This window comes from Melanerpes formicivorus, unplaced genomic scaffold (genome assembly GCF_026170545.1).
Source record: "Melanerpes formicivorus ecotype bairdi unplaced genomic scaffold, bMelFor1.0.p_v2 SCAF_24, whole genome shotgun sequence".
Taxonomy (NCBI): Eukaryota; Metazoa; Chordata; class Aves; order Piciformes; family Picidae; genus Melanerpes; species Melanerpes formicivorus.
The window spans coordinates 6,870,691-7,011,600 of NW_027142376.1; the positions used below are offsets into that span (position 1 = coordinate 6,870,691).

At 51.1% G+C, this 140,910-nt stretch overlaps 2 protein-coding genes and 2 long non-coding RNA genes across 7 annotated transcripts; 1 reads left to right on the forward strand and 3 right to left on the reverse strand.

Moving 5' to 3' along the window:
* The first annotated feature begins 666 nt into the window (after positions 1–666).
* MATCAP2 (microtubule associated tyrosine carboxypeptidase 2) lies at positions 667–23,561 on the forward strand. 4 transcript variants are annotated; one of them, XM_068152743.1, is made up of 7 exons: positions 668–919; positions 6,857–7,533; positions 15,145–15,288; positions 15,967–16,099; positions 17,473–17,778; positions 18,724–18,821; positions 23,250–23,561. In XM_068152743.1, the coding sequence occupies exons 1-7, from the start codon at positions 895–897 to the stop codon at positions 23,409–23,411; spliced, it is 1,545 nt and encodes a 514-aa protein (XP_068008844.1). In that variant the 5' UTR covers positions 668–894; the 3' UTR covers positions 23,412–23,561. The 4 variants fall into 4 exon arrangements, with proteins under 4 accessions (XP_068008845.1, XP_068008844.1, XP_068008846.1 ...); XM_068152744.1 differs by lacking the exon at positions 18,724–18,821 and having other exon boundaries at positions 667–919; XM_068152745.1 differs by lacking the exon at positions 17,473–17,778.
* An 8,834-nt stretch (positions 23,562–32,395) lies between these two features.
* Positions 32,396–106,984, reverse strand: EEPD1 (endonuclease/exonuclease/phosphatase family domain containing 1). The gene is made up of 7 exons (XM_068152758.1): positions 105,808–106,984; positions 59,936–59,987; positions 42,474–42,584; positions 40,039–40,173; positions 38,312–38,444; positions 34,598–34,792; positions 32,396–32,924 (listed from the first exon to the last, which is right to left on the reverse strand). The coding sequence occupies exons 1-7, from the start codon at positions 106,659–106,661 to the stop codon at positions 32,725–32,727; spliced, it is 1,680 nt and encodes a 559-aa protein (XP_068008859.1). The 5' UTR covers positions 106,662–106,984; the 3' UTR covers positions 32,396–32,724.
* Positions 106,985–111,779: 4,795 nt separating this feature from the next.
* Positions 111,780–117,791, reverse strand: LOC137448424 (uncharacterized). Its single transcript, XR_010989085.1, has 3 exons — positions 117,660–117,791; positions 114,995–115,228; positions 111,780–114,695 (listed from the first exon to the last, which is right to left on the reverse strand). It is a non-coding gene; the product is annotated as an uncharacterized lncRNA (long non-coding RNA).
* A 9,035-nt stretch (positions 117,792–126,826) lies between these two features.
* On the reverse strand, positions 126,827–136,173 carry LOC137448425 (uncharacterized). The gene is made up of 3 exons (XR_010989086.1): positions 136,114–136,173; positions 129,988–130,227; positions 126,827–127,819 (listed from the first exon to the last, which is right to left on the reverse strand). It is a non-coding gene; the product is annotated as an uncharacterized lncRNA (long non-coding RNA).
* Positions 136,174–140,910: the final 4,737 nt, after the last annotated feature.

Sequence of the window (140,910 nt, forward strand, 5' to 3'; positions counted from 1 at the left end):
GCTCCCTGGAGCCCCTTACATACTGAAAGGCTACAGCAAGGTCTGCCCGGAGCCTTCTCTTTTCCAGGCTGCACAACCCCAACTCTCTCACCCGGTCTGGACAGCAGAGGTGTTCCAGCTGTCTGACCGGTTTTGTGCCCTCCACTGGACCAGCTCTAACAGGTCCATGTCTTTCCTGGGCTGAGGGCTCCAGAGCTGGACACAGCAGTGCAGATGGCTTCTCAACCTGCTGGCTGTGCTGCTTTCGATGCAGCCCGGGTACAGTTGGGCTTTCTGAGCAGTGAGCACACGTTGCTGTCTCATCTCCAGCTTTTCATCCACCAGTACCTCAAGTTCACCCCAGGGCTGGTCTCAATTCCTTCATCCTCCAGCCTGGATCAATACCAGGATAGCTTTGCCCCATGTGCAGGACATGACCTCCTGAGGTTCACACGGGCCCACTTCTCCAGCTTGTCCAGGCGCCTCTGGACCTGTTGCTGGCACCTCACGCCGAGCCGTCCCGGTGTGACACGGAGGACGATGTTTTTTTGGCTGCAGCTTGGTACTCAGCTGGCCGGGGCCATCCCGGGACACCGATGTGGCCTCTCCATCCCCCGCACTACAGCTCCCAGGGTGCAGCTCGCCCCTGGCCTGGCCACGCCGCAGCTCGGGCGTCCCGGAACCTGTAGTGTGCAGGGCGGGCCGGGCGCTGGCCGCCGGGGCCGGGCGCTGGGCTCCGGGGCCGGGGCGGCGGCAGGGCGCGGGTGAGACGGCGAGACCGGCAAAGCCGGCGCCGCGCCCAGCGCCGCCTCCCCCCGGGGCTCGCCGCTCCTCCCCGCACAGGAGGCGGCAGCCCACCGCCCGCGCGGGGCGGGAGGCCAGCGGGGAGAACGGCGGCGGTGCCGGCGGAGCACCATGCTGGAGTCCATCCGTGTCACCGGTGAGTACCGCGCCCGGGCCGGCAGCCTGCGGCGGGACCGGGCACCGGGCGGCTTGGGCGTTACCGGCTCGGCGAGGGGCTTGCGGCGGCAGGAGGAGGGGGCACTGGGGCGCTTTGACGCCCGGCCAGGTGCCGAGGGGTGTCCGTGAGCGTAGCCGCTCCGTGGGGAGCGGGGCACGGTGCCTCGCATCTCCCTGTCCCGAGGAAGGGCGGTGCGAAGCTGGCTGCCCGAGGGCCCTGCGGCCGGCCAGGCACAGCGGGGAGCGGACACCCAACTATCAGCGGAGCGAGGGGTGTAAGGTGCAAACAAAACCGCTGGTAGAGCGTAGTACACATGACGTGGGTGCCTTTCCCGGCTTGACTCTCTGCTTTGCCGTTTTTGCAGCTAACTTGCCAAATCTTTATGACCCGCGCCTATCACACCTTGTATTTCGACTACAAAAGCCTAAGGTGGAAGGAAGGGGCTTGTGTGGTGTCAAACCCTCTTCCCATCAGGGCTGGGTGTATCTCTGGTATGCAGGAAAAATCTGCAACACCGTTGCTGCTGCTGAATACGTTTTTCACTCGGATGTTTTCCTTGTCTGCATTTGGCATCATCTCATTGTGTCATTTCTTCAGCTGCCTCAAGCCGATGTTATTCTGTCGTGGGGAAATCTGTCTAGATGAGAGCTAGTGGAGAGATCTTCCATCTCACAGAGGTGTCTCACCATCCCCTCATGCACCACTGTCCCAGTCAGAATCAGTATTTCTTACAGCTACTCTTTTTGTTCGGGTGTGTAGTTTACACACTGCTCCATCTGTGCGTGGGTAGGAGTAGAAATAAAGTCCGTGGAATCAGACAGAGCATCCCTAGGGCTGTGCAACAAGAACTGCAATCTGTAAGGATTAAGATTGCTCAAAAGGAAAGAGTTATTTGAGGTCTATCCTCCCCCATCAAATACTCCTGCACGTAGCTGGGCTGCAGTTGAGCACGCTAGAGATCTGCTTGGATGGGAATTTCATCCTGGGTCTAGTCTGTCTATAAATCAATTGTGTGATTAGATCCTGGGTCTATTAAATGAAGCAGAGTTTGTTAGTTGATTCCATTAGGGCCAGTTCTTCACTTCTAGTTGTTGTTACTGTGCTATATAATTTAATTTGAGAGAGTTGGCAAGTTATTCACAGACACTGGCAGTTAATAAATCAGACATAAAAAGCTGGCTTGTGGTTGAAACATGCCCTTGTTCTTGCAGCCCTGTTGCATGACTGGAGGAAAGGAAGGAGGTGGATATTTTTTGAGGGGGAAATTCTTAGGTTAAGCATCAAAAGAGTTAACCACTAGCTGTGAAAGTAGAAAGTATCGCAGCACAGAATCACAGAATTGTCAGGGTTGGAAGGAACCTCAAGGATCAGCCAGTTCCAACCCCCCTGCCATGGGCAGGGACACCTCACACTACAGCAGGATGCTCAGAGCCACATCCAGCCTGGCCTTAAAATCCTCCAGGGATGAGGCTTCCACCACCTCCCTGGGCAACCTGTTCTGTGAAGCTTTTTACAGGAGCTCACTGGCTAATTCTACAGCAAAACCATTTCCAGTCACGGACAGACCTTCTAGTGCTGTGGAGTTTGAGTTGCCTCACCCTTTCTGATCAAATCAAGGGTGTTTGTAAACCTTCAAGGTGTTTTATAGTGATGAGAAAACATAGTGTAGATAGATAGATGTATAGATAGAGGGGATTCTGATCAGATTCTGTTGTTCCACAGGCACAAACCTGTAGTATTTGAGAGGCAGTGGAACAGTATGGATACATAAATCTCTCCATTGCCTGCTTGTTGCAGGATATTCCTTTTACATCCCTCTGCACCCACAGACCATAGAGCCTAGGGCTCATAAGCTCCCTGTAGCTGTTAATCCATTCACAGCACCTCATTATTGAAGCTTACAAAAGGGTCTTTGCAATGTAATTGTGCATTTGCAGAATGTGGCAAAGGAGGAATCTTGCTTGCCATGTCTATATACTTTCCTCTCTTTTTTCTCAGTTTCAAATGCCACTGTCTCCTTGTTGCTCACATTGCTTGAATTCCTGTACATTAGAAAAATCAACTCAAACCTCTTTGGTTTTGATTTTGGACAAAAAGAAATTGTAGAATCAATTAGGTTGGAAAAGGCCTCAGAGATCATCCAGTCCAACCTATCACCCAACACCTCCTGACAGCTAAACCATGGCTCCAAGTGCCACATCCAGTCCTTTCTTGAACACCTCCAGGGATGGTGACTCCACCACCTCCCTGGGCAGCACATTCCAATGGCCAATCTCTCTTGCTGGGAAGAACTTTCTCCTCACCTTGAGCCTAAACCTCCCCTGGCACAGCTTGAGACTGTGTCCTCTTGTTCTGGTGCTGCGTGCCTGGGAGAAGAGACCAACCCCCACCTGGCTACAACCTCCCTTCAGGGAGTTGTCGAGAGCAAGAAGGTCTCCCCTGAGCCTCCTCTTCTCCATGCTAAGCAACCCCAGCTCCCTCAGCTTCTCTTCATAGGGCTTGTGCCCTTGTGTTCTAAAATGCTCACTGCCCAGCATCCTGGTGGTGTGTTTGATGCTCGCACCCTGGCTGCATGTTTGATGCTTTTTCCTTCCGATGGGAACTGTGGTTCCTCACCATGACAGCTCCTGGTAAAGCAAGGTAAGCCAGGCAGGCATGTTGTCTTGTATGTAATGAGGGGGATCTGACAGAATTTGAGCAGGAATGCCAAGGAGCACATTCCTGTGCCAAGTGTAGAAAGAGGATTCACAAACTTACTGTGACAGAAAACTGAGTTTGCATTCTTTAGTAGGAGAGAATGATGCAGTGCTCCTATCTCCTCTCTACTCCACTCTGCTGAGACCCCACCTGGAGCACTGTGTCCAGTTCTGGAGCCTCTGTTCCAGGAAGGATCTGGAGGTGCTGGAAGGTGTCCAGAGAAGGACCACGAGGATGAGCAGAGAGCTGCAGCTGCTCTCCTATTAGGACAGACTGAGAGAGTTGGGGCTGTTCAGTATGGAGAAGAGAAGGCTCTGAGAAGACCTAATTGTGGCCTTCCAGTATCTGAAGGGGGCTACAGGAAAGCTGGGGAGGGACTTTTGAGGGGGTGGGTCAGGGAGTGATAGGACTGGGGGGAATGGAGGAAAACTAGAAATGGGTAGATTGAGATTGGATGTTAGGAAGAAGTTGTTCCCCATGAGAGTGGTGAGAGACTGGCACAGGTTGCCCAGGGAGGTGGTGGAAGCCTCATCCCTGGAGGTTTTTGCAGCCAGGCTGGATGTGGCTGTGAGTAAGCTGCTGTAGTGTGAGGTGTCCCTGGCCATGGCAGGGGGCTTGGAACTGGCTGATCCTTGAGGTCCCTTCCAACCCTAACCATTCTGTGATTCTATCTCTCTTTTTCCAGTGGAGAAAATGCCCAGGCTATAGCTTTCCCTTCATATGCTCATGCAGATGGGACCTCTGTCTTTTTAGGACAGCATTTTTCAGGAGAACCAAAGATCACAGATTGACATGGAACTGACACAGAGGTCCAGGAGCATAAAATAAGTTGTCCTGGTGCTTGTGTCAGGAGCAAAATCTAATTTTCCTTTGAAAACCAAGCTGAAATGAAGCTACCATAAATTAAACTACCATAGATTATTAATTTATTCCCCCCCCCACCCTAGGAGGCATGTAATGATTTCTTGCTAATGTTCCATTCAGAGTATAATTACTGTATGTGAAGTAATTACAGCTCAGCTATGTATATCTGTGGGCTAAAGCTCAAATCCCTTTTGCAGGCTTTAATCAAGCTCTGGCCACATCTCCTGCTCTTTGGATCCTTTTGTTTTAGGAGCAGCAACAGCAGGCATTTCTCTGTGGCAGGATTCATTTGTGCCATTCCTCCCAGCTCATAGAATAAAAGAGAATAGAATAGACCAGACCAGACCAGGTTGGAAGAGACTTTTGAGATCATCAAGTCCAACCTATCATCCAACACTATCTAATCAACTAAACCATAGCACCAAGCAATCCAAGTCTCCTCCTAAACACCTCCAGTGATGGCATCTCCACCACCTCCCCAGGTAGCCCATTTCAATGGGCAATCCCTCTCTCTATAAGGAATTTCTTCCTAACATCCAGTCTGAACCTCCTCTGGCACAGCCTGGGCCTGTGTCCTCTTGTTCTGGTGCTGGTTGCCTGGGAGAAGAGACCAGCCTCCACCTGTCTACATAGCTTCCTGCTCAAGGAGAGGGGGGTTGACTATAGGACCTTCAGAGGTCCCTTCCCATCCCTATCATTCTGTGATTATCAGTTTCACAGGTAGCCAACTCAGGTCAGCTGTTCTGGCTGACTCAGAGATGCTAGCAACCTGCAGACCATGGCTAGTCTAGGATCCTGTTCCAGGAAGACCAGGACAATGGCACAACAACTTTCCCAATAGTCAAGAAGGTTTTCAGTAGGAAGCTAAGAAGACTTTCAGTGTACTTAGAATCTAGTACTCATACACATCCATAGTTTTAGATACTGAAAGATTCAGTTCTGGAGCCCATATTAAAGGAAGGATCTGGAGGTGCTGGAAGGTGTCCAGAGAAGTGTTCTAGGATGAACTGGTTGGTGAGAGATAGAGATGGTTAGAGCTAGCTAGTGAAGAGAGATCACTTCTTTCTAACAAACCAGGACAACCAGCACAGTTTTAAACCTCAGTGACTTTTTTGTGTGCAGCTGCTCTGTGCCAGAGACCTGGCAGAGCAAGAGAGGTGGCTCCATGCACTGAAGGAATCTTACTTGCATAGAATCCTAGAATGGGCTGGGCTGGAAGGGACTTCCGAAGGTCACCCAGTCCAACTCCCTCTGAAGTCAGCAGGGACATAGAATCTTAGAATTGTTAGGGTTGGAAGGGACCTCAAGGATCAGCCAGTTCCAACCTCCTGCCATGGCCAGGGACACCTCACACTACAGCAGCTTGCTCACAGCCACAGCCAGCCTGGCTGCAAAAACCTCCAGGCATGAGGCTTCCACCACCTCCCTGGGCAACCTCTGCCAGTCTCTCACCACCCTCATGGGGAACAACTTCTTCCTAACATCCAATCTCAATCTACCCATTTCTAGTTTGGTTCCATTCCCCTCAGTCCTATCACTCCCTGACACCCTCAAAAGTCTCTCCCCACCTTTCCTGTAGGCCCCCTTCAGATACTGGAAGGCCACAATTAGGTCTCCTCAGAGCCTTCTCTTTTCCATACTGAACAGCCCCAGATTCCTCAGTCTGTCCTCACAGGAGAGCAGCTCCAGCCCTCTGCTCATCCTGGTGGCCCTTCTCTGGACACCTTCCAGCACCTCCAGATCCTTCCTGTAATAGAGGCTCCAGAACTGGACAGAGTGCTCCAGGTGGGGTCTCACCAGAGCAGAGCAGAGGGGGAGAATCACCTCCCTGGCCCTGCTGGCTCTGCTTCTCTTGATGCAGCCCAGGATGTGGTTGGCTTTCTGGGCTGCAAGTGCTCACTGCTGGCTCCTGTTGAGCTTCTCCTCCACCAGCACCCCCAGGTCCTTTTCTTCAGGGCTGCTCTCAAGCCAGTCCCTGTCCAGTCTTTATCAGTGCCTGGGATTGCTCTGACCCAGCTGCAGGACCTTGCCCTTGGTCTTGTTGAACCTCATGAGGCTGTCATGGGCTCAGCTCTGCAGCCTGTCAGGGTCCTGCTCATGTAATAGTAAACAGAAAGTCCTACACTTGTTTTGCTGGATCTTCTAAGCCTCATTCTGATTGTCCAGAAGTGATAGACACACACAAGCCCCCCATGTGTCTAGAAGTCAAGATTAACTTGGTGTGCCTGCAGTTCAGTTCTGTGTTTCATTTATGTTGCAGTTCTGAGTTCTTAAGGTTAGTTTTGCTGTGTGAAAGGGCCAAACTTGTCCTCAGCTTCTCTTTATGTTTTGTTTTCCCTTCTCCCCTCAATGCAGAAAAACTTCACTGGCCTAAGACAGAGCTTTCTAAGAAATCAATCCTGAGCCTACACAAGCTGAACATCAACAATGAGAACAGCCTCCAGCACCCGCCACCTGGCATCCTCAAGGACATCTTTACCACCGGAACCAGCAGCTACAACGTCCTCCTGCAGAGCAAAGAGGAGAAGAAGCACCACGCTCAAAAGCAGCCGGCTGCTCACCACAAGAAGCACAGGAAAGCCCCCAGGTGCTCTGCCGCCTCCCGGGGCGGCGAGCAGCGCAAAATCCCGGGGCCGCTGCCCTTGCTGAGCGGCGGCTGGTACCGCGCCGGCCCCCAGCCCTCCGCCGGCCTCCCCGGCCCGGGCTCCGCCGGCGGGAAGCTCCCCGGCAGCATCGCGGTGTCGGGGGGCGGCGCGGCGCTGCCTGCCCGACCCAGAGGCAGAGCCAAGAGGCATTTACACCCGGCAAAGCCCAAGCAATCGCAGAGCTCGAAGAGCCCCGGGAAAGAAGGGGATGCCCCCGGGCAGAAGCTCTGCTTGCTGACTGCCATCAAGCCTTGCAACGTGGAGAAGGAGAAGGAGAAATTCTTCAAGTCGGACTTCACGTACAACCCTCAGTTTGAGTATGCCAATCCTGCTCTGCCAAACGTGTTAGCTAAGCACAGTCATGCATCTGACAGGTTTCTTAAGCAGGTATAGTTACCTTGCCCCCTTCCCACCCTCTCATTTTCCACTGATTGGTTTTTTCCCTCCATCTCTTAAGGTGCAGTTTGGCTTTCTTTGTGGCAACTTGCTTCTCCTTTGCATCCTCCTGCATCCTGCATTGATGAAAGATGACAATGCAGTAGTAGAACTGAACATGGGTTTTTTTTGTTGATTAAAAAATGGAAAGCTTTTCTAATGTTTCCAGGCTTCTGTAGGGAAAGGCACAGTTCCTTATCAAATGGGTTTACAGGAAACATAATTGAATTCCAGAAAGCCTTTTAGGCAGTGAAGCAGAGGCCAGTAGAGGGGGAAATGCCTCAATAGGCTTTAATGAAGAGAGGGGAGGGGAAAAAAGCCAAGTGGAAATCCTGCCAATCCTCTTGGTGACACAGGGATTGGGAGGGGATAGGAGTTATTTGAGGTCATAGTTATTGGATAAGCATATGTTGATGTTCCTTCTTTTAATCAACTTTGAAAGGATATTTGCATATACATTAAGCTCAATCAAGCAGTGCTAAATTTCATTCTAGAGGGAAGTAACATTTTAAAAGACTCTCCCTCCTTGGGTGTTTTTTTCTTTCCCTTACTCTGCAGCCACACTGCTAACGTGCTACAGATGCTCCCATCCTGTGTAACTCATTCCTTGGCTTCTCTGAGTTATCAAAACCGAAAACCCTGCAGGAGCAACAAACCCCTGCTTTCAACTTTGACCTGAGTGACAAAAAACCACTGCTTATTAGAATAAACCTTTATTTATTTAGAATAAACCAAACCAGGTTGGAAGAGACCTTCAAGATCATTGTGTCCAACCCATCAACCAATCCAGCCCACCCAAACAGCTAACCCATGGCACCAAGCACCCCATCAAGTCTCCTCCTGAACACCTCCAATGACGGCGACTCCACCACCTCCCTGGGCAGCACATTCCAATGGGCAATCACTCTCTCTGTATAGAACTTCTTCCTAACATCCAACCTAAACCTCCCCTGGCGCAGCCTGAGACTGTGTCCTCTTGTTCTGGTACTGGCTGCTTGGGAGAAGAGACCAACCTCTGCCTGTCTACAACTTCCCTTCAGGTAGTTGTAGAGAGTGATAAGGTCACCCCTGAGTCTCCTCTTCTCCAGGCTGAGCAACCCCAGCTCCCTCAGCCTCTCCTCATAGGGCTTGTGTTCCAAGCCCCTCACCAACTTAGTTGCCCTTCTCTGGACACATTCCAGCAAGTCAACCTCCTTCCTAAACTGAGGGGCCCAGAACTGGACACAGGACTCAAGGTGTGGCCTAACCAGTGCAGTGTACAGGGGCAGAATGACCTCCCTGCTCCTGCTGGCCACACTGTTCCTGATGCAGGCCAGGATGCCATTGGCCCTCTTGGCTGCCTGGGCACACTGCAGGCTCATGTTCAGCCTACCATCAACCAGCACCCCCAGGTCCCTCTCTGCCTGGCTGCTCTCCAGCCACTCTGACCCCAGCCTGTAGCTCTGCATGGGGTTGTTGTGGCCAATGTGCATATCATACTAGGACCAGTCCTCTTTCCACTATTAGGATGAGTATGTTTAAGTCTAACAAACTTTTCTAAATGGAGACTCTTGTTTCAAGTGATATTTAACTTGTAAAGAGCTCCTGCTGCACCATGAGTTATCCTTCTTTATAATATGAATATTGGCCATTGGAATGTGCTGCCCAGGGAGGTGGTGGAGTCACCATCCCTGGAGGTGTTCAAGAGGGGATTGGATGTGGCACTTGGTGCCATGGTTTAGTCATGAGGTCTTGGGTGACAGGTTGGACTTGGTGATGTTTGAGGTCTCTTCCAACCTTGGTGATACTGTGAAAATACAGGCATGAGAACAGCTTTATAAAAAGCAGTGAAGGCTTTAAATAGTCAGAGAATCATAGAATGGTCTGGGTTGGAAGGGACCTCCCAAAGCTCCTCCAGTCCAACCCCCCTGCAGTCAGCAGGGACATCCTCCACTAGCTCAGGTTGTCCAGAGCCCTGTTGAGCATCACCTTGAACATCTCTAGGGATGGGACCCCAACCATCTCCCTGGGCAACTCGTCCCAGTGTTCCACCACCTTCATGGTGCAGAACTTGTTCCTAGCATCCAATCTAAATCTACTCTTCTCTCATTTCAAACCACTGCCCCTCACCCTGTCCCCACAGGCCTCTCTAAACAGTCCCTCTGCAGCCTTCTTGTAAGCCCCTTCAAGTGCTAGAAGGCTGCTCTTAGACCTCCCAGATTCTTCTCTTTCCCCAGGCTGAACCACCCCAGCTTCCTCAGGCTGTCCTCATAATCTAATGTTTCCTGCACCAAGGAGGATGCAAATTCTTTCATAGAATTGAATTGAAGCTGCAGCAGGTCTCAGCAAGAAAAGCTTTTCTTCAAAGATCAGCTCCTCAAAATGCTGAACACCCATATCTTGCTCTTGACATAAATGACCAAAAAAAAAAGCAGCTTTTAACACAGCTCCCAGCCCAGCAGATGGCACTCACTCAGTTTTGTCTACCACTAGCTTCAGAAATGTTCCTCTCCATGCAGATCTGAGTTTACAGGAAGGCAGGAAGCCTATTTTTATACAGACAGGTTGGATGAGGTCTTGAGCAAGCTGATCTGGTGTAAGGTGTCCCTGCCCATGGCAGCAGGGTTGGAACTAGATGATCTTTAAGGTCTTTAGAGCTACTAGGATGATTAAGGGACTGGAGCACTGCCTGATGAGGAGAGGCTAAGAGATCTCTGGAAAAGAGAAGACTGAGAGAGAGCTTAATAAATGTTTATAAGTATCTGAGGGCTGGGGGTCAGGAGGGAGGGGACAGGCTCTGCTCAGTTGCACCCTGGGATAGGGCAAGGGGCAGTGGATATAAATTACAGCACAGGGGGTTCCACCTCAACATCAGGAGGAACTTCTTCCCTGTGAGGGTCACAGAGCACTGGAACCAGGAGTTTGCAGTCTGCCTCTCTGGAGATATTCAAAACTCACCTGGATGTGTTCCTGTGTGATCTGCTCTAGTATATATCCATTGCCCCTTGTCCTACCACAGGGTGCAACTGAGAAGAGCCTGCACCCTGGGATAGGACAAGGGGCAGTGGGTGTAAGCTGCAGCACAGGAGGTTCCACCTCAACATGAGGAGGAACTTCTTCACTGTGAGTGTCACACAGCACTGGAACAGGCTGCCCAGAGAGGTTGTGGCATCTCCTCTTGAGACTTTCAAGCTCCATCTGGCTGTGTTCCTGTGTGACCTGCGCTGGATTCTATGGTCCTGCACTAGCAGGGAATTTGGACTTGGTCCCATCCTGTGTCCCTTCCAACCCAAACCATTCTATGAAGCTATTAATATATATTGATAATACTTTTGTTATGGAAATAATCTGCCCCCATGAGAGCAAACCAACCAACCCCAACACACCACCACCACCATACACCAGGAAACCACTACCAACCCAACCCCTTGCTTTCAACTTGGACCTGAGAGACAAACCCCAGTGCTTATCTGTATAATGACAGAACCAGTCCTCTTCCCACTCTGGTTATATCACCATGCTTTGGAAAGGCAGTATGGAACTCTGACAAGCTTTTCCAAACAGGGAACCTCATGTCACAAGGGATACAGGACAAGGGGCAGCGGGGACAAACCAGAACACAGGAGGTTCCCCTCTGAACAGGAGCAAATATTTCTCTGAGGGTGCCAGGGCACTGGAAGAGGCTGCCCAGAGAGGTTGTGGAGTCTCCTTCCCTGGAGACTTTCAAACCCCAGCTGGACACAATCCTGTGCAACCACCTCCAGGTGAACCTGCTTCAGCAGGGGGATCGGTCTGGATGATCTCCAGAGGTCCCTTCCAACCCCCTCCCATTCTGTGATTGTCTGAACTGGTGGCACAGATCTGCAATAACCAACAACAGCTTTCTGTTTACACCTCACTTTCTGATTCATCATTGGTGCTGTGCAGCATAAGCCCTCTGCTCCCATGTAAATAAAAACTTAACTGTGGAGTCTCAGGTGCACTGAGAATGGCAATCACAGCAGTGAGACCCAGCAGGTAGATTCTTTGCTTGCAGATTGCTTAACACCCCCAAAATGACAGCCCTCTTATTTTTAAGCTAAGCCAAGCCTTTGTGTTGAAATAATCTACTCTAATTGTGCTTCTTGAAGAAGAAATTCAGATCCAGCTAGGAGGCCCTTCCAGCTTAACAACAAGTATTAGAGGCAGGCAAAGAAATGCTAAACACCAGGTGCAGTATTTCTTTGGCATTCAGGTAAGCGATAGCCAGCAGGATATGGGAGGTGATTATGCCCTTCTAATCCACTCTGCTGAGACCCCACCTGGAGTACTGTATCCAGTTCTGGAGTCTCCATTACAGGAAGGATCTGAAGGTGCTGGAAGGTGTCCAGGGAAGGGCTACAAGGACAAGCAGGGCTGGAGCTGCTCTGCTATGAGGACAGACTGAAGGAGTTGGGGTTGTTCAGTCTGGAGAAGAGAAGGCTCCAAGGAGACCTAATTGTGGCCTTCCAGTATCTGAAGGGGGCTACAAGAAAGCTGGGGAGGGACTTTTGAGGGTGTCAGGGAGTGATAGGACTGGGGGGGATGGAGCACAACTAGAAATGGGTAGATTCAGACTGGATGCTAGGAAGAAGTTGTTCCCCAGGAGGGTGGTGAGAGACTGGCACAGGTTGCCCAGGGAGGTGGTGGCAGCCTCACCCCTGGAGGTTTTTGCAGCCAGGCTGGATGTGGCTGTAAGCAAGCTGCTGTAGTGTGAGGTGTCCCTGCCCATGGCAGGGGGGTTGCAACTGGCTGATCCTTGAGGTCCCTTCCACCCCTGACAGTTCTAGGATTCTATGATCTCTCTGATCACTTTCCTCCCGGAGTTTAAGAGTGCATCTAGCTGGCATTTATGGATTTTGGTAGCAATCTCAGGGTTGCTTGGTTTCAGCTTGAGAATTAAATAAAAGGATCAGAATGAGATGGTTAGTAACTGAGAGCTAGAACATGAATCCTAATTTTTGTGGGCAATAGGCCAGTCTGGAAACAACAAGCATCTTACAACAGCTTCATGCAAGGATCTAAATGTGCTCTGTAGAAAGAGATTCAGTCTGCAACATTTTCACCTTCATTAGCAGTGCTTTCTTTGCAGGCACAGCAAGGTTGGACTTGATGATCTCTGAGGTCTTTTCCAACCTTATTGCTTCTATGATTTTTAGTTTTTTAAGAGTCATATCAGTAATTCTATTTTCTCTGTGAGGTTCTTGGGAGCTTCTGGTGCCTTATCTATGACAAAAGCTGTTCCCTGTAGCTGGGCAAGAAGCATATTCTAGGCCACAACGGTGGAAAATGACATGCTGGGAAGGAGGTTCCTGGGGAGGAGCATTTGGTACCTCACCAGGAACACCTTCAACACACAGAGCTCAGATCACCTTATAGGCATTGTTCTGTTCCATGCCATATTTTCTTCTAGGGGTGTGAGATGACACACTGGGAGGTAAATTTCTGGGCATAAGCATTTGGTACCTCACCAGTCACATCTTCCACATGCAGAGTTCAGATCATAGGCATGGTGCTCTGCCTTCCACCCACAAGCAGCAGAAGTGTTGATCCTGCTTTGTCTGTCTAGTGCAACCTGCCTCTGTCATTTGGAGGGAGGTATGATGATTTAAATTAAAGGTTTCATTGAAAGCTCTGTGATTGAAGTTTCCTCTTCTCTCCCTTCTCCTTTCTGAAGGAGAATTTCATGGCAAGGAGATATTTTTTTGGTAGAAATACTATTATTCTAGTTACAGGTCTGCCTGGCTAAGACTCAACTTTCCTGGATTAGAAACTGCCAAGAAATGAAGCCAGGTGGCAGTCATAGAATCACAGAATTGTCAGGGTTGGAAGGGACCTCAAGAATCAGCCAGTTCCAACGCCCCTGCCATGGCCAGGGACACCTCACACTACAGCAGCTTGCTCACAGCCACATCCAGCCTGGCTGCAAAAACCTCCAGGGATGAGGCTTCCACCACCTCCCTGGGCAACCTGTGCCAGTCTCTCACCACCCTCATGGGGAACAACTTCTTCCTAACATCCAATCTCAATCTACCCATTTCTAGTTTTGCTCCATTCCCCCCAGTCCTATCACTCCCTGACACCCTCAAAAGTCCTTCCCCAGCTTTCTTGTAGCCCCCTTCAGATACTATCATTGCTGATCTTTGTGAACTTCTTCAGAGAAGCATAAAAAGAAACCTGCTGGCAATCTGCAAATGTCTTTATGACGAATAGAATAGAATAGAATAGACCAGACCAGACCAGACCAGACCAGGTTGGAAGAGACCTTCAAGATCATCACATCCAACCTATCAACCAATCCAACCCACCTAATAACTAAACCATGGCACCAAGCACCCCATCAAGTCTCCTCCTGAACACCTCCAGTGACGGTGACTCCACCACTTGGTACATCTGCTGAGACCACAGCTGGAATATTGTGCCCAGTTTGGGCCTCCCCAGTTCAAGAGAGAGCTGCTGGAGAGGGTGTAATGGAGAGCAAAACTTGAACATCTCTCCTATGAAGAGAGCCTGAGAGTCCTGAGGCTGTTTAATCTGGAGAAGAGAAGGCCTGTGAGAGATGTGATCAATGTCTATCAATAGCTGAGGGGTAGGTGTCAGGATGAAGGTGCCAGGCTCTGTTTAGTGGTGCCCAGTGATAGAGCAAGGAACAAGAGGTACAAGCTGGAACACAGGAGGTTCCACCTCAGCATGAAGAGACACTTCTTTGGGTGAGGGTGCTAGGGCCCTGGAGCAGGCTGCTCAGAGAGGTTGTGGAGAATTTCAAAACCCTCCTGGATGTATTCCTGTGTGGCCTGCCCTGTGTGATCCTACTTTGGCAGGGGGGTGGGCTGGATGATCTCTGGGGGTCCCTTCCAACCCCTAGCATTCTGTGATCCACAAGGCAACTGTGCAACATTCCCCAGTTTAAAGAGAAAAGAGGTAAACATGACATTGATGATCTGGGTCAAGCTGATGCACATGGGCCCAAGATGGGCTGATCAGAATCTTTCCCCCCAGTACTTTGGGGTTAGTCTGAAGCTGGTATAAACTGATTCCAGAGTGTGTCAGCCTGTACCTAATGACTGTGGCTCGATAGTGACTCCCAATGAGTTAGGGGAAAAAAGCAGAAAGATTTAAGAAAACAAACAAGCAAAAGAGATAATGAGAGGGAGGGAAGGATATAGATCTAGCAGCCTGATCTAGTGTGAGGTGTCCCTGCCCATGCCAGGGGGATTGGAACTGGATGATCATTGAAGTCCCTTCCAGCCCTAACAATTCTACCCCAGGATAACTACACACTGCTCAGACTCCCAGAAAGGTGAGATGGATTAGGAACTGGTTACACAGTAGTCCAAAGAGTGGTGATCAATGGTGCCAAGTTCAGCTGGAGAGCTGTTAACCAGGGGAAGGCCCCCAGGGATCAGTGCTGGGGGTTGGAACTGGATGATCCTTGAGGTCCCTTCCAACCCTGACAATTCTGTGATCCCATGAATGCCTATGGCCAGCCTGACACAGTCTGAGGCTGATGCCTAGGAAACTTTCCACAGATTGAGTTCATATTTGCTGTGCATTTGTGTTTTGTAGTCTATTAACATTATGGAGAGGACACTGCAGAAATATGGAAGCTATGAGAGGTTTGAGCAGGCCACTGGAGGCAGCTTGCTGACCAAAAGTCGCATCTGGAATCACGTCAGGAAGTACATGGTGAAAGAAGGCTGTCTTGGGGAGGTAAGTCCTGCACTGGGTCAGGAAAGAGACAGTTCTGAGTTTGGGAGCTTGATGGAAAAACCCCAAGGGTTCCACTACCAGAAGAGTTTTTGTTCTTCTGAAGTGATGCTGCAGGCGCTGAGCTCTCAGCCTGTGACAGGGGGGAAAGGGTGGGGAAAGGATAGCTGCTTTAAAGCACAGAGCTGCAGAACTTGAGAGCTCACCTGTCAGATACTTGAGGTAGAACTGAAGAACAAGTGATAGAAGGAGTAGACATGGCCTCAAGCTGCAGCAGAGAAGGTTTAGACTGGACATGAGAAGAAACTTCTTGTCTGCAAGGCTGCCCAAACACTGGAACAGGGGAGGTGGCCGAATCCCCAACCCTGGAGGTGTTTCAAAGAGGCAGAGGAGTGGTGCTGAGGGTCATGGTTTTGCCCCAGCCTTGGCAGAGCTAGAGAATGGTTGGACTTGATAATCTTCAAGGGCTTTCCCCACCCAAATGAGTCTATGAGTGTATGATCTCTGCAGATGTTAGACCTGAGGGCCCATTTGGGAGCCCGTTCCTCCATCACTAGAAGATTATTCCATCCATTGCATTTTGACCCTGGCTGTGCCCAGTCTAACTCTTGACCAGCTGAATGCAGCAGCAATAGGGGTGAGAGGAGAGCCCTTTGTCTACCTGCCCTCTCTCATTTCCAGATCGTGGTCCACCTGACAGAGGACCTGCTGTCCCGAGCCTCCATGACGGTGGTGAACGGCCGCCCCACGCTCACCATCAACATCTCCACTGCACGAGAGCACTGGCTGGAGGGGATGCTGAGACACGAGATTGGTATGAGCAGGGCACGGGGCAGGGCCTGCAGGCATGCTGGCTGCCTCTGCAGGGATGGGCCAGGCACTGCACAGACACACCAGCAGGGAAGGGCCCTCTCTAAAGAACCTGGGCTGGAAGTGTCCCTGGGGGAAGGAGAAACCTCTTGAATCACAGAATGTTAGGGGTTGGAAGGGGCCTCCAAAGAGATCCAGTCCAACCCCCCCTGCCAGAGCAGGATCAGAGAATCCAGCACAGGTCACAGAAGCAACACTTGCTGGAGCGTGTCCAGAGAAGGGCAACAAAGGTGGTGAGGGGCTTGGAACACAGCCCTGTGAGGAGAGGCTGAGGGAGCTGGGGTTGCTTAGCCTGGAGAGGAGGAGGCTCAGGGGAGACCTCATTGCTCTCTACAACTGCCTGAAAGGAGGTTGTAGCCAGGTGGGGGTTGGTCTCTTCTCCCAGGCAACCAGCACCAGAACAAGAGGACACAGTCTCAGGCTGCACCAGGGGAGGTTTAGGCTGGAGGTTAGGAGGAAATTCTACACAGAGTGATTGCCCATTGGAATGTGCTGCCCAGGGAGGTGGTGGAGTCACCATCACTGGAAGTGTTTAGGAAGAGCTTGGCTGAGGCACTTGGTGCCATGGTTGAGTTGATTAGATGGTGCTGGGTGATAGGTTGGACTCGATGATCTTGAAGGTCTTTTCCAACCTGGTCTGGTCTATTCTATTCTAATGAAGTGCATCAGACCTGCAGAAGCCCTGCAGTGGCCTTGAACCACTCTGACTCACATTGTGAGGGGACACACCCCTGGCAAGGATGCAGTAGGGCTCTTCCAGCAGGCAGCACTTCTGCCCCTTGCCTTCAGTTCTGCCCACCACAGTGCCTAGCCTGTGCTAGAGGCATTCAGTATGTAAGAGACTTGGAGAATTCCTTGCCACTGATGTGGGGAACTCAAGTCCTGCTGCCATTTGCATTTCTTAGGCATTTTTGGGAGCCCCACTTGCAGGCAGTTAGGATGTTAGGAGCAAGCTCTGCACCACGAGGGTGGTGGAACACTGCAACGGGTTGTTCAGGGAGGCGGTTGAGGCTCCATCCCTGGAGATACTGGACAGGGCTAGTTGAGGATGCTCCTGCTGACTGCACAAGGGGTTGGGACTGGATGACCTTTGGAGGTCCCTTCCAACCCAGAGCATTCTACGATTCAGTAGGTGAATAAATGCCCTGTGCCAAGCTTCCCCCACGGCAGAATTCTCTGTTGCAGACCAGGCTCAGCTTGGCACTTTCCCCAGTGCCCAGCATCCTGGACTGGGCATCCCCTTCCTTTCAGTTTGCATTTTCCTCTGCTCATCGGGTGCCACCGTTCTCAGTCCCTCCTCCCTTCCTTGCTTGGCAGGCACCCATTATTTCCGGGGGTTCAACAACAGCAGCCAGCCCTGGTGCACGTGGCACGGGCGCCGGAAGCACGGCCTGAAGCCCATCAACCCCACCGAGGAGGGCCTGGCCAGCATCCACAGCGTCCTCTTCCGCAAGGACCCCTTCCTCTGGAGGGCTGCCCTGCTCTACTACACGGTCTACCAGGCCAGCCAGATGTCCTTCAGCCAGCTCTTCCAGGACGTGGGCAAGTTTGTCAAGGACCCCAACACGAGGTGGGACTACTGCGTGCGAGCCAAGCGGGGCTGGACCGACACCTCGCAGCCAGGTGGGGCCCCTCTGCTGCCCTCCTGCAGCCTCTCACACGGTGACACCTTTGCAGAAGGGACAAGTGGGAGGCACAGGATGGATCTGGTTGGAAGAGACCTCTCCAAGCTCATCCAGTCCAGCCCTCGACCCAGCACTGAAGGGTCAGCACTAAGCCATGTCCCTGAGCACCAGCTCCACAGGCTGCTGCAGCACCCCCAGGGGTGGTGACTCCAGCACTGCCCTGGGCAGAACATTCCAAGGTTTGAGAACCCTTCCAGGGAAGAAATATTTCCTAGCATCCAGCCTGAACCTCCCCTGGTGCAGCTTGGAACCATTGCCTCTGGGCCTGTCTCTTGCCAAGGAGCAGAGGCTGCCCCCTCCTCATTCCAACCTCCCTCCAGGTAGTTGTAGAGAGCAATGAGGTCTCTCCTCAGCCTCCTCTTCTCCAGGCTGAACACCCCCAGTTCCCTCAGGTGCTCCTCCAAGGCCATGTGCCCCAGGCCCTTCTCTAGCCTCATGTTTGGTTATTTTCTCTGGCTGGAGGGTTCAGCCTTGTGGTTAGTTTTTGGGAAGGCTTTCAAGGACTGGGATTTAAATATTGGGGGGTTTTCATAAAGCTGTGCTGCTGATAGAATCTGAGAATGATTTGGTTTGGAAGGGACCTCCAGAGGTCATCCAGTCCAGTCCTCAACTAGATCAGCTTGCCCAGAGCCCTGTTGAGCCTCACCTTGACTATCTCCAGGGATGGGGCCCCAACCACCTCCCTGGGCAACCTGTTGCAGTGTTCCACCACCCTTGTGGTGCAGAACCTGTTCCTAACACCCAATCTAAATCTGCTCTTCCCTAGTTTGAAGCCATTGCCCCTTGTCCTGCCACTGCAGGCCTTGGTTCTGCCCAGAGTGGCTTTTGAGAATGAGCCTTGAACACCCCCTGACAGAGTGCAATGTATCTTGGTTCCTTTCAGGCTGTTTCAACAAGGACCAGGTGTACCTGGATGGCATCCTCCGAATCCTGAGGTACAGGGAGTCCATTGATTTCCATCTCCTGACAGCCCTTGGCAAGGTGGGTGGACTCCCTTCTCCCAAGGGGCACAGTTCTGTCACTGGGGCAGGCCTGCCTGGAAGAAGCTCTTGAGTCACTGTGCTCTGCTCTGGAAAGCTCTCTTCTGTGCACCACCTTGCATTAACACCCTGCCAGCTACAACATATCTGCAGGGCCTAGAAGAATTTCTACCAGATTTCCTTCATTCCTCACTTGCCAGGTTAAGATTTTGTGGTCCTATGTCTCAGCCTTTCCTTTCCTCACTTTACAAGGCACTGGGAAGGACCTCAGAGATCATCTGCTCCAACCTCCCCACCATGGGCAGAGACACCTCTCAACTAGACTCAGCTGCTCAAGGCCTCATCATGCACGAGGCAGCCACAGCCTCCCTGGGCAGCCTGTGCCAGAGTCTCACCATCCACATACTGAAGAACTTCTTCCTAAGCTCCAGTCTAAACCTCCTCTCTCTCAAGATCATCTAGTCCAAGCCCCACAGTTAATGAAGTGGGCTCAGCTAGACCAGCTTGCCCAGGACCAGGTCCAGTTAGGCTTTTGGAGTATCTCCACTTCTTTAATACTTCCACAGCCTCCCTGGGAAGCCTGTGTTTGAAGCACCCTCACTGTGTTCAGACAGAATGTTGTGCCCCCCAGCTCTTGCCCTGCCAGTGGGGAATGCAGAGGAGAGCCCAGCTGCTTTGTCAATCCTTGCTCCTTGCCCTCAGGTGTTTCTACACACTGGTAAAGTCCCCCTGAGCCTTCTCTTCTCCTGGCTGAACAGTCCCAGCTTCCTCAGCCTTTCCTCATAGGAGAGATGCTCCAGTGCCTTAATCCCCCTAGTGACCCTCCCCTGAGCCTGCTCCAGTCTCTCTCCATAAACTCTCAGGAAAAACAAATTCTGTGAGCAGAGAAATGTGAAGTTTGCCCTGAGACCTAGCCTGTGGCCATTAGGGGTTTATCCACACTCTAAAGAGTGATTTCCTTGTTTGTTGAGGGTAGAACAGGAGGACCAAGTCATTCCAAAGGGAGTATTAAGCCCAGCTGGTGTGTCTTCCAGGCTAAGAGCAAAGACACAGAAATTAAACATGGAAAAGCCCAGCAGAGGGGGGGGGGAAATTCCCTGCCTTCTGAAGAGTCTCAGTGCTGCATTGCAGCAGCAGCTCATCCTTCTCAGCATGCCTGCCTTGGGCATGGTGCCCTTGCAAATGCAACCCAAGCCAGCAGTGTGCCCAGGTGGCCAAGAGGGCCAATGGCATCCTGGCCTGCATCAGGAACAGTGTGGCCAGCAGGAGCAGGGAGGTCATTCTGCCCTGTGCTCAGCACTGGTTAGGCCACACCTTGAGTACTGTGTCCAGTTCTGGGCCCCTCAGTTTAGGAAGGATGTTGACTTGCTGCAAGGTGATCAATCTGCACACAGCTTGTTTCAAAAGCCCAAGAGCTCTCACTTGGCAGGAGCAGGAAGATGTTGAGATGCTGGAAGGTGTCCAGAGAAGGGCAACAAAGCTGGGGAGGGGTCTGGAGCACAGCCCTGTGAGAAGAGGCTGGAGGAGCTGGGGTTGCTTAGCCTGGAGAAGAGGAGGCTCAGGGGAGACCTTCTTGCTCTCTACAACTCCCTGAAGGGAGGTTGTAGCCAGGTGGGGGTTGGGCTCTTTTCCCAGGCAAGCAGCACCAGAACAAGAGGACACAGTCTCAAGCTGTGCCAGGGGAGGTTTAGGCTGAGGGGTGAGGAGAAAGTTCTTCCCAGCAAGAGGAATTGGCCATTGGGATGTGCTGCCCAGGGAGGTGGTGGAGTAACCATCCCTGGAGGTGTTTAGGAAGAGCTTGGCTGAGGCACTTGGTGCCATGGTTTAGTTGATGAGATGGTGTTGGGTGATAGGTTGGACTGGATGATCTCAAAGCTCTTTTCCAACCTGGTTAATTCTGTATTCTGTAAAGCCTGGACAGAGCAGGGGACAAAAGCAGCCCCCTGGGTGCTTTGGCAAGTCGGTGAGACAGCTGTGAAATCACAGCCCTGCATTTCAGACAGAGCAATGCCAAAGCCTCTGTGTCCTCTGCTCCCATCTGAGTGCTGGAGCCCTGGGCTGAGGGGGGCAGCCATGGCTCCCTGGTGCTTCTGACACTGCTTTCAGTGTGGCAGAGAGCAGTGTGTGGAAGCAGAGCCCATGCAAGCTCTTCAGTGTACCTAAAAGTGACTGAGGAAAGGGCTTGAAGCCTGAGGAAAGAAGCTTTTAAGAAGCAGCAGCTTTAAAGCTGCAAAACATTCCTGTAGCAACCACATGCAGGGGAAGAGAGCTGGAGTGCAGATGCTGGAGTGCAGATGCTGGAGTGCAGCATCTCTGCCAGAGTCTGAAACAGCAAAAGCAGCCAAGTGTCACCTCCTACTGTGTTTCCCACAGATGTGAGCATGTGGCCTGGTTTAGCCTCAGTCTTTCTTAACCTGGGGCAATGATTTCAATTCCATGTGGGAAGGGAGACAACCTCTTGGCACAGTGGGTGAGATTTTGTGTTCAGGCTCCTCAGGATGTCAGCTTTGTCTTTTTGTTTTAGCAATTGCAAGGCCTGAGGCAGTTCATCCCATTCAAACCATGCCTGGGGTCACAGGGCCTTGTTTCTTGCTTGCAGCAGTAAATCATAGAATCACAGAACTGTCAGGCTTGGAAGGGGCCTCAAGGATCAGCCAGTTCCACCCCCCCTGCCATGGGCAGGGACACCTCACACTACAGCAGCTTGCTCACAGCCACATCCAGCCTGGCTGCAAACACCTCCAGGGATGAGGCTGCCACCACCTCCCTGGGCAACCTGTGCCAGTGCCTCCATGTCACCAAAGATGTTAAACAAGACTGGTCCCAGTACTGATCCCTGAGGGCCTCCACTTGGCCAGGAGAGGGAAAGGTTCCTTTCTCTTTCCTTTGGGAGGAGAAGAGGGAGGATTTCAGGGTGAGGCAGGAAGGAAGGTCAGTGTTTAATCTCTTTTAGTGCTGTTATCTCCAGACTGAGAGGAGACAGCTCCTCCACATCCACTTCCACGTGTGGTGTTCAGCTCTCATGCCGCACCACCTTCAAGCAGCAGCCTGGGCATGGCTGTGGGTTTGGGTTCTGTCACTGCAGCTGAAAACACACACAAGGCTACCCAGATGCACCTTCATTCTCCTTTTGGGCTTTCCTGCCAGGAGCCTCAGTGAGATGCACCTGTCTCTGCCTGCCCCTATGGATCAGACTTAGCACCCAGAATGACACTGCCCTGCCTTTCCAGAGAGCCCTCCTGTGCCCCTCACACCTTGGTGGATCACTCATGCTCACTTGAATCTTTCCTGAACAGAAACCACCACCTGCTGTGGTGGCAGGTTGCTTCCAGGGAACCCAAGCTGGGCACTGCTCAGCTCCTGAGAAGGAACATGGGCTCAAAAAGGTTGAAAGGAGCAAGCTTCACCCTCAAGCCACCTGGCACAAGCCTGTGGGGAGGAAATAGGCTGTGCCAGTCAGCAAGCAGAGCCAGGCTGGTGGGCTTTGCCAGCACATATGCTTCTATCTGTAGGGTGCCCAGCAATGCACAGCTTGTAGACAAAGCAGCAACCACACACATTTCATCAGGCTGGAGAGCTGCCCAAAGAGTCCTCTGCTGGGTTTGCAGGGCAGCTTGTGTAGCTGTTGCACAGCCAAAGCTTTCATCCTTTCTGCACCATCATTTACAGCACCTTGAGCTGCTGCAAGCTCAGGACTTGAAGTCCTAATTTGCAGCACCATAAGACTACAGAGAAGATCTCAGCAGTCATTAGAAAAAGGCCCTCTAGTAGCTGGGAAATGTCTGAGTGCCACTCCTGCACCCAGAAGGTTCTGATGCCAAGAGGCAAACCCAATCTCTACCCTGTCATTGAATCATAGAATCAATAAGGTTGGAAAAGACCTCAGAGGTCATCCAGTCCAACCTATCACCCAACACCTCCTGACAACTAAACCATGGCTCCAAGTGCCACATCCAAGCCTTTCTTGAACACCTCCAGGGATGGTGACTCCACCACCTCCCTGGGCAGCACATTCCAATGGCCAATCTCTCTTGCTGGGAAGAACTTTCTCCTCACCTCCAGCCTAAACCTCCCCCGGCACAGCTTGAGACTGTGTCCTCTTGTTCTGGTGCTGCTTGCCTGGGAGGAGAGACCAACCCCCACCTGGCTACAACCTCCCTTCAGGTAGTTGTAGAGAGCAAGAAAGTCTCTCCTGAGCCTCCTCTTCTCCAGGCTAAGCAACCCCAGCTCCCTCAGCCTCTCCTCCCAGGGCTGTGCTCCAGACCCCTCCCCAGTCTCCTTGCCCTTCTCTGGACACGTGTGCCTGCCCATGGCAGGGGGGGTGGAACTGGATGATGCTTGAGGTCTCTGTGATGCTAAGAGGATTCATTGTTGCAGCAGAGAGGGGCCAGGACTATAATGCACAACTCAGCCACGTCCTTCCTTGCAGATCTCCTACGAGGACGTGGAGCGCCTGAAGGGCCTGGCCGTGACCGAGAACAGGAGGGTGCCACACTTCCTGCAGGACCATGCCCGCTACATGGAGCACCTGCAGAAGATCATGGAGGTCAATGAACTGACTGATGAGGAGCTCCAGGATCTCATCAATTAGCCACAGGAGCCCACCAGCCCCTTGACTCTGGGAGGCTGTGCATCTGCCCCTCCCAGAGCTTGCAGAAGTGGACTTCTGAGAGGTGGGGAGGGAGGGGAAGGGTGGACAGAACATGTGGAATTGAGAACAAGGCCTTTTGTGTTCCCTTTGGATTGTGAGGCCACACTGATTATTTTTGAAGAGTTTGTGCTTTGGTTTAGAATTCAGCTTAGGAGTTCCCCTGCAGTGCTGTGTCCAGCCACCTACTCTGGTTTGTGTGCTTGGGTGTGGTGCTTGACACTGCCTGTGGTAATATCCTGCCTTTTCCCACAGGTTTAGAGGTGGAGGAGGTGAGAAAGAGGAGAAATTCCCCCTGGTACATGGCTTTCACAGCTCATGACAGCAGAAGTGCTGTAGATCACTCTGCATTGCTGTCTGCCTCACCCTTACCCACCAGGTCATCACTGGAGAGAGAAAGCCTTGCAAACACTGCACAGAAGCAGGGGTCTGAGCTCTGTGGTGCTACAAAAGGGTTTTGCTTTACTGGCAGACTCAGCTTTTACAAAACCCAAGGCAGGTGTTGCTGTTTTAAAGGCTGTCAGCAGGTAGCAAAGTTCTCCCCCAGTATCCCCTCAGAAAGGGACACTCTTCCACCTCTTCAGCTGTCCAGTGCTCAGTCTGGTTAGCTGGACTCTGAAAAGGGGCAGGAGCAGAGCATGCCCAGGAAGTTCAACACAGCAGAGTTTTGGGAGGAGAGCTGGGCAGAAGTGTGGGGTGAGCTGCTTGAAGTAAATTCAGGGACACGATTCACCAGAGCTAGCAACACTCACAGTATCACCAAGGTTGGAAGAGACCTCAAAGATCATTGAGTCCAACCTCTCACCACAGACCTCATGACTGGACCATGGCACCAAGTGCCACATCCAATCCCCTCTTGAACACCTCCAGGGATGGTGACTCCACCACCTCCCTGGGCAGCACATTCCAATGGTTAAGGACTCTCTCAGTGAAGAACTTTCTCCTCATCTCCAGCCTAAACCTCCCCTGGCACAGCTTGAGACTGTGTTCTCTTGTTCTGGTGCTGGTTGCCTGGGAGAAGAGACCAACTCCCACCTGGCTACAACCTCCCTTCAGGGAGTTGTAGAGAGCAATGAGGTCTCCCCTGAGCCTCCTCTTCTCCAGGCTAAGCAATCCCAGCTCCCTCAGCCTCTCCTCACAGGGCTGTGCTCAAGGCCTCTCCCCAGCCTTGTTGCCCTTCTCTGGACACCTTCAAGTGTCTCAATGTCCTTCTTAAACTGAAGGGCCCTGCTCTGGGTCAACTTTTCGAGCAGTACCTCCATGCTGCAGCAAGCTTGAGCTGGCAGAGCTTGTTGAAGAAGCAGGATGTGAATGGGAGGGGGGTGGGAAAGAAAGACTCACAAGTGCCCTTTTCCTCTGTTCCAAGGGAAGTGCTGCACCACTCTGAAGCAGCCTTACCTCTGTGTTACCTGCTATAGCCTGAGGCAAGGATCAGGGGTGTCAGAGTTGGAAGGGACCTCAAGGATCATCCAGTTCCAACCCCACCTGCCATGAGCAGGGACACCTCTCAGCCAGACTCAGCTGCTCAAGGCCTCATCCAACCTGGCCTTCAACACCCCCAGGCAGGAGGTAGCCACGGCCTCCCTGGGCAGCCTGTTCCAGAGCCTCACCACCCTCCTACTGGAGAACTTCTTCCTCAGCTCCAGTCTAAACCTAAGCTCCAGGCCAAGTCAATGATTGCAGTCAAAAGCTCTCTTGGGAGTAAATCAGGCAGAGCTCTTCTGAGCTACTCCACAGCACAGTGTGTCTCACTTTGCTGGCCAGGGCCAGTCCTTCATGAAGGGGATACTTCTGAACTGATTTTGTTCTTAGAGGAGAGATCCCCACCTTCCTCCAGTGACTTCTGCACAAGCAAAGTGCTTTTCTTTCTCCCTCAGTCTGTCTGTGCTGTGTCCTGGAAACCAGGAGGCTGTGCTTGGTCACCCTGCTTTGCCATCAGGTGCCATGCCTACAGCCCTTCTTCCAACAGCCAGCAGGCTCCTTTCCCTGCTCTGGAGCCCTAAATGTGACCTCAGCCCTTCCTGCTGTCCTCAAAGACCTGCATCACATTCTCTTGAAAGCAGGAGGTGAAGAGGTCTGCCCAGTGCAAGGCTGGAGTCTGGAAGTGGCCTTTTCCCCAGTGGTACTGTAGCAAGAGGGGAAGCAGTCAGCCTCTGGCTTTGGCATCAGCTTTGTCCTTCCTCCTTTTGTACAAGGAATTTGGCACTGTGGCTTCTGTACATTTCCCCACCTTGGTTTTTCCCCCACTGTCAAGAAGTTGGTTGCTAAGGGCATAGATTCATTGATTGGATTGAAAGGGACCTCAAAGATGATCTATAAATGCTAGTGAGAGGCACTCCTAAAGCCCTGTAGAAATGTGATGAGAGACAGAGATCATAGAATCATCAGGGATGGAAGGGACCTCAAGGATCAGCCAGTCCCAACCCCACCTGCCATGGGCAGGGACACCTCACACCAGCCCAGGTTGCTCAAGGCCTCATCCAGCCTGGCCTTGAACACCTCCAGGCAGGAGGCAGCCACAGCCTCCCTGGGCAACCTGTGCCAGTGTCTCCCCACCCTCACTGCAAAGAATTCCTTCCTAATCTCCAGTCTCTATCTGCCCTCTTCAAGCTTCAATCCATTCCCTATCATCCTAGCACTCCAAGCCCTTGTCAAAAGTCCCTTCCCAGCTTTCCTGTAGCCCCTGGAAGGCCAAGTTGTGCAATAAAGAGCATGGAGAGCAGTGCAGGTGAGCTCCCACCACTGCACCTCTGCCTGATGTTGGGGATGAGCTGACAGCCTTCCCTAGCAGCCTGGCTGAGTTGCTTTGCTGTGCATCCACACCTCACCACTTCTGTGTACTCCCTACCCAGGAACCTGGTCAGACCTGGCTGGAGCAGTCTCCTCCTTTCATCAGAGCCCTTTGAAAAGGCATTTTGTACAGCTTTTACAAATAAAGACAAACCCATGCAGGACAGAGCTGGGAGGACTCAAGTGTTACACACCCAGCTGTGGTGGCTGTCTTTCACAGGGTGGGAAGGGGTTGGGAAGGGACCTCTGGAGATCATCCAGTCCAACCCCCCTGGCTCACCTACAGCAGGTTGCACAGAATCACATCCAGGTGGGTTCTGGATCTCTCCAGAAGAGGTTCCACAGCCTCTCTGGGCAGCCTGATCCAGGCCTCCCTCACCCTCAAAGGGAGGAAGTTTCTTCTTGTGTTCAGCCAGAACCTCCTCTGTTTCAGTTTGTGCCCACTGCCCCTTGTCCCATCACTGATCAACACTGACAAGAGCCTGGCCCCAGTCTCTGGACGCCCACCCTTTAGATATTGATGAGCACTGGTAAGATCCCCTCTGTCTTCTCCAGACTGAGCAGCCCCATGTCTCTCAGCCTTCCCTTGTAAGAGAGATGCTCCAGACCCCTCTTTGCAGCCCCCCACTGCAATCTCTCCAGCAGGACCCTGTCACACTTGAGCTGAGGAGCCCAGAACTGGACACAGTGCTCAGAAGCAGCCACACCAGGGCAGAGGGGGAGGAGAATCACCACAGTCACAGAATTGTCAGGGCTGGAAGGGACTTCAAAGATCATTGACTTCCAACCCCCCTGCCATGGCCAGGGACTCCTCACACTGCAGCAGGTTGCTCACAGCCACATCCAGCCTGGCTGCAAAAACCTCCAGGCAGGAGGCTGCCACCACAGCTTCCTGACAGGTTCCAGAGAGCCTCCCTTGAGCTGCTGCTCACACTCTTCTTCATACACCCCAAGCTACCACTGCCCTTCCTGCCTACCAAGGCACACTGCTGCCTCATCTCAGGTCACAGAATCACAGAAACACTCAGGATGGAACAGACCCTCAGCATCACCAAGGCCAACCCAGAACCCTACCCTACAAGGCTCACCCCTAAACCAGAGCCCCAAGCACCACATCCAAACCACCTTCAAACACAGCCAGGCTTGGGGACTCCACCACCTCCCTGGGCAGCTCATTCCAATCCCTGACCACTCTTGCCATGAAAAAATGTTCCCTACTGTCCAGACTGAACCTACCCAGTCACAGCTTGAGGCCATTGCCTCTTGTTCTATCCTTAATCACCTGTGAGAAGAGACCAGCAGCAGCCTCTCCACAATGTCCTGTCAGGGAGTTGTAGACAGCAATGAGGTCTCCTCTCAGCCTCCTCTTTTCCAAACTAACCATTCCCAGCTCCTTCAGTTGCTCTTCATCAGATTTATTCTCCAGGCCCTTCACAGCTTCCTTGCCCTCCTCTGCCCTGGCTCCAGCCCCTCCACATCTCTCTTGTACTGAGGTGCCCAAAACTGGCCACTATACTCCAGGTGTGGCCTCCCCAGAGCTGAGTGCCAGGGGACAATCCCCTCCCTGCTCCTGCTGGACACAGCATTGCTGATCCCAGCCAGAATACCTTTGCCTTCCTTGGCCACCTGGGCACACTGCTGGCTCCTATTCAGTCACTTCAGGCCCTTCCCTGCAGAGCTGCCCTTTGTGCCACCTCCATGGTTGCTGCCAGGGCAATGCAGCTGCAGGCAGCTGGACCAGCCTAGCTCCTCCTATGAGCATCTTGAAATCAAATGTGCCAGGCAGGTTTGCTCCCACAGCCACAGTCACCACTTCTGATTCTGAACCACCACAATGTGACAAAGTCTTTTGGGAACTCTCAACCCCCTCATGGTCCTCCAAGGAAGTCACACACCCACAGAAAGCAAAGCAAGCTCCTTAACACCAGTGGAACCCTTGAGCTGTTCAGGCAATGCAGATCCACAGCACTCAGGCACTGAACTCACACTGATGCCCCACACAAGGCAGAGCTCCCCCAGCAGCTACCCAACTCCTCCATCCTCCTCCTTCTGACCCCGTAGGACTCACCTGACTCCAAGGCCTCTTTCTGTTCACCCAACAATCACCTTTGCAGAGCTTCCCCACTTTCTCCTGGCAGGCTGGGCTGGGCATAGCAATCTCATCAACCTTCCTTCCACCTCACTCATGGCTTATAAGGGTTGGCTCAGCTCCTCTCCCCCACCTGGCAGCTCATGCTAATGAGCAAGGGCCCCTCCTGCAACTCTGAGTACTGCTGCTGGCAGAGCATCACCTGCACAGGAGACCTCTCCAGGCACTGATGCCCCTGCATTTAGCTACACCTGCAGCAGGTTAAATGGGATCTGCTCCTTTCAGGTTTGATTTTCCAGAGCTATGAACTCATTTCAGCCTCCAAGCACATTTAAAGCAGGGGAGCACTACCAAGCACTGGGCCAGGGCTTCACCACCTTCAGTCTAAAGAAATCTCTCCCTTCCACCTAGTATAAATCTCCTCTCTTGCAGTTTCAAACCCCCACCCCTTGTCCTGTCACAGCAGGCCCTGATCAAATGATGGTTTCAGTCTTTCCTGAAGGCCCCCTTCAAGTATTGTAAGGCTTCAATAAGGTCTCTTGGGAGCCTGCTCTTCTCCAGGCTGAAGACCCCCAGCTCTCTCAGCCCTTCCCCACAGCAGAGCTGTTTCTGATCACTGTTGTGGCCTCCTCTGGACCACTCCATCACATTCCTCACCTGGATTTACAGTGTTCCAGTGAGAGCTGCCTGGGGGGGTCTGGTGGTCCTCAGGCTGGGGCTGGGGGGAGGAAGAGCAAAACCATGCAAAGCAGCAGGACAAAGCAGCAGCAAGGATCCAGAAGGGAAGTGGGTGGCAAGATCCCCTGCTGGCTTCTTTAATGACCAGAGACAAATGCCTGCACCTCCCATTTTCAGGAGGGAATGCTGAGCAAGTACAGCTCCAGCTTTGCTCTGGACTCTTTCACTTAACCTCCTGCCCCACCAGTGAAATCTCCCTGGGTCTGAGAGTCACACCCAGAGAGTGAGTCCTGCATGCAGTCAGGAAAGCTCTTTGACACATTCAGCTGAGTGGGGTTGCATTCAGCTGCCACCCCCTGGAACCAGATGACACTCCAGGAAGCTGGAAGCAAGGAGAATGCTCCAAGCATCCAGCACTGCTTTGCTCTCAACCCCTCAGTGAAGACCTCTCCTTTGGTCTGGCACTGCTGTCAGGAGCAGTTTCCCCCTTCGGGCCCAATGAGCTGTGCCAGAGGTCTTTCTTTACAACTCAGCAGCAAAATGTGTGCTCAGCTGCAGCCTGGAGCAGAGGGGGCTGGGCTGGGGCGCAGCTCAGCACCTTTCACACTCCACCAATTGCTTCTGCAGCTGCTGATTTGCTTTTCCCAGTCCTTGCAGGTCTCCCTTTGAGGTCACTGTTTTATTAACTGCTTGCTTGAATGATTTTATGGAGGTAGCAAATCCAGTGCTCCATCCTTGGCACCATCCTGGCAGCTTGCTGAGTGGAGCTCTTCCTACCTAGGACATGCAGGGAAGTAATCCTCACTCCAGCCAGGGCTTACCTTACTCAGACCTTACTGTGGCCTTCCAAGATCTGAAGGGGGCTCCAAGAATGCTGGGGAGGGACTTTTGAGGGTGTCAGGGAGTGATAGGACTGGGGGGAAATGGAGCAAAACTAGAAATGGGTACATTGAGATTGGATGTTAGGAAGAAGTTCTTCCCCATGAGGGTGGGGAGAGACTGGCACAGGTTGCCCAGGGAGGTGGTGGAAGCCTCCTGCCTGGAGGTTTTTGCAGCCAGGCTGGATGTGGCTGTGAGCAAGCTGCTGTAGTGAGGTGTCCCTGCCCATGGCAGGGGGGTTGGAACTGGCTGATCCTTGAGGTCCCTTCCAGCCCTGACAATTCTGTGATTCTACCCCAGGATGACCACACACTGCTCAGACTCCCAGGAAGGTGAGATGGATTAGGAACTGGTTACACAATAGTCCAAAGAGTGGTGGTCAATGGTGTCAAGTTCAGCTGGAGAGCTGTTAACCAGTGGAGTCCCCCAGGAATCAGTGCTGGGTCCAGCCCTGTTCAATATCTTCATCAAGGACACTGATGAGGGAGAGACAGAGTCTGCTCAGCCAGTCTGCTGATGACACCAAACTAGGAGGCTTGGCTGAGACACCTGAAGGCTGTGTGGCCATTCAGAGACTTGGACAGACTAAGAGCTGAGCAGAAACCTGCTGAGGGGCAGCAAGGTTGAGAGCAGAGTCCTGCAGCTGGGAAGGAAGAATAAACTGCAGCAGGACAGGCTGGGAGGTGAACTGCTGGAGAGCAGCACTGGGGAGAGGGACCTGGGAGTGCTGGTGGACAAGTTCTGCATGGGACAGCAATGTGCCCTGGGGGCCAAGAAGGCCACTGGGTTCCTGGGGGGCATTGAGTGTGTCCAGCAGATCCAGGGAGGTTCTCCTCCCCCTCTACTCTGCCCTGGTGAGGCCACAGCTGGAATATTGCATCCAGTTCTGGGCTCCCCCTTTCAAGAGGGACAGGGATCTGCTGGAGAGAGTCCAAGGGAGGGCTACAAGGATGCTGAAGGGACTGCAGCACTGCCTGGGGAGGAGAGGCTGAGCCCTGGGGCTGTTCAGTCTGGAGAGGAGGCTGAGAGAGGATCTGATCAATGTCTATCAATAGCTGAGGGCTGGGGGTCAGGAGGGAGGGGACAGGCTTGGCTCAGTTGCACCCTGGGATATAGGACAAGGGGCAATGGATGGAAACTGCAGCACAGGAGGTTCCACCTCAGCATGAGGAGGAACTTCTGCACTGTGAGGGTCACAGAGCCCTGGAGCAGGCTGCCCAGAGAGGTTGTGGAGTCTCCTTCTCTGGAGCCTTTCCAGCCCTGTCTGGATGTGTTGCTGTGTGACCTGTGCTGGATTCTCTGGTCCTGCTCTGGCAGGGGGGTTGGACTGGAAGATCTGCAGAGATCCCTTCCAACCCCTAACATCCTGTGAGCCTGTGAACTGCCTGGTCCTCCAGAATAATCTGAAACCTCCTAAAGGATTGATGGGCAGAGTTAGATGCAACAGGGGCATCAGTCTTTGTAAACCACATGACTGTGGGCTCATCTCCAGCCCTCCCACCAGTGTGTGACCTGTTTCTGCCCCATGCAGCGCCCTGACTCCTAGACAAAGATTCAAGGCTCTTATAGAATGCTTTGGGTTGGAAAGGACTCCAACTCCCCCTGGCAGTGAACATTTCATTAATGCCAGTTGCAGGGCCAGAGGACAAAGGCTGCTCCTGTAAGAACCTCACCAGGGAGCAAAGCAAAGGACACTGGATAAGTGGTCCAGGCTCTGCAGAGGGACAGGTCAGTGGCTTCCCAGCACCTGAGGGCTATCATGCAGGACAAAAATCCCACACTGAGTGCTGCACACCAAACAAAAAGCTGAAACCAAGCTCCAGGAAGCCCTTGTGAGACCTCATTGCTGTCCACAGCTACCTGAAAGGACATTGTGGAGAGGCTGCTGCTGGTCTCTTCTCACAGGTAATTAGGGATAGGACAAGGGGGAATGGCCTCAAGCTGCCACTGGGTAGGTTCAAACTGGACACTAGGAAACCTTTTTTCATGGCAAGAGTGGTCAGGGATTGGAATGAGCTGCCCAGGGAGGTGGTGGAGTCCCCAAGCCTGGCTGTGTTTGAAGGTGGTTTGGATGTGGTGCTTGGGGCTCTGGTTTAGGGGTGAGCCTTGTAGAGTAGGGTTCTGGGTTGGCCTTGGTGATGCTGAGGGTCAGTTCCAACCTGAGTGTTCCTGTGATTCTGTGAAAACAGATCCTGCCAGGAGCATAAGGAGAGAGGAAGGGAAGGATGAGAGGTACCCACATCCATAGGGGGCTGTGGAAGGATGGAGCCTCTTCTGCAGAGACTGCTCAGGCCTCCTTTCAGCTCTGGCAGCCTTTGCAAGTGCTGAACCATATTTGCTGCTTGCCAAGACCTTCCATTGGTACCTCTCTTTTGGAGGAGCCTCTCTTCTCTTCCCTGGAGTTCCAAGGAAGCAAAGGCAAACAGCCATCACTTTCCCCTCCCCCTGCCAGCACAGCCCTGCCCAGCTGCCTGTCAGCACGGACCCCACGGAGTATTAAAAGTACATTTTATTTCCTGTACAGTTCTCAGCCAAATCTCCAGGTGGGGAAATCTCCAGGACAGGAAGTCTCCAGGCATGGAAATCTCCAGGTGTCCTCGGACCAAGCTGCAGCTTGCTGTGCTGCCCTGAGAGCCCTCACCAGTGTCCAGGAGGGGCACCAAGCCGGCGCCACCCAAACCAAGGGCTGATGCTCCCTAGGTGCAGGTAGGAGAGCGAGGAGCAGAGGGAGGGGAGTCAGTCCTGCTGTGCTGCTGATGCATGTGTGGCAGAGGCTGGAGCTGCCCCCCGGGGAGCAGCAGAGGAGCCCTGCCGTGGGTGTCACCGCTCGTGCCTGGCGTGGCAGTCGCTGCGCTCCACCGTCAGCCCGTTCCCGTTCCGCGGCACCTCCTTCCTGCTCCACTCCTTCTCCAGGTAAAATTCAGCCAGCACAGGGCAGTGGTCTGAAGCCACCCCGCCCCAGGACCAGTTGTCAGGGATCCAGGGGTTCGTCAGGCCTTCTCTCACCACAGCCCAGTGGCCTGCATGGGATAGAATCACCAAGAGAAGCAAGGTTAGCCCAAGCCTGGCCCTGGCTGCCCGCCCACCCCAGGCTGTGTGCCAGGTTACACCCAGCCCTGGAGGGGCTGAACAGAACCTAGCCCCCAGCTGCACAGAGAAACCTCATCCAGGTGGGCAGAGGGAATTGCTTCCCCCTCTCAGGGGTCCATTCCACTCCCCCTTCCTGTCCAGCAAAGCCTATTTAAGGGGAGCAGATGAATGCAGAAGCTCCTGAACTTAGGACAGGGGGCAATGGATGGAAACTCCAGCACAGGAGGTTCCACCTCAACATGAGGAGGAGCTTCTTCACTGTGAGGGTCACAGAGCCCTGGAGCAGCCTGCCCAGAGAGGTTGTGGAGTCTCCTCTGGAGCCTTTCCAGCCCTGTCTGGATGTGTTGCTGTGTGACCTGTGCTGGATTCTCTGGTCCTGCTCTGGTCCTGCTCTGGCAGGGGGGTTGGACTGGAAGATCTGCAGAGGTCCCTTCCAACCCCTAACATCCTGAGAGCTGTGATCGATCCTGTGAGCCATTTCCTGCCCCTTCCTCTTGCTCCTGCTCCTTGCATGCCCCACAGACCCTTTGCTGCTCCTGCTCCTGCCGCTGCCATGTGGTGAGGCCTGCTCCATGCTGCCATCCACACTCCTGAGGACTGCATCTAAGGAGAACCCACATTTCCACCCAGAGAATCCTGTGCCAGCTGGGCCTGGCTTTGTAGATTTTCTTGATTTACCTTTTTTCCTTACACCTTTGTAACTTCCCTTTTACTCAAATCACAGAATCACAAAACTGTCAGGCTTGGAAGGGACCTCAAGGATCAGCTGTGGGCAGGGACACCTCACACTACAGCAGGCTGCTCACAGCCACAGCCAGCCTGGCCTGTGGATTTTGTTAAACTTAACCTTTTTTCCTTCCAAACTGATTCCAGAATGTTGCTTTTGTGGTTTTTACCTCTTTTTTTCCTCCTGCCTAATCTGCTTTTCCCCTCCTGGGAAGCAAGGGAGAGGGAAGGCAATCTAAATCTGTTCCATTTGGGAATCATAGACCCAATAAGGTTGGAAAAGACCTCAGAGATCATCCGGTCCAACCTATCACCCAACACCTCCTGACAACTAAACCATGGCTCCAAGTGCCTCATCCAAGCCTTTCTTGAACACCTCCAGGGATGGTGACTCCACCACCTCCCTGGGCAGCACATTCCCATGGCCAATCTCTCTTGCTGGGAAGAGCTTTCTCCTCACATCCAGCCTAAACCTCCCCTGGCACAGTTTGAGACTGTGTCCTCTTGTTCTGGTGCTGGTTGCCTGGGAAAAGAGACCAACCCCCACCTGGCTACAACCTCCCTTCAGGGAGTTGTAGAGAGCAAGAAGGTCTCCCCTGAGCCTCCTCTTCTCCAGGCTGAGCAACCCCAGCTCCCTCAGCCTCTCCTCACAGGGCTGTGCTCCAGACCCCTCCCCACCTTTGTTGCCCTTCTCTGGACACCTTCCAGCATCTCAACATCTTTCCTAAGCTGAGTGGCCCAGAACTGGACACAGGACTCAAGGTGTGGCCTAACCAGTGCTGAGCACAGGGCAGAATGACCTCCCTGGTCACGCTGGCCACAGCAGGACTCCAGGAGAAGCTTAAACCACAACAGGGATTGACCACCTCAACCCTACCTGTGAAAACCTTCTTCAAGCTCCTACTGATCCAGATGTTATCCAGGGATTTGGACCCCTGGGGGTTCTTTGTGCTGATGTTGGTGAAGGTGCTGGAAGGCACCAGGTGATGGAACTTCTCCTTCTTCAGGATGTCGTGGTCACTGCTGTCCGGAGCCTGGTTAAAGTCTCCCAGGATGATCACATCTTTTTCTCCTAGCAAAGAGAAGTAGAAATAGAGCCATAGACTCAATAAGGTTGGAAAAGACCTCAGATATCATCAAGTCCAACCTCTCACCCAACACCTCCTGACAACTAAGCTGTGGCTCCAAGTGCCACATCCAATCCTTTCTTGAACACCTCCAGGGATGGTGACTCCACCACCTCCCTGGGCAGCACATTCCAGTGGCCAACCTCTCTTGCTGGGAAGAACTTTCTCCTCACCTCCAGACTAAACTTCCCCTGTTAGGAGGGGGGAGACTATTTGCAAAGGCCTACAGGGATAGGATGAGGTGAAATGGCTTCCAACTAGAGAAGAGCAGACTTAGACTGGATGTGAGGAACAAGTTCTGCACCATGAGGGTGGTGGAACACTGGAACAGGTTGCCCAGGGAGGTGGTTGAGGCCCCATCCCTGGAGATATTCAAGGTGAGGCTGGACAGGGCTCTGGGCAGCTTGATCTAGTGGAGGATGTCCCTGCTGACTGCAGGGGGGTTGGACTGGATGAGCTTTGGGGGTTGGACTGGATGAGCTTTGGAGGTCCCTTCTGGCCCAGACCATTCTATGATTGATTCTATGATTGCTCTGCCATGGAGCTCATGGCTAAAGCACCAATTCCTGCTGTTGCTGTAGGAGCAGCTAGCCAGAAGAGGGAGCAGAACAACGACAAAATCCATCCCACTGCTGCTTGGCAGAGCATGGAAGATGAATTGGGGAAGGACAGGAGAGCTGCCAGATGGATAGGATGTGACTTACAAACCCTAACACTTCAAAACTTGCTGCCTGCTAAGGTTTAGAAGAGGGCTGATGACAAGGCAGTGAAACTGTTTGTAGTCCCTCTACCCTTGGCAAGTCACAAATCACCCTGGAAATGACAGGAGGTTTAAATATCATTCTCTGAAGTGCTCATTACAGTGACCTTTAAAAGCAGCAACCCTCCCCAGACCTGAACCTCAGCTGGTTGCATCTGCATCAGAACCCAAAAAGCCAAACCAGCTCTTGTCAAGAGGGCTGACAGTGCCTGCTGGGAGGTGGTCAATCTGCACCCAGCTTGTTTCAAAAGCCCAAGAGCTCTCACTTGGCAGGAGCAGGAAGAGGTTGAGATGCTGAAATGTGGCCAGAGAAGGGCAGCAAAGCTGAGGAGGGGTCTGGAGCACAGCCCTGTGAGGAGAGGCTGAGGGAGCTGGGGTTGCTTAGCCTGGAGAAGAGGAGGCTCAGGGGAGACCTTCTTGCTCTCTACAACTCCCTGAAGGGAGGTTGTAGCCAGGTGGGGGTTGGTCTCTTCTCCTGGGCAAGCAGCACCAGAAGAAGAGGACACAGTCTCAAGCTGTGCCAGGGGAGGTTTAGGCTGGATGTTAGGAAGAAGTTCTTCCCAGCAAGAGAGATTGGCCATTGGGATGTGCTGCCCAGAGAGGTGGTGGGATAAACATCTCTGTGGAGGTGTTTAGGAAGAACCTGGATGAGGCACTTAGTGCCATGGTCTGGTTGATGAGTTAGGGTTTGGTGATCAGTTGGACTTGATGATCTTTGAGGTCTCTTCCAACCTGGCTGATTCTGTGAGAGACTAAGCCAAGACCAAGCAGGCTGTGGTGCTGTGCCTACGGTTTGCCAGCACAAACATGGCAGAGGAGCTGTGGTTAGGGAGCAAGACCTGCATCCCATGAGGATGGAGGAATCTGAACCTCCCCTGTTGTGAAAGACTAAGCCAAGACCAAGCAGGCTGTGGTGCTGTGCCTACCATTTGCCAGCACAAACATGAGAGAGGAGCCCCAGCACTGCCAGGCTAAATTTAGCTGTGGTGGGAATGCAGCTTTCAGCAGAGCTGCACATTGGTCTGTGCCTCACTTCAGCCTTGGGGGATTAAACCAACAATCCTTTTGTTGACTTTCACCCTTTCCAATTTCAAGGTACATGCACAAACACTTCCAGCAGTGGCACTTAAAAATAGCTCTGGCTGGCTTCTTGCAGCTCCAGAGGGAACAAAAAACTACCCAGCAGAGGGTGCATAAAATGCCTGCAAATCCCTCTGGTGGTAATGCTTCCATGTGACCAACCTGGCTAATCTGGGCCAAACTGACAGCCACAGGATCACAGGATTGTTTCTGTTGGACAAGACCTCTGTTTTGATTTCACAGCATCCCAGCTCTCATCCCCCTGGTAAGCCCAGAGCTGAGCTGCAGGCAGCTCTGCCATCCACAGAACCATCTAGGCCTGGCTGCATGTGTTCTGGGGAGGCCTTTCCCTTGTTCTCTTTAAGCCCACACCAGTGGCTGGCTGCTGGTACACTTCCCATCTGTGCTGCCCCATCTCTGGTGTGTGTCCATCCCACAGACCAAGGACTGGGTACCTGCAGCTGTTGTCTCTGTAGTTCCTGGCTCTCAGCTGCTCTCTCTCATGGGTTATATAGCCAGAGACTCATAGAATGCTTTGGGTTGGAAAGGATCCTTAAAGGTTCCTAGTCCAACATCCCTGCAGTGAGCAGGGACATAGTATCATAGAATCAGTCAGGGTTGGAAGGGACCACAAGGATCATCTAGTTCCAACCCCCCTGCCATGGGCAGGGACACCCCACACTAGATCAGCCTGGCCAGAGCCTCATCCAGCCTGGGCTTAAACACCTCCAGGGACGGGGCCTCAACCACCTCCCTGGACAACCCATTCCAGGGCTTCACCACTCTCATGGGGAAGAACTTCCTCCTCACCTCCAGCCTGAATCTCCCCACCTCCAGCTTCATCTTGAACTCCATCAGGGTGCTCAGAGCCCTGTCCATCCTGACCTGGAATGTTTCCAGGAATGGGGTTTTTACCACCTCTCTGGGCAAGTGCACCACCAGGGGAGGTTCAGGCTGGATGCTAGGAAATATTTCTTCCCTGGAAGGCTTCTCAACCACTGGAATGTTCTGCCCAGGGCAGTGCTGGAGTAACCATCCCTGGGGGTGTTCCAGCAGCCTGTGGAGCTGGTGCTTAGGGACATGGTTTGGTGTTGACCCTTCAGTGCAGGGTTGAGGGTTGGACTGGATGAGCTTGGAGGTCTGCTCCAACCAGATCCATTCTGTGACTAGGAGAGTCTAGAAGACAATGAGCAGAGGAGAAGCACATTTGCCAGGCTATGGACTGCTCAGACTCAGATAGCAGCAGTGACACATGAAGCTGAATGCAGAATACAGAATTCACCAGGCTGGAAAAGACCTTTGAGATCATCGAGTCCAACCTATCACCCAACACCATCTGATAACTAAACCATGGCACCAAGTGCCTCAGCCAGGTTCCAGGGATGGTGACTCCACCACCTCCCTGGGCAGCACTTTTCCAAAGGCCAATCTCTCTTTCTGTGTAGAACTTCTTCCTAACATCCAGCCTGAACCTCCCCTGGCACAGCTTGAGACTGTGTCCTGGTGAAGGTATCTGTCAAACCTCCACTGAGGCAGATCTTTTGTATCCAGTGCCTGTTGATTGACCACATGCATGTGATAGGTGCTAGTTAAACCCCCCTCCCCCAAACCCCACGGCCTGTACCTTTGAGAGTCTCCTGCAAAGTCTGTGCAAAGGCTGCCAGCTTGTGGCTGTCGTGGTTCTTCCCGGTGCCGTCCCCCGCCGAGGGCGGCAGGGCCAAGTGCAGGTTCACCAGCGTCAGATCATTCAAACCAACCTGGCAGAGGGAGGAGGAGAGATCAATGCCACGCAGGCAGGGCAGGGCAGGGCACCAAGCAAAGCCACGTGCTTGTTCCCAGCCCTTTCAGGAGCAAACCTGAGCGAGCAGGGGCTGGGGTGGCTCCCTGCGAGGTGTGCTTGGTTGGGGCTGGTTTTAGGGAGGGCAAAGGGCTTTTGGCAGCTCTGTGTGCAACCTTTTCAGTTCTGGGGGAACTGGTTTGCACAAGCAAACAGCCTCTTTCCACCAAGGGAGCAGAAAGGAGCTGACTGCTTTTGAAAGCCAGTTGTTAATAAGCTGCAAATGACGTGGTGGTCATTACAAGGCTAATTAGGACTCCTGTGATTAGCCTGGGCTCGTCACAGGCACGAACCAAGAAACTTAATGTACCTTGAAAGGAGCTCTTGGCTCCCTGCCACCTTACCTTCTGGGACTGACTTTGTCACCTGGCATGAGTAATAGAATCTCAGAATCATAGAATGGTCTGGGCTGGAAGGGACCTCCAAAGGTCATCCAGTCCATCCCCCTTCAGTCAGCAGGGATATCCTCAGCTAGGATCAGGTTGCCCAGAGCCCCATCAAGCCCCACACTGATTGTCTGCAGGAATGAGGCCCCAGCTACCTCCCTGGGAAACTTGTGGCAGTGTTCCACCACCCTTGTGGTGCAGAACATGCTCCTCATACCAACCTGGTTAGGTTATTATTTAATTAATCTTAATTATCAATGGCTATTTATAGAATGCTAGACTGGTTTGGGTTGGAAGGGACAGGTTGTGCAGATTGTAATAACCACAGCATCATTTTTTGTTCCCTGCTGAGGAAGGGACTGATTGTCTCTACTCTGCTCTGCTGAGACCCCACCTGCAGCACTGTGTCCAGTTCTGGAGCCTCTGTTCCAGGAAGGATCTGGAGGTGCTGCAAGGTGTCCAGAGAAAGGCCACAAGGATGAGCAGAGGGCTGGAGCTGCTCTGCTGTGAGGACAGACTGAGGGAGTTGGGGTTGTTCAGTCTGGAGAAGAGAAGGCTCTGAGGAGACCTAATTGTGGCCTTCCAGGATCTGAAGTGGGCTACAAGAAGGCTGGGAAGGGACTTTTGAGGGTGTCAGGGAGTGATAGGACTGGGGGGATGGAACACAACTAGAAATGGGTAGATTGAGATTGGATGTAAGGAAAAAGTTCTTCCCCACGAGGGTGGTGAGAGCCTGGCACAGGTTGCCCAGGGAGGTGGTGGAAGCCTCATGCCTGGAGGTTTTTGCAGCCAGGCTGGCTGTGGCTGTGAGCAAGCTGCTGTAGTGTGAGGTGTCCCTGGCCATGGCAGGGGGGCTGGAACTGGCTGATCCTTGAGGTCCCTTCCAACCCTGACAATTCTGTGACTGTGGTGATCTGCCATACCCATAAAGGCCAGGTATGGGAATGTCTCATGGCCTTGACCTCTACCAAAGCGTGAGACTGTGCTGAAGGGATGGGATGGGTTGAAACCTCATGCAACCTTCTACCTGTTAGAGGACTCTGCATCTTTAAGGCAGCATCTTACCCCAACATTTCTTAACACAAGCTCAGTTCTGCAAGGGTTGGTGGTGGGCACAGTGTCATTTACCTTGAAATGTGCCAGGTATGGGTGAGGGTATGAGTGCCTCCCATTGCCATTGGTCTGGGCAGCCTCCTGAGATGAAGCATCTTTCAGTTCAATGCCAGCTGTGGTATCCCACAGGAAGCCAGAGTATTCAGCTCCCTGCAATTAGAAAAGGAAGATAATTGAGCAAAGCTAGTAGTAAGAAGGCTAAACCCAAACCATTCTGCCCAAACCCAGCTCCTCAGGTGGAACTTTTGCCCCCTGTTGGGTGTACACCACCCCCCAAAGACACAGAGGCAGTACAAGCTGAGCCACCCAGGCTTGGCTCCTGCTGAGAGCAGGAAGCTCAACTTGCTGTGCACAAGTGTAAATGAGAAACAGAGGCCTAGGCTACCAGGAGGAGATAAAGAATCAAGCAGAAATGCTTCTTTATCTCATCCCAGATGCCTGAGGAGTGCTCCCTGGGCAGCCCCACACTGAGCTGAATCCCATCACGGCCCATCGGGCACCCAAGGATCTCATCCTCTGGTTTATCTCTGTCCTGGTCTGAGCTAGAACAGAGCTAATTCTGTTCAGTGGTTTTACTTCTCAGCTCAGTCCCTTCTGACTGACAGCACTTTCTGAGCACTTTCACATAGTGTCTGCTTCCAGAACACAGCTTGTAGCTGCTGCCAAGGACTGGGACACAGAAAGGCTCTTGCTTGAACTTGCTCTGATGGACACCAAGGTCACTGCCACACCCTGTGTGCCATGCTGGGGGTGCAGTAAGAGGTAGCACTTGCAAGAAGGAGTGGACAGGAGAGACTGACCCTAAACTGACCAGCAAGGCATTCCATTCCATGTGCATCATATTCAGGATAAAGCTGAGGGATCACCAGGGTCAAAGCCTCTTCAGTGGTCAGTGCTGAGACTCAGTTCTGCCTTCAATCCCAATCTGTATGTTCCTGAATCCAGCTCCTATTTGTGTTGAGCCCAGCCTGGGACTTCCCCAGTGCCTGCCCACAGCACCACTTGAACGTGACCAGAGAAGGGCAACAAGGCTGGGGAGAGGCCTTGAACACAGCCTTATGAGGAGAGGCTGAGGGAGCTGGGATTGCTTAGCCTGGAGAAGGGGAGGCTCAGGGGTGACCTCATTGCCCTCTACAACTACCTGAAAGGTGGTTGTAGCCAGGAAGGGGTTGGTCTCTTCTCCCAGGTACCCAGCACCAGAACAAGAGGACACAGTCTCAAGCTGCACCAGGGGAAGTTTAGGCTTGAGGTGAGGAGAAAGTTCTTCACTGAGAGAGTCGTTCGTCATTGGAATGTGCTGCCCAGGGAGGTGGTGGAGTCACCGTCCCTGGAGGTGTTCAAGAGGAGATTGGACGTGGCACTTGGTGCCATGGTCTAGTCATGAGGTCTGTGGTGAGAGGTTGGACTTGATGATCCTCGAGGTCTCTTCCAACCTTGGCAATACTGTGATACTGTGACCAGTGGTGACAGTGACATAAATGCCATCAGAGCTTGGGTTCAATACTGCATGCATTTGATTGTTATTATGCTCATCAAAGCTCTTCAGTTTCCTTTTCCAACCAGTATTATGGAATCATAGAATTGTCAGGGCTAGAAGGGACCTCAGGGATCAGCCAGTTCCAACTCCCCTGCCATGGCCAGGGACACCTCACACTACAGCAGCTTGCTCACAGCCACAGCCAGCCTGGCTGCAAAAACCTCCAGGCATGAGGCTTCCACCACCTCCCTGGGCAACCTGTGCCAGTCTCTCACCACCCTCATGGGGAGCAACTTCTTCCTAACATCCACTCTCAGTCTACCCATTTCTAGCTTGGTTCCATTCCCCTCAGTCCTATCCAGTCCCCCCTGACACCCTCCAAAGTCCCTCCCCAGCTTTCCTGTAGCCCCCTTCAGATACTGGAAGGCCACAATTAGGTCTCCTCAGAGCCTTCTCTTCTCCAGACTGAACAACCCCAACTCCCTCAGTCTGTCCTCATAGGAGAGCAGCTCCAGCCCTCTGCTCATCCTCATGGCCCTTCTCTGGACACCTTCCAGCACCTCCATATCCCTCTTGTAATAGAGGCTCCAGAACTGGACACAGTGCTCCAGGTGTGGTCTCACCAGAGCTGAGCAGAGGGGGAGAATCACCTCCCTGGCCCTGCTGGCTCTGCTTCACTTGCTGCAGCCCAGGATGTGACATCTCTGTCCCTTATTCCCTTTGGGAAAGGGAGAGGGCTTAATAAAGATCCTCTGTCACTCATCTTGTGGCTGGCCCAGCCCTAACCCTTTGACACAATCCTCTTCCCAAAACCAAGTGCAGAACTGAGCTGAAAGCTACAGGAGCTAAGAAAAGCCAAGAGCTGCCAAAGGAGGTTTGCAAAACGTTTCACTGTCAATGCTCAAAACACATTAGAGGGGTGGGGGGGGAAAGAAAAGCAAAGGCAAAAGCTCAGCCTCAGGGATGAGTGTACCTTGTGGAGCTGGCCTGAGAGGTTTTCAGACACAACACCCTTCCAGCATCCTCTCGAGCCCTTCCACCTGCGGATGTTTGGCAGCGTCGGCTGGTTCAGCTCCATACAGAACTGCAGAGAGAGGAAAGGAAGGAAGACAAAACCAGCAATTAATATATATATATATATATGTGTGTATGTATAAATCAGCTTTGTGTGATTCTTGTAAAAATTGCAAAACAAAGCATGAAGCAAGGCACTGGTAAGAGGCACCTTGGAGCAGAGGCTGTGCTGCTGCCCTCCCTCCCTGAAGGCTCGCCCGGGAGGTGGTCCAGGCAGCACCCCAGGCTGACTCAGCTCTGACTGGACACCACTGGGAGGGAAATACAAGTTAGAATAGAATAGAATAGAATGGAATGGAATGGAATGGAATGGAATGGAATAGAATAGAATAGATCAGGTTGGAAGAGACCTTCAAGATCATCGTGTCCAACCTATCATCCAACACCACCTAATCAACTAACCCATGCAATCAAGCACCCTGTCAAGCCTCCTCCTGAACACCTCCAGTGATGGTGACTCCACCACCTCCCTGGGCAGCACATTCCAATGGCCAATCACTCTCTCAGTGTAGAACTTCCTCCTGATCTCCAGCCTAAACCTCCCCTGGCGCAGCTTGAGACTGTGTCCTCTTGTTCTGGTGCTGGTTGCCTGGGAGAAGAGACCAACCTCTGCCTGTTTACAAACTCCCTTCAGGGAGTTGTAGAGAGCAAGAAGGTCTCCCCTGAGCCTCCTCTTCTCCAGGCTAAGCAACCCCAGCTCCCTCAGCCTCTCCTCACAGGACTGTGTTCCAAACCCCTCACCAACTTTGTTGCCCTTCTCTGGACACCTTCCAGCAAGTCAACCTCCCTCCTAAACTGAGGGACCCAGAACTGGACACAGGACTCAAGGTGTGGCCCAACCAGTGCAGTGTACAGGGGCAGAATGACCTCCCTGCTCCTGCTGCCCACACTGTTCCTGATGCAGGCCAGAATGCCATTGGCCCTCCTGGGCACACTGCAGGCTCATGTTCAGCCTAAAATAACTCAGTGCAAATGCTGGCAGTGGAATTGTGCCCCATCAGACTCATTTTTTCCCCTCTACATCTACTTGTTTGACTCATGGTTTCTTCTCTGCTGCCTCCAGAGATGCTGGCTGCCTGTACTGCACCCACTGAGGGGCTTCACAAACACTTGCTGAATATTCCCAGGCCTAGGATGTTTTTGTTATTCCATTTTGACTTCACAGCATCCCAGCTCTCATCCCCCTGGTAAGCCCAGAGCTGAGCTGCAGGCAGCTCTGCCATCCACAGAACCATCTAGGCCTTGCTGCATGTGTTCTGGGGATGCCTTTGCCTTGTTCTCTTTAAGCCCACACCAGTGGCTGGCCGCTGATGGAGTTCCCATCTGTGCTGCCCCATCTCTGGTGTGTGTCCATCCCAGGTGTGTGTCCATCCCACAGACCAAGGATTGGATGCCTGCAGCTGTTGTCTCTGTAGTTCCTGGCTCTCAGCTGCTCTCTCTCATGGGTTATATAGCCATGGACTCAAGAGGGGACAGGCTCTGCTCACTTGCACCCTGGGATAGGACAAGGGGCAATGGATAGAAACTGCAGCACAGAAGGTTCCACCTCAACATGAGGAAGAACTTCTTCACTGTGAGGGTCACAGAGCCATGGAGCAGGCTGCCCAGAGAGGTTGTGGAGTCTCCTGCTCTGAAGCCTTTCCAGCCCTGTCTGGATGTGTTCCTGTGTGACCTGTGCTGGATTCTCTGGTCCTGCTCTGGCAGGGGGGTTGGACTGGAAGATCTCCTGAGGTCCCTTCTATCCCCTAACATCCTGTGACTCTGTGACAAGGAGGCATGCAGAAGGTTTTCATGCTCTCATCTCATCTGATTGCCACTTTAACACACACAATAAATCACAGCAGCAACCATTATTCACTCCTGATGGCATTCTGATGACTGCAAGCAGCATCAATTTGGTGAGTTTCCTAACATCTGAATAACTTAAACTAGCAAAAAAAAAAGCAAGCCCCACACAACATTGTTGGAATTAAGAGTTGAACTGTGGCCCCAACAAAAGAGTTATCTGTGGGTTGGAGCTGCCTGGAGAGTGCAGCCAACCCAAAGTACACAACGGGGCTGAGTAAATCCAACAGAATCCATCTCTTTATTAGAAAGGCCAGCTGCAGCTGACTAGTTTGAATCCATTCTTTCCTCCCTCCACATTGAAATGATTTTTAAGGCCTAGCCTTAACTTTGCTCCAACACAAAGATGACAAATAAGATTACATGGCTGACTCAGAACAAAGCCAGCGGCCCCATCCCGGCTCGGCTGCGGCAAGAGGGAACTTGGCTGCCAGCAGCTGACTTTAATCTGTGCCCATTTTGCAGGGCTTAGAGGCACAGAGATTTGGAAGCTGTGACAGCAGACTTGCTTAGGTCATGGGGATTTGGGTTGTCTGTTGGGGTTTTTTTTTGCTGAAGGGGGAAGGGCATTTCTCAAATCATGTTACTCTGCCCACAAACCCCAATGTCAAACAGCATTACGCTTCCCCTCGTGCAGTGAAAACAGACAGGCAAGCTTGGGGATGAGAGAAAAAGAGCCTTTCCTCCTTTGCACAGTCCAGACAGAGCTGTGTCTGTCCCCTTGGAGGAGCAGATCTTCAACTGGTTAAAAAAAAACCCATCAATTAATATCTGAGTAAGACTTCCTCCCCCCTCCGCTGCCCCCAAATCCTGCTCAGGCAAAGAAACTTGGAGCTGTTCCTCTCTGTAGGGATTTTCCAGGCTGCAAGTTTCCTGACATTCATTCAACACAGTCAGGATTTTTCTTCAGAAATAATCCAAGGCCTCATGGGCACAGACAACACCTCCATGTGCCTCTGCATGCTATGGCTACAGAAAGCTCATTTGTAGGGATAACATCCATGCATGTTGGGGGTCCCATCTGAAGGCACCTACGGCTTCTCCACCAGCTCCTTCTTTCCTGGGCAACTGCACCTTCTGCTTCTTGAAGAGCATCCCAGTCATTCAGACAGACACTTGCATCAGCTCTCCAAGCCCCTTTGTGAGCCTGGCTGTGTTTGGGAGCAGCCCATAGCTGTGGATCCAGCTGGACACCAGCCTCTGACCTGCTGCTGCTGCGTTACTCACCCACTGTACTCCATGAAAGTGCAGGAAATCATTCTGGTGCTTAGCTGAACCTTATCTCACGAACCAACAGTGTGGAATGATTTCTTTCCATACACAAAACCTGCTTGAATCAAGTCAGGCTTCAGTTGGAGATCAGTTGGAGAGTGCTAGCAGGGTGAGTTTGCACTCCCAAGTTATTTGCTTTCCTTTTCAAGTACTTCTCCTGGAAAAAATGAGCTGAGCTTCTATGCTGCCCTCCCAGGTGAATTGCAGCCTACCACAGGCATCCAACTGCTGCACTCCTTGGAATATCCAGAGGAAATGACTCTCTTTATCTTCAAATGTGTGAGTGAAAAACCAGACTGGAGCCTACAAAACCAGTTCTTTTGCTTGCCTCTGACCACAGTGTTCCCAGCACAACAATGCAGATCATTCCCTGGCACGTTCCCTAACCTTCATCCCAAACAACAAGTGGTTATTTATATCAACAATGTCTTTTTATAGACCTTCAAAAAGAAGACAGGGAGACCTAATAACAACCTTCCAGTACCTGAAGGAGGCCTATAAGAAGGATGGAGAGAGACTGGTTACAAAAGGCCTGCAGGGATAGGATGAGAGGCAATGGCTACCAACTAGAGCAAAGCAGATTTAGATTGGATGTGAGGAACTAAATTCTTCCCCATGAGGGTGGTGGAACACTGCAACAGGCTGCCCAGGGAGGTGGTTGAGGCCCCATCCCTGGAGATATTCAAGGTGAGGCTCAACAGAGCTCTGGGCAACCTGATCTAGTTGAGGATGTCCCTGTTGACTGCAGCAGGGGTTGGAGTGGATGAGCTTTGGAGGTCCCTTCCAACCCAGACCATCCTATGAAACCTTTACTGCAGACCAACAGAACAACATCAACAACTGGAAGACATAATCCAGTAACTCTTCTAACACATTTTAAGTGTTAGAAGACATTCCCATTGATGGATTATGGGAGGCTCAGCTACCAGCTGTCCAAATGGGATCCTAACATCTGGTGAGGCTCTGGAACAGGCTGCCCAGGGAGGTTGTGGCTGCCTCCTCCCTGGGGGTGTTGAAGGCCAGGCTGGATGAGGCCTTGAGCAGCCAAGTCTAGCTGAGAGGTGTCCCTCCCATGGTGGGGAGGTTGGAGTAGATGACCTCTGAGGTCCCTTCCAACCTGAGCTTTCAGTCAGTCTGCCATTTCCTCTGAAGGAGCTGCCTTCAGAGATGTGTGGTAGGAATCTACTCTGTCCTTTCCCTAGCAAATGCCAACACTGCCCACCCTCCATGCAGGAGAAGCTTTGTAGGTTGTTAATTTCTCATGTTTCCAGTCACAAGTTGAGATTTTTTTCCTTGCACTTCTGAAGGGAGGTTGTAGCCAGGTGGGGATTGGTCTCTACTTCCAGGCAACCAGCAGCAGAACAAGAGGACACAGCCTCAAGCTGTGCCAGGGGAGGTTTAGGCTGGATGTGAGGAAGAAGTTCTTCATAGAGTTATTTGCCACTGGAATGTGCTGCCCAGGGAGGTGGTGGAGTCACCATCACTGGAGATGTTTAGGAAGAGACTTGATGGGGTGCTTGGTGCCATGGTTGAGCTGGTTAGATGGTGTTGGGTGATAGGTTGGACTGGATGACCTCAAAGCTCTTTTCCAACCTGGTTAATTCTGTTCTATTCTATTCATGGGACAGACTCATTTCATAAACAACATTTCCTGACTGCTACTTTTTGTCCACTTAGGGAGTCTTTTTTCTTTTGTTTTTAAACACAGTGCAGGAGTTCAGGCTCAAGAGGTTGTCAAGGACGGTCACGAATCTTCACCATTTATTCTTCAAGCCTTTCCCAGGGAGTGTTTCATCCTGCACAAGCAGGCAGGATAATCACTGCCAGGAATAAGGACATGCTAAAGGAACTGATGTGATCTAAAAGAATAAAAGGAAGACCTCATGACTATGAGGCTGCCTTCCTCACCAAGCTGCTTTTGTGAAAGATGAGTGGTTGAGTTCAAACATTTGCCCTGCAGTGGCATCAAACAGGGCTGCTCAACAGCACAGCTGTGCTGAAACTGCAGGCACACCATGAAGCCATGATGTGCTTTCATAAGATGGAAACACTCAAGTGAGAGTGATGCTGCTGGCCTGGGCTACACCTGTAGCCAGCTCAGCTCAGCTGCCCTGGCTGACAGCCTGCAGACCACAGCTGACCTAAGATTCTGTCCCAGCAAAACAAGGTCATGCAGCTACTGCTGCAAGCAGTGACTGGCACAAACCAAATCCAACTCTTGCACAAAGTAAGCCACTGCACAGCTAGCCAGAGGAGACTTCGTTATCAGCAGTGTGCCCAGGTGGCCAAGAGGGCCAATGGCATCCTGGCCTGCATCAGGAACAGTGTGGCCAGCAGGAGCAGCGAGGTCATTCTGCCCCTGTACACTGCACTGGTTAGGCCACACCTGGAGTCCTGTGTCCAGTTCTGTGCCCCTCAGTTTAGGAAGGAGGTTGACTTGCTGCAAGGTGATCAATCTGCACACAGCTTGTTTCAAAAGGCCAAGAGCTCTCACTTGGCAGGAAGATGTTGAGATGCTGGAAGGTGGCCAGAGAAGGGCAACAAAGCTGGGGAGGGGTTTGGAGCACAGCCCTGAGAGGAGAGGCTGAGGGAGCTGGGGTTGCTTAGCCTGGAGAAGAGGAGGCTCAGGGGAGACCTTCTTGCTCTCTACAACTCCCTGAAGGGAGGTTGTAGCCAGGTGGGGGTTGGTCTCTTCTCCCAGACAAGCACCAACCAGAACAAGAGGAAAGCCTCCAAAAGATTAAGACTCAATGGATCTTGAGATAACCTTTTCTAGTGCTGAGTGAGGAAGCTGCTTCTAACATCTGCTCTGAAGAACTTGAACCAGCCAATTGCCCACACTTACTGAAACAGGAAGTGAAATGGAGAAAGGAGGTTGTAGCCAGGTGGGGGTTGGTCTCTTCTCCCAGGCACTCACCACCATAACATGAGGACACAGTCTCAAGCTGTGCCAGAGGAGGTTTAGGTTGGATGTTAGGAGGAAGTTCTATACAGAGATAGAGATTGGCCATTGGAATGTGCTGCCCAGGGAGGTGGTGGAGTCACCATCCCTGGAGGCACCTGGTGCCATGATTAAATTGATTAGATGGTACTGGGTGATAGGTTGAACTTGATGATCTCAAAGGTCTTTTTCAGCTTGGTTAATTCTGTATTCTGCTTTAATCCCTGGCAGCCACTGCTCCCCACGGCCATGCAGTGTGCAGCAGATGCTGGGAGGCTTAAGCTCTGTGCTCCTGTGGACTAGCTAGAAGGCAATGTGCAACCAGGAGCTAAGGGCTTCCTGGGAGCTCCTCTTATTTATTTTTCTCTTTAATCTCTGGGCCAATCTTTTCCTCATGAAACCTGAACGTCAGGAATCCGCTCCCGCCGCAGCGCGGTGTAAAACCATGCACAGCTTTACTCACCCAGCACCCACTGGGACTGCACAAGGTGGAAATCAGTTTATCAGATCCTAGCCCTTAGTAGGAAAGCAAATAGAAAAGTCACCCTATGAGTCACGAGACCCAAAAGTGATAAGAAAGAGTGTTCTGTTCACCAACTGAAAAAGCCACCACCAAACAAAGCAGTCACTGAGCTGTGTCGATGTGCCACGATCTGAACCTCCCTGCCTGCACTCTGCCTGCAGCCAGAGGGAAAGAGGAGGGGGGCAGAAAAATGTGCTAATACAAAAGAAGAACAAAGGGAACAGAGCAATCACCTTTTGAATGTTAGTAATCAAGGACAGCTGCCTAAGCATGTAAGATAACCAGGCTGTACCAGAAGATGTGTGACCAGCAGGATGAGGAAGATGATCCTCCCTCTCTACTCTGCACTTGTGAAATGCCACCTGGAGCACTGCATTCAGTTCGGGTGCCCCCTGCACAGGAGGGACATGGAACTGCTGGAGGGGCTCCAAGATGATCAGAGGGCTGGAGAGCCTCCCCCATGGGGACAGGCTGGAAGAGGTGGGGCTGTTCAGCCTGGAGAAGAGAAGGCTCTAGGGAGACCTTAGAGCAGCCTTACAGTACCTGAAGGGGGCTACAAGAAAGCTGGGAAGGGACTTTTGACAAGGGCTTGTGGTGATAGGATGAGAGGGAATGGACTGAAGCTCGAGGAGGGCAGATTGAGACTGAAGATTAGAAAGGAATTCTTTCCAGTGAGGGTGGGGAGACACTGGCACAGGTTGCCCAGGGAGGCTGTGGCTGCCTCCGGCCTGGAGGTGTTCAAGGCCAGGCCGGATGAGACCTTGAGCAACCTGGGCTGGTGGGAGGTGTCCCTGCCCATGGCAGGGGGTGGAACTGGATGATTTTTGAGGTCCCTTCCAAGCCAAACCACTCCATGATTCTACTCCATCCCCACTGTGAGAGCATGCTTGTTTCCAAAGGGGTCAGCAAGTGATCTGGGGAGGTCTGTGAGGTTTTAGCTGTACTTCAGAACTGTGCCCTTCTGGCACATACCTGGTGGTGAGGACCACAGTGGTGTGCAGGATGAGAAGGAGTAGGAGCAGTGTGTTGGGAAAACTGCAGTGACCCAAGGGAAAAAGGCACAACAGTTATTACACCACCACAATGTGGCCACCTCTCCAGAGCCTTCCATCAAAGCCAGTTATTCCCTGGGCATTTTACTTTCCTGCTGGTGGTACTAGTGGTTTCCCCAGCTGATGTCCATCTCTGCTAAGAGCAAGCATTCTTTCCCATGGTGAGAACACAAGAATGAGGAAGAGAAATATATATATATATAAATAAAATGACTCATGACTATTGCCAGCCTCAAATATTTATTCTTCCTGCAGGCACTGATTACAGCACCATCCAGAAGACTCTGCCCCATTCTGTGAAGTCAGTTAAGTCTGTCTCACTTTTAATCATTTTATTCCATTCCTCATTTTCTTTTCCCCCCTCTGGATGTTTATCAGTAAGAGGAACCCTTCCAGGCTGCCAGCATTAGGATGTGAGGAGATGTCAGCTCAGCTCTTTGAAAAACAAAACCTCATATGCTACTTCTATTCTTTTGCATACCTCCAGCCTTTGAAAAGCCCAATTTGGCACCAAATTAACACATTCTCTACTCACAGGTCAGCATGGTAGATGGGTTTGTGTCCAGCATGTCCTCTACAGACTTCACTGCACTGTCCCCCACCACTGTCCAAAGCTCATCCATAGAATCATAGAATGGTTTGGGCTGGAAGGGACCTCCAAAGGGGCAACCAGTCCAACCCCTCCCTGCAGTCAGCAGGGACATCCTCCACTAGATCAGGCTGCCCAGAGCCTTGTCCAACCTCACTTTGAATACCTCCAGGGATGGGGCCTCAATCACCTCCCCGGGCAACCTGTTCCAGCGTTCCACCACCCTCATGGTGCAGAACTTGTTCCTAACATCCAATTTAAATCTCCCATTTCAAACCATTGTCCTCTGTCCTATCCCCACAGGCCTTTGCAAACAGTCCCTCTGCATCCTTCTTGTAGCCCACTTCAGATACTGGCAGGCTGCTATTAGGTATCCCTGGAGCCTTTTCTTCTCTGCAGCTCCCACAGCCTGTCCTCATAGCAGAGCTGCTCCAGCCTCCTGAGCATTTTCCTGGCCCTCCTCTTGACCTGCTCCATCAGGTCCATGTCCTTCCTACACTGAGGGCTCCAGAGCTGGCTGCAGCACTCCAGGTGAGGTCTTACAGAGCAACATGGCAGACCATTAAGAAAGGCATCAAGCAGAACTGGCCCCAGTGCTGACCCTGGGGAACATCACTTGGAGCTGGCTGACAGCTGGAGTTAACTCATAGAATCACAGAATCAACCAGGATGGAAAAGACCTCAGAGACCATCAAGTCCAACCTACAACTCCATTCACCAGCACTCAGGGCTTGGCCACTCAGCCAGTTTTTGACCCAGCATGCAATCCAGAAGCCATGTGCCCATGCTTACCCTCCTGCAAATGGAAAGCTGCACCTGCCTCAAACATCAAGAGGTCTGGAGCACAGCCCTGGGAGGAGAGGCTGAGGGAGCTGGGGTTGCTTAGCCTGGAGAAGAGGAGGCTCAGGGGAGACCTTCTTGCTCTCTACAACTCCCTGAAGGGAGGTTGTAGCCAGGTGAGGGTTGGTCTCTTCTCCCAGGCAAGCAGCACCAGAACAAGAGGACACAGTCTCAAGCTGCACCAGGGGAGGTTTAGGCTGGAGTTTAGGAAGAAGTTCTACACAGAGAGAGTGATTGCCCATTGGAATGTGCTGCCCAGGGAGGTGGTGGAGTCCCCATCCCTGGAGGAGTTCATAGAATGGCTTAGGCTGGAAGAGACCTTGGGGAACATTTAATCCAACCTCTTTCCCCCAAGCAGGGACATCACTCAACTAGCCCAGGTTACTCAAAGGAGGTGTTCAAAAAAGGATTGGATGTGGCTCTTAAAGCCATGGTTTAGTTGCCAGGAGGTGTTGGGTGAGAGGTTGGACTGGATGATCTCTGAGGTCTTTTCCAACCTGGTTGATCCTATGACCAAAGTGCTTCTGGGGGCAGCCCCTCACAGATAAACAACCTGCCCTGCTCTGAGAGGCATTTTATAAAGAACTGGGATTACAATGGGCTTAATCATGATTAAATACTGATCTGGCTCAATCTGCTCAAAAGCAGACAAAAGAGAAATCAAAACCTCCAGCAGATGCATTTCATCCTGGAAATTCTGGAACCGCGATTGACGTCACACTTTTTATGTTCAGATAATATCTGGAGGAAACAGCAATGCTGGATGGAGAAAACAAAAGCCAATTTCTAGTTAAAATTCTCCCTGTGCTGCTGAGAAAGGAGAAGGCTACAGCAGGGAACACACACAGGGGCAGCTCAGCGTTTCACAAGCTCGTCTTTGACCGCAGCCGAAAGGGCAGCGGCAGAGCGATGCTGCCAGGAGGGAGCAAGCACTCCCTTTTGTCCTCATCTCCTGGGGCTCACCCTGGAGAGGGGACCAACACCAGCCATGGCATTTCCCCTCAGACAGGAGCTGCTTCTGATCAATGACAGGCAGCCTAATGCTGTTTTGACTAAAACAGTGTCACCAGTTCAAGAGGGACAGGGATCTGCGGGGGAGAGTCCAAGGGAGGGCTACAAGGATGCTGAAGGGACTGCAGCACTGCCTGGGGAAGAGAGGCTGAGAGCCCTGGGGCTGATTAGTCTGGAGAGGAGAAGGCTGAGAGAGGATCTGATCAATGCCTATCAATAGCTGAGGGATGGGGGTCAAGAGGGGTGGGGACAGGCTCTGCTCAGTTGCACTCAGAGATAGAACAGGGAGTAAAGGATATAAACTGCAGCACAGGAGGTTTCACCTCAGCATGAGGAGGAACTTCTTCCCTGTGAGGGTCACAGAGCCCTGGAGCAGGCTGCCCAGAGAGGTTGTGGAGTCTCCTTCTCTGGAGCCTTTCCAGCCCCATCTGGATGTGTTGCTGTGTGACCTGTGCTGGATTCTCTGGTCCTGCTCTGGCAAGGGGGTTGGACTGGAAGATCTGCAGAGGTCCCTTCCAACCCCTCACCTATGGTTACACTTGCTTCTTCCCAAAGCAGCCTTACCTTACAAAAACCTGGCAGAAGGTTACTAAATAGGATGCTGTACAGATCATTTCATTTTTCCTCCATAACCTACCTCCTGAAGGAGAACTGTGCTCAAGAACCTCAGGTTATGACCTGGGAAGTGCTGGGCATTGGGGGGGGAGGAGGAGAGGGGAAGAATCAGAGACTGCAAAGAAATGTTTGTTTTTCTTACACACCCTTGCCCATCCTGCTGGCACCAATGAGAACAATCACTGTGGCATACTTGTTGCCTGTGGAAAAAGGACTTACAGATTTATCCTGGCTGTCAATAAAGACTGAGGGAAGAGGTGATAGGAAGCAGCCCTCTGGAAAAGGCCTTGGGGGTGCTGATGGATGAGCAGCTGGACATGAGCAGGCAGTGTGAGCTTGCAGCTCAGCAGGCAAATCACAGCCTGGGCTGCAGCACAAGATGCACTGCCAGCAGATCCAGAGAGGTGGTTCTGCTCTGCTCTGGTGAGACCTCCCCTGGAGTGCTGCAGCCAGCTCTGGAGCCCACAATATAAGAAGGGCATCACAGAATCACCAAGATTGGAAGAGACCTCAAAGATCATCAAGTCCAACCCATCACCCAAGACCCCCATGACTAGACCATGGCACCAAGTGCCACGTCCAATCCCCTCTTGAACACCTCCAGGGATGGTGACTCCACCACCTCCCTGGGCAGCACATTCCAATAGTGAACAACTCTCTCAGTGAAGAACTTTCTCCTCACCTCCAGCCTAAACTTCCCCTGGCACAGCTTGAGACTGTGTCCTCTTGCTCTGGTGCTGGTTGCTTAAGAGAAGAGACCAGCTCCCTCCTGGCTACAACCTCCCTTCAGGTAGCTGTAGAGAGCAAGAAGGTCTCCCCTGAGCCTCCTCTTCTCCAGGCTAAACAATCCCATGGACATGGACCTGATGGAGAGTGTCCAGAGGAGGGGCAGGAAAATGATCAGGGGGTTTGAGCAGCTCTGCTATGAGCACAGGCTGAGGGAGCTGGGGGTGTTCAGCCTGGAGAAGAGAAGGCTCCAGGGAGAACTAGTAGCAACCTGCCAGTACCTGAAGAGGGCTGCAAGAAGGATGGAGAGAGACTGTTTGCAAAGGCCTGCAGGGATAGGGCAAGGGGCAATGGATTCAGACTAGAGAAAAGCAGATTTAGATTGGATGTCAGGAACACATTCTGCACCATGAGAGTGGAGAAACGTTGGAACAGGTTGCCCAGGGAGGTGGTTGAGGTCCCATCCCTGGAGATATTCGAGGTGAGGCTCAACAGGGCTCTGGGCAACCTGATCTAGTGTGAGGCTATCCCTGGTGATTGCAGGGGAGGGTTGGAGTGGATGAGCTTTGGAGTCCCTTCCAACCCAGCCCATTCTATGATTCTCTGATTTGAATGCTAAAACAGCCACCAGTGTGAAATGTCACCTGGTTAGGCAGTTCAGCCTGCTAATTACTTGCACAGATTTATTTTTACACTAGGAAGACAGCATGTTCCTTGGGAGGATTATTTATATTTCCCCCCCCTTCCCCCAAATAAATACAACTAACACTTCCCCAAGTGGACTTCTTCAGCTGTAATTAAGGACTTCCCAAAACAAGACTTGAGCAATGTACTCAAAACCACGCTGGGGCAAGAAGCGTCCCTGGGGCTCGCTCTCTCCAGGGCTGTTCCTCTGGAAGAGGAAGAGCTACTTCATGCAGGACACAGAGCCAACAAAGCTGCGTGCCTGGGAGAGCTCCTCCTGAAGCCTGAGTGGCCTTGAACCCTTCTGGGGGGATGAGGCTGTCGTGACTGCAAGCCCTCCTTTGGCACCTTCTCATCACAGGATGTTAGGGGCTGGAAGGGACCTCACAGAGGGTTGGTTGCCTTCTTCTCAAGACCCCAGCAGTTCAACCTCTCACCCCCTAGAGAATCATCCTGGGTTTGAGAAGGCTACAACAGCAGTGCCAGAGAATCACAGAATCAACCAGGTTGGAAGAGACCTCCAAGATCATCCAGCCCAACCTAGCACCCAGCCCTATCCAATCAACCAGACCATAGCACTAAGTGCCTCATCCAGGCTCTTCATAAAGATCTCCAGGGATGGGGACTCCACCACCTCCCTGGGCAGCACATTCCAAGGGCAAATCTCTCTCTCTGTGAAGAACTTCTTCCTAACATCCAGTCTAAACCTCCCCTGGCACAGCTGGAGACAGTGTCCCCTCCTTCTGGTGCTGGTTGCCTGGGAGAAGAGACCAACCTCCACCTGGCTACAACCTCCCTTCAGGTAGTTGTAGAGAGCAAGAAGGTCTTCCCTGAGTCTCCTCTTTTCCAGGCTAAACAACCCCAGCTCCCTCAGCTTCTCCACATAGGGCTTCATAATCTTCTGATGCTGTCTCCAGGCCCAACAGACTCACTACATGCATGCTTCACTTCACTGGGGCTTGATTTAAAGGAGCTAGTCAGCAGCACAAACATCAGTGAGTGCCCTCAAGCCTTTTCAGGGGGCCCAGTGCTTCCAACTCCCTTTGGGTTTCCCTGCTAAGCATCAAAAATATATAACACCACCTTCAAATTTGTGAGAAACAACCTCACAAAAGTTCCAAACCATCTGTGACAGCCTAGAAAGTGTCTGATAGGAAAAACACTTTTAGGTTACTGTGTTTAAGCCATAACTAAGAGAGATGTTGAGATGCTGGAAGGTGTCCAGAGAAGGGCAACAGAGCTGGGGAGGGGTCTGGAGCACAGCCCTGTGAGGAGAGGCTGAGGGAGCTGGGGTTGCTCAGCCTGGAGAAGAGGAGGCTCAGGGGAGACCTTCTTGCTCTCTACAACTACCTGAAGGGAGGTTGTAGCCAGGTGGGGGTTGGTCTCTTCTCCCAGGCAAGCAGCACCATAACAAGAGGACACAGTCTCAAGCTGTGCCAGGGGAAGTTTAGGCTGGAGGTGAGGAGAAAGTTCTTCCCAGCAAGAGAGATTGGCCATTGGGATGTGCTGCCCAGGGAGGTGGTGGAGTCACCATCCCTGGAGGTGTTTATGAAGAGCCTGGCTGAGGCACTTGGTGCCATGGTTGAGTTGATGAGATGGTGTTGGGTGATAGGTTGGACTTGATGATCTCTGAGGTCTTTTCCAACCTGGTTAATTCTGTATTCTGAATGATGTTTAAGAGAGTGTCCCTTCAAACCCCAGAAAAGTCAATCTTGCAATGAATATTAAAAGATTCTAATGGAATACTCTTCTCTCCTCCTGCTCTGTAAGACAGGTAACTGATGATTTCCAAGTACAAACCTCAGCACATGTGACTCTGCCAGTGGGCAGGACAAGGAATTTGTTCTACTCTGGTTTATCATTTATTTATTTATTTCCTTTTGCCCCTTCCTGTATTTAAAAGAATAAAGACAGCCAAACTCCTTTGAATTTCCAGAATTCCACTCTGTTATTTTCCAGAAGGGCTAAACTGCCCTTTTAAGTGCTTTGAGCTTGGCAGTGTATGAAAGCAGATATCAAATACTCAGAGAGCTCCATTTAGAAAGATCATTTTTCTGAGGCTGAGCCTTTCTGAAGAGCTTCCTGCACAACTCCAGACAATGCCTCCAACAGCCATTCCCACCAGGCTTAGGTCACTCACTCACTTCCCAAGCTGTGTTTTAGGAGGCACTGGGCCAAAGGGAGGTGCAGGCCTGACCGAAAGGAGATAAGTGCAGGGGGTGTGAGGTGCCAGGGAAGCAGCCTGCTGCAAACAAGGACAGTTGGTGAAGATTAACCTGTTTGGCAGAATGAGTGGTGGAGAAACATCACCTTGGCATGCAAAGCAGCTGCAGTACCACCTGCAGAGTCCTCTCTCCCTGCCTTTGAACAAAATACAGAATGGAATACAGAGTTCACCAGGTTGGAAAAGACCTCAGAGATCATCAAGTCCAACCTATCACCCAACACCATCTCATCAACTCAACCATGGCACCAAGTGCCTCAGCCAGGCTCTTCTTAAACACCCCCAGTGTTGGGGACTCCAACACCTCCCTGGGCAGCACATTCCCATGGCCAAATCCCAAACCAGTGAGGAGATGCCACCCCTTGAATTCACTGGGTTGTAAATAGGACCTCTGTTAAAGACATCTCCAGTCAGAAAGCTGAAGCACCTCACAGCCTCTCAGGGTATTAGGCGTTGGAAGGGACCTCTGCAGATCTTCCAGTCCAACCCCTCTACCAGAGCAGAACCAGAGAATCCAGCACAGGTCACACAGGAACACATCCAGACAGGGCTGGAAAGGCTCCAGAGAAGGAGACTCCACAACCTTTCTGGGCAGCCTGCTCCAGGGCTCTGTGACCCTCACTCATAGTGAAGAATTTCCTGCTGATGTTGAGGTGGAACCTCCTGTGCTGCAGTTTCCATCCATTGCTCCTTGTCCTATCCCAGAGTGCAACTGAGTAGAGCCTGGCCACTCCCTCCTGACCCCCACCCCTCAGCTATTGATAGACATTGATCAGATCCTCTCTCAGTCTTCTCCTCTCCAGACTGAACAGCCCCAGGGCTCTCAGCCTCTCCTCCCCAGGCAGTGCTGCAGTCACTTCAGCATCCTTGTAGCCCTCCCTTGGACTCTCTCTCAGTGATGAAGTTCCTCTTCAAGTTGAGGTGGAACCTCCTGTGCTGCTGGATTCCATTTCACTCAGTATTCCTAGAGTACCCAGCACTTGCAGCCTTAACAGAGTGCTGCAGGACCTTCCCCTTCACACAGACAGGATGCATTTGAGGAGGGAGAAGGTGTTCTCCTTCCTTTCTGAGCTTTCCCGGGTCACTCATGGGTAGAGAGGAGCTGTTTGGGTCAGCACCACTTCAATGCACTGCCATAAGGCAGCAGTTTACCCAGCAGGGCTCTGCATCCTACCAAGCCTCTCCTATTTCCATGCTGCCTCCTTGGACTTCCAGATGAAGGAGGAGGTACAGAAAGTGAATGGAAACCACCAGTCCCAGCATGGGTAGTGGGAGTCCAAAACCAGAATCACAGAATGCTGGGGACTGGAAGGGAGCTGAGAGCAGGAACACCCAGAGCAGGTCACACAGGAACATGTCCAGGTGGGGTTTGACTGTCTCCAGAGGAGGAGACTCCACAACCCTTCTGAGCAACCTGTTCCAGCACTCTGTCACCCTCACAGGGAAAAGGTTTCTACCTTCCAGGCCAGCAAACCCACAAACCAGTCAGGTATACAACATTTGATTCTTCACACAGAAGGTAATGATCTACAGGGTACTGCTGGGGCTGCAATTCCCTTAGCTGAAGACCACCACCAGGTTTTGTTATCGTTGAATCAGAGCCCTGTCCAACCTGATCTTGAATGTTTCTAGGCATGGTGTGGGGTGTCCCTGCCCATGGCAGGGGGGTTGGAACTAGATGATCCTTGTGGTCCCTTCCAACCCTGACTGATACTATGATACTATGGGTATTCCACCACCTCTCTGGGCAACCTGTACCAGTGTTTAACCACTCTCAGTGGAGACAAAAGCCATCCTTTATCTAGTCTAAATCTCCCCTGTTTTAGTTCAAAACCATCACCCCTTGTCCTGTCACAACAGGCCCTGCTAGAAGGATTATGCCCATCTTTCTTGGAGGCCCCTTTTTCAGTACCAATAACTTACCAAGCCTCCAACCTTTTTCTTTTGTGGCTGCTGGCTTTGCTGAGCCTTGGCTGAGCCAAGAAGTAGTCTTAGCCACTGGGTTAGGGAGATGTTCAGGGTTGGAGGTGTTCAGGAGGAGACTTGATGGGGTGCTTGGTGCCATGGGTTAGCTGTTTGGGTGGGTTGGATTGGTTGATGGGTTGGACATGATGATCTTGAAGGTCTCTTCCAACCTGGTTTGGTTTATTCTAATAAAGGTTTATTCTGTGACATGCACCCCCTGAAGAGGACTACATTGCTTGGATGTAGGAAGCCATGAGCTCAGCACTGCTCTGCCTCTGTGACTGACATGAGCCAAGCACAAGGTGACTGCAAACCACACCACCCCTGGGCCAGTTGATGGACAGCACATCCCTCAGCTCCCTGGAAGCCCAGGCTTTGAGGCAGCCCTATCCCTTCACCAGGCAGACAGGAGGAGAGCTCAGGCTAACAGCCATAAGGATGGTGTTGAGCTGTGAGTTGCTTTGATCCATTCATCACTAAATTAAACCACACTTCTGCCAAAGCATCTCATAGAATCAATAAGGTTGGAAAAGATCTCCAAGATCATCAAGCCCAACCTATCACCCAATACCTAATACCTCCTGACATCTCAACCATGGCTCCAAGTGCCACATCCAAGCCTTTTTTGAACACCTCCAGGGATGGTGACTCCACCACCTCCCTGGGCAGCACATCCCAATGGCCAATCTCTCTTGCTGGGAAGAACTTTCTCCTCACCTCCAGCCTAAACTTCCCCTGGCACAGCTTGAGACTGTGTCCTCTTGTTCTGGTGCTGGGTGCCTGGGAGAAGAGACCAACCCCCACCTGGCTACAACCTCCCTTCAGGGAATTGTAGAGAGCAATGAGGTCTCCCCTGAGCCTCCTCTTCTCCAGGCTAAGCAACCCCAGCTCCCTCAGCCTCTCCTCTTGCTATTCCCCTGAGGTGGATGGTCAAAAGTGGCTCCTTGGGCACTTTCTGCTTCAGACACTCATCCCTGTTGGTTCAAATTGTCTACTTAGCAGCTGGAGTAACTCAGGGTGCTTTTAAAGACTGAGTGTATTAAGATAGCTGTGTTAGACAGATATTTTTAATACCTTTTCCAGGGCTTCTCTATCGACCAGCTCCTGCACAGCCAAAAGCTTGATACTGCAAGAAAAGAGGAGAAAAAACAACAACAAATCACTCAACTGCAAGAATTACAGCAACACAAAAAGACAGCAGCACCGAATCTCTCTTTTTATCTTCTCACTTCACAAAGAGGTCTATGTAGAGGCACAAATAGAACAAAAAGAGTGCTCAGGATGTACCAAAGTAAAACAAGAGAGGCCCAGTGTGACTTGGTTTGCTTTGAATTAGCTGTTCCAATTACTTTCTGGATTAACCTTACAGAGAAGCTGCACTAATGATCATGATCAATACCCTCCATTAACACAGGGTCTGCTGAAGAACACAAGGAAACCACTCTGAATATTTCCATCCCCTTCAAGTTGAACTTTGTCCTTCAATATCAACAGGTTTCTGTGGGTCCCACATCAGACATTGCCAGGCATTGAGAGGACTGTGTCCAGTTCTGGGCTCCTCAGTGTAGGAAAGATGTTGAGATGCTGGAAGGTGTCCAGAGAAGGGCAACAAAGCTGGGGAGGGGTCTGGAGCACAGCCCTGGGAGGAGAGGCTGAGGGAGCTGGGGTTGCTTAGCCTGGAGAAGAGGAGGCTCAGGGGAGACCTTCTTGCTCTCTACAACTCCCTGAAGGGAGGTTGTAGCCAGGTGGGGGTTGGTCTCTTCTCCCAGGCAAGCAGCACCAGAACAAGAGGACACAGTCCCAAGCTGTGCCAGGGGACGTTTAGGCTGGAGGTGAGGAAGAAATTCTTCCCAGCAAGAGAGATTGGCCTTTGGAATGTGCTGCCCAGGGAGGTGGTGGAGTCACCATCACTGGAGATGTTTAAGAAGAGCCTGGATGAGGCACTTGGTGCCATGGTTGAGTTGATGAAATGATGTTGGGTGATAGGTTGAACTCTATCATCTCTGAGGTCTTTTCCTACCTGGTTGATGCTATGGCTCTATGACTGTGTATGAGGTACAGTAACTAAGACAACCCAGTTCAAGACATTTAAAGGAGAGATAAAGGAAGCAGAGAGAGAATCCATAATTCTAATTCCTGTAAAGCCATTTGTATCATCAACTCCAGATTCCCCCATTTACTGAACCTTAGCCTGAGTGTACCTCTAGAGGATAAATCCTGCACACTAAATTTCATTCACCTCAATAAGATAATGGAAGTTTCTCACACAGGAGTTTGCCCTGTAGAACGGCTGAGGTTGGAAGGGACCTCAGAGATCATCTGCTCAAACTTCCCCACCAAGGGCAGGAACAGCTCTCAACCAAACTCAGCTGATCAAGACCTCATCTAACCTGGCCTTGAACACCCCCACCCGGGAGGCATCTACAGCCTCCCTGGGCAGCCTATTCCAGAGTCTCACCACCCTCCTGCTGAAGAACTTCTTCCTAAGCTCCAGTCTAACCCTGCTCTCCCTCAGCCTCAAACCATTCCCCCTTGTCCTGTCTCTAGACACCCTCATGAAAAGTCCCTCTGCAGCCTTCCTGTAGGACCCCTCCAGCTATTGGAAGGCAGCTCTGAGGTCCCCCTGGATTCTCCTCGAGGCTGAACACCCCCAGCTCCCTCAGTCCATCCTGCACCTTGCTCAGAGGTGAAGAACCCACACAGAATGTTCACATCCTAAAAAGCACAGGGAGGGCCAGAAGCAAATCTGGACTGACCACTGCTGCATGATTTGCAGCAGCAGTGGCTTGCCCCTTGGTGAGAAAAAGGCTCCCCTCTGCTGTCACGAGTGTGGAGACTGCCCAATAGGTGGTTTTTCCTCTCTAGTGTCTTCAGGTGACATCAGATGTTTTTCCTGGGTCAAAAGGAGTCAGGAAAAACAAACACCAGCCTTTACACAGCCAGCTGCAGGATGCTTCTCTCCTTGAAGCACCGTCAGGGACGCTGGCTCTGCCTACTGGATTACAGTCAGCTACCTGCAAAATTGCTCCTAAGAGCCAGTTCTTTACAGCTTCTCCCTCCAGCAATTCCCAGCACCATCAGGAGGTGCTCCTTTACCCAGAGTGGACATGGCAATGCAGCTCCTTTCAAGGCTGATGTGGTGGGGTTTTTTTTTGGGGGGTGTTGTTGATGCTTGGGAAGGAAATCAGGCTGCTGAATTAGGCACTACACCAGCAATCCTGCAAACACTGCAAGCAGCTGTTTGCAACTTGTGCTCACCAAGGGTTTCACAGTAGATGGGAAATAAAACCAGACAGAAGAGGGGGTGGGAGGAAAGAAAAATCTCTCTAATAAAGCAGAAATGCAAAAAGAGTCACCAGAAACCAACGCTGAAGCCCAAGCTCTTGCTGCCTACAACACTGCGGCACTTAAGGACTCCGTTTCGTTGCTGTGCTGGCACAGAATAGAATAAACCAGATCAGGTTGGAAGAGACCTTCAAGATCATCATGTCCAACCTATCATCCAACACCACCTAATCAACTAAACCATGCAACCAAGCACCCTATCAAGTCTCCTCCCAAACACCTCCAATGATGGTGACTCCACCACCTCCCTGGGCAGCACATTCCAATGGCCAATCACTCTCTGTGTAGAACTTCTTCCTAAACTCCAGCCTAAACTTCCCCTGGTGCAGCTTGAGACTGTGTCCTCTTGTTCTGGTGCTGCTTGCCTGGGAGAAGAGACCAACCCCCACCTGGCTACAACCTCCCTTCAGGCAGCTGTAAACAGCAAGAAGGTCTCCCCTGAGCCTCCTCTTCTCCAGGCTAAGCAACCCCAGCTCCCTCAGCCTCTCCTCACAGGGCTGTGCTCCAGACCCCTCCCCAGCTTTGTTGCCCTTCTCTGGACACATTCCAGCAAGTCAATATCCTTCCTAAACTGCGGGCCCAGAACTGGACACAGGACTCGAGGTGTGGCATAACCAGTGCTGCTCCTGCTGGCTACACTGTTCCTGATGCAGGCCAGGATGCCATTGGCCCTCTTGGCCACCTGGGCACACTGCAGGCTCATGTTCAGCCTGCCATCAACCAGTACCCCCAGGTCCCTCTCTGCCTGGCTGCTCTCCAGCCACTCTGACCCCAGCCTGTAGCACTGCATGGGGTTGTTGTGGCCAATGTGCAGAACCTGGCACTTGGATGTGTTCAATCTCATGCCCTTGGCCTCTGCCCATCTGTCCAGCCTGTCCAGGTCCCTCTGCAGAGCCTCTCTACCCTCCAGCAGATCAACTCCTGCCCCCAGCTTGGTGTCATCAGCAAATTTACTGATGATGGACTCAATGCCCTCATCCAGATCATCAATGAAGATGTTAAAGAGCATGGGGCCCAGCACTGATCCCTGGGGGACACCACTGGTGCCTGGCTGCCAGCTGGATGTGGCACCATTCACCACCACTCTCTGGGCTCAGCCCTCCAGCCAGTTCCTAACCCAGCTCAGAGTGCTGCTGTCCAAGCCATGGGCTTTGATCCTCACTTGCAGCATGCAAATGCTAACTCCTGAATAAAGCCATGGGGGGAAAAAAAGTCTTTTCTCAAGGAAACCTTTCGGTTCCTGGAGCACCTGCTCTAATCTATCCTCTCTGAAGTAGCCTGCTAAGCAACTTGCAGTGCAAATTACCCCTGCTGCCCTGCTGGAAGTGGCCCCTGAAAGCCTATTACAAACACTCAATGACTTGCAGGACCTATTTAAACACAGCTATTGAAACGAATACCCTGGCACCTCAGGCACACTGGAGGTACTCGAGAACACCCAGCGATGGGGATGAAGGGCTCTCCCCCAGCAGCAAAAACACACAAACATGATGTGCTGTCAAGGAAACACATGACTCCCTGGGGTGTTTTTTTGGCCAGGAGTGCTGGCATGGCATCCTCCACTAAGGGAATTCCTTCTGGTTTCCAGGAGATTAGTCACGGTGCTAAGTGAATGCCTTCAGCCACAGGCACATTTCTACTCCTCAGGGTAGAATTGCAATCCTTTCCCTCCAAGCTCCTCTTGGAAACAGGGGTTCCTCTCTCCAATCCCTCCTACACAGTAATAGTTTAAGCTGTTCTAGCAACTTTCTGCAAGGCTGCAAGCTTGCTGGTAGGTCTCTTGCTGGTTAGCAGCTTCCTATTCACCATCAGCACATTTACTATGCATGCTGCTTCAAATCCCAGCTGGAGTCCACATGGTCCAGAGAATTCCATCTGCTCTTGCAAGAAGGAACGCCAAGGCCTTCCCTAAAAACCACCCCAGGGTCATCTGCTTGCAAAGCACTGAACCCATGGCTGTGCAGCAAGGCAGGTGGGGCTCAGTGAAACTGCTGCACGAGGCAGAGCCAACATCCATCCATGCAGAATGCACCTGAGCTCTTAGAAGCATAGAATCAACCAGGTTGGAAGAGACCTCCAAGATCATCCAGTTCAAACTATCACCCAGCCCTATCCAATCAGCCAGACCATGGCACCAAGTGCCTCATCCAGGCTCTTCTTAAACACCTCCAGGTACAGTGACTCCACCACCGCCCTGGGCAGCACATCCCAATGGGCAATCTCTCTTGCTGGGAAGAACTTTCTCCTCACCTCCAGCCTAAACCTCCCCTGGCACAGCTTGAGACTGTGTCCTCTTGTTCTGGTGCTGGGTGCCTGCCTGGGAGAAGAGACCTACCCCCACCTGGCCACAGCCTCCCTTCAGGGAGTTGTAGAGAGCAAGAAGGTCTCCCCTGAGCCTCCTCTTCTCCAGGCTCAGCAACCCCAGCTCCCTCAGCCTCTCCTCACAGGGCTGTGCTCCAGACCCCTCCCCAGCTTTGTTGCCCTTCTCTGGACACCTTCCAGCATCTCAACATCTTTCCTAAGCTGAGAGGCCCAGAACTGGACACAGGACTCAAGGTGTGGCCTAACCAGTGCTGAGTACAGGGCAGAATGACCTCCCTGCTCCTGCTGGCCACACTATTCCTGATGCAGGCCAGGATGCCATTGGCCCTCTTGGCCACCTGGGCACACTGCAGGCTCATGTTCAGCTGCTGTCAACCAGTACCCCCAGGTCCCTCTCTGCCTGGCTGCTCTCCAGCCACTCTGACCCCAGCCTGTAGCACTGCATGGGGTTGTTTTGGCCAAAGTGTAGAACCCTGCACTTAGCCTTATTAAATCTCATCCCATTGGCCTCTGCCCACCCATCCAGCCTGGCAAGGTTGCTCTACCCTCCAACAGGGCAACACCTGCTCCTAACTTGGTGTCATCTGCAGCAGACACCTAAGGAAGAGAAGCTGCTTTCTCCCAACCCATCTTGAGTGGTGCAGGGTACAGGGTTAGAGAGGATTTAGGACAACAGCCAGCTTCTGGACCATCCAGCATTGTAGCCATTATGGATGCAGGTCACTTGGCTACCACTGTCGAGGAAGAAAGGCTCCAGAGCAGAGCACTACATCAACGAGCAGAGTGACTTGCATCTGCTGAGCTGACCCCAGACCGGAGCTGGGGTTCCCATTCTGTGCAGAAACTGGGAATTGGCAGAAAGAGGAGAAGGTGAGGGAAATGTGAAGCATTAGGTTCAGTGATCAGAGAGCCTCTGAAGCCTTTAAGCAAACGCTTGGCCCCATGATGGCATCCCACAGAAGCTTCTGTGCGCTGCAAAGGTAGAGCAGCCAGAGCCCAGCTGGATGCTGGCACTCCCAGCACCTGTGCCTGAGCTCCCCATGCCTTGCAAGCCTGCAAACAGCTGGTGCATGGTGGTTCTCCAGGCATGCTAGCACAGCTTTTCCTCCCTGGCAGCCAGGCTCCCTCCTTAGCCTGCAAGAGCAGAGCAGCTTGGGCAGCCAGTGCTGCATGCTCCCTGCCTGCAGTCCAGGGCAGCTCTCAGCCAGCCACCACCAGGCCCAGTTTGCCATCCAGCAGCCATGTCAAATGAGGATTGGTCTACAAATTTGCTTTGCAAGCTTACACATCTTTGCCTGGGGCCTGAGCTTTTCCAAAGCCCTCCTGCTTCCTTTTAGTCAGTGCATGAGGATGCACTGAAGTTCAGAACAGCAAAAAAATGCCCTTTGACTTCTGAGTCTTCTGGCTCTGCAGCATCGAGCCACGCTGAATCATGCTTCAGCTGGACTCACAGGCACATAAATAACCTGTGCAAAACACTCACCCCCAAACTATTACTCTGAACATCATGAACTCATTTTCTCCTTCCTCCCTTGCAGTCCATAAACTTCTCCTCTTAGCTCTTGAGATAAAAGCCCATAGCCTGTTTATGGCCCCTGGTGAAGGTTTATGGTTGACTTACATATCCAAGAGTAGGGAGCATAGAATCACAGAATTGTTTTGGTTGGAGGAGACTTTTAAAACCATCAAGCACAACCACTAACCCACCACTGCCAAGTCACCACTGAAGCATGTGCCTCAGCACCACATCTGCAAGTCTTTTAAATATCTCCAGGATGATCAGGGGGCTGGAACACCTCTGCTACAGGGACAGGCTGAGGCAGCTGGGGTTGTTCAGCCTGGAGAAGAGAAGGCTTCAAGAAGACCCCGTATAGAGACCTTCCAGTACCTGAAGGGGGCTACAAGAAGGATGCAGAGGGACTGTTTGCAAAGGCCTGTAGGGGTAGGACAAGGGGCAATGGTTTGAGATGAAAGAGAAGGAGACATAGATTGGATATGAGGAACAAGTTCTGCACCATGAGGGTGGTGGAACACTGGAAGAGGTTGCCCAGGGAGCTGGTTGAGGCCCCATCCCTGGAGATATTCAAGGTGAGGCTGGACAGGGCTCTGGGCAGCCTGATCTAGTGGAGGATGTCCCTGCTGACTGCAGGGGGGTTGGACTGGATGACCTTTGGAGGTCCCTTCCAACCCATTCTCTGTTGACTCCACCACTTCCCCAGGCACTCTGTTCCAGGGCTTGACAACCCTCTCGGTGAAGAAATTTTTCCTAGTATCCAGCCTAAGCTTCCCCTGGCACAGCTTCAAGCTTTGAGGCTGTCCCATCACTGTGTAACAGAAGTGCCTGATGACAGACTCAGGCTGGGTTTAGTTAACCAAAAGAACAGGCCAGGATCCCCTGGGTCATCAAATTTGTGTGCTAGAATTGGATTTGCATATCTGCCCAAACTGACCTTGCTCATCAATCACTGCTACTCTAACAGATGGGCATGAAACATGGAAGGGAAAAGAAGCCAAAACAAAGGCAGCTGAGCTGTGCTAATGCCCTTTAGGTGCCTGGGAGGGAGCACTCCTCATCAGCTGCCTGCTGTCCCCAGAGCTGCCCTCAGTCCCCAGAGGAGGAGGACACGCTACATTTCACCACCGTTCACACCACAGCCTCTGGCCCTCTGCCGTTTGCCAGGTGACAAGGTGAGGAGAGATAAGGCACAATCTCCCTGCAAGGGCTGTGGCATGTCCCAGCTGTTGACAGCCCGAGGTGAAGGGCTGTGACTAATTGTTTTCTAATTGTTTTAAGCAGGGGCAGCAACTTAGGCACCGCCAAGCAGGAGGTGCGAGGGGAAATGGAACAGCAAAGAAGTGGCAAGCACAGAAAAGGAACTCATGCTGCTCAAGTGAAGTGGGGGGAGGGTTCTTTGGGTTGGGAGGTTTGGTTTGGGGTGCTTTTTAGGTTTGTTGAGGTATTTTTTGGTTGGTTAGGGTTTTCTTTGTGGTTAGTTGGGGTTATTTTGTGGAATGGTTGTTTTAAATCAGAGCTGCTGCTGCTGTTCTTGGAGTGGTCCCTCGCTGCTGATGTCTATCCTGCAACCTGCCCTGGGTGCACCAGATCATAGAATCACAGAATTGTCAGGGCTGGAAGGGACCTCAAGGATCAGCCAGCTCCAACCCCCCTGCCATGGGCAGGGACACCTCACACTACAGCAGGCTGCTCACAGCCACATCCAGCCTGGCTGCAAAAACCTCCAGGGATGATCTCAGATCTCCAGAGGTCCTTTCCAAGCCTCACCACTGTGATTTCTGTGAATAAGACCCAAGACTTGCCTTGCACAAAGACAGGTGAAAAAAAGGCAGGCTTCCATTCACAGCACAGTGTCCTACACTTGACATGGGAGGATGACTGATGGGCAAATCCCTAAGCACCAACTCAAGCTCCAGCACTGGGGAGGGGGTGCAGAGCAATCTGTGCTGTACCCTCCTCCGCAGGTCTGCCCACACCTCCCAGAGCAATGGGTGACCTATGTGGCATTCTTCAATGTATGCACTGACAAACCATCTCACTTCTGCTGGCACCTCCCAAGCCAGCCTCATGAGGTTCAACAAGACCAAGGGCAAGGTCCTGCAGCTGGGTCAGGGCAATCCCAGGCACTGATATAGGCTGGGCAGGGACTGGCTTGAGAGCAGCCCTGAAGAAAAGGACCTGGGGGTGCTGGTGGAGGAGAAGCTCAACAGGAGCCAGCAATGAGCACCTGCAGCCCAGAAAGCCAACCAGAGCCTGGGCTGCAGCAAGAGAAGCAGAGCCAACAGGGCCAGGGAGGTGATTCTCCCCCTCTGCTCTGCTCTGCTGAGACCCCACCTGGAGCTCTGTGTCCAGTTCTGGAGCCTCTATTACAGGAAGGATCTGGAGAGGCTGGAAGGTGTCCAGAGAAGTGCCATGAGGATGACCAGAGGGCTGGAGCTACTCTGCTGTGAGGACAGACTGAAGGAGTTGGGGTTGTTCAGTCTGGAGAAGAGAAGGCTCTGAGGAGACCTAATTGTGGCCTTCCAGGATCTGAAAGGGGCTCCAAGAAAGCTGAGGAGGGAGTTTTGAGGGTGTCAGGGAGTGATAGGACTGGGGGGGATGGAGCAAAACTAGAAATGGGCAGATTCAGATTGGATGTCAGGAAGAAGTTGTTCCCCATGAGGGTGGTGAGAGACTGGCACAGGTTGCCCAGGGAGGTGGTGGAAGCCTCATCCCTGGAGGTTTTTGCAGCCAGGCTGGAGGTGGCTGTGAGCAAGCTGCTGCAGTGTGAGGTGTCCCTGGCCATGGCAGAGGGGTTTGAACTGGCTGATCCTTGAGGTCCCTTCCAGCCCTGACAATTCTGTGATTCTATGATTTGTACAGCTATGATTTCCCCTCCAAAGAGCCTGCTCACTCAAACCCTAGCAAAACCCAAAAGCAGACAGAAGGGGGGGGGAGGAGAAAAACAACAAAAAAGCATGCTTAATGACTTTCAGCCTCATAAAACTTCCTCCCTACAAAGTCTGACATGGAAATAGAATTGGTTTCTCCTTTCCCCACTAAAAGCATCTGCACCCCCTCCATCACTCCTTAAATGGATGGAAAAATCCTGTCCACTGCCACGTCCTAACAGCTGCTGGAAGCTATCAGAGAGCTTATGAAGGAAGCTAATGGGCTTGGATGGGAATACCACACCATATTGCTCTGGGACTAGCTGCCAGCTAATGACACAACAAAATTACTCGGAAGAGCCTGAAGGGGGGGGAAAAAAAAGAGCTATAGCTACAGTAAGAAGAAATTAGGATAAAATCAGGGAGAGCTGCATGGCCTTTTAAAACATATTTTGCTTCCTAGCCTTCTCCTTTCTTCCTGTCCTTCATAAAATTACATGTCCCATACACATGTAAACTTACTGAGGGATCTGGTTTGTTGCAGTTGCCTGGTTTGGATGAAAGCAGCAGATCTCTGATGTCTGCTCACTGGTGATTTGCCTCTGAACAGCTGGTCACCCACAAGCAGATCCAGGCACTGCAGACAGGAGCCAATGGGAGAAGCTGAAATCCATCCAGCAAATTGCTGCCTTGGAACTAAAAGAGGGCAGATTTAGGCTAGACAGAAGGAAGAGTTTTCTTACACTGAGAGAGCTGAAGCACTGGCATAGGTTGCCCAGGGAGGTGGCAGAAGCCCCAGTCCCTGGAAACATTCCAGGTGAGGCTGGATGGGGCTCTGAGCAACCTGAACTAGTTTGGAGATGTCCCTTGCTCACTGCAGGGGTTTGGACTAGATGAGCCTGGGAGGTCCCTTCCAATCCAGACCATTCTGTGAACCCAAAGCATTCTATGCTCTTCTTGGTTGCACCCTGTGACAGGACAAGGGGCAATGGATATAAACTCCAGCACAGGAGGTTCCACTTCAACATGAGGAGGAACTTCTTTCACTGTGAGTGAGGGTCACAGAGCACTGGAGCAGGCTGCCCAGAGAGGTTGTGGAGTCTCCTTCTCTGGAGCCTTTCCAGCCCTGTCTGGATGTGTTCCTGTGTGACCTGTGCTGGATTCCACACTCCTGCTCTGGCAGGGGAGTTGGACTGGATGCTCTTTGGCGGTCCCTTCCAACCCCTAACATCCTGTGAGCCTGTGTGTGACTGAAGGTTGGACTTGATGGTCTTAGAGATCTTCTCCAACTCTTTTTCCATTTCAGCCATTCCTTGGCTCTCTCTTTCCTACACCTGCAGCAAATCCACCATGTTGAAGGACCTATGAACTTTGCATGGAGGGTCTGATTTAGGTTCAGCTGATGTTGTGGTTTCAGCACAGCTCTACCATGTCAGGAACAGAATGAAGATTCATAAACCTTGGATGTTTTGTATTCCAAAAGAGGAGCAAGAAACCAAGAAGGGAGGTTGCAAGAACAGCACACTTATAGAATCATTAGGGATGGAAGAGACCTCAAGGATCAGCCAGTTCCAACCCCCCTGCCATGGGCAGGGACACCTCACACTACAGCAGCTTGCTCACAGCCACAGCCAGCCTGGCTGCAAAAACCTCCAGGGATGAGGCTTCCACCACCTCCCTGGGCAACCTGTGCCAGTCTCTCACCACCCTCATGGGGAACAACTTCTTCCTAACATCCAATCTCAATCTACCCACTTCTAGTTTTGCTCCATCCCCCCCAGTCCTATCACTCCCTGACACCCTCCAAAGTCCCTCCCCAGCTTTCTTGTAGCCCCCTTCAGATAGTGGAAGGCCACAATTAGGTCTCCTTGGAGCCTTCCCAGCAGTCCAGAGGGGAGTTAAGACATGCTCACAACCTGACCCAAACCACAGCTAGCAGCAGAAAGCATGAATCCCCCCTAACAATGGGAACACCCCTAGCACCCTCTTTTCCACAGGGGTGAAATCCACACTGTTGCACAGACATTTCCAACCTCAGCAAGCAAAGCAAGTCACACACAGTGCAATTAGGAGGGGAGCTGCTCAAAACTCCAAGGCTCCGAACTTCACTCTTTGCTTGTCAACCTACCCAGAAAACACGTGTGACACCTCAAGAGGCTTCTTCTGCAGATTCTTGAGGGTTCTACCATAGGATAAAGAGGAGCAACATTCTATTTACCAACTCCTCTACTCACAGGATCATGCCTCAAGCCCAACTGTTGCTTTTTCCACCCCTCCTTATTATGTAAAGAAACAAAGATTGGACATTGTCTACTTATTTCCACTTGCAGGAAGTCTCCCTTTCCAGAGAACCCATAGAATAGAATAGAATAGAATAGAATAGAATAGAATAGAATAGAATAGAATAGAATAGAATAGAATAGAATAGAATAGAATAGAATAGAATAGACAGACCAGGTTGGAAAAGACCTCAGAGATCATCGAGTCCAACCTATCACCCAACACCATCTCATCAACTAAACCATGGCACCATGTGCCTCAGCCAGGCTCCTCTTAAACACCTCCAGTGATGGTGACTCCACCACCTCCCTGGGCAGCACATTCCAATGGCCAATCTCTCTTTCTGGGAAGACCTCAACATCTTTCCTAAACTGAGGAGCCCAGAACTGCTCCTGCTGGCCACGCTATTCCTGATGCAGGCTGATAGGAGTTGCAGAAAGAGCATCCTCTCAGGTGCACATAAATACCCTCACTCATCACTAAGTTCACTGAGGTTCTCTAACCCTTCTCAGGCTGGGGTGCAGAGCACTGAAGTCAAGTGCTCAGCTAAGTGCAGACATGCTCAGCTAACTTCTAGACCATCCTGTGGCCTCTCCTCTTGCTGTCCTCCTGTTGTTCTCTGCTGTTCCCCCTGCAAGCTGGTGCAATGCCAGGAGCCTGGCAGCAGTTAGAAAAGTTAAGAGTCATGGAAGGCTTCCAAGGGCCTCAGAAGAAATGCTGGTTAATAAGGGCTGGGATACATTGCACTTGATTGAGCAGAACTAAAGCTGATTCCTCAGAGGCAAAGGTTAATTAGACAAATGGCTCAAAAGGATCAGTCTGTTCCAACTCATTATTTGTTGGGTTTGGTTTATATATATATATATATATATATATATATATTAATTTTAAATGGGATGAGGCAGTTGAAAATAACCTCCAAAATCCCAAATGCATGAGATGAAACCATGGAAGGCCTGAAGCTGCCATAATGACTACAGAGTGGTAGCCTAATGAATAAAGCAGCAGCAAATGAAACACCTACATCCAATGACATTCATGGAGTCCAAGAATGGCTCAGGCTGGGAGGGACCTCAGAGCTCATCTGCTCCAACCTCATCACCATGGGCAGAGACACCTCTCAGCTAGACTTGGTTGCTCAAGGCCTCATCCAGCCTGGCCTTCAGCACCCCCAGGGAGGAGGCAGCCACAGCCCCCCTGGGCAGCCTGTTCCAGAGCCTCACCACCCTCCTACTGAAGAACTTCTTCCTAAGCTCCAATCTAACCCTGCTCTCCCTCAGCTCCAAACCATTCCCTCTTGCCCTGTCTCTAGACAGCCTCAGGAAAAGTCCCTCTGCAACCTTCCTGCAGGATCCCCTTCAGCTATTGAAAGGCAGCACCAAGGTCCCCCCAGACTCTTCTCTTCTCCAGGCTGAACACCCCCAGCACTGACTGCAGCAATCTCATCTGAACATATCTACCAAAGGGACCATTTACAGGCAGTGGCAACACAGTTTAAATCCCAGCAGTGTTCAAAACTCATGGTGACAATCCAGAAAGCCTCTGTCACCACTTCCACCTACTGCTTCACTGATGACTCCTGTGCTCAATGCTTCACTATATGGTAACTCCAGCAGCAGCAGAGACCGAGAAGCAGACCAACAACAGCACCAGAACAAGAGGACACAGTCTCAAGCTGTACCTGGGGAGGTTTAGGCTGGATGTGAGGAAGAAGTTCTTCATAGAAAGAGAAATTGGCCATTGGAATGTGCTGCCCAGGGAGGTGGTGGAGTCACTGTACCTGGAGGTGTTCAAAAAGAGCCTGGCTGAGGCACTTGGTGCCATGGTTGAGTTGATGAGATGGTGTTGGGTGATAGGTTAGACTTAGTTTCATAGTTTCATTCAGGGTTGGAAGGGACCACAAGGATCATCCAGTTCCAACCCCCCTGCCATGGGCAGGGACACCCCACACTAGATCAGCCTGGCCAGAGCCTCATCCAGCCTGGGCTTAAACACCCCCAGGGACAAGGCCTCAACCACCTCCCTGGACAACACATTCCAGGGTCTCACCACTCTCATGGTGAAGAACCTCCTCCTCACATCCAGCCTGAATCTCCCCACCTCCAGCTTCATTCCATTCCCCCTAGTCCTATCACTACCTGAGATCCTGAGCAGTCCCTCCCCAGCCTTCCTGTAGGCCCCCTTCAGATACTGGAAGGCCACAATGAGGTCACCTGGGAGCCTTCTCTTCTCCAGACTGAACAGCCCCAACTCCTTCAGTCTGTCCTCATAGGAGAGGTGCTCCAGCCCTCTGATCATCCTTGTGGCCCTTCTCTGGACACCTTCCAGCACCTCCACATCCCTCTTGTAATAGGGGCTCCAGAACTGGACACAGTACTCCAGGTGGGGTCTCACCAGAGCTGAGCAGAGGGGGAGAATCACCTCCCTCGACCTGCTGGCCACACTTCTCCTGATGCAGCCCAGGCTCTGATTGGCTTTGCGGGCTGCAAGTGCACACTGAGAGCTCATGTTGAGCTTTTTGTCCACCAGCACCCCCAAGTCTCTCTCCTCAGGGCTACTTTCCAGCCAGTCACTGCCCAGCCTGTATTTGTGCCTGGGATTGCCTCGACCCAGATGCAGGACCCTGCACTTGCTCTTATTGAACTTCATGAGGTTGGCTTGTGCCCACCTCTCCAGCCTGTCAAGGTCCCTCTGGATGGCCTCCCTTCCCTCCAGCGTGTCTGCTTGATGATCTCTGAGGTCTTTTCCAACCTGGTTAATTCCTTTCTCTTCACTCACAAAACAACCAACCAACCCACCCACCCCAAAACACAATCCCTGAGTTGTTTCAAGTCCCTTTTGACAGAGAGCAAACCAAACCCAGTTGCTGGGATTAAACAGAGAGAATGAGGGGGTTGGGTTGCAGTTTCATTTAGGTAGTGATAAAATGCATTCTTCTTCTCCCCCCAGGCTGCATTGCTTCACTATATCTATCTAGAAGTAATAGCTCCCTGCAAAGCAGTTCACCTTGTGCCCAGTGGGCTGGAAATTGCAGAGAATGTTCTGTGTAACATTCACAGCCTCAGGATTTTGATTCTTTCCTTTTTCAACAGATGCTTGCTTGCCTAATTCTGCAGGATGAGAGAGAGAGAGAGAGAGAGAGAGAGGCTCACAAGGAGGGTTGTGTTTGCAGCAACATTGATTTCTTCTGAGTCATTACAACTGGACCTGGTGGAGCTACTTAGCTTGCATTGAATGATTCCAATCTGGCCAGCAAGGGAGGAGACCAAGACTGAAAGCAAAAATTCAGAGGACCATTAAAAAGAGAGGGAAAAAATAATCAAAAGGTGACTTGGAGCTGCCAAATATAGGCATTATGTTAGAGTGCAACTTCTGGCTCTTCTGCTGGGTTTTCTGAATCATTCCCTGCTGGGGTAAAGCTTCTTGACTTCAGAAAGAGCAACTGCTCCAATCCAGCCCTGCCCTACTGCAGCAGTGGAAAAACTGAGCAGCCCTTCATGTGTGGTGGGCACACCATCATGGCAGAGAGAGGTTCTCCTCCCCCTCCACTCAGCCCTGCTGAGGCCACATCTGGAATATTGTGTCCAGTTCTGGGCCCCTCAGTTCAAGAAGGCCCTCAGGGAACGGCTTGAAAGAGTCCAGTGCAGAGCCCCAAAGATGATGGAGGGAGTACAATATCTTCCTCATGAGGAGAGACTGAGGGCTCTGTAGCTTGGAGCAGAGGAGTCTGAGAGGTGACCTCATTCCTATTGATAAAGCTGTGCAGGGTGAGTGCCCGGAGGCTGGAGCCAGGCTCTGCTGGGTGATGCCCAATGGCAGCACAAGGGGCAGTGGTGAAAGCTGAGGCAGAGAAAGTTCCATGGAAACAGGAGGAAAAATTATTTCCCTGTTATGGTGACAGAGCCCTGGAACAGGCTGCCCAGGGGGGTTGTGGAGTCTCCCTCTCTGGAGGTATTCAAAACCTGCCTGGATGAGTTGCTGTGTGATCTGCTCTTGATGACCCTGGTCTGGCAGGGGGGTTGGACTGGATGAGCTTTCAAGGTTCCTTCCAGCCCCTAACATTCTGTGATCATTCTGTCTTAAGGAGCAAAGCTACCAGCAAAATTGTGGGGCCTTGGGAGGCAAAGTGATGAATAGAGACTCTACTTGAAGCATTAAGCCGTGTCCCTGCAGAACAGACCTGAACTTGGGAAGCAATAAAAAGAGGTTTGAAATAATTTGCTTCCATCTCTCTGTCAGGTGCATGAAGCATCTGCTATCAGGCTCTTCATATCCCCTTATTTGCTCTCAGAAACTGAATCATAGAATCAATAAGGTTGGAAAAGACCTCAGAAATCATGAAGTCCAACCTAACACCACCTGACAACTAAACCATGCCACATCCAAGCCTTTTCTGAACACCTCCAGGGATGGTGACTCCACCACCTCCCTGGGCAGCACATTCCCACAACCAATCTCTCTTGCTGGGAAGAACTTTCTCCTCACCTTGAGCCTAAACCTCCCCTGGCACAGCTTGAGACTGTGTCCTCTTGTTATGGTGCTGGTTCCCTGGGAGAAGAGACCAACCCCCACCTGGCTACAACCTCCCTTCAGGTAGTTGTAGACAGCAAGAAGGTCACCCCTGAGCCTCCTCTTCTCCAGGCTAAGCAACCCCAGCTCCCTCAGCCTCTCCTCACAGGGCTGTGCTCCAGACCCCTCCCCAGCCTCCTTGCCCTTCTCTGCAGTGCTGCCTTGTCACACATGCATGTCCTGCTCTCAGGGAAATCAGTGTGCCCATTTGCAAAGGACCCCAGGGGAAGCCCGTTTGCTTCACTCTCCTTTCCCAGAGGCAAGCCTCCACACTTGCCCCTGTTGTAGCAGAGGAGATTTAGCTCATGGGGCACTTGGAGTGCCACTGATGTAACTTCAGCCCAAAGAGCAGAGCAGACACTCTGTCAGCCCAGTTGTTTTCTGCTTTACTAATGACTTTGAAGGTCATGAGGGCTATGCAAAGCTTAAGCCTTTGCTTAGCCAAAAGCCACAACCTCACATAGCCTTTGCCCTGCGTATCAGAGTAAGGCTGAGAGGTTTTGATTTAAACCTCCAGAGGATGCATCACATCGCTGCAGCTCTAATCTGGGAGAGAATTAATCCTTCCTCAACGTTCAAAGTCAGGAAAATACCAGCTGAGTCAGCAATCTCCCAGCCAGCTGCTCTCCTCCAACCAGCCTCTGCTCACCTTGCTGCTAGGATTCCCCAGCAGACCGCTGCTGAGCAGAAGGGACAGACCAATCGAAAATGAAAGGATGGAACCTAAACACAGAGCAGAGCAGAGCAGAGCAGAATGTGGCCTAGTTCCACAAGCTGCTGCCAAACCCTGAGGTGCAGTAGGAAAAGGAAGTTCCTAGGGACTCCATATGGCAAAGAGAAGGATCCCCCATCAACCAAACCCTGGGGCTCTGCCTCCAGGACTGCTACAGAACCACAAACACAGCAACATCACTCAAAAGAGACAGTCTGATGCAACCACCCCCTCAACAGCGGCCTATCATGAGGTCAGCTGTGGCTTGAAAGCCTCCAAAAGACTAAGACTCAATGGATCTTGAGATAACCTTCTCTAGTGCTGAGTGAGGAAGCTGCTTCTAACATCTGCTCTGAAGATCTTGGGCCAGCCAATTGCCCACACTTACTGAAACAGGAAGAGAGATGGAGAAAGGAGGTTGTAGCCAGGTGGGGGTTGGTCTCTTGCACTCAGCACCAGAACATGAGGACACAGTCTCAAGCTGTGCCAGGGGAGGTTTAGGCTGGAGGTTAGGAAGAAATTCTTCCCAGCGAGAGCAATTGGCCATTTGGAATGTGCTGCCCGGGGAGGTGGTGGAGTCACCACCCCTGGAGGTGTTCAAAAAGGAATTGGATGTGGCACTTGGAGCCATGGTTTAGTTACTCATGATGTATTAGGTAATAGGTTGGACTTGATGATCTCTGAGGTCTCTTCCAACCTGAGTGGTTCTATGGAAATGAGGGTCAGGGGAGACCTTCTCACTCTCTACCATCACCTGAAAGGAGGCTGCAGTGAGGTGGGGGTCTCCAAAGGAACAACAGATAGGACAAGAGGAAGTGGCTCCAAGTCACAGCAAGGAATGTTTAGGTCTCCCTGGAGCCTTTTCTTCCACAGACTGAACAGCCCCAGCTTGGGCTTTCAATGATGTGTAGGTGTGGTGCTGAGGGACACGGCTCAGTGGTCAGTTGGCAGTGTTGGATTAATAGTTGCACTTCATCATCTTGAAGGTCTCTACCAACCAAAAGGATGAGGAGACCTAATTGTGGCCTTCCAGTATCTGAAGGGGGCTACAAGAAAGCTGGGGAGGGACTTTTGAGGGTGTCAGGGAGTGATAGGACTGGGGGGGATGGAGCAAAACTAGAAATGGGTAGATTGAGATTGGATGTTAGGAAGAAGTTGTTCCCCATGAGGGTGGTGAGAGACTGGCACAGGTTGCCCAGGGAGGTGGTGGAAGCCTCATCCCTGGAGGTTTTTGCAGCCAGGCTGGATGTGGCTGTGAGCAAGCTGCTGTAGTGTGAGGTGTCCCTGCCCACGGCAGGGGGCTGGAACTGGCTGATCCTTGAGGTCCCTTCCAACCCTGACAATTCTGTGATTCTATGATTCAACCTGCAGGTAAAGGACTATGTCCTTCCTTTTGAACATCATAAGGCTGCTGTTGACCCAGCTGAGTCTCACCAGGATCTTCTGAAGTGAATGGCTGCCATCTGCCACGGCAGCCACACCCTCACATTACACACTGCTATGAAAATATAATCACTTCTCACCCCTCATAAAGAGCAATAACCCCATGTAGCAAATAGCACCACAATGGCTGTGTTGACATAGGAAGAGCTTTATCTGACCAGACAAATCAGTCATGTAATGTTTGCTTTCTCCCAACCCAGCCACAGCTTGTGCCAGGTTCTCCAGGGGACACAGGGAGACACACAGGAAGGAAGACAATCGGCTTCTCTGCTTGTCTCCCCACTCTCCCACCACAGAGCAGGATGCCACCACTGTCCACACAAACATCTCATTTAGTGGTTTCCCAAGCTTGCTGGGCTGCAAGCTGCTGTAAAGATTGGAGCTGCTCTCCACAGATTATAGCTTGATCAAAGACCCTAGATAAAACCATGGTCATGTCAGCCACACCTCAGCAGCAGTGGAGGTGGAGGGCAACTAATCCTTTATTGTTTTATTGATAGTGAGGAACAATCCTCACTATCAATACAGACTGGCAGAAGAGCTGATAGAAACCAACCCTGTGGAAAAGGACTTGGGGGTGCTGATGGATGAGCAGCTGGACATGAGCAGGCAGTGTGAGCTTGCAGCTCAGCAGGCAAATCACACCCTGGGCTGCATCAAAACCAGCCTGGCCAGTAGCTGGAGAGAGGGGATTCTGAGACTTTGCTCTAGTGAGACCTCACCTGCAGTACTGCAGCCAGCTCTGGAGCCTTCAGCACGGGAAGGACATAGACCTGATGGAGCAGGGATACAAAAATGATCAGGGGGTTGGAGCAGCTCTGCTATGAGGACAGGCTGATGGAGCTGGGGGTGTTCAGCTTGGAGAACAGGAGGCTCTGGGAAGACCTAAAGAGCAGCCTGCCAGTACCTGAAGGAGACTAGAAGAAGGATGGAGAAAGACTGTTTGCAAAGGCCTGCAAGGACAGGATGAGGGGCAATGGATTCCAACTAGAGCAGATTTAGATTGGATGTGAGGAACAAGTTCTGCACCATGAGGGTGGTGGAACACTGGAACAGGTTGCCCAGGGAGGTGGTTGAGGCCCCATCCCTGGAGATATTCAAGGTGAGGCTGGACAGGGCTCTGAGCACCCTGATCTAGTTGGGGATGTCCCTGCTGACTGCAGAGGAGTTGCACTGGATGAGCTTTGGAGGTCCCTTCCGACCCAGAGCATTCTATGGTCTGAGCTTCTGCTGAGCACCTCAGCAGTGTGGTGACGTTTCCTGGCAGGGACCTGCTGACGTGCTGTGCTAAAGTTTCCCTCGAGGCCAGCACAGCAGGAGACTTTTCCCTTGTTCTAATGAGCACTTAGAAAGAAACGTGTAGCTGACTTGTTTTACACTTAGTTATCCCAGCAGCCTTCTTGTTCCACTACCTGCTGACCTGGAGATCAGAACAAGCTTCATCAGTTAAGGAACCTCATTAAAAGGGTCTGCTCCTGCCACAGAAGAGGAGAAACAGGAAGCTTCTGTGATGGAAGGGATCACTGAAAGCTTTGAACTGTGGAACACTTTCATGTGGAACCAGTTGCAAATCAAGAGTGTCACAGGGAGAACACACAGAGGGGCTCCTGTCACTGGCACCCACAGGCACCATCACAACAGCAGAGTTCCCATTTCTTAGCCCATGTCTGCAAGAATCCTGCGTCCAAGGGGACACCTTGCCAAGGCTTCCCTGCAGCTGAGGGCTGCACACAGGAACAAAGCTGCTCACAGTTTCTCTTTGGTCAGCAGGAAAAGTGTTGTGGAAGCTCAAGGAGACTGTAAGCAAAGTGGAGCCTCCTGGGAACTGCTTGAAAGAGTCCAGCACAGAGCCACAGAGATGGCAGTGGAACACCTCCCTGTGAGGACAGAGCTGGGGCTCAGCAGCTTGGAGCAGAGGAGCCTGAGGGGTGACCTCATTCATGCTGATCAAGATGTGCAGGGCAGGGTCAGGAGGATGGAGCCAGGCTCTGCTCAGGGATGTCCAAGGACAGGACAAGTGGCAGTAGGTGCAAACTGCAGCAGGGGTGGTTCCACATGAACATAAGGAGAAACTTTTTCCCTGTGAGGGTGCCAGAGTCCTGGAGCAGGCTGCCCAGAGAGGCTGTGGAGTCTCCTTCTGTGGAGACATTCCAAACCCACCTGGATGGGGTCCTGTGTAACCTGCCCTGGGTGATCCTGCTCTGGCAGGGGGGGTTGGACTGGATGAGCTTTCAAGGTCCTTTCAAACCCCTAACATTCTGTGGTTCTGTGACCCTCCAGGCAAACAGAACAGCCATGAAGCCAGGAACTCATGTCATTTCTAGAACAATTCCTGGAAGCTCAAGGGCATCAGCTAAGACTCTCCCACTTCTCCATAACAAACAGAACCACTGCACTTGATAGAAAAATAATAATTAACACCAACAAATGCCTCAGAGTCTCCAAGTGCTCCAGTTTGATAAGGAACAGGGAGGTGTGGCTGGGCATTATCAAGCAGAGCAAGATCATGCTGAAAAATGACAGAACCACACAGGCATCCTCCTCCCAGCAGCGGTGCCACGACCATGCTGGCCACATCCACCCTTCTGGGATGCTCTCTGGCCCCAACAGAGAGCAGTACTGCCTAGATGCCAGAGGACTGCTGGTGAAATTCTTCCCAGGTCATACCCCCACCACAGAATCACAGAATCAATAAGGTTGGAAAAGACCTCAGACATCATCAACTCCAACCTATTACCTAACACCTCCTGACAACTAAACCACGGCTCCAAGTGCCACATCCAATCCCCTCTTGAACACCTCCAGGGATGGTGACTCCACCACCTCCCTGGGCAGCACACTCCAATGGGCAATCTCTCTTGCTGGGAAGAATTTCTCTCTCACCTCCAGCCTAAACCTCCCCTGGCACAGCTTGAGACTGTGTCCTCTTGTTCAGCTGCTGGTTGCCAGGGAGAAGAGACCAATCCCCACCTGGCTACAACCTCCCTTCAGGTAGTTGTGGACAGGAAGAAGGTCTCCCCTGAGCCTCCTCTTCTCCAGGCTAAGCAACCCCAGCTCCCTCAGCCTCTCCTCACAGGGCTGTGCTCCAGACCCCTCCCCAGCCTCATTGCCCTTCTCTGGACACGTTCAAGTGTCTCAATGTCCTCCTTAAATTGAGGGCCCCAGAACTGGACCATGCAGCAGCTGTGAGCAGATGCCACAAGTGCCCACCCAATGGACCCCACCCCACAGCACATCCCCACAGTGTGTGCCACCCCCTGCCTGTGTATTTCACACTGGGGTCTCTCCAGCCCATCCCCTGCAGGCCTCCACACCTTTCACCATGCTCCCAGCAGCACTGCCCTCAACACCTACGACCAGGGCAGAGTTTGGCTTCCTCTTGAGGCCGCAGATAGAGTGGCTTGAGCAGTGCAAGCCCCAGACAGCAGCTCTTTAAGGGAAGCCAATTTACCTGGCAGACAAGAAGCTCCCAGATTAACCTGGATCAGCTCCTGGCCCTGAGAAGAGGAGAAGCAAAGTAGCTGGCGTGAGGCGCTCTGAAACACGTGGCACTGAGAAGGTGATGCCACTCACCCAGGGGCATGGCACAGCTGGGGATGGGGCAGAGCCATGGTGGACATCCTCTTAGACCACCTCACTTCTTAGTGTCTCCTTTGGAGATTTTGCAGTGCATGAAAGCATACACATCAGATGATGCTGGTTACACAGCCTGCTCTGCCCTGCTGAGGTCACACCTGGGATACTGCAGCCAGGTCTGGGCATTTCTCTGGACAGATTCAAGTGTTTCAGTGTCCTTCTTTTTGTCTTCATTTGGCCAAATAGTTCCTGGTTATAATTTTTTATTACAATGTGCCAACACTGCTTTGTGGAGGATTAATTATGGTGGGGGAGGCAGGGGAAAAACCCCAGTGGCTGATCAGTGCTAGTTCAGAAGCACAGTGTCACAGTCTTCCCCTTAACAAGACTCTCTCAAGCAGCAGAAGATTTAGGCTGCCAGTTTCTCAGTGTCTCCTCTAGTGTGAGGTGTCCCTGGCCATGGCAGGGGGGTTGCAACTGGCTGATCCTTGAGGTCCCTTCCAACCCTGACAATTCTGTGATGCTATGAAATCCCCAAGCACTGAACAGCTCCAGCTTAGGCTTAAAAGTGCCAGCAGCTATTTAAAACAACAATTAAATCAAGCAAACAAACATGCAGAGTAAAAGCAGAGCACCTGAGGAATCCCACAGGCTGGGAGCAGGGAAAGGGACATTGCATTGAGAGACTCTGCAGCTGCATGGTGTGATGGTGGAGGGGGAACCATCTCTTCTCCTAACTAGCATGTGGTAGGGAACCACCCTCAAAGTGCCCCAGAGGAGGCTTCCAGCTTGGACATTGGGAAGTAATTCTTCACAGAAAGTGTTGTCAAGGCCTGGAACAGGCTGCTGGGGAAGTCACCATCCTTGGAGAGATTTCCACGGCACATAGGTGTGGTGCTGAGGGACACAGCTCAGTGGGGACTTGGCAGTGCTTGGCATGGTAGGACCTGATAATCTTAAAGGTCACTTCCAAGGAAAACAACTCTGGTATCATCACACAGCTCTCATTAAACACAGATGCCTACAAACTGCTGCAGCTGTGGCAGGACACAGCCAGCACACAGTCACCATAGGAAGCTACAGAAACACCAAAGTTACACATACCAAGGAAACACCACAGGGCTGTGTCTAAGGAGGTGTCTTGAATGCTATCCTGCTACTAGCCACCAAGTTCCCCAGCAAAATTTAAGGTCTACAGCAAGAAGGACTTGTATCTGCTTCACCAGATGCACAACAGAGGATCATAGGATCACAGAATTGTTAGGGTTGGAAAGGACCTCAAGGATCAGCCAGTTCCAACCCCCCTGCCATGGCCAGGGACACCTCACACCACAGCAACTTGCTCACAGCCACAGCCAGCCTGGCTGCAAAAACCTCCAGGGGTGAGGCTTCCACCACCTCCCTGGGCAACCTGTGCCAGTCTCTCACCACCCTCATGGGGAACAACTTCTTCCTAACATCCAATCTCAATCTACCCATTTCTAGTTTTGCTCCATTCCCCCCAGTCCTATCACTCCCTGACACCCTCAAAAGTCCCTCCCCAGCTTTCCTGTAGCCCCCTTCAGACACTGCAAAGCCACAATTAGGTCTCCTCAGAGCCTTCTCTTCTCCAGACTGAACAGCCCCAACTCCCTCAGTCTGTCCTCACAGCAGAGTAGCTCCAGCCCTCTGCTCATCCTCATGGCCCTTCTCTGGACACCTTCCAGCACCTCCAGATCCTTCCTGGAATAGATGCTCCAGAACTGGACACAGTGCTCCAGGTGGGGTCTCAGCAGAGTGGAGCAGAGGGGGAGAATCACCTCCCTGGCCCTGTTGGCTCAGCTTCTCTTGATGCAGCCCAGGCTCTGGTTGGCTTTCTGGGCTGCAAGTGCTCACTGCTGGCTCCTGTTGAGCTTCTCCTCCACCAGCACCCCCAGGTCCTTTTCTTCAGGGCTGCTCTCAAGCCAGTCCCTGCCCAGCCTATATCAGTGCCTGGGATTGCCCTGACCCAGCTGCAGGACCTTGCCCTTGGCCTCGTTGAACCTCATGAGGTTGTCATGGGCTCAGCTCTGCAGCCTGTCCAGGTGCCTCTGGATGGATCCCTTCCCTCCAGAGGATGACAAAGCTGGTTCTGCTGTGTGACCTCTCTAAAGGCAAACCTTTGGTGTCAGAGGACACAGATAACAGCACAAAACCCCCAACCCAACCCCTTCTGGTTTCAAAAGGCTTGGTGGGGATTTACAAAAGTTTAAAAAAAAAAAAAAAAAGAAGATCATATAAAACAAATATTTTCCAAGCCTTCCAAACAGCCATGAAAAGGAGATTTGGTTGAACAGATGATTTTCCCCCTCTCCTTAAGCTGTGGGCAGGCAGCGTGAGCTGGGCAGAGAGTTAAGGCGCTTTGCAGGCTGGCACGAGCTGCCCGAGCGTGAACTCCCTGAACTGGAGTAACCCTGTGCAGACAGGGAGCCAGCCAGACATCTTTGGGGTTACTAGGATGCATGCTCAAAGAGGAGAGAAACACTGGCTCTCTCTCTTTCACCAATAAGGATTGCCCAAGGCAGATGTCTCCACGTGCTGCAGTCCCGGCGGAAGCTCTGCGGCCGGCGTCGCGCTGCCACAGGGCTTAATAAGGGGAAGTTTTCTTATCTGCCTTGGCAGGCAAAATGAAGGTGACTCAAAAATCCACCTCTTCCCAGTGTTACAGAGAAGAGAGAAAGCCAGCCCCCACGTCACAGCCCCTGCACCAGCAGGGAGGAGGGAGAAGGAAGCTGCCGGTGTTACGCAAGTCCCAGTGGCACAGGAAAGGTTAACAGAGTTTACTTGACTAGGGGCTGGCTCTGGCATGGCTTCCCAGCCCATCCACATCAACACTGCAGCTCAGGAGGAAATTCTTCACTACAAGGATGCCAAGGCTCTGCAATGGATTGTCCAGAGAGGCTGCAGGTGCCCCCTCCCTGGAGATGCTCGAGGCCAGGTTGGATGTCAGGAAGAAGTTGTTCCCCATGAGGGTGGTGAGAGACTGGCACAGGTTGCCCAGGGAGGTGGTGGAAGCCTCATGCCTGGAGGTTTTTGCAGCCAGGCTGGCTGTGGCTGTGAGCAAGCTGCTGTAGTGTGAGGTGTCCCGGCCCACGGCAGGGGGGTTGGAACTGGCTGATCCTTGAGGCCCCTTCCAACCCTAAGAATTCTAGGATTCCATGGTGACTCCACCACTTCCCTGGGCAGCCTGCCCCAGGGCTTGACAACTCTAGCAAAGAAATTTTGCCTCACATCCCTCCCTGCTGTGACTTGAGGCCACTTCTTGTCCTATTGGTTGTTACTTTGGAGACCCCCACCTCACTGCAGCCTCCTTTCAGGTGATGGTAGAGAGTGAGGAGGTCTCCCCTGAGCCTCATTTTCATAGAATCACAGAATCACCCAGGTTGGAAAGGACCTCAGAGATCATCAAGTCCAACCTATTACCTAACACTTCCTGACAACTAAACCATGGCTTCAAGTGCCACATCCAATCCTCTTTTGAACACCTCCATTGGGCCAGTTGAGAGGCATCCCTGCCTGTAGCAGGGAGGTTGGATTAAATGATCTCTAAGGTCTCTTCCAGCCTAAGCCATTCTATGATCAAAAAGGTGATTTCCTTTCTTTCCTTGCATATTCCTCCATGGTGTGGATGTGGTGCTGAGGGCCATGGTTTAACAGTGACCTAACAGTGCTGGGTTAATGATTGGACTTGATGATCTTAAAAGTCTCTTCCAGCTAAGCAATTCTATGGTTCTATGACTAAAGCCTTCTGCCTCCACACCCATTCTCCTTGGAGTCAATGACTAACTCCCCCTGCCATCTGCCATGACACAGAAGGGCAGATATGTGCACCACCTGTAAGGCACTGGTGCTTAGAGACACACACCACACTGGTTCCTCCAGTAGGGCTGATTTGGAATTGCAACCCAGCTGGCCAGAGCATCCAGTGAGGAGCAAACCTCCACATCTCCTCCCAGTGAAGGCAAGTCAGAAGGTGCCTGTCCTCCAGCCAGCCTGGCTGCTCTCCCACCATGGTGCCAGCCAGGCATCTAGAACAAGGCAGCAGCCAGCCACCACAGGTCCTACCTAGAGCCCTTTGGCTGCCCACCAATCTTCCACTGCTTTAAGCAATCAACTGTTCTTCAGATGGTAACTCTACTACATCACAGATGTAAAAGACAAAGAAAAGCATTCCCTCCCCTGTGCCCCTGACCCCAGTACTCAGGAGAAGCTCAGCCATGTCACAGATGATGAAAAGAAAGCAGGGACAGCAGCACTCAGCTGCACTTCACTGAAGGGAAAAAGCTGAGCAGAAGACTGCAGTTTGGCACCTTGCTCACAGTAAGGTCCCTGGAGGGCAGCACTGTCCTCAAAGGAGCGAGTTCAAGGAAACAAAAAGGGAGTCTTAACACAGAGGAAGAGTAGGATGGGTCTCTGGGTGACACTGCTGAGCAAAGCCCATCTGTTATTGAGCCTCCATGGCTCAAGATGAATGAGTTCAGTGCCTGAGCCTGGGTGATGCCACCTGGGATCACACTGCTTGTGCAAACAGCCACATCGTGACACAGGGGGATGAGGGAAGGCTGTAAACAAGAAGAGGTGGCAGGCATCCCTTCCTCTTGTAGGAGAGCACAGAACAGACATGACAACATTTGTAACACCCCATGACACCACCACAGAGAAAAAGCAGAGTGGAAGAAAATAGCAGGAAGGAGAATTTCAGGTTTTCCTTGAAAGAAAAGAACTCAGGCTGGGGCTGAAGTATAATTTACTAGTCAGGATGGACAGACAGATCCATGCATGGAGAAAGAGGGTGAGCAGTCACTGGAGCAGACCCTCAGCAGAGATGCTCCACACTTCACTGCAGAGAGAGGACCCTGGGTTGGGTGGCAGGGATGCTCTCTTCCCATAGACCCAGAAAGCAGCATGAGGATCACCACCAAGCCTCCCACCAGCTGGCACAGACCACAGAGCAGGCACCGCCAGGCAGTGAGCACTAAATGGCCTGCTTGATGCCAATGCAAAGCAGCCAGGTTACTGCAGAGCAGCTGCCACTGCCTGAAAGACAAAGGCAACCTTTGTGGTATTGTTTTCCAGGTCTGTAAGAAGCTGCTCTCCATATGCAGGCATGGCATCACAGAATGGCTTAGCTTGGAAGGAGCCTTAGAGATCATCATCATTTTGTGCCCAGGTGGCCAAGAAAGCCAAAGGCATCCTGGCTGGGATCAGCAATGCTGTGTCCAGCAGGAGCAGGGAGGGGATTGTCCCCTGGCACTCAGCTCTGGGGAGGCCACACCTGGAGTATTGTGGCCAGTTTGGGGCACCTCAGTACAAGAGAGATGTGGAGGGGCTGGAGCCAGGGCAGAGAAGGGCAAGGAAGCTGGGAAGGGCCTGGAGAATAAATCAGATGAAGAGCAACTGAAGGAGCTGTGGATGGTTAGTGTGGCAAAGAGGAGGCTGAGAGGAGACCTCATTGCTGTCTACAACTCCCTGAAAGGACATTGTGGAGAGGCTGCTGCTGGTCTCTTCTCACAGGTAATTAGGGATAGAACATGAGGCAATGGCCTCAAGCTGTGACTGGGTAGGTTCAGTCTGGACAGTAGGGAACATTTTTTCATGGCAAGAGTGGTCAGGGGTTGGAATGAGCTGCCCAGGGAGGTGGTGGAGTGACCAAGCCTGGCTGTGTTTGAAGGTGGTTTGGATGCGGTGCTTGGGGCTCTGGTTTAGGGGTGAGCCTTGTAGAGTAGGACCTGGTGATGCTGAGGGTCTGTTCCAACCTGAATGTTTCTGATTCTGTGATCTCCTCCAACCTCCCATGGGCAGGGACACTCAACTAGCCTCAGCTGATCATGGCCTCGTCCAACCTGGCCTTGAACACCCCCAGGCAGGAGACATGCTAGATGGACAGGCTCACAGTGTTGTGATCAACAACTCAGTGGCCACACAGAGACAAGTGACAAGTGGAGTTCCTCAGGGGTCTGTACTGTGTTCAGTGCTGTTTGCCAGCAACGGGGACAGTGGCATCAAATGCCGCCTCAGCAAGCTTGCTGGTGACACCACCCTGTGTGGTGGCCTCACTTGAGGGCAGGGATGCCATCCAGAAGGACCTTGACAGGCTCGAGAAGTGGGCCAGTGCCAGCTGCATGAGTTGCAGCAAGTCCAAATGCAAGGTCACACATGGGGTCAGGCCAGTCCCAGGCACAAATCCAGGCTGGGTGCAGAGTGGGTTGAGAGTACCTCTGAAGAAAGAGACCTGGGGGTTTTGACTGGTGAGAAGCTCACCACGCCGCTCAGCCATAAAGCACCCACGTCCAAGTCAAGGTTGGTTACCCTGGCACACAGCAAGAAAGCCAGCACGTGGGAGACAACCTCCGCTGATAAGTAAGCAGGGCTGAGGTGTGCCTGCACAGAAGCAAGGCCAGCAAGCAAAGGGAGCTGGGTAACACCAAGAGGTGAGCCAACACTTGGCTGGGATCAACCCCCCAGCGAGAACACACTGCTATCATGAATTAACCACGAACTACCTCACTGCCAGCTCCCTGCTGAAGAAGCCTCTCATGTGGTGGGCAAACCAGCCCATTTCCTAAGTCAGCAGAGCCAGGGTGTGCTGAGCTTTTGCTTTCCTCTCCCTCCCACCCCCATCCCAAACACAGTAACGCTCCAAAACACCCTTTCAAGAAGGGGAACACCCATCATGTCTACAGGATGTGAGAGGCAAAAAGGGATGTGGGTTAGCTGGAGGAGGTGCAGCAATGTGCCTCCTACTGCTGTGCTTTTCAACTCATACCAGGATATGCCCCAAAGCTCACAGCAGACAGCAGCAATCTCACAATCAACCAGGTTGGAAGAGACCTCCAAGACCACCAAGTCCAACTGATCACCCAACCCTATCCAATCAACCAGACCACGGCACTAAGTGCCTCAGCCAGGCTTTTCCTAAACACCTCCAGTGACACTGACCCCACCCCCTCCCTGGGCAGCACATTCCAAAGGCAATCTCTCTTGCTGGGAAGAACTTCTAAGATCAAGCCTAAACTTCCCTCTGAGCAGCTTGAGCCTGTGTCCTCTTAGTTCTAGTGCTGCTTGCCTGGGAGAGGAGACCAACCCTCACCTGGCTACAACCTCCCTTCAGGGAGTTGTAGAGAGCAAGAAGGTCTCCCCTGAGCCTCCTCTTCTCCAGGCTAAGCAACCCCAGCTCCCTCAGCCTCTCCTCACAGGGCTGTGCTCCAGACCCCTCCCCAGCTTTGTTGCCCTTCTCATGCATCAAGGTGTGGCCTATCTGTGCAGCATCCTACCCACCTCCCATGTCAGCTCTCCTTTCCCTGGGGCAGAACGCAGCCTATGGCACAGGGCACAGCTCTGAGGGATGAAGGCAAAGGGGTGAGATCATGGTGGATGACAAAACTTGCCACTGTAGCCCCGAGTTAATCCCATTACTGTTTTTAGAAGCTACCTTCACAACTGTTTGGCTGTTCAGAACAGGTAGTTCTTGAAGCTTAGGGCTCAACCCAGCAAAGGTGACTCCCATATCTATATGCCACCAATTCAGGGATCCCAGCTGAGCTAGCTGGTGCCCACAGGCAAAGTTATTTACAGGCTCTTGTAATTGGAAGGAGATACAGTGAAGAAACCCCAAGCTATCAAACTAGAAATACAAGCTCCTCTAGCACACCTCTGTGCACCTCACAGCACAGCTTCATTCCTAGCTCAGCCTGCCTCTCCATAAATCAGCTCCTTTAGGCCACAGCTAATAATATCAGAAGGTGCAGCAGAGCAAACAGAAGCGTAGTTGTGCTTACTGGGAGAAGTTCTCCCTTCACCTGAGGTGCCAGAAGGCAGGAAGAGGCCAAACCACAGAATCATAGAGAGGTTTGGGTTGGAAGGGATAGATCATCAAGCCCATCCTCCCTGTAGTGAGCAGGGCCATCATCAACTACAGCAGGTTGCTCAGAGTCCACCCAGTCCACGCTGACCTGGAATGTCACCAGGGATGGGGCACCTACCACCTCTCTGGGCAACTTGTTCCAAACAAACTTAGCCAGAACTGATTTCCTTTTCATCCTTTATTTGCTGTCTCCTTAGACTTTGAGAGCTGCACACAGTCTCCTGGAGCAGCACCTTTGGGTAGCAGGTTGGTTGGCCTTGAGGTCATCTTGCCAAATGGTGCAATCCAAGCCTCCAAGGTCAAATCCCTGCACTGAAAGATGTCCTTGTAGAGGCATTTGAATATATTTATATATCCATTGCCTTGTTCTTTCCCCTCTCTCCTTGTACCTGAGTTTGGGAGTCCAAAGCTCCCCTCCTCCCTGTGCCATTAACCTGCTTTTATCTCCCCTGGCTACAGAAAAGAAATAGCAAAGCAGCAGCAAATCTCCCCCTGAGCAACTGCAAGCGGAGTCAAGAGCGAGGTGTCATTTCTTCCTGCCAAAACCTTGCAGCCCTGGCACACTGAGCATTTGTGCTTCTGGATGGCAGGTCAGCAAGCAGAGGAAGGGAGCACTGCCATGAGCCAGCCCAGTGAGCCAAGCACCCCTGTGCTGCAGAGCAGAGCGCTCGTACCACCCTCACGCCACGCAGCCACCCTCCTCCGCCTTGGCTCATCCCTGATGCAGGGTTACGCTGTTCCCATGAACTGCTGCTTGTCTTCCTGCCTGGAAAGCCAGCAAAGGAACATGCTAGCCTCCCAAAAAACCATACTCTATGAGGAGGAGGGGACTGGGAGGGAACAATGTTGGAGTGTCTTCAGTCAGCTGGATGCGATCCCAGCTTCCAGCTGCACAATGACCATGCAGGAAGGAGATCTGAAAGCTTCCCAGTCACAGAGTAGCCCTGTGTGCCAGGCTCAGAGATGTCTGGACATAAGAATGGCCTTTAAAGCATAAGGATGCAAGAAGACTACAGAGCCCTGCACACAGAGGAGCCCTTGCACAGCAGGGAAGGGTGGTTCGAGCTCAGCTTTTCCTTCCTGGCACTGGGTGCTAATTGTGTAGTTCATATCCTTAATCTTATTTAGGTCAAAAGCTCTCACACAAAACAGTCTTCTGTGGGAATGGGACAGCCTGACCATCCAGACCCAGAGCTCCCCAAATACTGGAGCTGAAGAGGCATGTTAGGAAGGGGTGACAGGAGGAGATGGGCTGCAGACGATGGGGCAGAATCCTGCCTCGTGCAGCTCTACACCATTCACATGGTTTGTAACAAGCTCCAAGGTGGATAAAGCAGCTCTGAACCAACTACACCTAGGGCATGAAACAGGATTGTATGGGTGCTCTCCATCAGTTGGCCTCAATGCCCTGCCAGCCACTGAAATGCCATCCCCTTCCTCCAGTCTGCCACAGATCATCTCCCGCTTGTGGCTCTGAGCAACCTGCTGTAGTGTGAGGTGTCCCTGCCCATGGCAGGGGGGTTGGAACTGATTGATCCTTGAGGTCCCTTCCAACCCTGACAATTCTATGGTTCTATGATAATGGGTGATAACCCCCCAAAAGTGGTGGGGAAATGGCAAAGGCAGCAATACAAACATCCTCTGGGAGTAGGAGCAAGAACACTGCGGGCTAAGCCCCAAGGACTATTTCATTGGATTCAATATTAGACACAAAGCAACATAAAAGAGGGCTCCAGAGATGCTTCTCAATGGTACTTATGCACCTACAAAGTCCACAGAGCAGAAATTATCCCTTCCACAACACTGCTCTCATTCCCATATCTCAGTTATTCCAAGGGGGAAAAAAAAATACCCAAGTAATGATTGCTCCACAGAAAATACCTCAGGTGATTGGAAGAGCTGTGCCTCACCCAGGGTCACTGTCTCCCAAAGCTGTGCCACAGAAACAATCCATTCCAACAATTAAACCAATGGTTTAGAATAGAAAGAACCAGGTTGGAAAAGACCTCAGAGATCATCAAGTCCAACCTATCACCCAACACCATCTCATCAACTCAACCATGGCACCAAGTGCCTCAGCCAGGCTCCCCTTGAACACCTCCAGTGATGATGACTCCACCACCTCCCTGGGCAGCACATTCCAATGGCCAATCTCTCTTGCTGGGAAGAGCTTCTTCCTAACATCCAGCCTAAACCTCCCCTGGTGCAGCTTGAGACTGTGTCCTCTTGTTCTGGTGCTGGGTGCCTGGGAGAAGAGACCAACCCCCACCTGGCTACAACCTCCCTTCAGGGAGTTGTAGACAGCAAGAAGGTCTCCCCTGAGCCTCCTCTTCTCCAGGCTAAGCAACCCCAGCTCCCTCAGCCTCTCCTGGTAACACCTAAAGGCAATAACCCAGCACTAAAACACCAGACATGCCATGGATGCCAGCATGGAAAACAGGAGGGAGCAGCAGCATTTAACTGAATGCAGCATCCAGGAGGATAGAAATATGGGAACAAGTAAACTGTCCAAAATTTCACCACCAATTTGAACAAACTCCTGGATCTGGCAGCAATTCCCCAGGGGCAGACCTGGGAGGTGAAGCTTGAGGCAAGCACTGGGAATGATAAAAATGGAAGGAACAATCTGTGTGCTCTTTAGATGGTGGATAAAGAGCTTTTGTGCCACCCTTGCTCCTCATGAGGAGGGAAATAAAGAAGTCAGTCTCCCAGACCCCAGAACATTGGCATTGTCACATGGCAAGACTGTGCTCCAGGAGGCCTGAGCTTTTCAGACCATCATACTTAGGCTCCTAGCAAATCTCACATGTACTGAAAGAGCCCCAACATTTAAAGAATCACAGAATGAGTTTGGGTTGGAAGGGACCTCCAAATCTCCTCCAGTCCAAGTCCCCTGCAGTCAGCAGGGGCATCCTCAACTAGATCAGGTTGCTCAGAACCTTGAATACCTCCAAGGATGTGGCCTCAACTACCTCCCTGGGCAACCTGTTCCAGTGGTTCCTAATATCCAGTCTAAACCTTCCTATCTTGATCTAGCTCCAGGCTCCAAAACAGACCCCCCAAATGTGCCAAGAAATACTTTTAAACCTGAGGCACAGGGGTTCTTGCATGGATAACTCAGGCTCTCCCCTGCAAATCTTAGAATGGTCTGGGTTGGGAGGGACCTCCAAAGCTCATCCAGTCCAACCCCCTCTGCAGCAAGCAGGGACATCCTCCACTAGATCAGGCTGCTCAGAGCCCTATTGAGCCTCACCTTGGATATCTGCAGGGATGGGGCCTCAACCACCTCCCTGGGCAACCTGTTCCAATGTTTCTCCACTCTCATGGTGCAGAACTTGTTCCTAGCATCCAATCTAAATCTACTCTTCTCTAGTTGGAAGCCATTGTCCCTCATCCTGTCCCTGCAGGCCTTTCCACATAGTCTCTCTCCAGGCTTCTTGTAGCCCCCTGTGGGTACTGGCAGGCTGCTCTTAGGTCTCCCTGAAGCCTTCTCTTCTCCAGGCTGAGCACCCCCAGCTCCCTCAGCCTGGCCTGATAGCAGAGGCATCCCAGCCCCCTCAAGCTGTACCTCAGCACTGAAGACAAACGCTGTGGCCATGACAAAGCTGCTAAATCCTCCAGCACCTTCTATTTTTAAGGGCCTTTCTGAACAGCATGCCATGGTGAAAGGCTGCTAGACACCAAGATCCTTCTGATATATAAATTCAATCTCTCCTCACAGAGCTGACGTCTCCAGACACTATCTTTAGGAAGATAAGATGCATGTGGAAGAGGAATTGTAACGTGGCAGCGCAGCCTGCACCCACAGAGCATCATCAGATGGGCTCAGCTGAAGATAAGGGGGGAAAATGAAGGCTGAGGGCTTGTGCTGCTGAACTCCTAACATCCATACAAACTCCTTCTGAGCAACCCCTCTTGGAGGTTAAACATCATCCCACCTCCAGCACAGCTGGAAGTTCACAAGGTTATTTTTCTGCAGAGCTTTAATGACATCTGAGGAAGAGAACTGAAAAAGATTCATACCTTTTTTCCCTCTCTTCTCCTTTAAAGCAATGGTAGAGGAGCCTCCTCTGTTTGCCAGCATTTATAACATCCCCTTGGCACAAAAGGCAAAGCTGCACTTCCCAAGAAGATTCTTTTTTTTGCCTGAAACTTGAGATATCTCTAAAGGTGCTGATTTTCAAACTGTCTGGCAAGAGGCTTCAGCAGAGGAGAACAAAACCACTGCAGCACATCTTGGAACGAGAAGACAGGGGCAGAATGGTCTGGGGAGAGGGGGAATTACCACAGGGGATCACAGAACAAAAACACTGCAGCACATCTTGGAACGAGAAGACAGTGGCAGAATGGTCTGGGGAGAGGGGGAATTATCACAGGGGATCCATAGAAATTGAGGTCCTTGGCCTTATAGGTGGGAGGTGACACCATTGAAACCTCGTGGTATGAAAGTAAAGGCTTGATCAAGAAGCACTTGCAATAATTGGAAGCACTCAAAGTCTGGCAAGACAGGTTAAAAGCCAAGCAAAGCCATTAAAGGCTTCAGGTTCATAGAATCATAAGGCTTAGGAAGGGACCTCAAGGATCATCCAGTTCCAATTCCCCCTTGCCATGGACAGGGACAATTCACACTCGATCAGGCTGCTCAGAGCCACAGCTCAGCATGACCAGAAAGAAATAGGTCAAGGGGGAGAGCTCTCTACAACAAGCTGAAAGGAGACTGTAGTGAGACAGAGGTCAATCTCTTCCCCCAAGCAACAAGTGATAGAGAAGCAGCCTCAAAATTAATACAATAGAATAAACCAGGTTGGAAGAGAGCTTCAAGATCATCACGTCCAACCCATCATCCAACACCACCCAATCAACTCAACCATGGCACCAAGCACCCCATCAAGTCTCCTCCTCAACACCTCCAGTGATGGTGACTCCACCACCTCCCCAGGCAGCCATTCCAATGGCCAATCACTCTCTGTGTAGAACTTCTTCCTAACATCCAACCTAAACCTCCCCTGGCACAGCTTGAGACTGTGTGGGGTTTCCAGTTGGACTCTGGGCAACGTGATCTAGTGGAGGATGTCCCTGCTTATGTCAGAGGGGCTTGGACTAGATGACCTTTGGAAGCCACTTCCAATCCTGACCATTCTATGACTCTACCAACCCAAATGATTCTGTGATTCTATGCTCAAGCTACAAGAACAAGCTTTGAAGGTCAGGTCAAGGGTAGAGGAAGGTTTGTGAGGCAATTTCCTTCAACCTGTGGGAAACCCCAACACAACAAGTGCCCCACTTCTTACTGTCCCTTTCTTCTTGCCACAGGCTGGGTGACACAAAGGGCTACCACCATCCCTGCACACAACTCCTCCAGAAAGCTGCTCTGCTCTACAAGCACACACAACAAGAACTACAAGTGGATGGAGAAGCAAATCAAACCACAGCCAAGTCCAAGTGGTCTCAGATTAAAGAAGAAAAACAAAGAGAAATGGGAAACATCACATGCTTAGAGGTGGCTTTTGCTTCTGCAGCACAACCTTCATCCACCAGCAACACTGCCAGAAGCTTTTCACTGCCAACAGCAATGTGTGGAAGTCATCCAGATTAAAGCCAGAAGCTGCTGACTGAGGACTGCTCAGTCGCTGAACCTTTACCTTGTCCTTTAAGCCATGGCTTCCCTCTCTGCAGTGATCCCAAAGCAAAGCAATTAAAACAAGAAATCATGGGGGAGATTTTTTGGTAACCAAAGAGTAATCTTTATGCAGAGACCAAGTGCAAGGTCTTGCAGCTGGGTCAGGGCAATCCCAAGCACTGACATAGGCTGGGCAGGGACTGGCTTGAGAGCAGCCCTGAAGAAAAGGACCTGGGGGTGCTGGTGGAGGAGAAGCTCAACAGGAGCCAGCAGTGAGCACTTGCAGCCCAGAAAGCCAACCAGAGCCTGGGCTGCAGCAAGAGATGCATAGCAAGCTCACACTGCCTGCTCCTGGCCAGCTTCTCACTCACCAGCCCTGCTCCTCAGGGCTGCTTTCTATCCCCTCCTCCAGCAGCTGGAGCTGATGGAAGGGGGGAGACCAAGAGGGGGGAGACCAAGAGGGGGGAGACCAAGAGGGGGGAGACCAACGAACCCTGACAATTCTGTGATCCCTCAAAGACATGTTGGAAACAGGATTGGGCTACCTGGCAGCAGTATCAATCCCTTCACCCCCACCCAGGCCAGATGCTGTTTGTTGCTCAATGCAGAGCAGGCAGCACAGTCTGCACTGATGATGGAAGTGGAGCACAAACACAGCTAAAGATAAGGAAAGGATCCATACAAAGGACTAGCAGGAAGATATAGACAGGCAGATAACCAAAGCCTGCACTCCCACTGGTGCCAAAATCATAGGTAACCTTGGGCTGGTCGGTGTAAAGGGTGCACAGGGCAGTCAGGCACCACTGCAGCATTTTCCTGCTGATAACATTTACTTTAGCACTTCATTCAGCAGCAGCTCTGATGTTTTACACATGGTGGAGATCTCTTGCAGACACAGTGTGCTTCCTCTCCCATGTATTGTTGTGCTGGTATGAGCCTCTCCACCATCAGCCCCACGTGCCAAAAGAGGCAAACTACTCACAGACTTGCCTAAGGTGTGGTCCTCCTTGCTGGTGGGACCCCAGGGCTGCCTAGGGTAGCTTAAGATCCCATTTCCACTGGAACACTGCTGCCTTGGTTCAAAAGCAAACTATTTTAAATCCTAAAATAGTCAGGGTTGGAAGGGACCTCAAGGATCAGCCAGTTCCAACCCCCCTGCCATGGCCAGGGACACCTCACACTACAGCAGCTTGCTCACAGACACATCCAGCCTGGCTGCAAATACCCCCAGGCATGAGGCTTCCACCACCTCCCTGGGCAACCTGTGCCAGTCTTTCACCACCCTCATGGGGAACAATTTCCTAACATCCACTCTGAATCTCCCCATTTCTACATCAAGTAATCTGGGTCCTCCCCAGCTAAGGCCTCCCTGACAGCTTCACACTTTCCCATATTCTTTTGTCTGCTTGGAAGGAGAGAGGGATAAAAAGAAAAAGAGAAGACTAAGACAATAATTTTACATGCTATGAGCAGCAGGTTTGACAGTACAGCTATGGAACTGTCCTTGCAAGCATTAATTAGGCAAGTTTCTGTCTGTTGGGTTCGTTTTTCAAGGGCAAATTAGAGCTGCTCTTGCCACAACCCTCTAGAGTTCACTGGCAGGGAGCTGGAGCCACGCTTGGTCTCATTTGCCTAAACTGAATAAAGAAACCAAAGACAAAGCTTCTAAGTTAACACCCAGTGCATACCCAGCAGCAGCAGGCTGCTTTCAGCTGGGCAGAGAGCTGGCTAAGCTCTAGGCCAGCCAAGCCTGGGAAAGGGAGGGAGGGAGGCAAGCAGGGCACTGACCGGCATCGCCCTGAGCAAGGCTGGAGCAAGGCTGAGGAAGCAGAGAGGGGAAAACAAGGCTACAAGCATAAAGGAATTTAAAGAGGATGTAGTCAGCAGGTCAAGAGAGGTTCTCCTCCCTCTCTACTCTGCCCTGCTGAGGCCACATCTGGAATCTTGTGCCTGGTTCTGGGCACCCCAGCTCAAGAAGGACCTCAGGGAACTGCTTGAGAGAGTCCAGCGCAGAGCTGCAAAACTGATGGAGTGGAACATCTCCTTTATGAGGAAAGGCTGAGGGAGCTGAGGGCTCTGTAGCTTGGAGAGGAGACTGAGAGGTGATTTCATTCATGTTTATAAAGCTGTGCAGGGTGAGTGCCCAGAGGCTGGAGCCAGGCTCTGCTGGGTGATTGCCTCTTGTGCTGGCATTGGGCATGGTGTAAGCTGAGGCATAGGAAGTTCCATGGAAACAGGAGGAAGACTTTATTCACTGTGAGGATGACAGAACACTGGAACAGGCTGCCCAGGGGGGCTGGGGAGTCTCTTTCTCTGGAGATATTCAAAACCTGCCTGGATGCGTTCCTGTGTGACCTGCTCTAGGTTGATCCTGCTCTGGCAGCGGGGTTGGACTGGATGATCTCTCGAGGTCCCTTCCAGCTCCTAACATTCTGTGATTAGTCTAAAAGCAACAGCAGCAGCCTCTGGGTGCTCCAGCCCCACAGGATAGGTTTATGCCACCCCACCCCCCCTCCTTGCTAAGCCAAGGGTGGCTCTGCAGGGCTGGCAGCGTGTCGCAAGCACGAGGGATTTAGGAGAGGGAGGCTGCTGCCAGTGCCACAGCAAAAGCCTTGCTGATCAATTAGCTGTTCAGTAACCCACTAAGGACCTGTTCAGCTGTGAACAGATTGGACAGCTGCTGTAGCTAAATTTGCACAGGAGCTGGAGCACGTTACCTGAAACGCCTATAGAAACACAGCAAAAAATAGCCAGGCAGAAGCAAAAGGGAGAAGTTTGCAACTCCTCCTCCTCATCCATAGCCATAAACCCACAGCATGGACTGCTCCCAGGAATAGCTTTGCCCCATGAGATGTTCCCTACAAAGAGTAGGAAGGCATTACTGTGCTCTCTCTCCTCCTCAGTGGGTGAGGGGCATGGAGAGGGGACAGGTGGACAGCAGAGCCTCGAGGCTCAGAGGTTCTCCAACCCACTCTGCATAAGCTGGCTGCACTTCCTCCAGTGCATTTGGTAATCCAGCCACCCTCAGCAGAGATGGCAAGATAATGCCAGATCTATTTCCCCCCCAGGAGTTAATTTTTTTAGATGATTTTTTATACAGAGTTGTACTTCTGGAATATGCAGAGGGATGGGGCACAAGCAGAGTAGTCACAGAACTGTCAGGCTTGGAAGGGACCTCAAGGATCAGCCAGCTCCAACCCCCCTGCCATGACCAGGGACACCTCACACTACAGCAGCTTGCTCACAGCCACAGCCAGCCTGGCTGCAAAAACCTCCAGGGATGAGGCTGCCACCACCTCCCTGGGCAACCTGTGCCAGTCTCTCACCACCCTCATGGGGAACAACTTCTTCCTAACATCTAATCTGAATTTACCCATTTCTAGTTTTGCTCCATCCCCCCCAGTCCTTATCACTCCCTGACACCCTCAAAAGTCCCTCCCCAGCTTTCTAGTAGCCCCCTTCAGATACAGGAAGGTCACTATTAGGTCTCCCCAGAGCCTTCTCTTCTCCAGGCTGAAGAACTCCAGCTCCCTCAGCCTGCCCTCCTAGCAGAGCTGTTCCAATCCCCTGGCCTCTTCTGGAGCTGCTCCATCAGGTCCATGTCCTTCCTGTGCTAAGGCATCCCGAGCTGGCTGCAGTACTGCAGGTGAGGTCTCCCCAGAGCAGAGGAGAGTGGCAGAATCACCTCACTCAATGTGCTGGCAACACATCTTGTGATGGAGCCCAAAATACTGTTGAACTCATACGGGTGGAGGCCACACAGACAGCCCAAAGGAGCAACTACCAACAAAAAGAATCAAACAGAAAGTAGCAAGAAAATCCCACACAAACCAAACCAACCAAACAACATCCCAACCAAACAAATAACAACACACCAAACACAAGATGAAACCTCACTGCTGTCTACAACTCCCTGAAAGGACATTGTGGAGAGGCTGCTGCTGGTCTCTTCTCACAGGCAATTAGGGATAGAACAAGAGGCAATGGAATCAAGCTGTGACTGGGTAGGGTTAGAATGGAGAGTAGGAAACAGTTTTCCATGGCAAGAGTGGTCAGGGATTGGAATGAGCTGCCCAGGGAGATGGTGGAGTTCCCCAGGCCTGGCTGTGTTTGAAGGTGTTTTGGATGTGGTGCTTGGGGCTCTGGTTTAGGGGTGAGCCTTGTAGAGTAGGGTTCTGGGTTGGACTTGGTGATGCTGAGTGTTTCTCTTCCAACCTGAGTGTTTCTGTGATGCCATTTTTTGGTTGCCAGAGGCACTAGAAAGTGCCAGGGACTGGTGGCTTTGCATGCCTCTGTATTTCTGTGGCTCATTAAAATCCCTCAGCAAAGAGCACATTGAAGATACCATCAAACAATTCCTTCTTTCCTCTGGTTTTTCCTGAGGTTGCAGGAGGCAGGATTTCCTCCCTGTTGCATAAGGAGGAGAGGGTGTATTTGTTCTTTGGCCATGTAAGACTTATTAGCACAGACAGGTTACTGGAGCCAGGCCCTCTTTCCTGAGCTTTTCTTGCAGGGGAATTATTCTTGGCAAGGCTCCAGCGTCGTATTAACCCAGTGGAGAAAAAGCCAAGCAGCTGCAGAAAGTTAAGAGACATAAAACAGATGCACCCTGGGGCTCTGCTGGGACACCAGGAGCTGCAAGTGACAGAGTGGAAATCATAGAATCATAGAATTGTCAGGGTTGGAAGGGACCTCAAGGATCAGCCAGTTCCAACCCCCCTGCCATGGCCAGGGACACCTCACACTACAGCAGCTTGCTCACAGCCACATCCAGCCTGGCTGCAAAAACCTCCAGGCATGAGGCTTCCACCACCTCCCTGGGCAACCTGTGCCAGTCTCTCACCACCCTCATGGGGAACAACTTCTTCCTAATATCCAGTCTCAATCTACCCATTTCTAGTTTTGCTCCATCCCCCCCCAGTCCTATCACTCCCTGACACCCTCAAAAGTCCCTCCCCAGCTTTCTTGGAGCCCCCTTCAGATACTGCAAGGCCACAATAAGGTCTCCTGGGAGCCTTCTCTTCTCCAGACTGAACAACCCCAACTCCCTCAGTCTGCCCTCATAGCAGAGCAGCTCCAGCCCTCTGCTCATCCTCATGGCACTTCTCTGGACACCTTCCAGCCCCTCCAGATCCTTCTTGTAATAGAGGCTCCAGAACTGGACACAGAGCTCCAGGTGGGGTCTCAGCAGAGCAGAGCAGAGGGGGAGAATCACCTCCCTGGCCCTACTGGCTCTGCTGCTTTTGATGCAGCCCAGGCTCTGGTTGGCTTTCTGGCTGCAAGTGCTCACTGCTGGCTCCTGTTGAGCTTCTCCTCCACCAGCACCCCCAGGTCCTTTTCTTCAGGGCTGCTCTCAAGCCAGTCCCTGCCCAGCCTATGTCAGTGCTTGGGATTGCCCTGACCCAGCTGCAGGACCTTGCCCTTGGTCTTGTTGAACCTCATGAGGCTGTCATGGGCCCAACTCTGCCGCCTGTCCAGGTGCCTCTGGATGGCTCCCTTCCCTCCAGCGTGTCACAACAAATACAAACTACCAAGTAACAAATACAAACTGATGCTGAGCTTCCAAAAGACTCAAGCACAGCCATCACTACTGCTGTGTTCACAAGGGAGAGAAAAACCACCACAGAAATAAAGATACAAGATAGAGATCTTCACAAAGTTACCACTCAGCATCCCAGAGCATAATAAAAAACCAGCTGGAAAAGCTCTGCTGCAAACAGTGCCCAACAGGGTCACTGCCCTCAGCTCCCAGCACACTCTCAGGCAAGCAATTAGAGGATGCTCTGTGCATTGGCTGGGGTGGCACATGCCTGTGTCATGCTTCTTGAGGCAGTCACCCAGCAGGTGCCCTGGCACATGACTGCTGGAGGGAGCAGTCACAGCTGGGCATTAGAGTCAGGAGCTTGCTTTATGGTCAGGAAGTAGAGGCCTGGGGCAGGTAGAAATGAGGGGTGGAAAGAGTGTCCTTCCTCATGGATCTAGGCTATGGGGCAGCTCTGGAGTACTTCAGCCAGAGAAAACATCTCTGCTGGGGCTACTTATCCTCCCCACAGACACCTGCAGCCTTTCCCCTCACCTTGCTCACCCTTCCAATCCTGCTACCCCAGCCCTACACACAGGCAGCCTTTCCCCTCACCTTGCTCACCCTTCCAATCCTGCTACCCCAGCCCTACACACAGGCAGCCTTTCCCCTCACCTTGCTCACCCTTCCAATCCTGCTACCCCAGCCCTACACACAGGCAGCCTTTCCCCTCACCTTGCTCACCCTTCCAATCCTGCTACTCCAGCCCTACACACAGGCAGCCTTTCCCCTCACCTTGCTCACCCTTCCAATCCTGCTACTCCAGCCCTACACACAGGCAGCCTTTCCCCTCACCTTGCTCACCCTTCCAGCCCTGCTACTCCAACCCTACACACAGGCAGCCTTTCCCCTCACCTTGCTCACCCTTCCAGCCCTGCTACTCCAACCCTACACACAGGCAGCCTTTCCCCTCACATTGCTCACCCTTCCAGCCCTGCTACTCCAACCCTACACACAGGCAGCCTTTCCCCTCACCTTGCTCACCCTTCCAGCCCTGCTACTCCAACCCTACACACAGGCAGCCTTTCCCCTCACCTTGCTCACCCTTCCAGCCCTGCATTTTCCTGTCTTTCCTGGTGAGAAGTTGCTGCTTCCTTCCTTCCCTTGAGAAGGGGGAGGACATACAGGTCACCTGCACCCCAGCTCTGACCTGCTGACAGCAAACCCCAGATTTTCCAGACACCACCTGCAAGAAACCCCTCAGGTTTGAGGCAAATTCAGCCCAGATTGGACACTTTGATCCTGTTATGCATCACGCTCGCCTCCACATTCATCATCTTAATCCCTTCTAAAATTACCCTCTGGTCCTCTGAATGAAAACACCTCGTTCCTCCACTCCAAGCACTGTGATAAACATAGAACCCTGTAAGATGAGAAAGAGGGTGAGGACCTCGCTGTATTTCATTATTTTTGTACTGCAGTGATGAATTTCAAAATAGCTCAGCAGTAGTAGTCATGCTTACTGATTTGGGATGCGTTCCCCCTGCTGCTCTTCAGAAATTCACCACTTCTGGCCACCAGTAGGAAGGGTTAGGTTCAGGTTTGCTTCCCCTTCCCCCTCTTCAGGAGGATATTTTCTTGCCTTTTGTTTGTTTGGAATGAAGGCATGGGCCTCTTTCCTTCCTGCACAACGGTTTCCTCAGGGCAAAGACTGTGTAGGGCTGGAAGACCTTCATCTTCTAGCCTCACCTGGAAGTGAGCAGTAATTGTCCTGCTTGTTTATGCCCGAAAGAACAAGGCCAAGGCATCTCAGAGCTACCTGCTGTGAACTGGTCATGAATAAAAGAAAAACAAACCCCAAAGCAAGCCTTAAATGACCCTCTCACCTGGCACCAAAGTCCCTGAGCTCTCAAGATTCTTTAGGCAGTTTGAATGCTGTCTGCTGGACTTGCTGTGCTTTAGTCCTAAAAAGGACCTTCCCCTGAGGCAGGTCCTCCAACAATACTGCACCAAAGCAGTACTCCAGGTCCTTGAGACCACCCCAGGCTAGGAGAAACCAGCATGCAGAGGAGCACACGAAGGTGGTGACTGGGCACAAGGTGTCTCAGCAAGCAGCAGGTGTCCATGAGCTGGAGGTGGGGAGATTCAGGCTGGAGGTGAGGAGGAAGTTCTTCACCATGACAGTGGTGAAGCCCTGGAATGGGTTGTCCAGGGAGGTGGTTGAGGCCCTGTCCCTGGAGGTGTTTAAGACCAGGCTGGATGAGGCTCTGGCCAGCCTGATCTAGTGTGGAGTGTCCCTGCCCATGGCAGGGGGGTTGGAACTAGATGATCCTTGTGGTCCCTTCCAACCCTGAATGATACTATGAGCATAGCTGTTGAGAGCACTGCCTACTGTCTAGCTGAACAGCCTTCAGATCCACTGGGCAACAGCTTGGAGACTTCAGCAGCACTTGTGGGACATCTGCTGAGCACTCAGAGCACCTTAAAAACTCACCCCATGGGGCTGAAGCGCTGGTGAGCCCCATGCAGCAGTGTATTCTTGCTTGCAGAAGCCAGAGGTTTATTTCATCTGCTAAGTATCAACTGCAGTTGATTTACCTGGGCTAATATTAGCTTGTGAGGCATTTTGTCAGTTCCCAAGGTACACAACTGGAGCTGGGAGGGAGGAGACCATGGGGCTCACACACAGCAAGGAGGCAGTTGCTGGTCTCAGCTGAGGCTGGTTTCCAGCTGCAAAGCTCCCCTGCCCTCAGCAACACTAGCACCAGCAAGGGAATGCTCCTCCCTGAGGTGCCCAGCATGACTTTTCCCAACTTAAGACTTTTTCCTCCCCCTCCCTGCATCAAGCTGATTTTATTTGTTTGTTTCCCTGTTCCCACATTTGTTTTCCCACTAATGTTTTGCAGGCTTGTCTGTGGATGGACACAAATTTCCATTTCTTTCCAGCTTCTCACAATATCCCCAACAGTCAGAAAGTACAGAAAACAATGGCATTATCCTCTCCTGTGTGACTGCTGGCACACATGGGCTGCTTTTAAACTTCAAGGTATCCGAGAGACCTTTCACACCACCCTGTACAACCAAGTATCTGTTTGCTAAGCTGGATGGAACCCAAGCACCATGCAGTTTGAGAGTCCAAAATGCCTAGGGCCACACTCTGACTGCCCAGTGGCCAGCTTGGGCTAATGGAGGTTTACAGCCTAAGCCACTTTCTCTGCCTAGATGTTTTAAAAGGCTGGGAGGGGGCAAAAATGGGCTCAAAAAATACTGAAGGTGCAGAAGTAACAGATAAGACTGTACTGGGCAGGGTCCTTAAAAAGCTCACTGTGTAAGTAAGTACATGAAAACGAATCAAAGTCACTGTTCTTCCAAAACCGGATTCTGAGAAGAATCCTGAGGCTGCTGATAATCAGCAATTGTCTGCCTGCCAGTGCCCTCTCTGCCCATGCCCAGCCCCACCAGACTTCATCCCGAGGGCTGCTCCAGCCAACCACTGACTCAGGGAAGAACAGGAGCAGTGGCAAAGGGGGAAGGACAGGCTATCTGAACTAGCAGAGCAGCCAAGGAATACTGAAAGATCAATACTGAAGGGATCCTACAGGAAGGCTGCAGAGGGACTGTTTGTGAGGGTGTCTAGCAACAAAGCAAGGGGGAATGGTTTGAAGCTGAGGGAGAGTAGGTTCAGGCTGGATCTTGGGAAGAAGGTCTTCAGTAGGAGGGTGGTGAGACTCTGGAATAGGCTACCCAGGCAGGTTGTGAATGCCTCCTCCCTGGGGGTGCCGAAGGCCAGGCTGGATGAGGCCTTGAGTCTAGCTGAGAGGTGTCCCTGCCCATGGCCAGGAGGTTGGAGCAGATGATCTCTGAGGTCCCTTCCAACCTGAGCCTTTCTGTGATTCTACACCAGGCTGAAGCCATCAGTGTAACATGTGAAACACCCCTGCTGGGCTATCATCTCCATCTTGGCTATCACACAGCAACGACTGGGAGATGACAGATGCCTCCTAGGCGGGAGCACCGGGCTCCCAGGCAGCGCACAGCAGAGGATTCCTCAACCACAAACGCCGCACCGCAGGATGCCACATCACTGCCACTATCCTTCTCATCTGCTTGACCTCCACAATCACACCCACAAGAGCCATTATTCAGCACATTACTGGGGAAGGACAGAGCTCTCTGCGCCACCAGAGGTAACAGTCGATGAGCACTTCCCACAACGACCCCTTTGCAGAAGCCCAAGGGTCCCCTGCCCTGATTCGTTTCCAGATGGAAGTTTGAATAGCAGCCAGAGAGGAAAGTTTCCCTCTGCTGCAAAGGAAACAGCAGATCAGCTGGCACAGATTTCACACACAGAAGGCAAAGGGTTAGAGTTACTTCAGAATTCTTCTCGCATTCTTACATTTCTGTCTCCAGCAGAAAGTTCATCAAGAGAGACATCCCCGGCAATGTTAATTGCTTACCAAATGAAGAAAATGTAAGTCTCAGCTTCTCAGCAATTAACACCACGAGTACCACCTAACCACACCACAAACAGACCTTGCTGAGGGCACCCGGGGTCCCCGTGGTGCAGGGACAGCACGGCCTCCCCCGGCAGCATACCCAAGGATGAGTAGTCCCTCCAGGTCAGCAGATGCCCCATCACCTCTCGTTAACCAGCTGTGTCACGCCTGTGGCTCCAGCCCTGCCATTCCACACTTGTTACACAGCCCAAACCATCCTGACTGTGCTCTCAAGCCTTTTCTTATGTGGGGAGCACATCTGAGGGAGGGCAGACTACAGCCCTAATGCTGACGTTAAAGAGATCACCACTCAAAGGAGACTTTCTCCGGAGAAGAGGCAGCGGCAGGTGTCAGCTTGGCAGCTCCAAACAGGCAAATCTAGTGCAGTGTCTTGCCTCCCAAAGTCATGATACGGTGCTCTGTGAAACACCCTAAGAAACAGGGTGCATGCAGAGCAGCCCTTGCCTTGCTATTTGCCCCCCCAAGTGCTGGCAGGAAAGACAGTTCAAAAAGCTCTTGAAGAGCCAATCCTTGACCAGTGTGACCGACTGTAACAGCTCAGTCCCCCTGCACACACGTGTGCACACGAACACCTCCTCAGGAGGCTCCCCACCTTTCAAGGCATACAGCAGCTTTATAAAGGGACAGGCACTACAAACCCAGCGTTAAGACTCAGCCAGGGTTCCATACAAGCATTTAGCAATCCCGGGAGCAAGAAGCCAGTCCCACTTGGGACTCTAGAGCGCCCAAACCGTGCACGGTGCTGGGCTTACAGGTCAGGTGCCACCCCTCACCTGTTCTCCAGAAGCGTCATGCACACCACCTCCCGCACGCCTGGGTTGTTGGCTTTCTCCACCGAGCAGCTCTGCAGGTTCCAGGTAGCCACCCTCAGGACAGGCCTTCCGTCTCTCACCCCACCAAACATCTCCACAGAGGGGCGAGTGGATATGAGCTGGGTCGGACCACCAGGAGGAAAGTCCAAGTCCTCACTCTGGAGGCTCAGAGAAGTGGGGCTGGGGTGAGGCTTAGCAGTGAAGTTGAGGCCACCGTTGGTGTTGGTGGAAGGAGGCCGGGACCTCTCTGCGAAGATCTGATGCCTGATTTTGTCCAGAAAGGAGGAATTGATGCAGTCCATCTTCACCAGGTCCTCGATACTTTTGAAGGGGCCGTGCTCTTTGCGGTAGTCCACGATGTTGTTGGCGATCTTCTCGGTGACGCCGCGGATGCTCATCAGCTGGGCCGGGGTGGCGGTGTTGATGTTGATCTTGGTGGCGGAGAGGTGGTGCTCGGAGGCCAGGTCCTTGCGCAGGGAGCTGGGCGAGTGCTGCGCCGAGCTGCCCTTGCTGCTCACGCAGATCTCGAACTTCACCTGCTCCAGCTTGGCCGCTCCCACCCCGCTCACCAGCGCCAGGTCCTCCACCTTCTTGAAGCCACCGATGTACTCCCGGTACTCCACGATGTTCTGAGCCACCACCCGAGTGACCCCGGGGAGGGTCATCAGCTCCTCCTCCGTGGCCGTGTTAATGTTGAGCCTCTCCTGGTTGACGAGGATGTTGCTGAAGTTACACGCCGCGCTGAACTTGCGGCTGTGGCACAGGTCCGCCGGGTCGCGGGGGATGGAGCGGTGGCAGCCCAGGCTTCCTCCCATCTCACCGCCTCCGCGGGCCGCCGCCGGAGCCGGGACAGCAGCGGGCGAGGGGCGCTGCCGGGGCTGCCCGCCCGCGACTCATGGAACCCCCGCTGGAGGCCGGCGACGCCCCGCGGCTCCTCGGCAGGGCACGGCGGAGCGCGGCAGCTGCGGGGCACCCTGCGCACAGACCCGGCACGGCCGGTCAGGCGGACCCCGCGCAGGGGACCCCCGGCTCCTTTCTCCTTCTCCCGCCTCGGCCGAAGGTGCCGCCGCAGACGCTGCGTGCCCGCCCGCCTGAGACCCGGCCGGCGGCTCCGCTCCAGCGCCCGGTGACTCCTCCCGCTGCCCCCGCCGGCGGTAGTAGTAGCTCGGCGGCAGCTCCCGCCCCTCGGCCGGGCGAGGCGGGGCCGGGCACCAACGCCGCCGCCTCCCTGCCGGGGCGTCACCGCGCCGCGCCCGCCTCCAGCCCGCCACCGGCGCGGCCTGCCCGGGGTGGCAGGGCGAGCGGCTGTGCTGGGGGCGCTCTGCCCCCACCCGGGATGCTGGCCTCTGCCCCGGCCCTGTCCCAGGCATGCAGCTGGCGAGCAGGGGTGGGCTGCGTCCTCTTCGCACGGGCGTTCAGCCCTAGGAGGAGGGCTCGGGCTCGCAGCACCCATGGGCACCCAAAATGGCCACCTGGCAGCGCGGGGCAGGCTTTTCGCTCCCATCGGGGGAATGGGAAGCCGGGGGGCGCCGGGGGCTCCGGGGCTCAGGCGCTCTCTGCAGCATCCCCATCCTTCGGGTGCCGTGGGCTAACCTCTCCGCGGCTGGCAGGGCATAAGCGGTGGGTTTGGCCAGGGCTGGCTTAGTGGTTGGACTCAACGATCTTAAAAAGCCTCTTCCAACCGAAACGGTGTGATGATTCTAAGTGTGTTTTTCAAGCCTCACCAGTCATCTCCACTCCCTGTTTTTTTTTGCTCTATGCTTTCATACAACCGAGAAAATTGCCTTTTGCTTTATTTTCTCCTTTTTTCTTTGCATTCCCTCCCCCCCGCCTTGTAAGAGTGCTGCCCAAACTGAAGCTCCCTACAGAATGATGCCTTTGGATCGATTAGATCTGCATACTAGGTCTGCCTCAGCCCACAGTCTCTGGTCTGTTGCCCCTAGCCTTTTCCTGAGATGGGTTCCACCATCCTGCACCAAAATCTTGGTCATCTACCACCCATGTGCCAGAGCTGGCTTTAACATACTCTGTTTGTACCCTCAGAGCCACCACAGTCCGTGCTGCTGAAGTATACCAGACAAATCCTGGGTTCAGTTTTGGGCCCCTCACTACAAGAAGGACACTGAGGTGGCCAAAGAAGAGCAGCAAAGCTGGTGTGGGGTCTGGAGGACAGAGGCTCATGAGGAACAGCTAAAGGAACTGGGGTTGTTTAGCCTGGAGAAAAGGAGGTTTGGAGGAGACCTTCTTGCTGTCTACAACTACCTGAAGGGAGGCTGTAGCCAGGAGGGGGTTGGTCTCTTCTCCCAGGCAAGAAGCACCAGAACAAGAGGACACAGTCTCAAGCTACACCAGGGGAAGTTTAGGCTGGAGGTGAGGAAGAAATTCTTCCCAGAAAGAGAGATTGGCCATTGGAATGTGCTGCCCAGGGAAGTGGTGGACTCCCCATCCCTGGAGGTGTTCAAGAAAGGCTTGGAGGTCTTTTCCAGCCTGGTTGATTCTATAATTCTATATTGAAGTAAGAGTCAGTCTGTTCTCCCAAATAACAAGTAGTAGGACAGGAGGACATGGCCTCAAGTTGCACCAGAGGAGGCTTACGTTGGACACTAAGGGAAGGGTTCTGAAGCACTGAAACAGGCTGCCCAGGGAAGTGGTGGAGTCACCATCCCTGGAAGGCTTTCAAAGAGGTGTGGATGTGGTTTGGTTTGGTGGTGCCCTGGCAGTGAGGGGTTAACTGTTAGACTCCGTGATCTTAAAGGTCTCTTCCAACCGAAAACGATTCTGTAGTTTACTCAGCGACTGCTGCATTGAGTCCCATGCTGCACTGTCTGCAATGCTATCTGGAGCCAAATTAGCTCATTTGAAACTAGCTTTACTGCCCACACAGGAGTGACTGCAATGTCAATGAATCCCAAATATAATCAGGGGGTGTAGTTGAAAGAAAGGGGGAGGAAGGACCGAGAGAAAGAGCAACCTAGGCTTGCAGATGCCAGCTACACACCCTGCTGCTGTCAGCACACATAGTCCTGTTAGCTGTACACCTATATTTTCAACATCCAGGCTCTTGCTTGGCCCTTTACTGAAAATTTATCAGCCCTTAATAGAATCATAAAATCATTTAGGTTGAAAAAGACCTTTAAGATCATCATATCCAACCATTAATGTGGTACTGTTGAGCCTGCCACCAAGCACCACAGCCAGCAGCTGATACATGCATAGTGCATGGCAAGGTAATGGGAATGATTTATGTTCACCTACAGTAAGAGGTTGCACTTGTTCAGCTTCTTGGGGAAGGAGAATGCAATATGGATAAGATCTAGGGAGGTTTTCCTCCCCCTCTGCTCTGCCCTAGTGAGACCTCACCTGGAATATTTCATCCAGTTCTGGGCTTCCCAGTTCAGGAGGGACAGGGATCTGCTGGAGAGAGTACAAAGGATGGCTACAAGGATGCTAAAGGGACTGGAGCACTGCCTGGTGAGGAGAGGCTGAGAGCCCTGGGGCTGTTCAGTCTGGAGAGAAGGTGACTGACAGGGGATCTGATCAATGTCTATCAATATCTGAGGGCTGGAGGTCAAGAGGGAGGGGACAGGCTCTGCTCAGTTGCACCCTGGGATAGGACAAGGGGCAATGGATGGAAACTCCAGCACAGGAGGTTCCACCTCAACATGAGGAGGAACTTCTTCACTGTGAGGGTCACAAAGCACTGAAACAGGCTGTCCAGAGAGGTTGTGGAGTCTCCTTCTCTGGAGACTTTCAAGGCCCGTCTGGATGTGTTCCTGTGAAACCTGTGCTGGATTCTCTGGTCCTGCTCTGGCAGGGGGCTTGGACTTGATGATGTTTGAAGGTCCCTTCCAACATCCTGTGATCCTATGATCAGGCTGCACCAGGCTTTCAGCTTGCAGAGGGACACTGGCATGAGATACTATGCTGCAGGTCACACATTTCTCCCCTCCTCGCCTGAGCAATGGAGCTAGCAAATGATCATTACGGGAATGGGTACTGGCTGCACCAGGGCACTGGCTCTGTGCTGGCTGCTGGAGTGGAGAAAGTGCTCGCTGAGGTGATTAAATGCTACCGCGGCTGCTGCAAAGTGCTCTGTGCAGGGCGATAACGGCCGCCAATGCAGCAGGAGCCCTGCTGGGCCGAATCCTGCTGGGATGCTAGCAGCACGGAGCTGGAAGCAATTAACCACTGAAAGGAGGAGTTCTTGCGAGGCATTATTATTATTATTACGGTAATAGCTCCACAAGCTGTTATCTCAACGGAGAATGTACTCCTCTGCTTTTTGCAGCAGGCTCTTTCGCATTGATCCAGGCTCATTAAAGAACTTGTGAAGCTGAAAAGCACCAGGAATTTATCCAGGGCAGTATCCACGTTGCAGGCAGTACTAGGGAGTTTTATGTTTTCCAGTAAGGAGCATCTCTAGAATGAAAACAACAAATGCCCTCTCATCCAGCACTTTCTGGTGTCAGCAGCTTCTCAGCATCTTTTGAATCTGCAGCACCTGGCTGACTTGGGAGATGGGATGCAGCAGAGGAAGCAGAGCTCAGAGGGATGCTCTGGGTGCTAGAATAGAATAGAATAGAATAGAATAGAATAGAATAGAATAGAATAGAATAGACCAGACCAGACCAGACCAGACCAGACCAGACCAGGTTGGAAAAGATCTTTGAGATCACTGAGTCCAACCTATCACCCAACATCATCTCATCAACTCAACCATGGCACCAAGTGCCTCATCCAGGCTCTTCATAAACACCTCCAGTGATGGTGACTCCACCACCTCCCTGGGCAGCACATTCCAATGGGCAATCTCTCTGGGAAGAATTTCTTCCTAACATCCAGCCTAAACCTCCTCTGGCACAGCCTGAGACTGTGTCCTCTTGTTCTGGTGCTGGTTGCCTGGGAGAAGAGACCAACCCCCACCTGGCTACAACCTCCCTTCAGGTAGTCGTAGACAGCAAGAAGGTCTCCCCTGAGCCTCCTCTTCTCCAGGCTAAGCAACCCCAGCTCCCTCAGCCTCTCCTCACAGGGCTGTGCTCCAGACCCCTCCCCAGCTTTGTTGCCCTTCTCTGGACACATTACCTATCCATCGAATGGTTTGGGTTGGAAGGGACCTGTAAAGGTCATCTATTCCAACTTCCCTCCACCCCCCACCCCTTGCATCTTCAAGTAGATCATCTTGCTCAGATCCCCATCCCACCTGAATCCAGAGTGTGAGCCCCGTTAAGGATGCAGGGAGGGAAGCTGAAGCATTATCACTTCATCAGCCCCTTAATTGTTGGTTTGTTTGGTTTTTTTTTGTCAAGGCCGTGGAAAATGACAGCTCCAGGGAGCTGACTGAGCTCCAAGCTGCCTTTTGACGTGGTCAGCACGTTGGGGAAGTTCCAAAAGATGTGCAAGAGGTACAAGTTCGATTTATTTGATTTATTTATTTATTTAAAGTTCATAAATAAATGAATAAAGAAAGAAAAAAGAGTGACAATAAAAGGAGTCAGCTGGCTTAGCAGCAGTGTTAGGCAACACCTTGACATGAGGAAGCTGAAAATGGGGTGCAGTCACTAAATGATTGGGGGGCAAAAAAACAGTGGTGAAATTATTGACAGCCAGTTGCAGGCAAGAGAAAATAAACCTTGTGAAACCTAGGCAGAGACTAGATTTTATCTGTGACCCAATCCCAAGCTCAGTCTACCTGAAGCTCGTCAAGGAATGGTTGCTCGTGGGCTGCTGCTGCTCACTGGCTGGCACGTAGCCTCCCGGAGCTGCTCAGCACCAAATTAATGTGGCAAGGGTCCAGGATTCCTGGAGCTCTGTCAGCCCTAGCAGGTTAGAGGGCTCTGAGAGGCCGTGGGTGGCTTGCTCCTGATCTTCCTCAGCTCACTGCCTAACCAGCAGCTGGCTGCCTGACAGAGCTGGCTGCAAAACCCCTCAGCAAAGGCAAAATTGAGTTTTGCCACTCTGAGGGTGCAAAGCCCTGCAGAGCCGGGCAGTAAAGGGAGAAAGGAGGAGCCCTGCAAAAGGTCCTCAGGCAGCAAGAGGGGGAAGGAGGACCCCTGCAAAAGGTCCTCAGGCAGTAAGAGGGGAAAGGAGGAGCCCTGCAAAAGGTCCTCAGGCAGTAAGAGGGGAAAGGAGGAGCCCTGCAAAAGGTCCTCAGGCAGTAAGAGGGGAAAGGAGAACCCCTGCAAAAGGTCCTCAGGCAGCAAGAGGGGGAAGGAGGAGCCCTGCAAAAGGTCCTCAGGCAGCAAGAGGGGAAAGGAGGAGCCCTGCAAAAGGTCCTCAGGCAGCAAGAGGGGGAAGGAGGAGCCTTGCAAAAGGTCCTCAGGCAGTAAGAGGGGAAAGGAGGACCCCTGCAAAAGGTCCTCAGGCAGTAAGAGGGGAAAGGAGGACCCCTGCAAAAGGTCCTCAGGCAGTAAGGGGAGAAAGGAGGACCCCTGCAAAAGGTCCTCAGGCAGTAAGAGGGGAAAAGAGGAGCCCTGCAAAAGGTCCTCAGGCTGTAAGAGGGGAAAGGAGGACCCCTGCAAAAGGTCCTCAGGAGCAGCCATTGCCCATTGTGCAGAACATTTCCATGCTTCACTGACAGTATGAAGGAAGCAGCTGTGGAACAAGAGTTTTATCACTGCTCAGCAGCCATTTGTTGATCTGGGACTTGCTTTGTCACTGCCTAGAGCCCTCCTAGGTTGAACAGCTCGCAGGTTCCTGGACAGCTGAGTGGCACTGGGACAAGCAGGGCTAGCACAGCATCACAGGATCACAGAGTGGTAGGGGTTGGAAGGGCTGTCTAGAGATCATCTAGTCCAAGCCCCCTGCTAAAGCAAGTTCCCCTAGAGCAGGTTGCACAGGACCATGTCATCTGCTTGCCAGCTCTTGAGGTTTCAGACTCCTCTTCCCTGCAGGGAAGATCAAACCTAAGCTTTTTCCATAGGTAGGAGGTTCTGCAGCACTTGAAGCTTTGAATGCACTTGAATGCAGTGCTTAAGGAGGATATGGAGTTGTTTGAACCACAACAATGGAGTGGGTGCAATGTCTTTTGGCTTGACTCATCCAAAGACTCAACCTAGAGGCTACTGCATTTCAAAGGCCTAACTCCTCAAGATTTTAAGATGGTCTTACCAAAAAAATCCCAAAGAAGCCACAAACCACCACCACTATTAAATCTGTTTTCACATTTGCCAAAATGCAGCATTGACACTGCAGAGACTCTGAACAAAGCAGCTCTGTTTCATCATGAGGGCTAGAGGGAGCCAGGAGATGTTGAGCTCCACAGATGGTGAGCTCCACAGAACACCACAGAGTTGCCCGCTGGTACCTGCCACCTTCACTCTTCAGGGCAGTAAGTGCAATTCCTACCAGCCCACCGTGTGACAGCAGTGCCTCTTCCAGCTCTGGCTTACATGGCCTTTGGGAGCAGAGAGCTTGGTGCTGAGGAGCAGTCCAACCTCTTAGGACCTGTGTTTGCAGAGCTGCCGCACAGGGCTGCTCTTAACGGGCAAGGACTCGAAAAGGCAGCTGCTGAGCTGCAGTGCCTGTGCTTTTATTGGAAGGAGTTATTAAAGTGATTGTTTTCCTTCAGAGAGGACTGCTTCAGTATCACTTGTAACAGATGCCTGAGGCAGAAGACAGGCAGTGTTTTTATGAAGACAAGTAGTAACAAGCAGGAGTTAGCAATTTCACGAGCAGTGGGACTCAGGAAGTCTGATTTCTGGTGGCTCTTTCCTCTGTTGGTTCTCTGATGTGGAATTGCAACCCTGAATATCACAGAATCTCAGAATGGGCTGGGTTGGAAGGGACCCCCAAAGGTCATCTAGTCCAGCCCCCTGTGCAGTCAGCTGGAGCATCCTCCAGTAGATCAGGTTGCCCAGAACCTTGTCTTGAATATCTCCAGGGATGGAGCCCCAGCCACCTCCCTGGGCAACCTGTTCCAGTGTTCCACCACCCTCATGATGCAGAACTTGTTCCTAATATCCAATCTGAATCTGCTCTGCTCTAGTTTCAAACCATTGCTCCTTGTCCTGTCCCTGCAGGCCTTTGCAAACAGTCTCTCTCCAGCCTTCTTGTAGCCCCCTTCAGGTACTGGCAGGCTGCTCTTAAGTCTCCCTGGAGCCTTCTCCTCTCCAGGCTGAACACCCCCAGCTCCCTCAGCCTGTCCTCATAGCAGAGCTGCTCCAACCCCCTGGGCATTTTTGTGGCCCTCATCTGGACTTGCTCCATCAGGTCCATGTCCTTCCTGTGCTGAGAGCTCCAGAGCTGGCTGCAGTACTCCAGGTGAGGTCTCATATCCTTAGTCTCTTAGTGGGGCCACTCATTTGGATGTCTCTGTTCTATGTAGCCATGATTTTTCGGGGCACTCATAGGAAACTCTGCATTCTTCAGACAATTTGCTGTCCAATTTGCTTGGAGTTAGCCCACAAGCTAATAAAAACCTGTGGGGAGGGGATGATGAGCACACAACCACATGAGCTTTTCCTTAGGAATCCAGTGTCTGTGGTGTGAGCTTTTTCCTGTAAGTCATTTTAGATGGCTGCCAAACTTGTTGCAGAAATGCTGAGTGATGTCACCAGTGCTGCACTGCCAAGTTACAAGTGTCACATCCTGCAGAGAAAAACAGTCAGAAAGGTGAGCAGAAGTGACTCATCCACCCTTACACCTTGGTTAGGGCTTCCTTTGTGGTTGGTGTTGGCTCTGAAACCCAGACCTCTCCATTCAACAGCCCCTGGCCCACTCTTCTCTCTCATCAGTGTGTGATGGAGTGTGCTACAGGAGATGTTGCCCAGCAGAGCTTGGGATGTGGTTTTCAGTTTCCTTAGGCAGCAGGGGGATTTGGTCCTCATCTCCCAAGTCTGAGGTGACAGTTACTGGAAAGGAATTAAAAAGATATCACAGAAATCACAGAATATTCAGGTTGGAACAGACCCTCAGCATCACCAAGGCCAACCCAGAACCCTACTCTACAAGGCTCACCCCTAAACCAGAGCCCCAAGCACCACATCCAAACCACCTTCAAATACAGCCAGGCTTGGGGACTCTACCACCTCCCTGGGCAGCTCATTCCAATCCCTGACCACTCTTGATGGGAAAAATGTTCCCTACTGTCCATTCTGAACCTACCCAGTGGCAGCTTGAGGCCATTGCCTCTTGTTCTGTCACTAATTACCTGTGAGAAGAGACCAGCAGCAGCCTCTCCACAATGCCCTTTCAGGGAGTTGTAGACAGCAATGAGGTCTCCTCTCAGCCTCCTCTTTTCCAAGCCAACCATCCCCAGCTCCTTCAGTTGCTCTTCATCAGATTTGTTCTCCAGTCATCCTCCTTTCATTCCATTCAGTCACTGAGTCCATGCTTACAGAAGCTTGCCTGTTCCAGGCCTCCAGGGATGGCATCTCCTCAACTTCTAAGATGAGAAACATGGGATACAGTGGACTTGTGTCACAAATAATGTTTTCTTTGATGCCTACTGTGGCAAACCTCTAGCAAAAAAAGCCTACAAATGACTGCTCAGTGGCTTTGGCAGGGGAGAGAGTCAGAACTTGTGACTTGGGAGCTGAGTCTAAGCTCTGACCTTGGACAGGCTTTCTGTGGCTCCACCCAGAAGAAAGCATCAAGTGGGTGTTTGTGGGAAGAGAGCAATGAGACTTTAGGCTCCTTAAGGTAAGCCACCATGCTGGAAAGTGACACTTATCATAGCATCCAGGGCTTTGGTTGTCAACAGTTGGCTGCTCAGCCTATCAAACTATCAGCCTATTGACTCTCTTCACACATCTTTAGGTGATGCCTCTTGGTGTCAGAGAGGTACTGGAAATGCAAGCAAGCCAGCTCCATGGACACAGGGAGTGCACTTTGTTAGGGCCCTTCTAAACATTTGCATTCCAAAGCTCAATGATGTTGAGTGCCAAAAATAATGCCAAGCACTGAGGCCTAGCTCCTGATCATTCTGCCAAAGCACTTCTGCCCACACATACAACTTCTGCTAGCTGGATGTTTGTTTTGCTCTGGGGTGGGGGGTTGGGATTTGGTTTTCATTGGGTTTTGTGTTTGGTTGGTTTGGGTTTAGGTTTTGTTTGGGGGGTTTTGGTTTGGGCTGGGTTTTGTGTTTGGTTGGTTTGGGTTTAGATTTTGTTTGGGGGGTTTTGGGTTGGGTTGGGTTTTGTGTTTGGTTGGTTTGGGTTTAGGTTTTGTTTGGGGGGGTTTGGGTTGGGTTGGGTTTTGTGTTTGGTTGGTTTGGGTTTAGGTTTTGTTTGGGGGGGTTTTGGTTTAGGTTGGGTTTTGTGTTTGGTTGGTTTGGGTTTAGGTTTTGTTTGGGGGGGTTTGGTTTAGGTTGGGTTTTGTGGTTGGTTGGTTTGGGTTTAGGTTTTGTTTGGGGGGTTTTGGTTTGGGTTGGGTTTTGTGTTTGGTTGGTTTGGGTTTAGGTTTTGTTTGGGGGTTTTTGGTTTGGGTTGGGTTTTGTTTGGGTTTAGGTTTTGTTTGGGGGTTTTTGGTTTGGGTTGGGTTTTGTGTTTGGTTGGTTTGGGTTTAGGTTTTGTTTGGGGGGTTTTGGTTTGGGTTGGGTTTTGTGTTTGGTTGATTTGGGTTTAGGTTTTGTTTGAGGGGGTTTTGGGTTGGGTTGGGTTTTGTGTTTGGTTGGTTTGGGTTTAGGTTTTGTCTGGGGGTTTTTGGTTTGGGTTGGGTTTTGTGTTTGGTTGGTTTGGGTTTAGGTTTTGTTTGGGGGGTTTTGGGTTGGGTTGGGTTTTGTGTTTGGTTGGTTTGGGTTTAGGTTTTGTTTGGGGGTTTTTGGTTTGGGTTGGGTTTCTTGTATGGTTGGTTTGGTTGGGGTTTTTGGTTTGGGTTGGGGTTTTTGGTTTTTTTGGATTTGGTTTGTTTGGGGGGTTTTGGTTTGGGTTGGGGTTTTTGTTTGGGGTTTTTGTTTGGTTTGGTTTTGTTTAGGATTTTTGGTTTGGGTTGGGTTTCTTGTTTGGTTGGTTTGGTTTGGTTGGGGTTTTTGGCTTGAGTTGGGGTTTTTGATTGTTTTGGGTTTGGTTTGATTGGGGGTTTTGGTTTGGTTTGGGTTGGGGTTTTTGTTTGGTTGTTTTGGGTTTGGTTTGGTTGGGTTTTTTTTGTTTGGGTTTTTGCCCTTCTCTAAAAACTTCAAAGTTCAACCTCCACTTCTCCTTCCCATGAACAGTTGTGCTTCATACCCTGAAATTATTCAGAGAGAAAAGACCTGGACTCTTAGTCCTCCTGATTTTCTCAGGTGTGAGGAGAGGTCAGCTCTCTGCCTCCTTTACTTTTCATTTGTTTCCTGCCTTGGCCTCTTCATGTATAAACCTTTGGTTTCTTAAGGAGAAGATAAACCACAGAAGCAGAGTCAGATTTTCCCTTTCCCAAATTCTCAGAGGAGCTCTGCAGAGGGCAGAGCCTCAGCATAGAGCCAGAGCTGTGTTGGGAATCAGGTCATTGGCTTCCAAGACAGTAAATGTTTTGTTTAAGCCCTTTCACACCAAACCTAGCATCTGGTGTAAATGAGCTGTGCTGCTGGGCAGCAGAGCATCTGAGCAACACTGGACTGGTGGAGGACAAGCAAGTGCCTAAGCACCAGGAGATGAACAGCTCTGTGCTATTGAAAACTGAAAGCAAAGCACCTATTAAACCTACCTTTGATCCCTGCAAACAAATAAGGATTTGAAGTTCTTTGAAGATAATTAGGTGTTAAAAAACCCCAACCAAACAAACCAACCACCAGCATGGCTTCACCCAACTTACTTTTTCCTTTAAGGAGGGAACTGGATTGAGGAACATGACAGAAACAGCCAATTAATGGGAGAGGGAGTGGAAGGGAATATACTTACAAAGCTGGTGGCTGGCACCAAGGTGGACAGGTGTGATCAAAAGATCAGAATGGTCTTCACAGAGGGATGCTCCAAAGCTGACAAAGACGAGTTCTGATAGACACCTGAGGAGGAGAACTCCCCTGCACCAGTTCAGACTGAGGCATGACTGAGCCACAGATGGGGCAGAAAAGGCTCAACCATGTAAACAGGTAGCAGTAGCAGCAGGGTTGCCCATTAGGTAGAGAACAAAGGCTGTTTCTAGCTGACCTCATGGATCCTGACTACATGATTAGGAAGACAGCTATGCAGTGAGACAATTACAGCCAAGAACATGATGCTTAGAGCCATCATACCAAAGTATTGAGGAATTACTGGCAGATGTTGTACAAGTTGCACAAAACCAAACAGCTCTCCCAACCCAGCCCCCCCCCCCCCCCAGCCCTGAAGTTCTTGCTGGTTTAAGCCTAGATCTGAGACCTTGGCTGTATCAAGCAATATGTACCCTGGTTAACAGCCTAATTGAAATCACAGGCAGTATAAAGTACTGTTGGAGAGCAATAAAGGTTGAACAGCCCTGGGTGAAGAGTTTACTGCCTCTATGAGGGCTTTGAGTAAGCCTTCAGAGTGTTCTTTCCACTGTAAGCAACACTGTGGCTGAGGACACGTCCACAGCTCCAAACCTTGCCCCAGCTAAGCATCAGCTGCTGTGGAGAGGCTTTTCCAGAGTTTGAAGAGCCACCAGGAAAAATAGCTGTCATCATCTGACACACCTCTGCACTGCACCAGCAGCATGAGCTCCCCAGGCTCTGCAGGACATCCATCCCTGCTCACCTGCTCTATTCCTTAGCGTGACTCACCAGGACAGCAGTGCAGCAGGCACTGCTCGGCTGGAACTGCCACGCAGACGTCATCCCTCAGCACTGGGGCACTTCTGTTTGTCCTGTGGTGGATTCTCAGGCTTTGCTGTGGTTCAGGAATGGTTTCCAGCACCTCCTCCTTCAACAGCAATCTCCCTTTGTATCCTGAAGTCAGGTTCTAATCCTTCTTCCAAGTCATCCTGAAGCAGGCAGTTGGTTAATTCTGCTTTCACACCACAGATAACCATGTCACACACACCCCCACACCCTTGCCACCCAGTACACAAGCCAGATTCCTCCCCTGTTAGTCATGAACCACATCTCCCATTAACCACCACCAAGGCAGACAATTATGGCCACAGGGAGCTCCTCCCATGACTCAGGAATCAGCTGTCTCCTGGCACTGCAAGGTGCTGGGCACCCCTTTCCTACCACCTGCTGAGCAACAACAGGGGATGCTCCTAGTGCCTCACCAGTATGACTCCTAAGGGAGGACAGAAGGAAGACAGGACACTCAGTGGGGACAGTAGGCTCGGCTTAAGCTGACTAAGGCCCCATTTCAAAGGTGCCAGCTGCTGAATCTGACACTTTCTCACATGCAAGCTTGTTTTCAGCCAGCCAAGGCATCACTTACACTAATTTGTTCCCCCCAACAGCTTTTCCCGTTGCATTTCACCACTGGCAGGCATTACTCTTAATAGCAGAGGACAGCAGGGTTTTCAAAAGGCATGTGCCCTATGAGGAGAGGCTGAGAGCCCTGGGGCTTTGCAGCCTGGAGAAGAGAAGACTGAGAGGGGATTTAATAGATATCTATCAATATCTGAGGGCTGGGAGCCAGGAGGGAGGGGACAGGCTCTGCTCAGTTGGACCCTGTGACAGGACAAGGGGTAAGGGATATAAACTCCAGCACAGGAGGTTCCAACATGAGAAGGAACTTCTTCACTGTGAGGGTCACAGAGCACAGGAACAGGCTGCCTAGAGAGGTTGTGGAGTCTCCTTCAAGACCCACCTGGATGCATTCCTCTGCTAGATTCTGTGGTCCTGCTCTGGCAGGGGGGTTGGACCCCATGATCTCCAGGGGTCCCTTCCAAGCCCTAACACCCCGTGGGCCTGTGCTGTTACCAGAGAACCCAGAATGGTCTCCACTAGAGCATTTCAATATAGCCATTATCTATCGTATCAACAGGGGGGTTGCAGGTGTCTAATGGCTGCTGGCCCAGCTCTGCAAGGTCTGTGGACCTGAGCCTGCCATTGCGTGCTGTGCCTGAGAAGCTGCCATCTGCACTGCCCCCACTGAACCCAGCTTTCTCTAGCATGAGTCCAGCTAGCTGGAGAGCAGGGAGTAACCCAAGCAGAGGAAGGGTATCAGCACGTAGCCCTCGCTGAGCGTGCTGGAAGCAGGCAGCCGCGCGTGCTGCCAGTTGGCAGGGACACTGCATCCACAGCCATTCACACCCATTGATCTTGATACCATCTGCTCCTCAAGGGGCTGACTCTGCCAAAGACAAACACTGGAGGGTTCTCACCATCTTTGTGGGAGATGGAAGAGAAAGAGGGAAGGAGTTTTGCTCCATCTGTGTCTGTTCTTTTGTCCCGGCTGCTTTTAGATAAGGCGACACAAGTGTGCAGATCCCCTTTGGATTTCAGCTGCTAATTGTTTTAAGGCACAATGATGACTCTGTGCCATGAGCACCACTCATGAAAGAAACATTGTTAGGGAAGAAATCCCTCAAAGCAGGGACAGCTCTGCATTTTCTCCTTCCTTAAGCTCTGAGCTTCATTTGAGTTTGCCACGCAGAGGCTTTAGCAGGGGGAACTTGGGGTGCACTGCCCAGCAGAGGCATCCCACCAACCTACTGCACCATCAGAAGGTGAAGTAAATCATCAGAGATGAGTTCTCCAAGGCTATTTCCAAGTCCCTCAGCAATGCCAGGGGCACTGTTCTCTCTGGATGTCAGGAAGGGTTAGAGAATCATAGAACCACAGAACTGTCAGGGTTGGAAGGGACCTCAAGGATCAGCCAGTTCCAACCCCCCTGCCATGGCCAGGGACACCTCACACTACAGCAGCTTGCTCACAGCCACAGCCAGCCTGGCTGCAAAAACCTCCAGGCATGAGGCTTCCACCACCTCCCTGGGCAACCTGTGCCAGTCTCTCACCACCCTCATGGGGAACAACTTCTTCCTAACATCCAATCTCAATCAACTCATTCCTAGTTTGGTTCCATTCCTCCCAGTCCTATCACTCCCTGACACCCTCAAAAGTCCCTCCACAGATTTCTTGTAGCCCCCTTCAGATACTGGAAGGCCACAATTAGGTCTCCTCAGAGCCTTCTCTTCTCCAGACTGAACAGCCCCAACTCCCTCAGTCTGTCCTCATAGCAGAGCAGCTCCAGCCCTCTGCTCATCCTCGTGGCCCTTCTCTGGACACCTTCCAGCACCTCCAGATCCTTCCTGCAATAAGGGCTAGAATCCCAGGAGCTCAGGCAAAGTGCAGTGCCTGAAAAGACAAGACAGGAATTGGTGTTACCTTAAATCAAGTTGGGGGGGAGGGGAGGAATCCAACAACAAAACCCAACCAAACAAAAAGACCAAAACCCCCCCAGAGAACAAACCAAGAGCTGGCTCTCTGTGGGCCAGCACAGGCGTCCTTCCCATGCTCCAGGAAGCTCTCAGTGCATTCTCTCAGTCTCACATTTTTAAATCAAAATGTTAAAACAAAAAAGATTCTGTCAAAGAGTTTCACTTGCCAGGACTGGAACATCCAATAAAACAAAAAGGTAACTTGAATCTGGACTTTAAAGGTTGAATTAAGCATTTAAAAGTAGTTAAAAATTGGTTGGGCTATTACTGGAATACCTCAACTCTAGCTCTTTTGTTTTTCAATTGGAAAAGGCTCTCTTGCTAAAAGTTTCAGTTGTTTGTGATGTCAGACAGTTGCTCCAAGCTCCCTGTTAAAAACAACAAAGCAAACCCCAAACTCTGAACAGACTTCATTGCTTTTTTCCCTCCAAAAGGCTTGAAAAATCATAGACTCAATAAGGCTGGAAAAGAGCTCAGAGGTCATCAAGTCCCATCTGTCACCAAACAGTAGAGTAGAATAGAATAGAATTAACCAGGTTGGAAAAGATCTCTGAGATCATTGAGTCCAACCTATCACCCAACACCATCTCATCAACTAAACCATGGCACCAAGTGCCTCAGCCAGGCTCTTCTTAAACACCTCCAGGGATGGTGACTCCACCACCTCCCTGGACAGCACATTCCAATGGCCAATCTCTCTTTATGGGAAGAATTTCTTCCTAACATCCAGGCTAAACCTCCCCTGGCACAGCTTGAGACTGTGTCCTCTTGTTCTGGTGCTGCTTGCCTGGGAGAAGAGACCAACCCCCACCTGGCTACCACCTCCCTTCAGGTAGTTGTAGAGAGCAAGAAGGTCTCCCCTGAGCCTCCTCTTCTCCAGGTTAAACAAAATTGGTGCTGATGGAGTGCTTTACCTTGTTAAGGCAGCCAGCTGTAAAGGGGTCCACCTCTTTCTAGGGTCAGATGTGTAATGCTCACATATTTTAATCTTCATAGATTAAATCTTTACTAGAGCACAGATGAGGAACCTAACACTCTCCACACTATGGCTTCACTGCACAGCCCCCTGGCTCATATGGATGCCATCACCAGAGGCTCACACCTGGGGCCACTGAGCAGTACTGAAGTACAAATTATCCAGGAGAAGCTCTTTTCTTTGCTCCCCACCTTCTGTGCCACCTACTTGCCTTTCTCTTGGCATCCACTCCTGCTCTTCAGAGCTGTTTCTGACTTGGAACTGGCACTGGCAGAGAAGTAGCAGCAGAAGCTGAGCTGGGTGAAGCAGCACAGGATGGCACAGGGGTTTCTTTCCTGGCACCCCAGCAGCCTCACAGTTTTACCTCCTCTTCACAGCCCTGCTCATAAGGCTCTGCCAGCTCAGTGCTGTGGGTTTGGGGTTTTTTTTTGTTCTCCCTGTCAACCAGGAGCCCCATGCCTCTGAAACCTGTGCTAAGATTAAAACTCAGTGCTAGGATTGCTGAGAAAGAGAGGACAGAGGCTCCCATGCCTGGATGCAAGAGGAAAAAAAAAATCATCTATCACTCCTAACCATGGAATAATAATAGTAACAGCAAGGAGAAGGAGAAGAGCAAGGAGGAGAAGAAGAAGAAGGGGAGCAAGGAGGAGAAGAAGAAGGGGAGCAAGGAGGAGAAGAAGAAGAAGGGGAGCAAGGAGGAGAAGAAGAGCAAGGAGAAGGAGAAGAAGAAGGGAAGCAAGGAGGAGAAGGAGAAGAAGGGGAGCAAGGAGAAGGAGAAGAAGAAGGGAAGCAAGGAGGAGAAGGAGAAGAAGGGGAGCAAGGAGAAGGAGAAGAAGGGGAGCAGGGAGAAGAAGGAGAAGGGAAGCAGGGAGAAGAAGGGGAGCAAGGAGGAGAAGAAGGAGAGCAAGGAGGAGAAGAAGGGGAGCTAGGAGGAGAAGAAGGAGAAGGGGAGCAGGGAGAAGAAGGGGAGCAAGGAGGAGAAGAAGGAGAGCAAGGAGGAGAAGAAGGGGAGCTAGGAGGAGAAGAAGAAGAAGGGGAGCTAGGAGGAGAAGAAGGAGAAGGGGAGCAAGGAGGAGAAGAAGGAGAAGGGGAGTAAGGAAAAGAAGGAGAAGGGGAGCAGGAAGAAGAAGGGGAGCAAGGAGAAGAAGAAGAAGGGGAGCAAGGAGAAGAAGAAGGGGAGCAAGGAGAAGAAGAAGGGGAGCAAGGAGAAGAAGTGGAGCAAGGAGAAGGAGAGTTTATTGTTATTGTTGTTATTAAACAATAATAACAATTAAACCCATTATTGTTATTACTAATAAAACTAATGATATTAGGCTCTAGAAATAGATTCCACTTCACCTGAAAATTCTGAGCAAGCTTTTCCCCTCCAAATATCCCCCTGAGCATGGTGTGGCCCTGGGGGCCAGGGCTCCAGGGAGGCTGAGGAATCCCTGTCCTTGGAGATGTTTATAACCATGCATGGTCCTGAGCAGTCGGGAGCAGAAGGTCAGGCTAGGTGTTCCTCCTTCCAACCTAATTTATTCTGCAGCTTTGTAGAAGATGATAGTCTTGCACTTGTTAGCTTTGTAAATAGGAGCTGTGGGAGGATATTGGTTACCTGCAGACAGCGCTGTGAGAAGGAGGGGAAGGGAATAGAATCATAGAATCAATAAGGTTGGAAAAGACCTCAGAGATCATCAAGTCCAACCTATCACCCAACACCTCATGACTAACTAAACCATGGCTCCAAGTGCCACATCCAATCCCTTTTTGAGCACCTCAGTAGAGGGTGGGTAGTATGGAACTGGTAGTTTTATGGCAGATCCATGGGGATAACCATCCCACTTTCAGGAGGTAGCTTACAATTAAAAGCTGGTTTTGATGAAGATGTGATCTAAAGTGAAAAGCCAACCCAAACCTAACAACCAACCCCTCCCCCCCAAAAAACAAACAAGCAATCCTCTCCCCCCAAAACCCCCCCTACAAACAACCCCCCAAAGAAAGCAACAACAACCAAAACCCCAAACCAACCAACACCCCCCCAAAAAAACCCCAAGCAAGCCCTCCACCCAAACCCTAAAAAGCAAACAAACAAACCAAAACCAAACCCCAGCAACAACAAAACAAACAAAGCAACCACCCACCCACCCACCAAGCAAACACTCCTCATCCACCTGCTCTCAACTAATGAAAGACAGGGAAGGAGATAATGGTTTGCTAATACTGCACAGGTAAATTCACAAGTCATAGAACCATAGGATTGTCAGGGTTGGAAGGGACCAGTCAGTTCCAACCCCCCTGCCATGGCCAGGGACACCTCACACTACAGCAGCTTGCTCACAGCCACAGCCAGCCTGGCTGCAAAAACCTCCAGGCAGGAGGCTTCCACCACCTCCCTGGGCAACCTGTGCCAGTCTCTCACCACCCTCATGGGGAACAACTTCTTCCTAACAGCCAATCTCAATCTACCCATTTCTAGTTTTGCTCCATCCCCCCCAGTCCTATCACTCCCTGACACCCTCAAAAGTCATAGAATTATAGAAGCAATAAGGTTGGAAAAGACCTCAAAGATCATCAAGTCTAAACTGTCACCCAAGACCTCATGACTACTAAACCATGGCTCCAAGTGCCACATCCAAGTCCCTCTTGAACACCTCCAGGTGACTCCACCACCTCCCTGGGCAGCACATTCCAATGGCCAATTACTTTCTCTGTGAAGAACTTTCTCCTCCAAGTCCCTCCCCAGCTTTCTTGTAGCCCCCTTCAGATACTGGAAGGCCACAATTAGGTCCCCTCAGAGCCTTCTCTTCTCCAGACTGAACAGCCCCAACTCCCTGGCGGTGGAGTCACCATAATTGGAGGTGTTCAGGAGGAGACTTGATAGGGTGCTTGGTGCCATGGTTTAGTTGATTAGGTGGGTTGGATAATAGGTTGGATGCAATGATCTTGAAGGTCTCTTCCATTCCATTCCATTCCATTCCATTCCATTCCATTCCATTCCATTCCATTCCATTCCATTCCATTCCATTCCATTCCATTCCATTCCCTCAGTCTGTCCTTACAGGAGAGCAGCTCCAGCCCACTGCTCATCCTTGTGGCCCTTCTCTGGACACCTTCCAGCACCTCCAGCCCCTTTGACAGTCCCTAATCAAAGCTCTGTTGAAATGGTCCAGCAGAGAGAGTCTCTAGTGAAGGAGAGCTGCCTTCTGTGGAGGAGCAGAGACATGGCAGCCTTCAACCAGCAGTATCACAGAGCTTTCATTCTGCTGTCACTCTGCATGATCTATGGGGTTAATTTTAAGGAGGGGGGGACCCCAAAGTGGCAGGCTTTGTTTTGCCAAAGAGGGAGAAGTTGGAGCACTTCAGCATAATGGAAGCAAAGAGAGCTCAAGGGAATTATTCCTCTTGTAAACAGAATTTGATTTTTCCAATGCAAAGAACAGGCTTTAATTACAAAGAATTGAAACAATGGGACATTTTCTTACTAAAACCTTTGAGGGTTTTGTGGGTTTGGTGGTTGTTGTTGTTTTTTATTGCTGTGATTGCTGCGCAAAGGGGAAGTGTGTGCTTAGGAGCCCCAGCAATTAGTGTAGAGTTTAATGTCAGCTAATGACTTGAGAAATACTGCCAGGACTGGTCTGATTTTTCTTGCTTCTCTTAAGGAATAAACACTGGACAGGAGCAGGCAGTCTGAGCTTGCAGGCCAGGAGGCCAGTGGCACCCTGGGCTGCATCAAAAGCAGCATGGCCAGAGGTGGAGAGAGGGGATGCTGCTCCTCTGCTCTGGTAAGACCTCACCTAGAGTACTGCATCCAGCTCTGGAGCACTCAGCACAGGAAGGACATGGACCTGATGGAGCCAATCCAGAGGAGGGCCAGGAAAGTGATCAGGGAGCTGGAACACCTCTACTAAAAGGACAGGCTGAGAGTGCTGGGGGTGTTCAGTCTGGAGAAGAGAAGGCTCTGAGGAGAACTAATAGCAGCCTGCCAGTGCCTGTAAGGGCTACAAGAAGGCTGCAGAGGGACTATCTGCAAAGGCCTGCAGGGATAGGATGAGGGGCCAAGGCTTCACACTGGAGAAGAGCAAATTTAGATTGGATATTGGGAACAGACTCTTTACCATGAGGGTGGTGGAACACCGGAACAGGTAGCCTGGGGAGATGGTTTGGGATATTCAAGGTGAGCCTCGACAGGGCTCTAGGCAACCTGATCTAGTTGAGGATGTCCCTGCTGACTGCAGGGGGCTTGGACTAGATGGCCTTTAGAGGTCCCTTCCAACCCAGACCACTCTATGATTCTATGAAACACAGATCCTGTGGTGTGATGACCCTTTCTTCATTTGAGAGCACAGCCCAGAGGAGAAGTCACACCACTGGATCTGCACAGCCATCCCTCAGAACTCACCTTGAGATTCTGCTCAATACTGGGTGAGACAGCCCTTGATAGCTTGCAGTCATTCTATTTGGTTGCATCTCTAATAAATAACCAGGTGATGACTAATTGGACAGCCCAGGGATCCATATATCACAGAATCAATAAGGTTGGAAAAGACCTCCAAGATCATCAAGTCCAACCTGTCACCCAAGACCTCATGACTACTGAACTGCTTTGCTGATGAGTTTAATTACTGTTATTTTGCAGATGATAGAATCAATAAGGTTGGGAGAGACCTCAAAGATCAAAGATCTATATGTATAAAAGAGATAGATAGATAGATAGATAGATAGATAGATAGATAGATAGATAGATAGATAGATAGATAGATAGATATACAGACAGACAGATATAGATCTTCATCAGGTCCATCATTTATTCCACAGCCTATGCTCTTTGCTTTCATGGTCCCTTCAGGAGCTGGGGACACTTGTACTGGTTCCTGGCATCACTGTTGGCAATGGGGGCTCCAAAACTGGAGGAAACTGAAGGAAGAAGAAGTAAACTCCCACGTTCCTGTGAGGCTTTCTGGGTATGACAACACTGCATGCCGTGGCTGCAGTCTAATTCACATTTAATTGCATTAACATTTAATGCTTGAAAATGTCAGGAAAGGACTTTGGGGGCTGGGGGGAGAGGGAAAAAAAGGCAAGGCAGAGCCGAGAATAGAGGCAGATGAGAGACACACACACACACACAGAGGTTTAAAAGCCTGATTTGGCTGCCTCCATTTCTCTTGTCTGGTGCCATCCTGCAAACAGAAATGTAGTGTTTGCTCTTAAAACGCCCCTGCCACCAGCTCGCCAAAGCAGTTGAAGCTCATCAGATGTAACTGCTGTGTCTAATGGACGTTGCTCCCTGGAATGCCTTTGGATAATGAAAATCGTGCTGGGGATAAAGCAGCTCCTGCTCTTCTGAGAGCTCTTGGGACTATCAGCTCTGCTCCATTGAACCTCAGTGCTCCTCCGAGCAGGGGCTTCAGGGAGTAGATGCACTCGGGGCTGAGGTAGGAGCTGGCGCTGCGGCTGCACGGCCGGGAGTGACTCCGGAGAGCTGCTGCTCGCAGGCAGCACCTCGCCAGGTAGTTTAGAAGCTCCTTTAGGATGCCAGCGATCTGTCAGGCTGAGAGGAGGTTAGACACAGGCAGTGCCTGCAGCTGAGAGGGCTCAGACGCTGTGTGCGTGGCCAGTCCTTGGTAATGGAAGAAGTCCTTTGCTGTCATCCTTTTCACCACGAGATTTTTCTCAGGCGGGAGCTGTACAGAAGATTCCGGTCCTGAAGGACCAGCCACACAAAGGTCAGGTGCAGTCTTTTTTTTTCCAGGGCTCTTCTTCAGGAAATATTTTTGACCACTTTAAAAATCATTAAAAAAAAAAAAAAAAGAAAGAAAAAAAAAGAAAGAAAGAAATTAAATTTAAAAGGTTACATGGAATTTAAAACAAAAAAAAATGATATCTAACTTAAGTTTCAAATCCTCCAAAGAAAGTTCTGAACTTCTAAATTTGAACAGACAAGAAAACTGTTAAACTCCAAATCAAGCTTTAAAACTCCAAATGGAAATGGCTGCATAAAAAGAAAACCAGCTGACTCAAGTTAGTTTTAGATCTGAAATTGTTGTGAGAAAGCTCAATGAAGTCATTTTAAAAACCTGAATTATCAAGTCATTTTAAAAAAAAGAAATCTCAATGAAGTCATTTTTAAAATCTAAATTAAATAATTTTAAAAGTAAAAAATAAATCAGTTTCAAAAGCTAAGTGAAATCAGTGTCAAAAGCTAAGTTAACTCAGTTTAAAAATCCAAAATCAGTTTCAAAATCTAAATGAAATAATTTTCAAAATCTAAATTAAATCAGTTTCAAAATCTAAGTTAATTCATTTTCAAAATCTAAGTTAAATCAGTTTCAAAATCTACATTAAATTGGTTTCAAAATCTACATTAAATCGGTTTCAAAATATAATTGAAATCAGTTTCAAAATCTAAATGAAATCAGTTTCAAAATATAAATTAAATCAGTTTCAAAATCTAAGTTAAATCAGTTTCAAAATCTAAATGAAATCAGTTTCAAAATCTAAATGAAATCAGTTTCAAAATCTAAATTAAATTACTTAAAAAATCTAAATGAAACCAGTTTCAAAATCTAAATGAAATAATTTTTAAAAATCTAAATTAAATAATTTAAAAAATCTAAACTAAATAATTTTCAAAATCTAAATTGCATCATTTTTAAAAAATCTAAATTAAATAATTCTTTAAAATCTAAATTAAAGCACTTTTTAAATGGAATTAAATAATTTTTAAAAATCTAAATAAAATTATTTATTACATCCAAATTCAATGATTTTTTTTTTTTAAATCCAAATGAAATGATTTTTAAAATCCAAATTAAATAACTTTTAAAATCCAAATGAAATTACTTTTAAAATCCAAATGAAATTACTTTTAAAATCCAAATGAAATTACTTTTAAAATTCAAATGAAATAACTTTTAAAATTCAAATGAAATAACTTTTAAAATTCAAATGAAATAACTTTTAAAATTCAAATGAATCATTTTTTAAATCCAAATTAATTGTTTGGGGTTTTTTTTAAGCTAAATCAAATAATTTAAAGAATCTAAATTAAACATTTGTAAAAACTAAATTAAATGATTTTTGAAAATGGAAATTAAATTAGTTGTTTTAGGAATGGAATCAAATTATTTTCAAAATCTAAATGAAATAATCTTAAAAATCCAAATGAAATTATTTTTTAAATGGAAATTAAATAATTAAAAAATCTAAATTTAATTATTTTAAAAAATCTAAACGAAATTATTTTTTAAAATTCTACATTAAATTATTGTTTTTAAATCTAAATGAAATAATTTTTAAAAGTTGAATTCAAGAATTTAAAAATCTAAATTCAATTATTTAAAAAAATCCAAATGAAATTATTTTTAAAATAAAAATTAAATAATTAAAAAATCTAAATGAAATTATTTTTAAAAATCTAAACGAAATTATTTTTTAAAATTCTACATTAAATTATTTTTTTTAAATCTAAATGAAATCATTTTTTAAAGTTGAATTCAAGAATTTAAAAATATAAAATGAAATTATTTTTAAAAATGCAAATTAAATTATTTTTAAATCAAAATTAAATAATTTAAAAATCTAAATTTAATTCTTTTTAAAAGCCAAACTAAATTAATTTTTAAATTCTAAATTAATTTTTTTTTAATTCTAAATTATTTTTTTTTAAAATTCTAAACTAAATTAATTTTTAAATTATAAATTAAATTATTTTTTTAAATTCTAAATTAAATTCTTTTTAAAATTCTGAATTCTTTTTTAAAATCTAAATGAAATCAATTTAAAAAGTTGAATTCAAGAAGTTAAAAAAATCTAAATTAAATTCTTTTCCAAATCTAAGTTAAATTACTTTAAAAATCCCAATGAAATTATTTAAACATCAAAATTAAGTCATTTTGGGTTTTTTTTTAAATGGAAATGAAGACCTTTTAAAGTTGTGGTTATTCTACCTCAAATCTCAGTGGCGTCTCCTCCATGGTAGAAGCTGCGCAGTCCTGGAAGGTCCAGGTGAAAATCGGTTTCACTTGGAGAATAAGGCTGCAGTGGGCTCACAGTGTGCAGGGCTTGAGCCTTCCTGGCCCAGGGAAATCACACTCAAGAGAGAGGATTCCCAGAGCTCATTCATTTTCCATGGAGACATCCAACACTCAGAGCTTTGTCTCCTCACTCCTGCGCCCAGCCTGCTGCCCCTGTAAGGAAGAGCAGAGCTGCCTCAGAGCCTCTCTGCTGCAAAGCTTCCAGGTCTATTTAGAATAAACCAAACCAGGTTGGAAGAGACCTTCAAGATCATCGTGTCCAACCCATCAACCAATCCAACCCACCCAAACAGCTAACCCAGGGCACCAAGCACCCCATCAAGTCTCCTCCTGAACACCTCCAATGACGGCGACTCCACCACCTCCCTGGGCAATCACTCTTTCTGTGTGGAACTTCTTCCTAACATCCAACCTGAACCTCCCCTGGCGCAGCCTGAGACTGTGTCCTCTTGTTCTGGTACTGGCTGCCTGGGAGGAGACCATCATCCGCCTGGCTACAACCTCCCTTCAGGTAGTTGTAGAGAGTGGTAAGGTCACCCCTGAGTCTCCTCTTCTCCAGGCTGAGCAATCCCAGCTCCCTCAGTCTTTCCTCATAGGGCTTGTGTTCTCTGTCTCTTCCCTTCAGTGATTTGACAGCAATGGATTATAATGAAACTAAACTGCCTGGAAGATTTCAGAACAGAAGTTTTTTGAGTCGGGCTAAGGGCTGCGTGGCCTCCATCTGCCTTCCCATTCTACACAAAGTCCCTAGAAAGGTCTCCCACAGACCATGGCAAAGCAGGGCTGGGGCCAGGGGGCTGAGGGCAAGAGAAGCAAGGGATGATGAACCTCTGAAAATGGCCAAAGGGTTCACAGTCTCAAGCTGCGCCAGGGGAGGTTTAGGCTGGAAGTTAGGAAGAAATTCCTCCCAGCAAGAGAGATTGGCCATTGGGATGTGCTGCCCAGGGAGGTGGTGGAGTCACCATCCCTGGAGGTGTTTAAGAGGAGCCTGGCTGAGGCACTTGGTGCCATGGTTTAGTTCCTTAGATGGTGTTGGGTGATAGGTTGAACTTCATCTCAAAGGTCTTCCAACCTTGTCTATTCTATTCTATTCTATTCCATTCCATTCCATTCCATTCCATTCCATTCCATTCCATTCCATTCCATTCCATTCCATTCCATCACACAAAGCACTGAATCTCATCACCCTTCAGACCTGCTCTGTATGTCTCCTGTCCTCCAGGATAGGACATAGAGGGAGGAAATTCTGCCCAGAGCAGTGGTGGAGTCACCATCCCCGGACATGTTTAAGCAGCCTGTGGACCTGAAGAGTAGGGATGTGGTTTATGGATATAAACTCCAGCACAGGAGGCTCCACCTCAACATGAGGAGGAACTTCTTCACTGTGAGGGTCACAGAGCCCTGCAGCAGACTGCCCAGAGAGGTTGTGGAGTCTCCTCCTCTGGAGATGTTCAAGCCCCATCTGGATGTGTTCCTGTGTGCCCTGTGCTGGATTCTCTCGTCCTGCTCTGTCAGGGGGGGTTGGACTGGAAGATCTCCAGGAGTCCCTTCCAACCACTAACATCCTGTGAGCTTGTAGTGTTAACCCTTCAGTGCTGGGTGGAAGGTTGGACTGGATGAGCTTGGAGTTCTCTTGCAACAGGATGTTTTCAGTGATTCTATGTGAAACTCTCAGAAAACACCAGTGAACAGAGTGCCCTGGAGAATTCTGATGATCCTAGGTCACAGGGCAGAAAGCTCAGAGGAACATCTTTGACACGCTTTAAAAGGAGCAGGTCTGAAAAATGAGAAGCTAACAATGTGGGATTGGAAGTCATCTACTGAAGTCCCTTTCCCAGTCTCCCTAATCAAAGCACCTGAGGAACATCACCAGAACCTTTCCTCATGGCATCCTTGTTGCAGCTGGAAGTGCCACTAACCTCTTATCTTGTAACTACAAAACTAGGGAATAAAGTGAAATGCCAGAAATCACAGAGCCTGATCAGGCCCAGGCTTTCCCCCGCCCCTGCAACTACTCCCACTGAACGTTTGCCACCCAGAAAATCCTCTCAAGTCATAGACTCATAGAATCAACAAGGCTGGGAAAGACCTCAGAGGTCATCAAGTCCAACCTGTCACCCAACACCTCATGACTAACTAAGCCATGGCTCCAAGTGCCACATCCAAGCCTTTTGTGAACACCTCCAGTGACGGTGACTCCACCACCTCCCTGGGCAGCACATTCCAGTGGCCCAATTCCTCTTTCTGGGGAGTACTTTCTCCTCACCTCCAGCCCCAACTTTGAGCCAGACAGGGTAGAAAACTGGGAGGAGCAATTTGTTTAGAGAAATGCCATCCAAATGCTGCATATGTCCCATGTGAGTCAAAGCAAGTTATTTTCTTCCTTCAGTACCCAGCTGCACTATTTTCCAAGGCAATCTCCATAGGCTGGAATTTCCTTATGGACATGGAAATGGAAGGGTGCTGTAGCCTAGCAGCTTTTGGCATGGGCATGTATTGCCTTTGAGTCACTGCCCATGATGCTTTTATTCCTGAGCTGTGAAGTCTTGGCCATCTGACTCTCAGATTTAATACATTAACAAGATAACACTGCCTACCAGCAGGAGGAAAAGCTTAGTTGTGCAAGGGCTTCCCCTTATCCTTTCCACCCTTCACCAGGTCAGGGTGGGTTGTATGCAGCACCTGACTCATCAGCTACCCCTTCTCTTTGCTAAACCCTTCATGCTCAACTGGTAGGACAATCTTTCTTTTACTTTGGAGCTCAGTTTTAGACACACAACAGAACAGAGCACAGACACTGGAGGATGGTCTCCTGCAGCATGGTAAATGACAGAGTTTAACTGAGTAATGCAGAGGCAATTAAAAGAGGAACATAACCCTGGGAGTTGGCACCCTATAACCTGTGACTAAGCAGCCAAGCAACCAAGTCAGTGCCTACATCCCTCAGCTATGCTTCTGCAGTATGCTGCTCATATCTAACCATACTGCAGAGTGTGATGGGCAGTAGCACAGCTGAGAGCTCTGGGCTCGTTCTGTGGCAGCAGCTCTTCTTGTGTACAGTGCAAAGGGATCCTCTCTAGAGCAGCTTTCCCTTACTGTGCCATTGGCACAGAATGGCTTCAGCTGGAAGGGACCTCAGAGATCAGCTGCTCCAACCTGCCCCACAGGCAGGGACACCTCTCAACTAGACTCAGCTGCTCAAGACCTCATCCAGTCTGGTCTTGAACACCTCCCTGGGCAGCTTATTCCAGAGTCTCAGCACCCTCCTACTGAAGAACTTCTTCCTCAGCTCCAGTCTAGCCCTGCTCTCCCTCAGCTTCAAACCATTCCCCCTTGTTCTGTCTCTAGACACCTTCATGAAATATCCCTCTGCAGCCTTCCTGTAGGATCCCTTCAGCTATTGGAAGGCAGCTCCAAGGTGCCCCTGAAGTCTTCCCTTCTCCAGGTTGAACACCTCCAGCTCCCTCAGCCTATCCTCACAGCAGAGCTGCTCCAGCCCTTGGATCACCTTTGTGACCTCCTCTGGACTCACTCCAACAGCTCTGTGTCCTTCTTATGCTGGAGACACCAGAACTGGATGCAGTATTCAAATTGGGGTCTCAGGAGAGCAGAGCAAAGGGGCAGAATCCCTTCTCTTGCCCTGCTGCCCACACTCCTCTAGATGATCCATGAAGTCACTCCAGATCACGCAGTGCAGCTGAGTAAACTGGAAAGCCATGTCTTAAATGAGGCATGAGTGTCCATGCAACAAAGTGATACTGAAAGCTGTCGACCAGCTGCTCATCTTGCAGCATGAGTGGCATCCCTGGAGGTTTTTGCAGCCAGGCTGGCTGTGGCTGTGAGCAAGCTGCTGTAGTGTGAGGTGTCCCTGCCCATGGCAGGGGGGTTGGAACTGGCTGATCCTTGAGGTCTCTTCCAACCCTGACAGTTCTGTGATTCTATGTGCAGAGCCCCCATTGGCTTTACTGGCCTAGAGGTCCTGCATGCAGACATAGGTTTCTTTTGGAAGAAGTCCTCTTCTGATGCCTGTGTTTGCCTGGCTTTTAGGAGGCTGCACGACCTCAGCAACATGACCTACTGAGTCACAGGAGCTGGCCTTCTGCACCAGGGCACCTTAAGCTAAGCAATACAAGCAACTCTTGTTGGCACTGTCCCTTGGGGAGGATGGTCTCCACTGCAGCTACAGAAGGCAGCAAGAGCTTGGGGACAGATGGATTGAAATAAATGGTAATTTTTAAATGCCAGTGATGATAGAGCTGGGAAAATGTTGAAATATTCTCCCAGCTTAGCCTGCAGGGGGGAAAAGGCATTTCAGAGAATCACAGAATTGTTAGGGTGGGATGGGACCTCAAGGATCAGCCAGTTCCAACCCCCTGCCATGGGCAGGGACACCTCACACTACAGCAGGCTGCTCACAGCCACAGCCAGCCTGGCTGCAAAAACCTCCAGGCATGAGGCTTCCACCACCTCCCTGGGCAACCTGTGCCAGTCTCTCACCACCCTCATGGGGAAGAACTTCTTCCTAACATCCAATCTGAATCTCCCCACTTCTAATTTTGCTCCATCCCCCCCAGTCCTATCACTCCCTGGCACCCTCAAAAGTCCCTCCCCAGCTTTCTTGTAGCCCTCTGCAGATCGTGGAAGGCCACAATGAGGTCTCCTCAGAGCCTTCTCTTCTCCAGACTGAACAGCCCCAACTCCCTCAGCCTGTCCTCATAGGAGAGGAGCTCCAGCCCTCTGCTCATCCTTGTGGCCCTTCTCTGGACATGTTCCAAAGAGAAAGTCCAAACATGTTTCAGAAACACAAAGGGCCAAGACAGACCTAGCTCCAAGTTTCATCTCTGTTACCAAGGCAGAGTACAGAGTTGACAATGACAGAATCTAAGCTATCACATCAAAGCACTGAAATGAGTCATAAAGCAGAGCAGTCTAATGCCTACTGTCAAAGCTATTTTTGTTCACTGGGAGCTGTTTTTGCAGGCTGACATAATTGGACAACAGGTATGACAGAAGCCTTTGCTGGGAGGTTATCTGCACTGAGACAGAGGCTTTGCTGGAAGGGGGGAATGAAAAGCAGGGCTCTGCCAAACAGCACAGCATGGAGGGAGCCTGCCTAGCCCAGGGAAAGCAGAAGGCTCTGATTCCCTTTCCCTGAACCTAATACCAGTCCTACTCTAGTGGGTTGAAATTACCCCCCAAGTAATTTGAGAGAATTCCCCCCCTCAAAATAAAGCTGCCAGGCCAGCTCAGTGGAAGCAAATGAAGCTCTGTTTACAAAGAAACTAAAACCTAGAGATATGAAATCCAGTGCATATGTACAAAATATTACTATAGCTACAACTTCTAAACAACACAAGGACTCCCCCTGGACAAAACCAGGGGGCTACCAATAGCTTGCCCCTCTCCCCTTCCCTCCAGACAAGGGAAAAAAGAAAGAGGAGAAAAGCAGAGAGCAGCTGGTTAGTACTTGCAGCCAAGGTCAGCAAGCCAGCAGAAGCAAGCAGCAAGTAGCAGCTAGAGCAAAGAACTGAAAACAAGAGAGAAAGTTTATACAACTAACTTTATGTCAGTTGTCAGACCAAGGGCATTATTCAGACCTTATCATTCTTCTTTTTACAATAGAGTAGAATAGACCTTTGAGATCATCAAGTCCAACCTATCACCCAACACCATCTCATCAACTCAACCATGGCACCAAGTGCCTCAGCCAGGCTCTTCTTAAACACCTCCAGGCATGGGGACTCCACCACCTCCCTGGGCAGCACATCCCAGTGGCCAATAACTCTTTCTGGGAAGAATTTCTTCCTAACATCCAGCCTAAACCTCCCCTGGCACAGCTTGAGACTGTGTCCTCTTGTTCTGGTGCTGCTTGCCTGGGAGAAGAGACCAACCCCCACTTAGCTACAACCTCCCTTCAGGTAGCTGTAGAGAGCAAGAAGGTCTCCCCTGAGCCTCCTCTTCTCCAGGCTAAGCCACCCCAGCTCCCTCAGCCTCTCCTCCCAGGGCTGTGCTCCAGACCTCCACTGGTAACTTACTTACATTCTACCACTTCTCCTGAAGATCTGTGGAGAATTCCGTAGCCATCAGTCTAAACCTGCCACACCTGCCAAGGCTACCTCCCTGTGAGACTCAGGAACTGTTGTGGTGTTTCATGCTGGGAACTTCCTAGCAACCAGTTATCCACAAAAGGCATGAGTGATACTGGGCAAGAAAGAAGAGGGGGGGAACCACAAAAACAATCCATATTTCTGATCTGAATATTCACCTTTCAGGAAGCTCCTGACCTAGGCAGCTGGCTTGTGTTCCCCCACTCCTTTTCCCAACCCCCACTAGAACATCCTCAGCTGTACATGGGGCATTAGAAGTCAGCATGATGGGACACATATCACACAGAATCACCAAGGCTGGAAGAGACCTCAAAGATCATCCAGTCCAACCTGTCACCACAGACCTCATGACTAGACCATGGCACCAACTGCCACGTCCAGTCCCCTCTTGAACACCTCCAGGGATGGTGACTGCCCACCTCCCTTGGCAGCACATTCCAATGGCTAACAACTCTCTCAGTGAAGAACTTTCTCCTCACTTCCAGCCTAAACCTCCCCTGGCACAGCTTGAGACTGTGTTCTCTGGTGCTGGTTGCCTGGGAGAAGAGACCAACCCCCAGCTGGCTACAACCTTCCTTCAGGGAGTTGTAGACAGCAAGAAGGTCTCCCCTGAGCCTCTTCTCCAGGCTAAGCAACCCCAGCTCCCTCAGCCTCTCCTCACAGGGCTGTGCTCCAGACCCCTCCCCAGCCTCACTGCCCTTCTCTGGACACGTTCATCCCTTGATGTTATCATCTACAATAACCTCCCCAGCTCATCTCTGCTGAGCTAAGCAGCACCCCAAAAAAAGCCCCAGAACTTGCCCATCCATCATCATTATTATTACTCTGCTTCAGCAGTAGTGGGGTTTTTTTTTGGGGGGTGGGGGTTAGGTTTCTTTTAGTACTTCCCACCTTGCAGACAGACTTCTGGCATTGCTCTCGTGATGGAAATCACCACCAGTCAGCCTTATCACACAAAATGAGTGGCTCCAGGAGAGAAATGAAGCTAGAGCTTAAATTAATTAAGTGAGTTCTTAATTTCAGGAGGCTGAAACCGCAGAGTGCCACAGCAAAGCAGCACCTACATAGGTCACAGGACAACCAACCCAAGCAGAAATATTTGCCTCCTCCTGGCTTCAGCCTGGTCTGTGCTTAAAGAAAAAGCCTTTCCAAACCATTCCCAGCTCTGCTCTCAGAGATTTTGCTTGAGAGCAGCTGACAGCTGAGGCTTAAACCCCCTGTTGATTGGAGATGACCCGTGCTGAGTTAGGAAGCCTGGTGCTTAGAAAAAGGCACCGAGTAGCCGGCACCCCCTGTCATTAAGAGCCGTGCTCTCCACAGCATCTAATGAGCTGGCGCAGGGCTGGCTTTCCATGGGAGCTCCTCACCCCGCTGAGACTGCCTGACAAGCTGCCCCAAGCGCAGGCTGCTTTGTCATCCTTCCCGCAGCGGCTTCCTCCCTGCCTAAGCAACGACACAGGCTGCTAGAATAACGAGAAGGAAAGCTAATCCCTCCTGTGCTGCCGGCACCTCAGAGCTCCTTGCCCTGTGGCAAACGAGGCGAGGAGAATTCTTCCAGTCCTGACGGGCGGCACCGAAATGTCAAGGCCGGGAGCTGCCCTTTGCCTTAGCGCCTGGGGAAGGAAATGAACTCCTGAGCCACTTAACGCCTCGTTAGGAGTTTAACCTACACATTCAGCATCCTCAAGTAGATTTTGTTTTCTCAAGCAGCTCGGGTGTTTAAAGCTGCGAAGTTAGCTAGCGCTGGTGGCAACACAGCTCCATTTGCTTGAGGGGAAGCTTTTCCCTTCCATGCTGCCAAATGCCAGGCATTCTCCCCCCTTCCCCGCTCTGGTTTGATTTCCATAGCCTGCACTTACAAAGAACCCGCTTTGTTTGCCCGTTGTTTTAAAGAAAGGGAAGGAAGGAAACTCCGGGAATCCTGCAATTGCCTGGCTGCCCTCATTAGCCCAGTAATTACATCAATTAATTCAATTGCTTCTTGCACTCAATTCAAGATAAGAAGACTGCAGAACAACTTAAATTCCTTTCCTCTTCTTCTTCCACCCCCACACCCCCACCCTCCCCTTTCTTGCTCTTTTGTCCAAGCTGAATACAGAATCAACCAGGTTGGAAAAGACCGATCACCAGGTCCAACCTATCACCCAACACCATCTCATCAACTCAACCACGGCACCAAGTGCCTCAGCCAGGCTCTTCCTCAACACCTCTAGAGATGGTGACTCCACCACCTCCCTGGGCAGCACATTCCCATGGCCAATCTCTCCTTCTATGAAGAATTTCTTCCTCACCTCCAGCCTAAACCTCCCTTGCTCATCCCTGCTTCTGCTTCCCCCCCTTCCCCCTGCTAGTTACAAGTGAGGATTGCTGCTGTGAGTTGAAACAGAGCTAAAAATACTTCATTTCTCTTTCTTTTTCTTTTTTTTTCGGTAGGTCTGAATTGTTTTTAAGCCCCTACCAGCTGGCATTTGTGTGATGCCTGCATTGTGCAAGCTAAATTGAGGCTTTATCCGATTTTATTCGAGTTAATAAAAATCTGCAAACATGGTGTGACCTATTCCTGCCAACGAAGAGCCTGAAATACCCAAAGCCACGGAGGCTCAAGGCTGCGTCAAAGCAAATGCTGGGAAGTGGAGACCAGCTTTTGATGCTCTTTGCTGTGGAAATGGAAGCAGGAGGCAGAAATGCAGCTCCCAGGTGGGTAAATCTTCCTCCCAGGAGGCTGAATAGAATCATAGAATCAACCAGGTTGGGAAAGACCTCAGAGATTATCAAGTCCAGCCTATTAGCTAACATCTCCTGACAACTAAACCATGGCTCAAAATGCCACACCCAAGCCTTTTCTGAACACCTCCAGGGATGGTGACTCCACCACCTCTCTGGGCAGCACATTCCAATGGCCAATCTCTTGCTGGGAAGAACTTTCTCCTCACCTCCAGCCTAAACCTCCCCTGGCACAGCCTGAGACTGTGCCCTCTTGTTCTGGTGCTGGTTGCCTGGGAGAAGAGACCAAACCCCACCTGGCTACAACCTCCCTTCAGGTAGCTGTAGAGAGCAAGAAGGTCTCCCCTGATCCTCCTCTTCTCCAGGCTAAGCAACCCCAGCTCCCTCAGCCTCTCCTCACAGGGCTGTGCTGCAGAACCCTCCCCAGTTTTGTTGCCCTTCTCTGGACATGTTCAGTGTCTCAATGTCCTTCTTAAACTGAGGAGCCCAGAACTAACCCATCAAGTCCAACCTATTACCTAATACCTAACACCTCCTGACAACTAAACCATGGTACCAAGCACCGCATCCAAACCACCTTCAAACACAGCCAGGCTTGGGGACTCCACCACCTCCCTGGGCAGCTCATTCCAATCCCTCACCACTCTTGCCATGAAAAAAGGTTTCCCGCTGTCCAGTCTAACCCTACCCAGTGGCAGCTTGAGGCCATTGCCTCCTGTTCTGTCACTAATCACCTGTGAGAAGAGGCCAGCAGCAGCCTCTCCACAATGTCCTTTCAGGGAGTTGCAGACAGCAATGAGGTCTCCTCTCAGCCTCCTCTTTTCCAAACTAACCATCCCCAGCTCCTTCAGTTGCTCTTCATCAGATTTATTCTCCAGGCCCTTCCCAGCTTCCTTGCCCTCCTCTGCCCTGGCTCCAGCCCCTCCACATCTCTCTTGTGCTGAGGTGCCCAAAACTGCACACAACACTCCAGGGGTGGCTGCCCCAGAGCTGAGTGCCAGGGGACAACATGGAGCTCACCTCAGTGCAACAGATTTGCTTAAGGCCTGGACCTTGTTAGCACAAAGACCCTCTCACCCTCTGGTGTGGAAAAGAAAAATGCTACTCTGCATTCCTGGGTAATGGGGAGGGGGAAAATGATGCCAGAATCCTGGATGTGGTCCAGCACCACCTGAGCAGGCAGCCCTGGCCGCTGCCATGGCTGGGGACCATGAGGTGGCTTTCAGCGAGGCTGTGATGAGGCGCTGCAGTGGCTCTCCGAAGGCTGAAGCTGAGGAGCAGAAATCCTCTCCTTCTGCTCAGAGAGACATCCATTAGGCTCCCATTTGGAAGGGTCTGCAGAGGTAATTGAGCATTATCTGTAAACAGGGATTACTGACTCTCTGAATATTTGATGGTCTGTATCAGTCAGCTCTCTTTTTAGCAACAGGGCCCATGAAAAATTGAAGTCATTTTACTTCCCTTCTGCCATGCCAGAGATCTTTTTGCTTTCTTTACCTTTCTTCCTCCCACCCCCCTCCAAAATACATAGAGTTCAGAGCCTTGTATGCCTGATGAAAGAAATTGGAGTGAGATTGCAAGGGAGATCTGTCTGGTCTCTAACACTGCACTGAAATACGGCTCTCCCTGGGCAGCTGACTGTGTACACAGTTTCATTAGGCAGGTAGGAAATTCTGCTCTCCAGATCCCACTACCCTCCCCCCCCTCCAGCACACACTGTCCTAAATACCTCCTTTTTCTCCCAGTTAATTTCCCCAGGGCTTTCCCTTTTCCTGGATGAAACCAAACCTTTTCATTTTAAGCCATACATTCGTGCTCCATTATATTAGAAGTCCAACTTGGTTTTCTAATGACCCATGGTGCTCTGATAGCTAAAGATCACACAACCATAGAACTGTCAGGCTTGGAAGGGACCTCAAGGATCAAAGAATAGAATAGAATAGAATAGAATAGAATAGAATAGAATAGAATAGAATAGAATAGAATAGAATAGAATAGAATAGAA

What these genes read in the sequence shown, in the direction of transcription:
- EEPD1 (XM_068152758.1), bottom strand. Translation starts at nt 106,661, where the DNA reads ATGGGAGGAAGCCTGGGCTGCCACCGCTCCATCCCCCGCGACCCGGCG. An exon ending in ATGACGCTTCTGGAGAACAG is followed by an intron (nt 59,988 to 105,807) that starts GTGAGGGGTGGC and finishes CTTTTCTTGCAG; the next exon opens with TATCAAGCTTTTGGCTGTGC. An exon ending in CATACCTGGCACATTTCAAG is followed by an intron (nt 38,445 to 40,038) that starts GTAAATGACACT and finishes TCCCTCTGCCAG; the next exon opens with GTTGGTTTGAATGATCTGAC.
- MATCAP2 (XM_068152743.1), top strand. Translation starts at nt 895, where the DNA reads ATGCTGGAGTCCATCCGTGTCACCG. An exon ending in CTGACAGGTTTCTTAAGCAG is followed by an intron (nt 7,534 to 15,144) that starts GTATAGTTACCT and finishes TGTGTTTTGTAG; the next exon opens with TCTATTAACATTATGGAGAG. An exon ending in AAGAAGGCTGTCTTGGGGAG is followed by an intron (nt 15,289 to 15,966) that starts GTAAGTCCTGCA and finishes TCTCATTTCCAG; the next exon opens with ATCGTGGTCCACCTGACAGA.